This window comes from Sphaeramia orbicularis, chromosome 19 (genome assembly GCF_902148855.1).
Source record: "Sphaeramia orbicularis chromosome 19, fSphaOr1.1, whole genome shotgun sequence".
Lineage (NCBI taxonomy): Eukaryota > Metazoa > Chordata > Actinopteri > Kurtiformes > Apogonidae > Sphaeramia > Sphaeramia orbicularis.
The window spans coordinates 8,577,589-8,693,764 of NC_043975.1; the positions used below are offsets into that span (position 1 = coordinate 8,577,589).

General features: G+C 35.2%; 1 protein-coding gene across 3 annotated transcripts; it reads left to right on the plus strand.

The window, feature by feature from the left end:
- The first annotated feature begins 12,658 nt into the window (after positions 1-12,658).
- On the plus strand, positions 12,659-62,659 carry fam53b (family with sequence similarity 53 member B). Of its 3 annotated transcripts, XM_030121484.1 has the most exons (6): positions 12,659-12,852; positions 16,560-16,773; positions 26,219-26,450; positions 27,205-27,259; positions 37,333-38,099; positions 61,612-62,659. In XM_030121484.1, exons 3-6 carry the CDS (start codon positions 26,361-26,363, stop codon positions 61,957-61,959), a joined length of 1,260 nt encoding a protein of 419 aa, XP_029977344.1. In that variant the 5' UTR covers positions 12,659-12,852; positions 16,560-16,773; positions 26,219-26,360; the 3' UTR covers positions 61,960-62,659. The 3 variants fall into 3 exon arrangements, with proteins under 3 accessions (XP_029977344.1, XP_029977345.1, XP_029977343.1); XM_030121483.1 differs by lacking the exon at positions 16,560-16,773 and having other exon boundaries at positions 12,660-12,852; XM_030121485.1 differs by lacking the exons at positions 16,560-16,773; positions 26,219-26,450.
- The last annotated feature ends 53,517 nt before the right edge of the window (positions 62,660-116,176 follow it).

The following is a 116,176-nucleotide window of genomic DNA, read 5'->3' on the forward strand; positions in this document are numbered from 1 at the left end:
TTACAAATTCAAATTTATCACCATTTATTATAATCCTATCCTCTGTATTTTGCATTTTTAAAGTTTATATCAGGTATTTTCCTTTATTTAATTCACTGATCATGTAGATGTTCATTAAAACTCAGATTAAAATTGAAGGTTATTATATCAGAAACAGAGAAAACTGAAGAAAAAGTGACTTTTTCAGCAAATATATTAATAACTGAAGGTAAAAACAAGTGTCTCCATCCACTGTCACTGATCCAACTCCATGGGTTTTACTGGTGAATCAATGTTGTAGAAGATGACTGTGTTTCCATGGTAACTACGGAGCCTCTGAACGTCCAAATGGGTCATATGTGATGACCAGGAAAAGATGACAAACTGTATTTTACACCAATTATTTGCATGGATTGATAGGATTAATGGATCAGAAATGATTAAATATCTTAGATCAGTAGATGGTTTCTGTCACCAGTGTTTTTATGGGTTAAATTCATGTATTTATTAACTTACAAATTCAAATTTATCACCATTTATTATAATACTATCCTCTGTATTTTGCATTTTTAAAGTTTATATCAGGTATTTTCCTTTATTTAATTCACAGATCATGTAGATGTTCATTAAAACTCAGATTAAAATTGAAGGTTATTATATCAGAAACAGAGAAAACTGAAGAAAAAGTGACTTTTTCAGCAAAATCTCTCATTAACTGAACATAAACCCAGTGTGTCCATCCACTGTCATTGATCCAACTCCATGGGTTTTACTGGTGAATCAATGTTGTAGAAGATGACTGTGTTTCCATGGTAACTACGGAGCCTCTGAACGTCCAAATGGGTCATATGTGATGACCAGGAAAAGATGACAAACTGTATTTTACACCAATTATTTGCATGGATTGATAGGATTAGTGGATCAGAAATGATTAAATATCTTAGCTCAGTAGATGATTTCTGTCACCAGTGTCTTTATGGGTTAAATTTATGTATTTATTAAATTATAAACTCAAATTAATCACCATTTATTATAATATTATCCTGTGTATTTTGCATTTTTAAGTATCAATCAGAAGATGTAGAAGATGACTTTGTTTCCATGGTAACTACGGAGCCTCTGAACGTCCAAATGGGTCATATCTGATAACAAACTGTATTTTACACCAATTATTTACATGGATGGATAGGATTAGTGGATCAACAGGTATTAAACAGTAGCTGAGTGTTTGGGTGTTTATGGGTTAAACTAGTACTGGACTTAAACTTCTCCTTTTCCTGTTTTCTCTACAGCAGGGGTCTCAAACTCATTTTCTTTCAGGGGCCACATTCAGCCCGATTTGATCAGAAGTGGGCCAGACCAGTAAAATAATAGTATCATCAACTGTAAATAATGACAACTCTAAATTTTTGTCTTTGTTTTAGTGCAAAACCCACCCATTCAATTATGAAAATACTTACTTTCATAACAAAAAAGATGTGAATAACCTGAAAAAAACTGAAATTTCTTAAGAAAAATAAGTTCAATTTTCACAATATTATTTCCCTCTACTTATCATTTCTACATGTGCATTATGGATCGGCTCTACAAAGACACTAAACACTTAGTAACAGGCAGAAAATAGTTAAAATTGTGATTAATTTTCCATAGAAATTTCAGGTTTTTCATATTTGTTCAGGTTATTCACATTTTATTGTTACAGGATAGTTTCTAAATGTTAATTTTTTCACAATTTGATGTTATTTTTTGCACTAAAACAAAGAAAAATTTGAAGTTGTCATTATTTATAGGTATAATGTAATATTTTTTTCACACCAAACAAAGAAGAAAATGTGAGGTCATTATTTTTTTTTGTAGGTTATTGTATTATTATTTTACTATATTGGTCTGTATGTGGAACCGGAACTAAAATGAGTTCGACAGCCTTGACTGTGGAATTTTTGCACTTTGCAAATTCATCCCACGGGCCGCATTGGAATCTTTGGTGGGCCGCATTTGGCCCCCGGGCCGCATGTTTGAGACCCCTGCTCTACAGGGTCATCCATGCCTTTTCAGACTACAGATGGTAATAGCAGCATATATCCTGCAGTTCGGTGCTAATTCCAGACTGCTAAAGGGGATATAGGTGAAAAGAGAGAAAAGTTGGGTCACCCCCACAGTGTAGCCCACAGACTGGAGGAGACAAATCCTGGGTGCCCTTTAACACAAAAGGCAGACAGTGTGAACTGAGGAGGACAGTCTGACAGTCTGGAGGAGATTAGGAGCACACAACAGATGTTCCTCCTTGATTAACAATAGTGTCTGCCAGGGGTGAGCTTCAGCCCCACTGCCCCTGCTTCAAACTGTGGAAAGTAAACCGACCGAAACTGTGACCAAAATCATCAAATCGACAGTATTTGTTGACGTTTTGCCCGAGATTTAAGTCAAAAATGATTAGTTCATATGTACAGTTGCGGAAAAAATTATTAGACCATGTTGAGCCGCATGATGTAATAAATTCCCATTATGTCATAAAAGTTCAAAATGTAATAAGAATGTCACGTCATCTTGTAATAAAGCCTCATTATGTAATAAACTGACGCATTTTGCAATAAACTACCTCAATGCATTATGTAGTACATTTTTTCGCCTTATGTAGTAAGTTATTACAATTTGAGAAATGTATTAAAAAATGCACTAGACACATTTTTATTTTCAGGAAAATGTAATGTGCTAAATTCATCTTTAAACTGTGTGGTTAAAGTTCTGATTCCATTACCTGCAGCTCCTGTGACTAATTTCTTCTAAATTGCTCTGAAATTATATTAATTTGGAATTTTATTACATCATGAACCATGTTATTACTTTTTTTTAAAATAAAAATAGGTCAAGTGTATTTTGTAATAAATTTCTCAAATTGTAATAACTTACTACATAATGTGAAAAAATGTACTACATAATGCGTGGACGTAGTTTATTACAAAATAAATACAAAAAATACAATAAACTACGGTCCAATATGTATTTCTTACTATTATTATGAGAAAAAAGTCAGAATTCTGAGATTACAGTCAGAATTCTGAAAAAAAAAAAAGTACAAATTCTGAGATTAAAGTCAGATTTCTGGAAAAAAAAAAAAATCCCATTATGTAATAAAAGTTCAAAATGTAATAAGAATGTCACATCATCTTGTAACAAAGCCGCATTATGTAATAAACTGACGTATTTTGTAATAAACTACCTCAGTGCATTATGTAGTAAATTTTTTCGCCTTATGTAGTAAGTTATTACAATTTGAGAAATGTATTAAAAAATGCACTTGACACATTTTTATTTTCAGGAAAATGTAATGTGCTAAATTCATCTTTAAACTGTGTGGTTAAAGTTCTGATTCCATTACCTGTAGCTCCTGTGACTAATTTCTTCTAAATTGCTCTGAAATTATATTAATTTGGAATTTTATTACATCATGAACCATGTTATTACATTGTTTTTAAATAAAAATGCGTCAAGTGTATTTTGTAATGAATTTCTCCAATTGTAATAACTTACTACATAATGTGAAAAAATGTACTACATAATGCGTGGACGTAGTTTATTACAAAATAAATACAAAAAATACAATAAACTACAGTCCAATATGTATTTCTTACTATTATTATGAGAAAAAAGTCAGACTTCTAAGATTAAAGTCAGAATTCTGAAAAAAAAAAAAAAAAAAGTACAAATTCTGAGATTAAAGTCAGATTTCTGGAAAAAAAAAAAAAAATCCCATTATGTAATAAAAGTTCAAAATGTAATAAGAATGTCACATCATCTTGTAATAAAGCCGCATTATGTAATAAACTGACGTATTTTGTAATAAACTACCTCAATGCATTATGTAGTAAATTTTTCCGCATCATGTAGTAAGTTATTACAATTTGAGAGGTTAATTACAAAATGCACTTGAAACATTTTTATTTTCAGGAAAATGTAATGTGCTAAATTCATCTTTAAACTGTGTGGTTAAAGTTGTGATTCCATTACCTGTAGCTCCTGTGACTAATTTCTTCTAAATTGCTCTGAAATTATATTAATTTGGATTGTTATTACATCATGAACCATGTTATTACATTGTTTTTAAATAAAAATGTGTCAAGTGTATTTTGTAATAAATTTCTCAAATTGTAATAACTTACTACATAATGTGAAAAAATGTACTACATAATGCGTGGACGTAGTTTATTACAAAATAAATACAAAAAATACAATAAACTACGGTCCAATATGTATTTCTTACTATTATTATGAGAAAAAAAGTCAGAATTCTGAGGAAAAAAATCAGAATTTGGAGAGAAAAATTTGAATTCTGAGTTTAAAGTCAGAATTCTGAAAAACAAAAAAAAGTACGAATTCTGAGATTAAAGTCAGAATTCTGAAAAACAAAAAAAAGTATGAATTCTGAGATTAAAGTCAGAATTCTGAGGAAAAAAATCAGAATTCGGAGAAAAAAGTTAGAATTCTGAGATTAATGTCAGAATTCTGAGATTAAAGTCAGAATTCTGGAAAAAAAAAAAGTACGAATTCTGAGATTAAAGTCAGATTTCTGGAAAAAAAAAAAAAAATCCCATTATGTAATAAAAGTTCAAAATGTAATAAGAATGTCACATCATCTTGTAATAAAGCCTCATTATGTAATAAACTGACGCATTTTGTAATAAACTACCTCAGTGCATTATGTAGTAAATTTTTTCACATTATGTACTAAGTTATTACAATTTGAGAAATTTATTACAAAATGCATTTGAAACATTTTTATTAAAAAAAAAATGTAGTAACATGGTTCATTATGTAATAACAATCCAAATTAATATAATTTCAGAGCAATTTGGAAGAAATTAGTCCCAGGAGCTACAGGTAATGGAATCACAACTTTAACCACACAGTTTAAAGATGAATTTAGCACATTACATTTTCCTGAAAATAAAAATGTGTCAAGTGCATTTTGTCATAAATTTCTCAAATAATATGTGATCCACTTTTTATGTCGTATATTGAAAAAAAAATGTATTTTTTTTGTGTTTTTTGCATCAAAAAAAAAAAAAAGGTTTGTTTACATTATAAACACGGCATTTAAAGGGTTAAAAAATTTGACAGTTATTGAGTATTTGGTATTTTTATTTACAGCTCAAGTTGATGAAATAGAAAAAAGTGCAAAAAAAAAAAAAATTAAAAACAAACTGTGTGAAATTTTTTTTGACATTATTCCACAAGTGTGCAAAAGAGGCACACTTGGTGCTTAGTGAGGGCCTTACTGGACAGGATACCAGAGGGTTAATGTATGCGCTCATATTTTGATACAGTCATTTTTTTTGTTTAGTACATAGTCATAATCAAGCAGCAACTAACAATTATTCCCATTGTCAGCTATTCTGTTGAGTACTTTCTCAGTTAATCAATAAATCATATGAGCTAAAAGTGTAAGGAAATGCTGAAAAAGTGGTTCCCAAAGCCTAAGATGTCATCATTGTTTGGTTTCCAAACACAGGATATTTAGTTTACGGTTGTATAAGAGGAAAGAAACCAGAAAATTCCCCAAATAATAAACACGTACTGAATGTGTGTTTATGTAATGATGAAAAATGAAGATCTCAGTAACACTTCAGAATAAGCACACACTATGAAGCATTAGTTAAGCATTAACAAATACTGAATTCATCATTTATAAAGCATATTTCTGACATGAATACTCATTAATATGTATATACTTTATAAGCACAGTTATGATAGTTTTACTCATCATTAATAATCTCATCTACAATGTGCTTAATGATTGTATTTTCATACTTTATAAATTATGGATTCAGCATTTAAACATTTAGTATTGCATTACTTACAAATAGGGATGTAACGATTACTGGCATAATGATAAACTGCGGTAAAATTGCCAACAGTTAGTACTACCGTTTAAATTCAAATTATCATGATAACCATGTTTGATTACCACAGAAAACGCCTATGTAAAGATCTGCTTTTATGTCAAATATTTGAGTATAGTTTGAATTTATTACAATTTTGATTTTCTATACCTAATATTTGGAACCAATATTCACTTTTAAAGTATTTGAAAAGGTTCATTAAGCATCTGTGTGTTATTTATGCAATAAATTATATACATTTTTTAAATTGGATTTTATATTTTGTGTGTGTTTTCTGTCCTTTTGTGTTGATTTAGTAGGTTAAAGTGAAAAAAATAATAGACAGATGAGATAGATGAAGTTGTGCTGAAAACAAAGATCCCAAACATGGGTATAGTAAACATTTGTTTATATAGTATATAAAGGCAAAATCAAAAGTACTGAAAAACGGCCAAAAATAGACTCAGACCACTAAAGGTCAAAATTGCACAAAATTTTCTTACATTTTTTTAAATTTAAATTTCAGTTTTTTTCAGTTTTTTTTTTTTGGATAGTTTATAAAAGTAAGTATTTTCATAGTTTCATGGGTTTTTTTTTACCCTAAAACAAAGACAAAAATTTGGAGTTGTCATTGTTTATAGGTTGTTATGTTATTATTTTTCTGGTCGGGCCCACTTCAGATCAAATATGGCCCCTGAACTAAAATGAATTTGACACCTGTGTCTTAAGACATTTCAGGTTACTGAAATTTTTTGTAAAAGGCTAGTTTGTAAATGTAAACATTTTTGTGTAATTTTACCTTTTTTAAACTAAAACAAAGAGAGAAATTTGTGGTTTTCATTATTTGTAGGTTATCATGATAGTGTTTTACTGGTCTGATCCACTTTACACTGAATTGACCTAAAATGATTGTAACCCTCCGGTATCCCGTCCAGCAAGGCCCTCACTAAGCACCAAGTGTGCCTTTTTTGCACACTTGTGGCATAATGTCAAAAAAAAATTCATACAGTTTGTTTTTAATTCTTTACACTTTTTTCTATTTCATCAACTTGAGCTGTAAATAAAAATACCAAATACTCAATAATTGTCACATTTTTTAACCCTTTAAATGCCGTGTTTGTAATGTAAACAAACCATTTTTTTTTTGGATGCAAAAAAACAAAAAAAACAAAAAAAAATTTTTTTTCAATATACTACATAAAAAATGGATCACATATTATTTGATTTTTGCAGCCTGGCATATGTCAGTGATTAACTCCAACACTGGTTAATTTGCATTATTATTTTTGGCGCTAGGTCAAATGTTCAAAAATACTAGCATCTGTCACCAAGCGTGCCAAAATGCACACCTATTAATCAAACTATTGAATATTATATATTAATTTATTTTTCTGTTCTAATTTGATTTTATTTTTGTAAATCCAGGTCAGCTCTAATCATACATATCAAATGGAAGAAATAGTGCGTTTTAGGCACACTTGGCCGACAGATGCTAGTCTTGTAATTTTCTTTTGTTTACAATGTACAAATTTTAGTTGTTGGCCAGAATTTGAAAGATCATGCAAAAATGAACAACTTTTGAATTCTAACCTTATTTAAATTGTGAAAAATAATATGAAGTTTTTTAAAACGAAGTGCAAAGTGTGCATAAAAGGCGCACCCAGATACCGAAGGGTTAACACCATTGATTGTTAATATCTTCAGTGTACTTTTTTGCATTTCATAAATTCATCCCAGGGGCCGGATCGGACCCTTTGGCGGGCCGGATTTGGCCCCCGGGCGGCATGTTTGACACCTGTGCCTTATTGCATGTATAGTAAGATAAAGACTGGATTTACTCAGTGGAAGGCCAACATCTGTTCAGAATAAAACCTATTTATTTAAGACTGACCCTCATTATACATCTCTGGAACTCATTCTAGATATGTATGCATAACACACAGGTTCTGTTCTGGCTCTAGTTCATGGGTGTCAAACTCCTTTGAGTTCCGGGGCCGCATACAGACTAACATGTAATAAAGTGGGCCGGACCAGTAAAATAATATAAATAATAGGATAAGATCTGATAAATAATGTCGACACCAAAGTTTTCTCTATGTTTTTGAGTGAAAAAAGTCAAATTCCGTAATGAAAATGTTTACATCTATAAACTCTACTTGAACATAACATGAACAAATACGAACAACCTGAAAATTCTTAAGGAAAAACAAGTGCAATTTTAGCAATATTACACTTTAGTTTATCATTTGTACATGTGCATCATAACTTACAGATCACAGTGGATCTACAAATACATAAAACATGTAGTAACAGGCAGAATATTGGTATAATTCTACCTACTTCTCTTAAGACATTTCAGGTTATTGAAACTTTTTGTAAAAGGCTGGTCTGTAAATGTAAACATTTTTGTGTAATTTAACCGTTTTTACACCAAAACAAAGAGAGAAATTTGTGGTTTTCATTATTTGTAGGTTATCATGATAGTGTTTTACTGGTCTGATCCTCTTTACATTGAATTGACCTAAAATGATTTGAACACCATTGATTGTTAATATCTTCAGTGTACTTTTTTGCATTTCATAAATTCATCCCAGGGGCCGGATCGGACCCTTTGGCGGGCCGGATTTGGCCCCCGGGCGGCATGTTTGACACCTGTGCCTTATTGCATGTATAGTAAGATAAAGACTGGATTTACTCAGTGGAAGGCCAACATCTGTTCAGAATAAAACCTATTTATTTAAGACTGACCCTCATTATACATCTCTGGAACTCATTCTAGATATGTATGCATAACACACAGGTTCTGTTCTGGCTCTAGTTCATGGGTGTCAAACTCCTTTGAGTTCCGGGGCCGCATACAGACTAACATGTAATAAAGTGGGCCGGACCAGTAAAATAATATAAATAATAGGATAAGATCTGATAAATAATGTCGACACCAAAGTTTTCTCTATGTTTTTGAGTGAAAAAAGTCAAATTCCGTAATGAAAATGTTTACATCTATAAACTCTACTTGAACATAACATGAACAAATACGAACAACCTGAAAATTCTTAAGGAAAAACAAGTGCAATTTTAGCAATATTACACTTTAGTTTATCATTTGTACATGTGCATCATAACTTACAGATCACAGTGGATCTACAAATACATAAAACATGTAGTAACAGGCAGAATATTGGTATAATTCTACCTACTTCTCTTAAGACATTTCAGGTTATTGAAACTTTTTGTAAAAGGCTGGTCTGTAAATGTAAACATTTTTGTGTAATTTAACCGTTTTTACACCAAAACAAAGAGAGAAATTTGTGGTTTTCATTATTTGTAGGTTATCATGATAGTGTTTTACTGGTCTGATCCTCTTTACATTGAATTGACCTAAAATGATTTGAACACCATTGATTGTTAATATCTTCAGTGTACTTTTTTGCATTTCATAAATTCATCCCAGGGGCCGGATCGGACCCTTTGGCGGGCCGGATTTGGCCCCCGGGCGGCATGTTTGACACCTGTGCCTTATTGCATGTATAGTAAGATAAAGACTGGATTTACTCAGTGGAAGGCCAACATCTGTTCAGAATAAAACCTATTTATTTAAGACTGACCCTCATTATACATCTCTGGAACTCATTCTAGATATGTATGCATAACACACAGGTTCTGTTCTGGCTCTAGTTCATGGGTGTCAAACTCCTTTGAGTTCCGGGGCCGCATACAGACTAACATGTAATAAAGTGGGCCGGACCAGTAAAATAATATAAATAATAGGATAAGATCTGATAAATAATGTCGACACCAAAGTTTTCTCTATGTTTTTGAGTGAAAAAAGTCAAATTCCGTAATGAAAATGTTTACATCTATAAACTCTACTTGAACATAACATGAACAAATACGAACAACCTGAAAATTCTTAAGGAAAAACAAGTGCAATTTTAGCAATATTACACTTTAGTTTATCATTTGTACATGTGCATCATAACTTACAGATCACAGTGGATCTACAAATACATAAAACATGTAGTAACAGGCAGAATATTGGTATAATTCTACCTACTTCTCTTAAGACATTTCAGGTTATTGAAACTTTTTGTAAAAGGCTGGTCTGTAAATGTAAACATTTTTGTGTAATTTAACCGTTTTTACACCAAAACAAAGAGAGAAATCTGTGGTTTTCATTATTTGTAGGTTATCATGATAGTGTTTTACTGGTCTGATCCTCTTAACATTGAATTGACCTAAAATGATTTGAACACCATTGATTGTTAATATCTTCAGTGTACTTTTTTGCATTTCACAAATTCATACCAGGGGCCGGATCGGACCCTTTGGTGGGCCGGATTTAGCCCCCGGGCCGCATGTTTAACACCTGTGTCTTAAGACATTTCAGATTGCTGAAATTGTTTGTAAAAGGCTAGTCTGTAAATGTAAACATTTTTGAGTAATTTTACCTTTTTTAAACTAAAACAAAGAGAGAAATTTGTGGTTTTCATTATTTATAGGTTATTATGATTGTATTTTGCTGGTCTGATCCACTTTAGATTGAACTGACCTAAAATGATTTGAACACCATTGATTGCACTGGTCTACAAGGAAAATGCTTCCAGAATAAAAGTAATGAAATTTTACCACATGAGAGTCACTGATAAAGAAAAATCAAGTCAAAAATGCTGGTTGGCTGAACTTTCCAAGATACAGCCTTGTGTCAAAATGTGAAATTCAAGAATTAACGAGAGAATGGGTTTGACTCCAAAGGAATATTTGTCTCAGAGCTACAAGATCTACTTCAAAACACTGTCTGCACATTAGAATACATTCACTTTACAGGTTCTATTTAGTGGAAGATTTATAAAACTATTATATAAATGTACATAAACCAATATATATGTGTAATAACACTTAATCATATACCTTGAAAACATCAGCAAACCGGCACTTTTGTCATTTATTTTCCAATTAATCTTATTAAAATATGTAACATTTAGCACATTTAATGTCTGAAGCAAATCATTTCTAAAAAATTGTAGACCAGTGTTGTTAATATCTTCAGTGTACTTTTTGCATTTCACAAATTCATCCCAGGGGCCGGATCGGACCCTTTGGCGGGCCGGATTTGGCCCCCGGGCCGCATGTTTGACACCTGTGCCTTATTGCATGTATAGTAAGATAAAGACTGGATTTACTCAGTGGAAGGCCAACATCTGTTCAGAATAAAACCTATTTATTTAAGACTGACCCTCATTATACATCTCTGGAACTCATTCTAGATATGTATGCATAACACACAGGTTCTGTTCTGGCTCTAGTCCATGGATGTCAAACTCACTTGAGTTCCGGGGCCGCATACAGACTAACATGTTATAAAGTGGGCCGGACCAGTTTAGTTCAGGGGCCACGGTCACCCCAATATGATCTCCAGTGGGCCGGACTAATACAAAACTAACAGTGGAAAAAAGTAAAATTATGTTATGACAATGTTCACATCTACAAAGTTCCCTTAGAAATCTGAATAACATGAACAACTTGAAATGTATTAAGAATAACAAATGCAATTTTGACAATATTCTGCCTTAGTTTATGAAACATTACATTACAATTACAAATATACAAAACATTTAGTAAAAGGCATAATATTGGTAAAACTGCACTTACTTCTCTTAAGACATTTCAGATTGTTCGTATTTGTTCAGGTTATTCAAATTTTTTGTAAAAGGATAGTTTGTTAATGTAAACATTTTCATGTAATTTTACAAAAAAAATTTGCAGTTGTCATTATTTCGAGATTCTGATAGTATTTTACTTGTCTGACCCACTTGAAATCTAATTGGTCTGTATGTGGAACCTGAATTAAAATGGTTTTGACATAATTGATTGTTAATATCTTCAGTGTAATTTTTTTCATTTTCAATTCATTTCACGGGCCGAATTTGACCCTTTGGCGGGCCGGATTTGGCCCCCGGGCCGCATGTTTGACACCTGTGTCTTAAGACATTTCAGATTATTAAAATTTTTTGTAAAAGGCTGGTCTGTAAATGTAAACATTTTTGTGTAATTTTACCTTTTTTACACTAAAACAAAGAGAGAAATCTGTGATTTTCATTATTTATAGGTTATTATGATAGTGTTTTTCTGGTCTGATCCACTTTAGATTGAACTGACCTAAAATGATTTGAACATCATTGATTGTTAATATCTTCAGTGTACTTTTTTGCATTTCACAAATTCATACCAGGGGCCGGATCGGACCCTTTGGCGGGCCGGATTTGGCCCCCGGGTGGCATGTTTGACACCTGTGCCTTATTGCATGTATAGTAAGATAAAGACTGGATTTACTCAGTGGAAGGCCAACATCTGTTCAGAATAAAACCTATTTATTTAAGACTGACCCTCATTATACATCTCTGGAACTCATTCTAGATATGTATGCATAACACACAGGTTCTGTTCTGGCTCCAGTCACACACATTTGGCAACTTATCACATTTCAGCTGTGTATATTGTGAAAGTACTTGGTCTATATGCACAGCTCAAAACTGTGATTACTTTTCATTACTGCAGGGCGGACCCGACTATGAGTTAGCACAGAAGGGGTGGCGAGTGTCGCAAAGTGTCGTAAAGATTAATATTTTGCTTTTTAACTGTAAATATAGTCGGGAGTTAATATAAAGTTTAAGTGTTTACTTCGAAGACGTCAGAACGGTATTCAAACAACACACATACCGTGGTAGATAGAAGTTGTCCGACCTCTCCCCCCCCCCCCTCTGTCTGGAATGGTACGGTCCGTGTATGTTGTCACAGGCTCATTAGCTTGGACAGTAGTGCACTGGGCTAATGTTGGAGTTTGCAGGAGCTGCCTGAGCCGCTCACTCAGCTTCCTGCCTTGTCTGACGCCTTGTTCTTCTGCCTTTCTGCAAAAACAAAACCCACACCATGATTGAGAGAAACTAACAAGCTCTCCCGGTGTTCCTGGAGACCCGAGGTGCCCACCGTAATGCTTGTAAGTGTCACTTTTTGAGCGAAATTACAACTTTTCCTAGCTGGTTTTTAGCTAGTTTTAGCTAGTTGGCAAAGTTGGATGTGATGCTCAAATGTGTGTTAAAGTTAATAAAGTAGCTCTAGACATTAAATGTGAAGAATGTTGTGTTTTGGGTAACTTAAAGTAGCTTCATGTAGTTAGCTTAGCAAGTTTTCTCATGTGTCTTGATGCCAGCTATGTCCCCTTTTGTCTCCTGAGGGGTTACTTACTGATTATTTATGGGCTCATTCCCTCTTTATTACATCTCTATTACACTCTATGGATTATTAAAAGGATTGTATATTCTGGAAAAGTTTAATAATACTCATCTGGGTGAGTGTGAAGTATGTTTACACCCATGCAAATACTTCAAATCAGCAGATTTTATATGATAAAGATCCTTTTTCTTACTTGATAGAACCCTGACAGTGTGCTTGTCTTATCCTACCACTGACAAGAAGTGTAAACTGAATCAGATTAGCTGACAAAGCAGCCAAATGTTCCATGAAGTTTGCAAACAGATATTTTCATTTTCATGTGAATAAGCTAGCTTTGAAGTGAAAACTTTGTGATCTCAAACAGGGTTTTTTTCCTCACGCAGTGCCTGCATGGTTAGAAAGGTCAGAGTTATTATGTGACAAAAAGGTTTTTAATACTTTCTATACAAAACAAAACATAGGGATTGGGTGCTTGGGTGTATAAATATGATCCCAAGTGTTTTGGTGCTTCTTTTTGTTTATGTTACACTTTTTTTGTCGTAGCAGAGGAATGCTTTTGTCTTATCTGTGTCTAGCGAACCTTCCCCTCAGGTATGAAGACAGGCCTGGCTGACATACTATCCAACAGATTTGGCAATTTAAGAGCTCAGTGGGATCATAAACACAAGAGCTTGTTAAACCTGAACTCCTCAAAGTGTCCCATGGCCATGATTATGACTGCCAAAGTTCATAAGTGGTTTAAACATACATAAATTATGTGATAGCTGCAGACAAAAAAAAACAAAACAAAACACAGCAGATACGGTCTAGTTGGATCGTTTTACCTTTCGTGTGTATACATTTAATATTTTATCATCAGTCGTTTGTGGCCTTCCTCTCGAGTTCACAATCCTGTTTGCTCTGTAGCCTGTGTGTAACATTCTGTGAGCTCCCGTCACACCAATTTCTTTGCCAAACTCATTTCCCTTTCATGAGGGTTTTTGGAAAAAGGGGGTTTCAGGGACTGTTTGTGCTGGTTAGTTGGACAAGCTCAGTTTTCAGGGCCTTTTCTTCGGAAACTGAGAGCATCCACCTGGAGGGCTGGCAAGCTCATCTGAAAGAGTGTTGAACAGTTCGAGCTCCAGTACAAAAGAGGCTGCCTATCAGAGCTCGCGCATGATGTGTGACCATATCACTGAGAATTTTTTGAGGCTCAAAGATCCTGCTTAATGTAATGTGACTGTTGTGACATTTTTCATAACACTTGGCTGGAAAAAATAGTTCCTGGCTGTTTTAGACTCCTGGTAAATGGAAATGTGGTGTGGGGGAGGATACGTTTCTACATTTCTTTTTCCCTGACAGCTCTTAATTTTGATTGCCCTGTCATGTGGATGTAACTCCTTCCTATTTAGGGCTTATTAAGGCGTAGTGTTATTCTGCTCTGGAAGTGGAAGGTTGTTGTGTCTTTAGCCTTTTGTAATTAAGAGACTTTGTTAGATTTAGCATTCAAGTGGACAACATTTCTCTCCAACTTGGACAGGTTGCCTGAAAGCCTCGATTACAGAGCCCAACAAAGCTCTTGTTCTGAACAAATGTATACAGTGCAAGTGATTATGTATGAGATAATTAAACAGCAGGCCTGCTTTAAAACGTAGGCCTCCTTGGCTGCCATGCATAGCCATGCTGAGCCTTTGTGTTTATGGTAAGTGGGCAGCTGCATGCCTGTGAGACCTTGGCTCTAACCCAGACCCTCAACTGAGCTTGATAACTACTATTGAAGCCTCCCAGCCATGCTCATTTCTGACTATTCACTCACTGCTTTAAATGTAGAGGGTGCCTCCTGTTTGACATAGCCTAATTTCTGTGAACATGCAGGCAGCTGTGGCTTAGCATGCAACCTACAATGTGTTTCATAAATTCCTTTTTTCGGACATCGGGCCGTATCAAAACCCAGTGGCACCTGCCCTTTGTGGCGGCTAATTAATGACAAGGCTGCCAAAGAAGGGTTTAAGTTGAAAGAAAATCAAATTTCACACTGAAAGTAGAAAAACAGAACTAGTTTGCCGTTTGTCATGGAGGCTTTTTGTACCCTCTGTAACTGCCTGTTGGCCTTTTATGATATGCTCTGTCAACACACCCACCATTATGACATGTGAAACTGACTGGATGTGCATGAGAATGAGTTATTGCACTTTTGAAATGTATTCACTTCCCATTTCTATTTAAACATTTATGTTTTTAGGTAGTTTTGTAGTTTTACTTAGAGGAATTGTTGCGTTTTGATTTAGTTTTAGTTGTAGTTTTTCAAGTTTTAAAAGGAAAGTCTTGATTTATGAGTTCAAAAAGTCAGAATGAATGAATTACATCAAATATGATTCATAAAATTATTGTTTAATAAATGTGCAAACACCATGAACACCATGAGGGAAAAGCTTCTTTTAGCTGCAGTTCTTTTTTATTTCAGTTCACGTGGCATACTTTTTGTGCTTTTTCATTTTTATTTCAATGAGCAAAATAATCCTTTAACTGCTACTTAGAGCTTAAATCTTAGTTTTAGTGAATTACAATAACCCTACAAGCCATGCAGCTCCAAAGAAAGAGTCCAACTAGCTGGCGGAAACATGCTTTTTAAGAGCATGCATATTTCCTCTCGGGGAATCTTTCAGCGGAATGGGACAGCTAAACATTAATTTTACCCAGCATTCCTCTCATAAGTGTTACAGAGATGAAGCGCAGCACAAATCCCACAGTTAGGTTTCACATTGGGCCGTCTCAGGTGCTCGGCAGATGCTCGGATTACTCAGATGGCCACAATCCTTGGATTGTTGTGAGCAGGACACAGATCCGACTGCCATGCATGCATTTCAGCAATATCAAAGAGACGCAGAGATGTGAAAGAGGTGAAAAGTTCTTAACAAGTTGGTTTGCTCAGTAGCCTATATGGGGTGCGACAGTGTCAAACAAGTGTTGTTTACCACCAGCTGTCCAAGTGCTATAATATGGATTAGTATTAGCTCACTCTAATTGTCAGTCAGACACAAAGCTGCCAAATCCTTATGTAATATTGGCCTAACCCGCAGGATTACAGTCTGAGCAATGTATAGAAAAGCCGCTCTAATTGGAAAACAGCATTTTAGAGCATTCTGAGGTGACTGCACTTAAGATACCTATTGTAATGGATAAGCTGACAGTATAATCTTTTTGGACTTGGCCTCAATTTGTGAGTTTTAGAAGCATGTCGTTTGTCGTAGTGCCCCTGCGATGAGTTTCACAAGTAGAAGAAAGAGCAGCGTCTGTTCAGGCTTCGTCAAAGCAGGCCTCCCTCCGCTTGTGTCGACCCAATCAGCTCTGTGGTTTCCTCTCTTGTCCTATCTCGCTCTTATTTATGGCGTGTGGTAGCTCGCTATATCTGACACCCTAAAGTAATGACGGTAACCACAAAGGAAACATGGAGCCCAGTTAGTTAAAGGCAGCGTTAGCGTTGTCTTTTAGGGAGGCTGCTGTCACCGCTGACTCTGCTGCAGTCCATCAGTGCAGACGATGCAGAGTCACATGTGAGGAACGTCCTGCAACGCTGTTCCCCTTCTCACAGATTAGACTTCTCAGCTGTCACGGTGGTTGCTGCCCCAGCCCTGATAAAGAGCTATCAGGCTGCAGAAGCAAAAGACTCCCTCTGATTCCAGATAGCGGCCGCATCGTTATGGAGGTGAGATGGCACTGACGTCAGGCATCTCGTTTGGCAGAACTTCATGCTTGTCTGCACATAAAAAAAAAAAAAAAAAAAAAAAAGCCCACGGAGAGCACTGCTCAACATGCATGTTTTATAGTCACAAAATGTCATAAGTTTGACTGGGTTTCAAAGGCTGTGGGGCTAGGTTCGGCTTTTATAATTGTGTGGTATTCAACTTATGTCATGGAAACGAGGAATGTTTATAATTATGTTATAAACCTCGCCCACTCGAAGCACACAGCCTCAGATTTAAAAAAGCAGGAGAAAGATGAGGAATCATTGTGATTCTCCAAGTAGATGTTATGGGTGTTATTTACAGCAGCGTGTGGAAAACTGTTTAGATCCTCTACTTAGTAACTGTGAAAATACTCTGCTTTAAGTAAAAGTTATGCATTCGTGACCCAACTTGTGTAAAAGAATGTAAGTATTATTATAAAGTATGAAGAATAAGTGGCTATTATGCAGTTTAATGGCCCGTGTGAGTGTTTTACTGTTATATATGATGTTTTTGGAATCATTTTACTGCTACATTAATGTGTATGTTACATTTTACTGCTGTAGACGTTTAAGGTTGAGCTCATTTAACAACTTTATATACTGTTCACACTAAAATCTACGCCAACGCATCACATTGTAGAAGATATGTTTGTAGCATTCCTGTTCTATGAGAACCATGTATCTCTAAGAAGGCAGCATTTCAATAACTCAGAAAAACAGCCTGTTTTCAGCTCTGTAACGATGCATTTTCCAGCAAAACCAGGGTTTAGGGTTAGGGTTAAGTCAATGGGACATTTTTGTCCAGAGGGACTAACTGACACTACAGAAAAAAAACTAATGCAATCAAATCAGTTTTATTGATGATCTTCGACATATCCGAGGCTCTAATAATCACCAATGTTTCATCCACCTATTATTTATTTTATGGAAAATATTCCATTTTTTGTGGGTTTTTTTGTAATAAATCACTCAGAATTGCAATTATTAAACTGGCATTTAAAGGGTTAAAATCCAGAAAACTGTTGAATGTTTGGTAGTTTTGAGCAGGGCGGAAGTTGTTAAAGACATTGAAAAAAAGAAAAAATGTTGATGTATGAGGATTTTATAGTAGTTTTCGTACGCATGCACATTTTTGTTCACGAGGGTGACCAGAGGGAGTATCTGACACTACAGAAAAAATACAAATGCAATCAAATCAATTTTGTTTGTTTTGTTCTATTTAGGAAAGAAAAAAAAACAGTTTGTTGATAATCTTTGACCAAGGCTCTAATAACCACCAATGTTTCATTCTCCTACTATTTATTTTATGGAAAATATTCCATTTTTTGTGGATTTTTTTGTAATAAATCACTCAGAATTCAAATAATTAAAGTGGCATTTAAAGGGTTAAAATCCTGAAAACTGAGCAGGGGGGAAGTTGATTATTTATAGAAAAAAAAAGCAAGAAAAAATGTTGATGTATGATGATTTTATGGCAGTTTTTGTGTGCCTGTACCTTTTTCTCTGTGAGGATGACCAGAGTTTTTTTTTGTTTTTTTTTTTTGAGGGAGGCATGAGGGTTAAAGACTTCATTTAGCTTGATTACGAGGACAGTTGTCTCAACCCATAAAGAACACTTAATCCTTAAATTCATCACAAAAATGTGGAGATTTGAAGAAGTTCTGAAAATTGTCAGACAACTGGAAGTATGTGCAGTAAAAGGACTTGGTTCCACGCCATCGCCGCTTTGCAGTTTAGACTCCAGATACAGATAAACTCCATCTAGGAACGGAAAGCATCATTTTACATCCTGTTTGTTTGCGTAAACACAGTGTTTACGAGCCTCCCTTCCATTTCACAATGATTTCTGGGGTGAGGTTTTTCAGTCCGTGTCTGTCACCGAGTCATTAAGTGTAATATATAAACAAGCGTTTCCTCTCCTCCTGCACGTCCCTGGTTATCTGTGCCACTGAACTCAGATCTGTGTGGTTAACGGTCACGCACAGTGTAAGTAGAAGCCGACCTGACCTAGTCCAACTCCAGGCTTTGATCAGTGCTTTTCTATTCGGGGGCCACAAGTTAAAGCTGCCAGACATCCTTGAACTACACAGCTCTATTTTAGACCTGTGCTCCAAACATCCTTGTATTTAAAGTTGTTTTCCTGACGGGATAAGTGTTAGTAATGGAAATCATATGCCGAACACAAACACCACCACCAGTATGTCAGCTCTCTCAGGGTCTTGTGATGCTGCCCCCCTCCCCACCTCCCACCCCTTTGCACACACCCCACCCCACCCCACCCCGCCACCCACCACCTCTGATGTCGCCTCCTTTGTTTCCCACGGTGTCTCATCTTCTGCACAGAGTGCTCTTTTGTTTCACATACAGTACACCGTCTCTGTTTCCCTTTTTTTTTTTCTTCTGCCTGCAGTTGTTCTGCCATTCAAACAGTCACCGTCTGACCTTGCGGGCATCACACGAACATCTTATGCCACTTGGATTCAGCCTCCTACCTGACGTAGCCTAAACTGCGTGGTAGTAAAAGTCTTCTGCTGACGGTTATATAGGTTCGCGTCTGCCGCTAATCAGCTGTTTTACTGTAATCGTTGTGCAGCACCAATGTGAAGAGAGTTGTTTTGATAACCGCAAGGTCAGCTATTCCCAGCTAGCCCCTGAGGATTCAGTTACACAACTTTGACTTTGCTCTGTTCGTCTCTGTGCGCTCCAGTGTGGAACACTTTGAGGAAACGCACTCTCTCAGATGACTGATAATCCTCCACATGGACAAGCAAGAACGAAACACCGTATAGAGTTCCACTTTTGGTGACACGGTGGACGGACCATGTGGAAGTGAAAACGCACCGCAGTTCAACTCGCTTTTGCCATTTTCAGTCGTACAAGCCAAGGTTATTATCGTCAACGAAAACTAACGAAGTGACGAAAACTAGAATTGAAAAAAAATTTTCGTCAACTGAAATAAATAAAAACTATAATTAAACGAAAAAAATGATAACTAACTGAAACTGTATTGTAGGGCTGTGCAATTAATCGAAATTCAATTACAATTTCGATTATTACACACAACAATTACAAAAATTATGTAATCGAGAAAAAACGATTAATTAATTTTGAGTTGTTTAATTCACGCGCACGCAAGCTACCATGAGCTGCTCTGCCCCGCCCCCCTCTAAGCTACTGCTGCCAGCTAGCCGGCAGGTCCACCCCAAGAGGAAAGTTGTACTTAGCGGTCTGGAAAAATAGCAGGAGAATCGCAGCAGAAGTGCTTGGTAAACAAAAAAGGCAAGTCAAATTCAATTGTATGGAATCACTTTGGGTTTGATGAAGAAGACGAAGAGCAAAAACACATCACGTGCAAAAAGTGTTTCGTAGTTGTGTCCGCACCGACCGCTAGCACAACAAACCTTTGTAACCATCTAAAGTTTAACCACCGCCACCTTTATCATAATCTTATGAAAAACTAAAACACATAAAAAAAAAACTCCGTCTACAACTTTGTCCGCAATGCAATCTTCAGTCTCCGAATCTCTTTACGCTGCAACTCCCGTATTAACCTAACTGAAACCTCACGGCATGCCACTGAATTTATTATGTTTCATACTACACTGAACATACTTGAATTTATAATTTGCACTTTACGTGAGTTTTTTTTTTTTATTGCTCCAGTTCTATGGCAAGTCTATAGCAGTTTAATTCCAGTGCACTATTTGTTTACAAAAGGAAACGTACTTGAATTTACAGTACACTTATTTGCATTCAAAGATTTTTTTGTTTCGTACAAAAGTGAACATACTTGTTTTAATGGTTAAAAGCTTTATTTATATTTAAAGAGTATATCTTACATTGTTTTGCAAGAAAAAAATGAACAACTTTAAGGTTAACAAATAATCGTTTTTAATAATCGTGATTTCAATTATTGCTAAAATAATCGTGATTATTTTTTTTTCTATAATCGAGCAGCCCTACTGTATTATGTATAGGGATGTAACGATTACCGGTATAATGTGAAACCGCAGTAAAATTGCAGATGGTTAATATTACCGTTTAAATCCTAATTATCATGATAACCATGTTTGATTACCACACTTTGAAAGAGAAAGAGAGACCCTAAAACAGGGGTGTCAAACTCATTCTAGTTCAGGAGCCTCGTTCAGTCAAATTTGGTCTGCAGTGGGCCGAACCAGTAAAATAATAACATAATAATATATAAATAATGTCAACTCCAAACTTTTCTCTATGTTTTAGGGTGAAAAAAGTAAAATTACATTATAAAAATGTTTACATCTACAAATGATCCTTTAAAACAATGTGAATAACATGAACAAACTGAAATTTCTTAAGAAAAAGAAGTGCAATTTTAACAATATTATGTGTCAGTTTATCATTTACACATGTGCATTACAACTCACAGATCACAGTAGATCTACAAATACACGAAATATTTAATAACAGGCAGAGTATTGGTACAAATTTCACTTCTTAAGACATTTCAGGTTGTTTAGATTTGTTCAGGTTATTCTTTTTTTTTGAGAAATGATAGTCTGTTTTAGTATGAATACAGTAAAATTACATGAAAATATTTACATTTACAAAGAGAAAAATCTGGAGTTGTCATAATTTATAATCAAACTAAAATAATTAATATCTTAGTGTAATTTTTGCATTTCACAAATTCATCCCACGGGCCAGACCGGACCCTTTGACGGGCCACTTTTGGCCCACAGGCCTCATGTTTGACACCTGTGCCTTAAAACAACTCAAACTTGATATGGAAAATGGTCAAACAATGGCCATAAGGTGCCATCTTTAGTGCACATTTGTATGTTTGATGTTTACATGTTAATATTTGAATGTTTCCGCCAACAGAAAGTATATTGTGCCTATTATTTTTTTTTATTTATTTATGTATTTTTCAAAATACAACTTGGTTAAATTATTTCAGTGTGTGTATCGGTACTTTTTGAACATTTTGAGCACAATTTCAATAATACCGCGATAATAATGATAACCGCGATTATTTTGGTCACAATAAGCGTGATAGGAAATTTTCATATCGTTACATCCCTAATTGTGTATTTACAAAACTAACTAAAACGTATAAAAATTATGGATGAAATTCCATTCGTTTTCGTCTTTGTCAATGTCTGATTGATATAAAATCAATTTATTTTGCTCGGACAGTTTTAGCTGGTGGCACCATATGACACTTAACAATCCGTCACTTGTCGTTTAGACTCGCCTTCTCGTCCGCACTCTATGTGGAAACATAGAGACTAAAGTTGGGAGAAATCAGCAGTCCTGAATATGAATACGACAGCGAGGAAGATAAAAAAGTATGAAAAAACTAAAACTCCAATAAACTGAACTAAAACTAAGCATTTAGAAAAAAAAAACTACTAAAAACTAGCAAACCTGATCTAAAAACTAATGCAAACTAACTGAATTAAGTCCAAACTAAATGAAACTAAACTATAATGAAAAATCCAAAACTATTATAACCTTGGTACGAGCCCAAGTGCTTGCTGGGAATGTTCGCACGCTCACTTGAGAGCTAAAGGAGTTTGTCATACTCTGACCCTCCTTGAATTATCCCCCTGTGGTCTACTTTTCTGAACGTTAGACAGGTTTGCAGCACTTCAGCGTCTTTACAGCCTCGCAGTGGTTTCATAAGGCACGGAGCTAAATGCTAACATGCTCAAACTAGACTGTGTCTTGCAGGTATTCCTGTGGCATCAGCTCGGTTACACACTGGCTGAGTCATAAAGTGATACCAATATAAAGTACATCTGCGTGCGTGGAAGATTCTGCAAAAATATTCGCTCGGCCAAGAATGGTTATGTAATCACTCCTGTTTATCTGCAACACTATACACAAACTACTGCCCTGATTTTCATGAAACTTGGTAAAAGGGTCGGACACAGGCCAAAGATGAACTCTAGAGCAAATGTATTAAAAGGAAAGGAGGTTGGAATTGTTTTTCACTTCCTCGAACGCTGGAGAGTTTTGTCAGTTGGTGACAATTGGAGTTAGAAATGAATGAGTTGCATAAATAAACTAACCAGTGAAGGAGGAAAGCATGATAATTTATGGTTTGTTCATTGTTTAATAAGACTGTGGAACGAGAAGAAGAAAGGGTGGACTATTGGTCTTTCTGAAAACTGCACTCAAGACTTCTTCTGTTTTCAATCATTTCTAATCATATGGTGTAAAACTCTGCTTCTATTAGCGATCCAGAACACTAAGTTTACTTCCAGATTAGGGATGTAACGATTACCGGTATAACGATAAACCGCGGTAAAATTGCAAACTGTTAGTATTACCGTTTAAATTCTAATTCTCATGATATAACCGTGTTTGATTACCGCACTTTTAGGGGAAAAAACCCCATGTAAAGATCTGCTTTTATGTCAAATATTTGAGTATAGTTTTAATTTATTACAATTTTGATTTTCTATACCTAATATTTGGAGCCAATATTCACTTTTAAAGTCTTTGAAAAGGTTCGTTAAGCGTCTGTGTGTTGTTTATGCAATAAATTATATACATTTTTCAAATCGGATTTTATTTATTTTTTGTGTGTTTTTTGTCCTTTTGTGTTGATATAGTAGGTTAAAGTGAAAAAATAATAGGCAGATGAGATAGATGAAGTTGTGCTGAAAAAAAAAAAAAGATACCAAACATGGGTATAGTAATCATTTCTGTATATAATATATAAAGGCAAAATCAAAAGAACTGAAAAAAAGGACAAAATAGGCTCAGACCCCAAAGGGTTAATATTGTTGTGTTATGTTTCTGCTAACAGAAAGTACATTGTGCCTATTATTTTATTTTATTTTATTTTTTTAAAATAAAACTTGGTTAAATTATTTCAGTGTGTGTATTAGTACTTTTTGAACATTTTGAGCACAATTTCAATAATACCGCGATAATAATGATAATCGTGATAATTTTGGTCACAGTAACCATGATATGAAATTTTCATATCGTTACATCCCTATTCCAGATATAATGAAGAAAAGCATCAAACTCTCAGATTTGTGAAGCTGCAACAAAATGTAAGGATTTATCTGTTATAAAATTGCTCCTGGTTCATTACACAGTATCTCCACTGTTGAACCCTTGGTCCATTGTCTTCCAAACGCAAAAAAGTCAAAGTTTAATAACAAAACTCCTAAAAAATAAAGAGTAAGAGACATTATGAATGCATATGGGCAAAGTCAAGGGAAGGTTAACATCTGGTCAAAAAAATTAAATTAAAATAATCTACACCAAACTTGTATTTTTGGGTAGGTAAATACTTCTATTTTCAGGAAAATGTATTTTGAAATGAAAAAAAAAATTATGTTTATATTTTATGAGGAGAGTGACAAAGTTTTCTGCCGTCATTCTAGGTTCATTTTATAAACTCTCATAAATAAACTAAATTTATTCCAAATACATTGACTTTTGACTATTATATTATTTATGTCATATTCTAAACACAGTGTTTAAAATTAATAAATGCATATATCTATACAAAATACATGTTAATATTATTTGTATGTTGTAAATATTGTAAAATAAATGTATATGATATTGATAATTGAAATAAAACATGTTTAATTTGATATTTACTTTTGTTGTCCATCCGTGAGGCTGCCATTTTTCAAAACTCTGATCAAATATTTTTGCCTCTAACCAATTATTCGGTTGTAAAATAGAGGGTTTAAAGTATACACCGATTACATTTTAGGATGAAAATGTCAGAGGAACTTTACTTTTGAGAACTTTCTAATTCTAGTAAAAAATAGACGTTAATTTTTTGTCCATCCGTGACACAGTAGTTTTTGATATTTTTCATTTTAAAATATTTGAAACTACATTTTGCCCTTTGAGTATGTTTAAGATGGCATTTAGACCTTTACAATTATGTGTCATATTTGTTTTAAACTTGTCTGGTTCCAAAGTTATGAATCTAAAAGTAGTGGGCGGTCCATCTGTGACCCCCTTGACCTCGCCCACAGTGAAATGACCAGTTCTTCTGAATCATTTGGACAACTGGTATTGATTTTTCTTCCTTTCCCAAGTGTAGTTTGTGGTCTAAGATGTGTGTATTTTTAAAAAAAAAATGTATATGATATTGAAAATGTTTAATTTGATATTTACTTGGGTTGTCCATCCGTGACGCTGCCATTTTTCAAAACTCTGATCAAATATTTTTGCCTCTAAACAATAATTAGGTTGTAAAATAGAGGGTTTAAAGTATACACTGAATACATTTTAGGATGAAAATGTCAGAGGAACTTTACTTTTGAGAACTTTCTAATTCTAGTAAAAAATAGACGTTAATTTTTTGTCCATCCGTGACGCAGTAGTTTTTGATATTTTTCATTTTAAAATATTTGAAACCACATTTTGGCCTTTGAGTATGTTTAAGATGGCATTTAGACTTTTACAATTATATGTAGTATTTGTCTTAAACTTGACTGGTTCCAAAGTTATGAATCTAGAAGTAGTGGGCGGTCCATCTGTGACCCCCTTGACCTCACCCGTATCTTTAAGTGGCGTTCAAGGGTATCAGGGGTTAATGAATACTTTTGGGGAATTTTAGTGCAATATGGTTGACGCTAAATTTCATTTCACAATACTGTATCGATATTTAAAAGTACTGTATCGATATTTTTAGGTATTTATTCAAATGCGGATATTGTTGAGGTTCATTTTGGGTTTTTTTGTGTTTCTTTTTTGTTTATATTTTACTTATTATTATTTAACGCTGTTTTTATTAAATAATGTCAGTTCCTTTGTTGGGATTGCACAAAAATACTGTTCTGATGTTAGTTCTGAACTAATTGAACAGGATCTTAAACTGTAATGTCTGTAAAACAGAATTTCAGTTTGAACACAGGAAACTTTTGTGATATAGCATTAGATCCAGTTCTGATCAAATAAAAATGTGTTTAGTATTTGTGCATATTTCTGGTGTAATTCAATTCTTCCAGGAAATAATAATTTTTAAAAAAGAAACAAATACATCATGATACATCGTGATATATTGTATTGTGATCCTAGTATTGTGATTTGTATCGTATCGCCAGATTCTTGTCAATACGCAGCTCTATAAATGAAAGGAACAGGGAATATCTCCTGTTTTGCACTTTGTCCTCAGTCTGCAGGTCAGTAAACTGCTTCCACATTGGTTTTGATTAACTGTTAAATCCACGACTCTAGGATCGAGGACCACCTCTGAGTTCGAACACAAGGTTTGATACTTAAAAATAGTTTTTCGTTGAAGTGTTACTGCAAAGGAGCTTTGGATTTGTTTGCATTGATCTCCTCCAGCCCGGGGATATGTCTCCTCCTTGATTTGTCTCAGCTTATATGGTCGACAGAATGTGAGAAATGTCCTGAATTCTAATCCTTGGCTCATCTTCATGTGTCCACTCAGGATTTGACCGAGGAGTGAAGCGCATTCCTGGATGAGTCGAGGGCTGCAGTCTTAAGCTTATGAGAAACCGACCTCTTCGCACTATGCCCGTCGAGATGGCTCGCAGCTTTATTTGCCCACACTGGAACAGCATGGTACAAGGATGTGCGTTGCCATGGTGATCATTTACAAGAAAACACTGGAAAAGAAGGGCGCCGACGATGTAACATCCAAAAGGACAGACTTGGGCCGGGTGAGAGTTTATTTTACTCGTACGCGCACGACTCGGCCTCGCTTGTCAAGAGACGAGGACGTAAAACTTTTATGAAACAGGAAAAATGCAGCGACATTATGGCTTTCATATTACATTTTCCCATTTTGTCAGGGTTCCACACTGTAAATCTTGGCCTCCCCCGAGTCGTATTTGTCGGAAAATGTAAAGGCGTGTTCTAACACATCTGAAGAAGTGATGTCAAATGTATTATTTTGACATTTCACACTTGGCAAGAGGGGTATTTTACTTACAATTACTCATAATTACATCTTAATGGCTGCCAACTGTTATCACCCGTGCTTGTCATCTGGTTTCGTCAGCGTTCAATCATAAATCACAATAGCGTATTTTAGCTCCACGAGGCCGGGGGAACTCTTGACTCATTTTCTAATCAGAGCCTTTGCAGTAGGAATCTTCTATCTGGCAGAGCAGAGTGAGAAAATTCCCTCCGCAAATGTGGACGGAGTTTGCCCTCTCAGCCACGTGAAATGAAGTCATCGCACTCCAGGCTGAGCGTCAATCAGAGACAGAGAGAGAGGCATTTATAGAGGGGTTTTCTCTGTTTCTGTGGATGCGTAATGCTTGGTTTTAGCTTTAAAAATATCCTACGCCATACTCTGAAAAGCCTTAATCCACACAGACCTTATGTTCATTAGTAACCGAGTCGTCTTGTAGCAACAACGGCCTCCTTTACATCTGACGTGAATCTGTTTTACGTTTGTCCTTTTTGCAGTTCCAGACACAGACCATGAGCCAGGGGACTGCCCTTTTCTCTTGTGGACTCATGGGTAAGAGACTCGGCCTTGCATCTGATTTATCACTATGTGCGTTTTTACACATAGGGGTGGGTGGTTTTAATTTACTCTTAATCGGACCGGCGATCTCGTACTGTTTCGGCTGGTGTTTGCAAAAATCATGTGAATACAATTTAGGCTTTATGCTCACAAATTGGGAACACTGTCCACAATGGCCTAATACAACAAAGAAGAGAGAGGCCTTTGTAAAGACAAAAATGTTGAGATTGCTTTAGTCTGTGTTGTGTTGTTATCTTTTCCGACACTTTGTGCATAAATTTAGTTTTAGTTGTATTTGACAGGGACAACACTTACAAGCGCTGTTACATTTTTAAGTATGAAACCCATAAAGACCCAGTGTTACTTTTATGTCACTTTCCAAATAATATTTTCTCTATATCTAACCTTTCTTAAATGATTTATCACCATTTATTTATAATAGTATCCTCTGTATTTTTTTTTTTTTTTTCAAAATTATATTTATTGTCATTTTTGTCTTATACACACACTCACAAAATGACAATAAACAAAACAAAGAACATATCAACAGAACAACTAAACAAAAACAAAAAAACAAAACAAAAATTGGCCCATAAAAATTATGTTTTCATTTTAAAATACAAATGCCCTTTTAACAACTGTCGAAGCTTCCAGTCCCGTATAGGTAAGAAAAAGTTCCCAAGTCTTTAGAAAGATATCATCGACATGTGAGATAGTCAAGGGAAACCTAACTAAAAACTGTCTTATGCCATTGTGTCCGGGTGGGAATCTGATCTGAGATCCAGTTTACAAGCAAACATTTTCTGGCACAAAAAGTAAGCATTCGATATAATCCTCTGTATTTTGTATTTTATCAGTATAAGTCATGTATTTTCCTGTATTTATTTTACTGATTATGTAACAGCTTATATCAAAAACAGAGAAACCTGCCGAAAAACGGACTTTTTCAGTCAAATCTATCGTTAACTGAACATAAAAGCACTGTCACTGATCCAACTCCATGGGTTTTCCTGGTGAATCAATGTTGTAGAAGATGATGGTGTTTTCACGGTAACTACGGAGCATCTGAACGCAGATGCTTCGGGTCTTTTTCACCATTTATTTATAATATTATCCTCTGTATTTTGTATTTTATCAGTATAAATCATGTGTTTTCCTGTATTTATTTTACTGATTATGTAACAGCTTATATCAAAAACAGAGAAACCTGCCGAAAAACAGACTTTTTCAGTCAAATCTATCGTTAAGTGAACATAAAAGCACTGTCACTGATCCAACTCCATGGGTTTTACCGGTGAATCAATGTTGTAGAAGATGATGATGTTTCCACGGTAACTACGGAGTCTCTGAACGTAGATGCTTTGGGTCTTTTTCACCATTTATTTATAATATTATCCTCTGTATTTTGTATTTTATCGCTATAAATCAGGTATTTTCTCGTATTTAATTCGCTGATCATGTAGATGTTCACAAAGCTAAGATTAAAGTTGAGGGTTATTATATCAAAAACAGAGAAAACTCCAGAAAAAATGGCTTTTTCAGTAAAATAAATCATTAACTGAACATAAACCAAGCGTCTCCATCCACTGTCATTGATCCAACTCCATAGGTTTTACCGGTGAATCAATGTTGTAGAAGATGACGGTGTTTCCACGGTAACTACGGAACCTCTGAACATAGATGCTTTGAGTCTTTTTCACCATTTATTTATAATATTATCCTCTGTATTTTGTATTTTATCACTAGAAATCAGGTATTTTCTTGTATTTAATTTGCTGATCATGTAGATGTTCACAAAGCTAAGATTAAAGTTGAGGGTTATTATATCAAAAACAGAGAAAACTCCAGAAAAAATGGCTTTTTCAGTAAAATATATCATTAACTGAACATAAACCAAGCGTCTCCATCCACTGTCATTGATCCAACTCCATGGGTTTTACCGGTGAATCAATGTTGTAGAAGATGACGGTGTTTCCACGGTAACTACAGAGCCTCTGAGTGTCCAAATAGGTCATATGTGATGACCATGAAAAGATGACAAACTGTATTTTACACCAATTATTTGCATGGATTGATAGGATTAGTGGATCAACAGGTATTAAACAGTTTAGATCAGTAGATGCTTTTGGTCGATGGTGGATGTTTGGGTCTTTACGGGTTAAGAAACAACACTAAACACAAACTAAAGCATGACAGAACAACATTGACCACATAGAAAATTACAAAAAGAAAAAAAAACAAACAAAAACTGACAGCTTAGATCAGTGCTGGATATGATTCAGGGTTCACAGATTTGTCTCTGAGTCATAATTTTGCCTTATTGAAGCAGAAAAAATGATTAGACCATCAAAAGTCATCAAAAATAATGGTTATGCAATCCAGTACTAACTCCTGTGTGTATCCTGTGACTAAAACAGACAGAAAAGAAAACATGGAATGCCTAAAAAGTACAATGCCATAGATATTGATGTAAGAACTGAAGTGATTTTGGTTATTATCAAAAAAACATGTTAAATGGATAGATATCAGCTCTGAAATTCAACTACTATGAGCTATTTTTGTTGTTTTCATTATATTTGTCCAAACAAACGTACCTTTAGTTGGACCAGGCATTGAAATGAACAAGAAACTGAAGAAAACAAGAGTGGTTTAATCATTTTTCTGCAACTGTACCTTTATATTTCTATTGTAGATCTGAGAAACTGAGAAGCACATCTGACTAAATGTTGTTTTGCATTTTGCTTGTTTACAGTCTCCACTAGCTGCTCCTTGACTCTTTTATTTTAAGGTCATTAGACTAAATAGTTCGACTTCAAGACCATTCACAGTCTTAAAGATCAATTTCACAAATAACAAGTTTATAAAATTCTCAATATTTCACAGATTGTACTTTTTTCTGAATTACACAATGGTGCCATTTTATTGGCTTTTGGTCCAATCTTTTCATCATTTGAGGTTGATCAGTGTCAGATATTGGTATTCTTTAAATTAATATCTAATGAAATCAGTTAATTTAACCTCCAACACTGATTTTTTACACATAATGATTAATAGAACATTTGTCTTTCAATGCCTATTATTTAGAATAACACGTTTGACAGCTTAAATGCATTTCAGCTAAGTTTTGACTGGCAATTACTGTAAAATCTAACACCAATATTTTCATTTTTACTGCAAATGTACTGTATATCTGTTTCAAATATCAATTATTCCATTAAAAAAAACATATTTGTTAACCTCCTTTACATCCTATATCTTTACCAAAGGCCATTACCGTCTGTCCTTGTACCTTTTCTAACCTAATAAAACCTGGATATTAGCAGTAAACCAGTCTGTGCTGTATGAGGATGTGTGTCAATTACTCTGAATTAGCAGATTAACAGGAATCTCATTGCGCCGTTGCATACTTAACCCTTTCATGCATAGTGGTCACTACAGTGGACAGCTATTCTACAGCTGTTCTCTTGTATATTCATGGATTTTGTTGTTCTTTTTGTGTGTTTTTTTTTTTTTTACACATATCTTTATTAAAGTTTTAAGACACTACATATCTTTTCTGACATGAATTGGTAACTATGTTGGTAATTGGTAACATTATGTAGATCTCTCCTGAGGATAAACCCCCAGAATCACAAGTCCTTCCCATAGTTTGGACACAATTTATCAGTAAATACATGTTTCTGTGCATCAAAAATTAAACGTGTGGTGTCCAGCTGAGTGGACATTTTTGCAACTTCATGAAAAATAGGTTCATAAGAATTTTTTTTTTCATTATTATTATTTTTTTGTGTGTATTTTTTTTTTTTTAATTTATTATTTTTTACTTTATTTATTTATTTAATTTATTTTTCAGATGAAAATTTTCAATCACATTGTTTTTTTTTTCCATGCCTAAAGAGGAATAAAAACACTCAGGACAAAAAATTTGATTAAGGTTGTCATAATTCATGCATGAAAGGGTTAATAAACTAAAGAAAAAAACTCTAAAAATGCAAATCACATTATAAATCATCAAATCAAATGATATGCATCCTTACATTTTTTCATGAATTAGAGTTCTTTTCAGATGCTTTTGAAAGAATGACAAAGAAGATGTTGATTGAAGTTCCGGTCGTAGATTATTCCACAGATTTGGTCCACGATATTTCAGACAATACTGACTGACAGAAGTTCGGCAGTACGGAAGATAAAATTTGCTTGAATATCCTGTAGATCAGGGGTGTCAAACTCATTTTCGTTCAGTGGCCACATTCAGTTAAATTTGATCTGAAGTGGGCCGAACCAGTAAAATAATAACATAATTATTTAGAAATAATGTCAACTCCAAACTTTTTTCTATGTTTTTCTTTCTTTCTTTTTTTTTGCACATCAACAACCTTTATTTAGTTTACATTTTGAAGTTTGGAAGTTTAAACTGATTTTTCAGAAGAAAATTTTTTAATCGCATTGTTTTTCTCATGCCTAAAGAGGAATAAAAACACTCCTGAAAAAATTTTGATTAAGGTTGTCATAATTCGTGCATGAAAGGGTTAATAAACTAAAGAAAAAAACTCTAAAAATGCAAATTACATTATAAATCATCAAATCAAATGATATGCATCCTTACATTTTTTCATGAATTAGAGTTCTTTTCAGATGCTTTTGAAAGAATGACAAAGAAGATGTTGATTGAAGTTCCGGTCGTAGATTATTCCACAGATTTGGTCCACGATATTTCAGACAATACTGACTGACAGAAGTTTGGCAGTACGGAAGATAAAATTTGCTTGAATATTGTACAGATCAGGGGTGTCAAACTCATTTTTGTTCAGTGGCCACATTCAGTTAAATTTGATCTGAAGTGGGCCGAACCAGTAAAATAATAACATAATTATTTAGAAATAATGTCAACTCCAAACTTTTTTCTATGTTTTTCTTTCTTTTTTTTTTGCACATCAATAACCTTTATTTTGTTTACATTTTGAAGTTTGGAAGTTTAAATTGATTTTTCAGAAGAAAATTTGGTAACACTTTACTTGAAGGTCTAGTTTATAATGCATTAAGTGCACATTCATAAGACATTATAATGCGTTTATAAGGCATTATAAAAGTCATTACAACAGTTTATGATCATGTACAACAACTTATACCAAGGTTAATAAAGTATTATAAGTGTAGGCATAATGTATTATAAATTCAGCTTTCATAATGTTTTATACATCCATACCAAAGCAGTGTGAAGGAATTTATTATTTTAGGTGGGGAACTATTGTTAGGTTTTGTCACTGGCTCCTATACCCATGTATTTTAGGGATTTTATATTTATTAAAAAAAGAAAATAAAAAGTATGTGTTTGAATTAACAAAGATTTAGAGCTGCCACATTATTTTTTATGTATATGTTAAGCAACATATAATACTTCTATTTACTGTCTGTGTTATTTTAATGTTTTGTTTTTGCAAAATAAAGAGTTATTAAGAACACTTGGATGTATAATTTTTGACTTACACTTTACTTAGAGCCAAAACATACTGCTTATAAGTCATCATACTTGTGTTATAATATCATCAGTCATCCTGTAACTTATTATTGATGTTTATAAGGCATTATTCAGTTTCAGAAACTACACGTCAGAGCAGTTCTGTGTGTCTTTATAAGTGGCTAGAGTTATGATGGTTAGAATGTGTTATGTATCCCAGGACTTGAGATTCTTCCTACAAACACTGTTGTCACTTTGGTATGGATGTATAAAACATTATGAAAGCTGAATTTATAATACATTATGGCTACACTTATAATACTTTATTAACCTTGGTATAAGTTGTTGTACATGATCATAAACTGTTGTAATGACTTTTATAATGCATTATAATGTCTTATGCATGGGCGCTAATTGCATTATAAACTAGACCTTCAAGTAAAGTGTTACCGAAAATTTTTTAATCGCATTGTTTTTCTCATGCCTAAAGAGGAATAAAAACACTCAGGAAAAAATTTCGATTAAGGTTCTCATAATTTGTGCATGAAAGGGTTAAAGTGTGTTGGGACAAATCAAAAGCCTTCCTTCACTTAACAGCCTTGAATACATTGGATTGTTAATGCTTATTTAGATTAAAAGTGCACTGTGAGGTAACTTAGCATTAACTATAACTAGCAAAGAGCGCAGCAGCAGCAGTAGGTGTTTGTTAACACTGGTCTTTTGTTCCTCATCCTGCTGTGCACTGCAAATGGTATTTTGGGGATTTTATCTCCAGTGGAGAAGAATAGACCTTTTGCATACTCGGAGTGGGTAGCGGCTTCTCTGTATGTGACTCAGAGCCGACTGACCAGTTCGTCGACCGTTCGGTAATCCACCAGTGTTACTGTTACTGCGGCAGTAACAGGTGCTTTCGTGTCAAACACCACGTAAAGCTGATCTGAAATAGATTTAACTCGGCGTAAGGTTTCAGTCTGTTTATGATGGGTTATTGACGTTTTATCACGGCTTGTTCCAGCAGAGACCAGGCCCGTTCAGTTAGACATTGAGCTCTTTCACTATCGGCTCTGCTGGCACTCATTGAAGCACTGCCCGCAGGATGAGATTTATTTATAGTGCCAGTTACACAATGCAGCATGTAGTGTCATTACAAAGTGCAAATGACCCAGTCTGGAGCTGTGTCATGGATGCTGTCCACGCTAAAGCGGCCAAGCATGACATGAAGTTCAGTTGACCTCCCATGACCAGGAGCCTGTACTAAGAAAGGGGATTTAGTGTTAATGAGGTAACTTCAGGTTAAACCTACTACTTCTACTTTTAAATCGGGTAAATCGCTGTGGTAAATGCACTCTGGAGCAGGTATTGTTTCATGATTAAAATGAATAAAAGTAGCGCTCATTGAGTCCAGTTCTATAAACATGTATTCTTTCATAAACAATTCTTTAAACATGTATTTTTGGAGATTTTCTTCTATTAACCAAGAGAATAAGTGACAAACAAATAGTGCTGCCACTTAACAACTAAGTTTCTAACAATTAATCTTTCCACTAAATTTTTGATTAGTTGATTAATCTAAATGGTTAATTAAAAAAAAAAAAAAAAAAAAAAAATCAAGTGTTTGTTATTTTGTTGTGTCCATTTTATTTTGAATACAACGCAAGGGCCAAAACATAAAATTTTACCTGTACCATGACAAATGTAAACAATATCAACAAGTGTTCAGAGAACGCAAACCTCCACCAAGCACCCCGAACGGTGTGCATGTGTGGATTGACTATTTCTTTTTAAATTAAACAGTTTCAAGGTTGTTCCATACAGCAGAAAAAGTTGAAGCTTGGTACCAGTCGTGTGGATGTCAAATTATATTAAATTCCAATCAATATTTGTTGAGTCATAATGAAAAATGTGTGGTAAATGGGATTTTTAATGTTAAATGTAAATGTCCACAGAGTCCACATTCCACAGTGGATGTGGACAATTTTGTGCCAGATACAAGATATTGTTATAAGCTGCGGGTGGATCAAATTGGAGGCTAATCGGAGTCGTTTTGAATTTTTTATGAATTTGCGAAAATTATTCAATGATGAGAGATAGGAAAATTTGAGATTTTGTGACCTTGCTGTGACCTTGAACTTTGGCCTACTTGGCCCAAAATTGAATGGGTTGGTCCCAGGGCCTAGGCCTATCTGTGGGGACAATTTGGTAAAGATGGTTGGAATAGTTTTCCCGTAAAGTTGCTAACAAACAAACACGCAAACAAACACACAAAGCAAAGTGATCACAATACCTCCTGGCAGAGGTAATTACTTGAATATTACCAAGAAAAAATTACAAAGTGGGATGTTTCCCAAGTAAGAGCAGGGGACCGGGGGGGGGGGGGGGAGATGTGTGCCACGCCCAAAAATAAATAGGTGGTCAATAGTACTACAACTCGCCAACTAAAAAAAATTGCCATCGACTAATTTTCTCGGTCAATTCCATCAACTAATCGTGGCAGCACTACAAAAAAACAAGGAACGTAGAGAGTAAATGGGTTGATTTTGGTACCTAGCACCCAATAATAAAAGAGAAATTCAGACATATTTCCCCCTAGGATGTACCTAATGATGACCTCCAATAAATGCAAGAAAATTATACTCTTGCTCTGAGCCATCCCAAAATTAATGAACTTTTAACAAAATATTGGGACCAAAATTGGGACAGGAAAAGCTATCCACTGCACCACCATGTCGCCCTATAATCTCCTATATGTCTTAGAATACATTAATTTCATAACTGTAATTACAAGCAGATCTACTCATATGTTAATGATGGGGCAGTGAGACCGATAAACCTTCACACAGTCTGCCGTTTGTTCCCAGGTTTCCTTCCTGGCTTTGTCTGCAGCAGCTCTGGTTTTTTACATATGTATTATACTTCTAATTTCCTCATAGTTGCACAGGATTATACTCGTATGTTGTTGTTCTTGTGAGTAATTTGCAAAGCTGATGCCAACACGACTACTTTCACAGCCATATTCAGCAAACCTGAGTTGGGTTTAGAGAATTTGTCAAACAACATGATATCCAGAGTATGATATCCAGAGTATCTCTAGAATGTAGCACATAAATCTAATCTATTGTGGTATCCTTATTGTACGTAGCAGAGAAAGGGAGTATGATAGTAAGAGGGATGTAATGATATGAACATTTCATATCACGGTTATTGTGACCAAAATGATCACGGTTTTCAATATTATCTTGGTATTCTTGAAATTGTGCTCAAAATGTTCAAAAAGTACTTATAAACACACTGAAATAATTTAACCAAGTTGTACTTAAAAACAAAACAAAACAAAAAAAACCAACAACAACAAAAAACCCAAATCAAATAATTGGCACAATGCATTTTCTCTTGGCAGAAACATTCAAGTATTAACCCTCAGGGGTCTGAGCCTATTTTGGCCGTTTTTCAGTACTTTTGATTTTGCCTTTATATACTATGTAAACAAATGTTTATTATACCTATGTTTGGTATCTTTGTTTTCAGCACAACTTCATCTATCTCATCTGTCTATTATTTTTTTCACTTTAACCTACTATATCAACACAAAAGGACAGAAAACACAAAAAATATATAAAATCCGATTTGAAAAATGTATATAATTTATTGCATAAATAACACAAAGATGCTTAACGAATCTTTTCAAAGACTTTAAAAGTGAATATTGGTTCCGAATATTAGGTATATAAAATTAAAACTGTAATAAATTAAAACTATACTCAAATATTTGACATAAAAGCATATCTTTACAAAGGCGTTTTCTGCGGTAATCAAACACAGTTATCACAATAATTAGAATTTAAACCAGTGTTTTTCAGCCTTGGTGTCGGGACGCCATGTGGGGTCGCCTGAAATTTCTAGTAATTGATTAAAAAAAAAAAACTTTACTAATAAAAAACATATGGTGAACTGAGAGAGACAATCATAATACATGACAGACATGACAAACTCTGAAGCTGAAACTGTACATATCCTGACCAAGGAAAATAAATTTCTCACTTTGTGCAGTAATCTGGACCTGGCTTTACTGCCTCCGTCCAAAATAATATACATTATATAGCCTAAATGTCATCTAAAATTATTGTTTATTTGCAACATAGTATAGCAAACTATTACATGATCAAAAACAAATTAGTTTTAGCAAAAAAAAAAAAAAAAGTCTGTTTTGAATGTCTGGGGTTGCCAGAAATTTGTGATGTTAAAATGGGGTCACGAGGCAAAAAAGGTTGGGAACGACTGATTTAAATGGTAATACTAACTGTTGGCAATTTTATCATTATACCAGTAATCGTTACATCCCTAGATAGTAAATACACTGGCCATTGTGGACAATACTGCATATCATGTGAATTCACTTTAATTCGATAAAATGATTCCCTATTTGCTCTTTGTATCTAGAAATTGTCTATAAATTGAATTTGTAAGAAGTTTAAGTGCTGCAGTGGACTATTTGGAAGCTGATTTGATCCACAAAAGGCGTATATGAACTGTCGGGTCAGGATGTTTATGAATATTCTTAAAGGCTAATGAAGGTTGAAGGTTAATGGACGCTGTGAATGTTGTCGTGCAGAGACAAGCCGGTGGGGCGAAGTGGGTCACAGCTGTGGGATACAGCAGAGACCGGTTCGGACCAGCCTGGAGAGCCTGTGGGACAGCCTTCCCGAGGTGCACCAGAGTCCCGCCCACTGGGCCTGGGACGTCGGCGGCACCTCCAGTACAATCAGCAGCCTGTTGCAGGACCTCAGCCTGACCGAGGCCGCGTCCTCCCCCTCCACCGCCCCCCCCAGTAAGCGCCAGTGCCGGTCCCTGTCCTGCTCGGACGACCTGGGCGGCTGCCGCTCCACCTGGCGCCCACAGGGGTCTCGCGTTTGGACGACGGTGGAGAAGAGGCGGTGCCACAGCGGAGGCAGCGTCCAGCGCAGCGGAGCCGGCGCTTCCCAGCTCGGCTTCCCCGCCATGCAGCGCAGCTCCAGCTTCAGCCTCCCCGCCCGCTCCAACACCCTGGAGCTGCCCTCGTTCGCCCAGCGCCTGCCCTGCCCCTCCGCCTTCACCGGCCTCACGCCCTCCTCCTCCATGCCCCTGCCCTCCGAACCCTCCTCGGCACAGCCCCTCTACCTCTCTCATGAACAGATCTGCCTCCCTGAGCCCAGAGGACCCTCGCCCCCCAGCTCCCCCGACTCCACTCCGGAACTGGAGCGCCGCTGTGGGCAGGGGGGTCTGGCCCGAAGCCGCTCACAGCCCTGCGTCCTGAACGACAAGAAGATCGGCGTGAAGCGCAGAAGACCAGCTGATACACACAAACAGAGGCCTTCTTTGGACCTGGCCAAGATGACCCAGGTTAGTATTTAATGAGTAACTCTTAAATTACAATTAAAACAATTATTTTTGTTGTTTCTGTTAAGCAGATGCTAAATTAAGTGGAGGTTATTAATGTGAATATAACACCTACAATAGCTATGATGCAAATTAGTGACATTAGGCATAATAGTAAAAAAAAAAACGTAGATTATTTTATTGATGCTGCTATTAATCAGTTGATGATGATGGTGATGAAATTCTTTATTCAGTCATCACATAATACAACCACTGTCAACACTACAAACATTACCAACAGGTTAGTGGCTGAAAAGGCACAGGCAGAAGCAGAATGCTTATATTAATGCCTGTCCTACAAAACAAATTCAGCTGCCCAGCGTTCAGTTATAGGAAAAAGAAAAAAATAACAATGCAAACAACCAAACAAACAAGCAAAAATATGAAAAAGTGAAACTTAACAAAAAAAAAAAACAGAAAACATAACCAACCAAATTAATGGTACTTTAATGTAGAGTCAAAAATAAATTATTACTTATTACTTATTAGATCTTAACAATTGTATCCTTTGAAAATTGCCCTTCGTACCATTTTTTTTAAAAACCAAAAATCCTCCAGTCAACAATCCAAACAACAAAAATGATCCAAATATCAGTAGAATGTCATGAAATTACTATCACCGTTACTCATAGGTAACCAGGTAACATATGTACACTAAGAAAGAGTGTTGAGCAGCACCTCCTTACAAAAACATTGGAATATTGAGGCGAACAAGAGGTTAAGACAACTGAAAACACAGAATTAACTCTCTAAAACACTGTTTTAACACTTTACATGAGTGTACCACAATGTTCTTACAATGCATTGACTTTTTAGTGTCTGAATATTTCAAAGATGGACCAAGTTTAGACTGGACTTGTACCAAAAATATCTAAAACAGTAAACTTATACAACTAGAAGCACTTGTAGAGACCTCCGCCAAGGCAGGTCAGTGGGCCCCCATTGCCCCACCACCAAAATTTAATCATTTGTTCCTTGTGCCAGTATCAACATTTCCTGAAATTTTCATCCAAATCCGTCCATAACTTTTTGAGTTATCTTGCACACAAACAAACAGACAAAGACAAACCAACCCTGACAAAGACATAACTTCCTTGGCGGAGGTAATAACCTCAAGTAGATAAATATTCATATCTGTAACGGTGTATATCCGAAGCTAGGGGTGCTCGATTATAGAAAAAGAAATAATCACAATTATTTTAGCAATAATTGAAATCACGATTATTAAAAACGATTATTTGTTAACCTTAAAGTTGTTTATTTCTTTCTTGCAAAGCAATGTAAAATATACTCCTTAAACATAAATAAAGCTTTTAACCACTAAAACAAAGTATGTTCACTTTTGTACGAAACAAGAAAATCTTTGAATCCAAATAAGTGTACTGTAAATTCAAGTATGTTTCCTTTTGTAAACAAATAGTGCACTGGAATTAAACTGCTATAGACTTGCCATAGAACTGTAGCAATAAAAAAAAAAAAAAAAAAAAAAAAAAAAACTCACGTAAAGTGCAAATTATAAATTCAAGTATGTTCAACATAGTATGAAACAGTAAATTCAGTGGCGTGCCGTGAGGTTTCAGTTCTGGCCTTCTGTATACATCACCCAGTAGAAAACGCACGTTAGGGTTATACGGGTTAGGGTTAGGTTAATACGAGAGTTGCAGCATAAAGAGATTCGAAGACTGAAGATTGCATTGCGGACGAAGTTGTAGACGGAGTTGTTTTTATGCGTTTCAGTTTTTCATAAGATTATGATAAAGGTCGCGGTGGTTAAACTTTAGATGGTTCAAAAGGTTTGTTGTGTTAGCGGTCGGTGCGGACACAACTACGAAACACTTTTTGCACGTGATGTGTTTTTGCTCTTCGTCTTCTTCATCAAACCCAAAGTGATTCCATACAATTGAATTGGACTTGCCTTTTTTGTTTACCAAGCACTTCTGCTGCGATTCTCCTGCTATTTTTCCAGACCGCTAAGTACAACTTTCCTCTTGGGGTGGACCTGCCGGCTAGCTGGCAGCAGTAGCTTAGAGGGGGGCGGGGCAGAGCAGCTCATGGTAGCTTGCGTGCGCGTGAATTAAAACAACTCAAAATTAATAATCGTTTTTTCTCGATTACATAATTTTTGTTATTGTTGCGTGTAATAATCGAAATCGTAATTGAATTTCGATTAATTGCACAGCCCTATCTGAAGCCCAAACTTATACGTGCTTAATCCAGTTTATCCAATATTATCAGAGTCCTTAATGAAACCCTACTCTGCGGCTTGTGAGAAATGGGTCCAGTATTTATTTCGGTCGCTCAGGGGCAAAACAATCCCTCCTAATCCGCGCTCATGTTCACTCCTCCCATCGGACCGAACAGGCCCGGTTGGTCTCCTAAAAGGGGGAAAAACCATCTCAGCGACAGTACCGTCAACTCAGCAAGTGGTACAACAGGAGCTCCAGCCCTGTTTTTTTTATTTTTTCAGGAAATGGTCATGCCAGCTGGAAGCTCTGCTAAGCCCATCAGTCTCACTAACATCAGCTCGTTACACTTTGTAGTTGCTGTAATTGTTGGGTAAACAAACACTTCCAGCTAAGGGCACGCCATTGTGACCGCTCTCCCTCAGTACACCTCCGAGTGTTTCTGCAGGTTTTATCATCACACAAACGCCACTGTCGCATTCCTTTTCATGTGGGTGTGGGTCGTTGTTTAATAGAGGAAAAGATATTTCAGTCAAAGCAGGGATTGACAAGGCAGTTGTTCGCACGACAAAAACCCATCTGACCCGGGCCATCGCCAGTTGTATTTCAGCAGACAATCTGTTTCATGTGCACATCCTGACACTCGTGCATCTCTGCCCCGCAAGCACAAAGACACACATAGTAGAGTTTCACACGTACACCGGCTGGATCATAAACACAGGCCTGGACTTGGCCCCTTCGAGAAGAGTCACCCAGAGTTCAGCGGTGCCTTAACAACAGCCGCGCTGTGACACGACAAGCAGACGCCGCACGCACGCTCCAAACGGGGACGGGGTCAGCGTGGGGGGGGGCAAGGGGGCGTTAGGCGAGGCAACACACAATATTTTCACAGAAACGTCAGGGTGCTCAGATTGTTAGTATTGGATCTTTCCTGCTGTTTATTGTCTTCTCTGTTTAGAACTCTCTGCTGTGACACTCCTTTTAGCTCAGGTAGAGGAAACTCAGCTGTTTATTGATCTCTGAAAGGCTTCTCCTGTCAAAAGATTTACCATTAGTAGCCATGAGTTCCAACAGTTAGTCAACTGGATTTTAATGTTGTGTTTTCAAGGTCTGAAAAGTGCTTGGATTTTAGTTTAAGTGCTTGAAAGTGCTTGCAATTATAACTGTGATGTGATTTATTTATTTATCTGGATCATAATACTGGAAGGTAGGACGGCACAATATTGGAAAAACTGATATTGCGCTTTTTTTTTTAACCCTGCGATATTTGTGGTGTGACTGTTTATGTGGAGCGGTGACCGTGTTTTCTATCTATCTATCTATCTATCTATCTATCTATCTATCTATCTATCTATCTATCTATCTATCTATCTATCTATCTATCTATCTATCTATCTATCTATCTATCTATCTATCTATCTATCTATCTGTCTCTCTATCGAGATATGAAAAACTGAATCTATCTATCTATCTATCTATCTATCTATCTATCTATCTATCTATCTCTCTCTCTCGTGATATGAAAAACTGAATCTATCTATCTATCTCTCTCTCTCTCTCTCTCGTGATATGAAAAACTGAATCTATCTATCTATCTATCTATCTATCTATCTATCTGTCTATCTATCTATCTATCTATCTATCTATCTATCTATCTATCTATCTATCTATCTATCTATCTCTCTCTCTCTCTCTCTATCGTGATATGAAAAACTGAATCTATCTATCTATCTATCTATCTATCTATCTATCTATCTATCTATCTATCTATCTAGTACATTTAAAATACGATAAATACATGAAGTGCAATCAGTTCATAGTAGCCCTGAGTCAGTTAGGAATTTGTGTGTTGATCCGTGGTTCCCCACCGGTCAACACACCAGTTTTTTAATATTAACTCTGGCAGGTTAGACACCAAGCTAAAGCTACTTAAAGAGAGGTGATACATTTGGAAAAATAAAACTTTGTCAAAAAAAAAAATTTCCAGGTGTTCTCAGGTCGACTCAAGGTACATTTTAATCTTAATCTTTGTCTCAGTGTGACTCAGTGGCTTTTTTTTTTTTTTTTGGACGAAACTTCTTTAATTTCTAAACTTTTTGCTTTTATGAAACATAATTACCTCCGCCAAGGAGGTTATGTTTTTGCCAGGGTTTGTTTGTTTGTTTGTTTGTTTGTCTGTCCGTTAGTGTGCAACATAACTCAAAAAGTTATGGACAGATTTGGATGAAATTTTCAGGGTTTGTTGGAAATGGGATAAGGAAGAAATGATTAAATTTTGGTGGGGATCGGGGGTGGGGGGGCCCACGGGGGGGGGCCACTGATCAGCCTTGGTGGAGGTCTGCGCTCTCCGAGTGCTTCTAGTTTAAGATGTTTATAGCCTAATACAATGATCATGAGTATATGTATTCCCGTAGATGTGTTTTACCCCAGCAATAAGGGACTGTGCTGGAAAAATTTGAAAATGACCCTTAAAAGTGCTTGAAAAGTGCTTGAATTTGACCTGAATTTAGTTTAATTTATATTCTTAGGCGGCGAGGAAAACAATCTGAGCTCCAGGGCTGAAAAGGTATAACATAAGTACCAGTACAAATGCTTAGAGAGAAATACAAAACCGTAATAATAAGCCTATAAAATAAAAATACATTTTACAAGCACAAGTTTAAAGGGAGCTGCTTGTTAACAACACCCGCCGAAACTTTAATAATGCTCAGTGTCTCATAACAACTAGCGAGGACGCTGTCTGAATACCCTGTTTAATTTATTTCAACACATTATAAAATCCACAATATAGAGAGAACATTTAGTTAAACATGCAGTAACAGGAATAATTTGGCTTCCCCAGTCCCCATATATATACTCAGATGAGCAGAATAGTGCATATTATCTGAAACATTCTACATGTATGTTTCAGATAAGCCATGTGTGAGGTTGATGTACGATAAAAATATTTGGGTTGATTGTTTTCTTTGGATTTCCTGTCAAACGTGTGTCATTAATTACAAAGCAGCTGTGTAAACCAACAGACCAGTCAAAACTTGGATGATCAACTAACATTCTGAGATAGAAGACGTAGAAAAATGCACTTAAGAATAGAGACAGGATGATGTGATTAATTTACAGTTCCTTGGCTTCGTGCAGCGACTTACTGGAATCCTGTTGTCAACGTAACAATGGGAAGAGACTCCAGGAAGTTACTGCACCGGCCAAGGAAACAGTCTAATAGCTCCAGTCACTCCACAGCTGGAGTTTCTATGCTTAAAGGAGTGATATTTTGCTTTTTTTAAATGGAATTATGCATTTTAAAGCATTTCTCTGTGGTCTACATAAACTGGGGCTGAATTCTTCATTAATTCAATTCCACAGGTCCATCTTCAACCCAATTTCTGAGTAATGACACGAATCAGATCATTTTGAGCTCTGGCCCTTTAACCCTTTCATGCACGAATTATGAGAACCTTAATCAAAATTTTTACCTGAGTGTTTTTATTCCTCTTTAGGCATGAAAAAAACAATGCGATTGAAAATTTTCCTCTGAAAAATAAATTAAAAAAAAAAAAAGAAAAAAAAAATATTCTTATGAACCTATTTTTCATGAAGTTGCAAAAATGTCCACTCAGCTGGACACCACACGTTTAATTTTTGACGCACAGAAACATGTATTTACTGATAAATTGTGTGAAAACTATGGCGAGGGCTTGTGATTCTGGGGGTTTATGCTCAGGGGAGATCTACATAATGTTACCAATTCATGTCAGAAAAGATATGTAGTGTCTTAGAACTTTAATAAAGATATATGTTAAAAAAAACCAACCCCCCCCCCCCCAAAAGAACAACAAAATCCATGAATATACAAGAGAACAGCTGTAGAATAACTGTCCACTGTAGTGACCAGTATGCATGAAAGGGTTAAATGCAAATAAGCTACTTCACGCTCCACCCCCTCCAGGTTGTTGACCGTGCTTACTGTCCTATTCAGCCATTTGAGTTTGTTAATACAACCAACTGAATTCTTTTAGGTAATCAGCTCAAAGTTTGGACATATTTTTAGTTTTTACTACAATTATGTCGAGAAATGTTCGTCGGAAGTCTTGACCTTATATGTGCAAATGTCGTGATGTAACTACTTACAAAACGTAACAAATGAAGCAGGAATTAAAACAGGTCGTAGAAATCCACTTGATTTTTGCCAGAATTAATATAAAGATATCTTTGCAGCACCTGGAGGGTTCAAATTCAAACTTTATGAACTATTAAGGTCCAAATACACAAATAAATGAACCAAAGACTAATAAAAGTGGGTTTAGCAAAATATAACCCCTTTAAGTATTTCATTTTTGTATACTTTAAAGTTGACTTCTGCTCAAAACCAAGTCTTTTTTTTTTTACCGCACAGTTTGATACTTCTCTCAAATTCTCTACTGAAGTGAGAAAGTGTGTGTTCTATTTCAAGAAACTTGCATGAAGTAGACGCTATCATGCATCATCACAATTTCTACGCTCACCGGTCACCTTCCTAGTACCAGGTGTACCTAATAAAGTGGCCGGCGGGTGTTTATTCTGCAGCTGTAGCTCATCTGCTTCAACATTCGACGTGTTGCATGTTCAGAGATGCTCTTCTGCGTGCCTGCACGTCCAAACCAGTGGTTATTTGAGTTCTCGTTGCCTTTCTATCAGCTCAAACCCGTCTGGACATTCTCCTCTGACCTCTGGCACCAAGAAGGCATTTTTGCCTCGAGAACTTCCATTTGGCCCCAAACATTCCCTGTAAACCCTAGAGATGGTCGCGCATAAAAATCACAGTAAATCATCGGTTTCTGGAACACTCAAACTAAGGATACCAGGTTGAAAGTCTCTTAAATCACTTTTCTTCATCATTCTGATGCTCGGGCAGAACTTCAGTAGATCGTCCTGTCTAAGCCATGTTTACATGCCTTATGATTGGCCTACTGGATATTTGCATTAAAAAGCAATTGAACAGGCGTACCTAATAAAGTGGCCGGTGAGTGTATGAAGAGGATTGGGGTTGGATTTTCTTTGAATGTCCTCAAAACAATGCAACATAAGCTACTGTTAGCTTAGAAATGGAGTTTAGAGATAACTTTGTTGAGCTAACTCTACAAGTTGGGCGGCATGGTGGCGTAGTGGTTAGCACCTTCACCTTACTCAAGGAAGTTGATTGTCCGGTTTCCGCCGCCACTAAAAACAGGAACATATCGGTTAATTCTCCTGACCACAGTACTGATGAAGATCTGGAGTTGGCTCCTGGGGGCCTTCAGTGGCAGCTCACTGCTTCTAATGTGCTATATGCTAATGCTAATGCTAGGTAGAGACTGAATTTCCCTTTGGGGATAATAAAGGTAGTTAACCTAAAAAAGAAAAACCTTATTAATCTCAAATGACTATTCATGACAGACTACGTTTATTACAGCTTACAGCATGACTGAAGAGAGTCTTCTAAGTAATCAAACAGGTGTACCTAATAAAGTGGCCGGTTAGTGTATGAAGAGGCCTGGGGTTGAAACAGTGCAACATAAGAAACTGTTAGCTTAGAAATGGAGTTTAGAGGTAACAAAGATGGAAGTTTTAATATATTATTTGTTGAGCTAACTGTAGAAATTGGGCGGCATGGTGGCGTCGTTGTTAGCACCTTCACCTTACTCAGGAAAGTTGATTGGCCGGTTTCCCCAGCCACTAAAAACCGGAACATAAGGGTAAATTTTCCTGACTACGGTACTGATAAAGGTCTGGAGTTGGCTCCTGGGGGCCTTCAGTGACAGCTCACTTCTCCTAATGTGCTATATGCTAATGCAAATGCTAGGTAGAGGCAGAATTTCCCTTTGGGGATAATAAAGCAAGTTAACCTAAAAAAGAAAAAACATATTAATCTCAAAGGACTATTCATCACAGACTACTTTTATTACATCTTACAACATGACTGAAGGGAATCTTTTGAGTGTGTGAACAGGTATACCTAATAAAGTGGAGTTTGGAGATAACTAAAAATCACCTAAAAAGCCACTAAAAACCAGAACTTAAGGGTTAATTCTCCAGACCATGGTACTGATGAAGATCTGGAGTAGGTATCTGGGTGCCGACTGCTCCTAATGTGCTACATGCTAATGCTAATGCTAGGTACTGTGTGTGTATGAGGATGGAATGTAGAGACCAAATTTCCCTTTGGGGATAATAAAGCAAGTTAACCTAAAAAAGAAAAACCATATTAATCTCAAGAGACTATTCATCACAGACTACTTTTATTACATTTTAAAACATGACTGAAGGTTTTTTTTTTTTTTTTTTTAAGTAATCAAACAGTTGTACCTAATAAAGTGGCCGGTGAGTGTATGAAGAGGACTGGGGTTGAAACAGTGCAACATAAGCAACTGTTAGCTTAGAAATGGAATTTAGAGATAACAAAGATGAAAGTTTTGATATTTTTTTGAGGAGCTAATTGCAGAAATTGTGCAGCACGGTGGCGTGGTGGTTAGCACCTTCGCCTTACTCAAGAAAGTTGATTGGCCAGTTTCCCCAGCCACTAAAAACAGGAACATACAGGTTAATTCTCCTGACTACGGTACTGTCGAAAATCTAGACTTAGTACCTGGGTGCCTTTAATGGCAGCTCACTGCTCCTTATGTGCTACATGCTAATGCTAATGCTAGGTGCCGTGTGTGCAGAGGCCAAATTTCCCTTTGGGGGTAATAAAGCAAGTTAACCTAAAAAAGAAAAACCATATTAATCTCAAAAGACTATTCATCACAGACTACTTTTATTACATTTTAAAACATGACTGAAGTTTTTTTTTTTTAAGTAATCAAACAGTTGTACCTAATAAAGTGGCCGGTGAGTGTATGAAGAGGACTGGGGTTGAAACAGTGCAACATAAGCAACTGTTAGCTTAGAAATGGAGTTTAGAGATAACAAAGATGAAAGTTTTGATACTTTTTTGAGGAACTAATTGCAGAAATTGTGCAGCACGGTGGCGTGGTGGTTAGCACCTTCACCTTACTCAAGAAAGTCGATAGGCCAGTTTCCCCAGCCACTAAAAACAGGAACATACAGGTTAATTCTCCTGACATTGAAAATCTGGACTTAGTACCTGGGTGCCTTCAATGGCAGCTCACTGCTCCTTATGTGCTACATGCTAATGCTAATGCTGTGTATGCACGGGCCAAATTTCCCTTTGGGGATAATAAAGCAAGTTAACCTAAAAAAGAAAAAAAACATATTAATCTCAAAAGACTATTCATCACAGACTACTTTTATTACATTTTAAAACATGACTGAAGGGGGTCTTTTGAGTGTGTGAACAGGTATACCTAATAAAGTGGAGTTTGGAGATAACTAAAAACCACCTAAAAAGCCACTAAAAACCAGAACTTAAGGGTTAATTCTCCTGACCATGGTACTGATGAAGATCTGGAGTAGGTACCTGGGTGCTGAGTGCTCCTAATGTGCTACATGCTAATGCTAATGCTAGGTGCTGTGTGTGCAGAGGCCAAATTTCCCTTTGGGGATAATAAAGCAAGTTAACCTAAAAAAGAAAAAACATATTAATCTCAAAGGACTATTCATCACAGACTACTTTTATTACATCTTACAACATGACTGAAGGGGGTCTTTATAAAACAAGATGTGGCACGCTGCAGTTTCTAGTGTCTGGATTATGACTCAAAGGCGTCCTCACAGTCCGCACGTCACCCTCCTAAGCACTCAAAGTCACCTTACTATTCAGAGTGTGGTCAGAGTGCTGAGTGTGTGTCTGAAGCGTGCCGTCTTCCACACGCCTGGGCGGTGTAGTGTACCCTGGACAGAAACTGCTACCCTCGGTGTGACTCACAATGTCAGGAAGTGGAGCAGCTGTGGCAGAGGTTATGGATCGTAGCACAGGGGAGATGCGTGTTGGGTAAAGAGATATTGATTTCTGTAAATTCAACTCAGTGGGTGGATCGCTGCCACAGCCAGGCCTCATGAGCTATTGATCAGCTTTTATTGACGGTGAGTCAAGGTCATTATGGATGAGAAGACTTTCTACTGTCCTCTCTGTTTCATCTAAAAGAGGACAAGGGGGAGGGGGTGGGGTGACAGTGGCAGGCAAACTATAGGCTACAACTTATTCATGACCCTCATTAAGCCGTGCACTGACTTGTGTGTGGACTAGGGGTGTGTATTGGCAAGGATCTGGCAATACGATACAAATCGCAATACTAGGATCATGATTAGGGGTGTTAGAAAATATCGGTTCTGCAATATATCGCGATATTTCATTTCACAATACTGTATCGATATTAAAATGTACTGTTTCGATATTTTTAGGTGTTTATTCAAATATGGTGGAGGTTCATTTTTGTTTTTCCTTTTTGTTTATATTTTATTTATTATTATTCAACACTGTTTTATTGTAAAATAGTTATTTGAAGCATCCTAAAAGCACCTTTTACTGTCTGAGAGATGCAGATGTTAGTTCCTTTGTTGGGATTGCACAAAAATAATGTTCTGATGTTAGTTCTGAACTAATAGAATATGAACATTTGAACAGGATGTTAAACTGTAATGTCTGTAAAACAGAATTTAAGTTTGAACCAAGGTTATTATCGTAAACAAAAACTAAAGAAATGACGAAAACTAGAATTATAAAAACATTTTCGTTAACTGAAATAAATAAAAACTATAATTAAAAGAAAAAAACAATAACTAACTGAAATTGTATTGTGTGTTTACAAAACTAACTAAAAATTTATAAAAAATTGTGGCTAAAATTCCCTTTGTTTTCGTCTTTGTCAATGTCGGATTGATATAGAATCGATTTATTTCCCTCAGGCAATTTTAGTTGCTGGCACCATATGATATTTAACGGTCCGTCACTTCTCGTCACTTGTCGTTAAGTCGTCTTCTGGTCCCCACTCTACCTGGAAACATGGAGACTAAAGTTGGGAGAAAGCAGCAGAGTCCTGTCTGGGATTTATTTGAATACGACGGTGAAGAAGAGAAAAGATATGAAAAAACTAAAACTAAACTAAAACTAAGCATTTAGAAGATAACGAAAACTAATACAAACTAACAAACCTGCTCTAAAAACTAATGAAAACTAACTGAATTAGAGAAAAAAAAGTCAAAACTAAATAAAACTAAACTATAATGAAAAATCCAAAACTATTATAACCTTGGTTTGAACACAAGAACATTTTGTGATATAGCATTAGATCCTGTTGTGATCAAATAAAAATGTGTTTAGTATTTGTGCATATTTCTGGTGTAAATCAATTCTTCCAGGAAATAATCATTTAAAAAAAAAAAAAGAAACAAAGAAAAAATTACCTTTTTAACCGTATCATGATATATCGCAATATATCGCATCGTGATCCTAGTGTTGGGATTTGTATGGTATTGCCAGATTCTTGCCAATACACACCCCTAATCATGACACGATATATCATGATGCTGTGAAAAATGCAATTTTTTGTTTGTTTATTTTTTTGAAGATTATTTCCTGGAAGAATTGAATTACACCAGAAACATGCACAAACACTAAACACATTTTTTTTCCCGATCAGAACAGGATCTAACGCTAGCCTGTATCACAAAATATTCCTGTGTTAAAACTTAAAGTATATTTTACAGACATTACAGATTAAGATCCTGCTCAAATGTTCATAGTCTGTTAGTTCATAACAGGGTTGTAACGATATGAACATTTCATATCACGCTTATTGTGACTAAAATTAAAACGGTTATCATTATTATCGCGGTATTGTTGAAATTGTGCTCAAAATGTTCAAAATACACTAATACACACACTGAAATAATTTAACCAAGTTGTATTAAAAAACAACAACAACAAAACCAAATAAAATAATAGGCACAATGTACCTTTTGTTTGCAGAAACATTCAAATATTAACCCTTAGTGGTCTGAGCCTATTTAGGCTGTTTTTCAGTACTTTTGATTTTGCCTTTATATACTATATAAACAAATGTTTACTATACCCATGTTTGGGATGTTTTTTTTTTCAGCACAACTTCATTTATCTCATCTGTTTATTATTTTTTTCACTTTAACCTACTATATCAACATAAAAGGACAGAAAACACACAAAAAATATATAAAATCCGATTTGAAAAATGTATAGAATTTATTGCATAAATAACACAAAGACGCTTAACGAACCTTTTCAAAGACTTTAAAAGTGAATATTGGTTCCAAATATTAGGTATAGAAAATAAAAATTGTAATAATTTAAAACTATACTCAAATATTTGACATAAAATCATATCTTTACGTAGGCGTTTTCTCCGGAAAAGTGCAGTAATCAAACACGGTTATCATGATAATTAGAATTTAAACGGTAATAGTAACCGCCTGCAATTTTACCGCGGTTTATCGTTATACCGGTAATCGTTACATCCCTAGTTCATAACTAACATCGTAACATTATTTTTGTGCAATCCCAACAAAGGAACTAACATCTGCCTCTCTCAGACAGTAAAAAGTGCTTTTAGGAAGCTTCAAATAAACATTGTTTAATAAAACAGCGGTAAATAGTAATAAATAAGATATAAACAAACTAGAAAAGCACACAGACAGCGCAGAACTCCGCCGAGGCAGATCAGATCCTTGTGCCAGTATCAACATTTCCTGAAAATTTTATGAAAATCCATCCATAACTTTTTGAGTTATCTTGCTAACAGACAAACAAACAAACAAACAAACAGACAAACCCCAATGAAAACATAACATTCGCTGTTACGCTTGGCGGAGGTAAAAAGAAAAACAAAAATGAACCTCCACAATATCGACATTTGAGTAAATACCTAAAAATATCGATACACAACTTTTTAACCCTTTCATGCATGAATTTTGAGAACCTGAGTCGAGATTTTTTTCCTGGGTGTCTTTATTCGTCTTTAGGCATTAAAAAAATGCAATTGATTTTTTTTTTTTTTTTTTTTTTTTTTTAATGAACCTGTTTTTCATGGAGTTACGAACACGTCGGCTCAGCTGGACACCATGCATTTAATTTTTGAAGCAAAGAAACATGGATTTAAAACCCATCATCAGAAAGTGATATACTGTGTGAAAACTATTCATTCATTCATTCATTTTTTTGTTTATTTCGAGCATTTACAGAATAAATGCAAATTCAAAATTCCAAAATCATTCATCTACACTCAAAAAGGAGTGGGAAGAAGAAAAACTATGAAACAAAAACATTCTTCATGCAGCTAATCTGATGTTTTCTCACATTTTAACATATTAATACTAATTATTACTAACTTCATGGAGATAATATGCAAAAAAAACCATTTTTTTTTGTTTAAGAAAAGTGTTAATTACAGTCTAATAACAACTAACAATTGATTTAAAATGTATTTCTTCAGATCAGGTTTATCAAGAACAGCAAGGTTACAGAAATGGTATGAATTGCAGTGGATGGGATGATGCATACGTGTCCACTGTGTTGGCTGATATAATGATAATAATAATAAGTTGCATTTATAAAGCACTTTTCATTCAGCAGAATCTCAAAGTGCTACCGAGAGAATATATGGAACTAAAACGACAAAACCTATGAATATGCAAGAGAACAGCAGTAGAATAACTGTCCACTGGAGTGACCACTATGCATGAAAGGGTTAATATCGACACATTATTGTGAAATGAAATATCACGATATATTGCAGAACCGATATTTTCTTACACCCCTATCGTGGATAACGTCAAGGGAGGTTTTCTGTCCGTGAAGCTCTTCCTCTGCTGTGTACGGAGCTCGTAGTTGGCCCATTTTAGCCCAGACGACTTGTGGCCTTATCAGTCTGGTCCCATGGCCTCGGCCAAAAAATGTGACCGCCCAGACCGAAGTGCGAAAGCAGAAGGCGGCAATGTGACACTGGCCTGGTGCTGACAAATGTACCCGCTCGACCGGAGCCAAGGAAAACAGCAGGGCCCCTTTTGATGGAGTGCTGCAGAGCCCTTTCTCACCACCGGCAGCTCTGGGACACCGCTCATAACTTCACGTTTTCACCTTCCTTTATCCTTCCAATCCTCTAAACAATTGCGACGTCTCCACATTTAGTTGAAATAATTGCGACTTTATCAAATGCAAAACGCTTCATTTCACAGGTTTGCTTTGTCTGAACTCATTAGATTAAGTGTCTTTCAATCAATACACAAATAGAAGATGTAGTTTCGTGACGCCGTGGAGCAGTGTGTCATCTTTATCTGCACTACAAACAAAAAGTTAAGGCAGTGGCAAGGTTATAATAGTTCTGGATTTTTCATTATAGTTTAGTTTTATTTAGTTTTGACTTTTTTTCTCTAATTCAGTTAGTTTTCATTAGTTTTTAGAGCAGGTTTGTTAGTTTGTATTAGTTTTCGTTAGCTTCTAAATGCTTAGTTTTAATTTATTTTTTTTTTTATATCTTTTGTCTTCTTCCCCGTCGTATTCAAATAAATCCCAGACAGGACTCTGCTATTTTCTCCCAACTTTAGTCTCCGTGTTTCCAGGTAGAGTGGGGACCAGAAGACGACTAAACGACGAGTGACGAGAAGTGACGGACCGTTAAATATCATATGGTGCCAGCAGCTAAAATTGCTTGAGAGAAATAAATCGATTCTATATCAATCCGACGTTGACAAAGACGAAAACGAAAGGGAATTTTATCCAGAATTTTTATAAATTTCAGTTAGTTTTGTAAGCACACAATACAGTTTCAGTTAGCCATCGTTTTTTTTTCCTTTGAATTATAGTTTTTATTTATTTCAGTTAACGAAAATGTTTTTAGAATTCTAGTTTTCGTCATTTCGTTAGTTTTTGTTAACGATAATAACCTTGGGCAGTGGTTCCAACCTTTTTTGGCTCGTGACCCCATTTTAACATCTCAAATTTCTGGCGACCCCAGACATTCAAAACGGAGACATTTTTTTTGCTAAAATTAATTTGTTTTGGTCATGTAATAGTTTGCTATAATATGTTGCAAATAAACATTAATTTTACATGACATTTAGGTTATATAATGTACATTTTTATTTGTAAGTTTTAATTTTTAAAAAATTTTTTATCAGTTACTAGAAATTTCCGGTGACCCCATTTGAATTCCAGGCGACCCTACGTGGGGTCTCGACCCTAAGATTAAAAAACACTGCGTTCACTGCTCCCAATCCCCTTTTTTTTAGTTGTTTGGTACAGTCTGTTCTTTCTTAAACTGATAAAATCTTGCACCACAAACATCTGAAACCAGAGTTTAAGGGGTTAAACTGAAATGAGGAGGAAAGAGGGTCTTATTTAGAGGCTCACCTGGGGTGTATATCCACCAGAAGCACCAAAGTTTGCATTGTAATAACGTTGATCCTTTTACAGTGAAACCTTGCCACTTTAGTAAGTTTTTTGGGTTTTTTTTTATCTTTTTTTTGATCAATTACTAGAAATTTCAGGCGACCCCAGTTGAATTCCAGGTGACCCCACGTGGGTTCCCGACCCCAAGGTTGAAAACACTGAGTTAAGGGTATTTTTAATTTTTTTAAAAACATTTTTTCAGTTGGGATTCTTGCACAGCGCTTTTTACTTTTTTGTGCGTGAATTGAATTGAAACACATTTTTTAATGACCAGACTAGGGATGTAACGATTACCGGTATAACGATAAACCGCGGTAAAATTGCAGACGGTTTGTATTATCGTTTAAATTTTAATTATCATGATAACCGTGTTTGATTACCGCACTTTTAGGGGAAAAAACGCCAATGTAAAGATCTGCTTTTGTGTCAAATAGTTGAGTATAGTTTTAATTTATTACAATTTTGATTTTCTATACCTAATATTTGGAACCAACATTCACTTTTAAAGTCTTTGAAAAGGTTCATTAAGCAGCTTTGTGTTATTTATGCAATAAATTATATACATTTTCAAATTGGATCTTGTATATTTTTTTGTGTTATCTGTCCTTTTATGTTTTTATAGTCAGTTAAAGTGAAAAAAATAATAGACAGATGAGATAGATGAAGCTGAGCTGAAAAAAAGATCCCAAACATGGCTATAGTAAACATTTGTTTATATCGTATATAAAGGCAACATCAAAAGTACTGAAAAACAGACAAAATAGGCTCAGACCCTTAAGGGTTAATATTTGAATGTTTCTGCAAACAGAAGGTACATTGTGCCAATTATTTTATTTGTTTTTGTTGTTGTTTTTCAGAATACAGCTTGGTTAAATTATTTCAGTGTGTGTATCAGTACTTTTTGAACATTTTGAGCACAATTTCAACAATACCGCGATACTAATGATAACCGCGATAATTTTGATCACAATAACTGTGATATGAAATTTTCATATCGTTACATCCGTAGACCAGACATAGTTTTATTTACAAATGGCAAAAATGACAAAAAACAAACAAAAAAAAAGCCAAAAAAAAAAAAGAAAAATATCCTTAACTTTTTGTTTGTCGTGTATTTGATGTGACTCAAGAACAAACCATGTTTACAGATAAGGTCATGTGTTTTCAGTTGTGTATGTTCACAGCCCCAAGTATCATCAGTAATAAGACGCCAAATCAAACTCTGAATTGGCAGCGTCAGTGGAAATACTCGCTGTAGCGCAGGTTCGACAAGTCGAAACGTCAAGTCTTTACAAATAGTACGAGACGCGGTAGTTCTCGTCACTCGGTGTGAACTAAGGCCATTGTTTTTTTGGTTTTTTTCGTGCCTCGATGGGGAAACACTGAGGTGATTATGTAATCACCATCAGATGTGTTTCTAGGGTGTGGTCTTTGCAACATACCAGAGTCTTAGTTCTACTATGATTGTCGAGGTTGATGAATGAGGCCTGAGGGGCTAAATGTCATCCAATAAAAGACAAACGCATACGTAGACACTGACTCGTCTTAAATCAACACCTCATTACAACCTTTGGTCTGCGGTACTTTTTAAATTAAAATTAAACATTTAAACATGCTATTGAATGCTCTGGGTCTTATGTTAGAGATCATGTTAATTATTTCAAACAAGATAGACGTGAAATCCAGGTCCAAACACAAGTGTTCTGACATACTGTCGCCTATTTAATCATTTGAGTATTAGTGAATTTATGAGTGTATTTATGATGAAATATCCTGTTCGCAGTGAGACTGAGCTAATCTAAAGCTGACGGAAAGGACTGTTCACCATGTTTATGAGCTAACACATTCTGGTTATTACAAATATAAAGCTGAAGTTAGAGGGAATTAAACTAGTCACAAGCATCTAATCATAATCTAAAGAATGAGAAGGTTTTTGTTCACAAGTTAATGCAAAAATTTCACCAACAGACTAAAATAGATTCTTATGTTTAGATAAATATGTTGACTGTGCTGTTAAACCTTTTATTTATGTCATTCTAGACTTTAATTTTGGATTTTGAAGCAGAAATAAACACAGTTCTGCAGGTTTAAGTAAGTCTTAAATCCAATAATTTACAATTTAGGTATTAAAATGTCAGGATTATACATTGATTAGGTTTAGTGGTTGGTATAAAGCTGAAGGAAAGGACTGTTCACTATGTTTATGAGCTAACACATTCTGATTATTACAAATATAAAGCTGAAGTTAGAGGGAATTAAACTAGTCACAAGCATCTAATCAAAATGTAAAGAATGAGAAGGTTTTTGTTCACAAGTTAATGCAAAAAATTCACAAATGGACTAAAATAGATTCTTACGTTTAGATAAATATGTTGACTGTGCTGTTACACCTTTTATTTATGTCATTCTAGACTTCAATTTTGGATTTTGAAGCAGAAATAAACAGTTCTGCAGGTCTAAATAAAGCTAAAGTCCAATAATTTACAATTTAGATGTTAAAATGTCAGGACTTTACATTCATTAGGTTTAGTGGTTGGTTTAAAGCTGAAGGAAAGAACTGTTCACCGTGTTTATGAGCTAACACATTCTGAATATTACAAATATAATGATGAAGTTTGAGAAAATGAAACTAGTCACAAGCAGCCAATTATAATCTAAAGAATGGGAAGAAGGTTTTTGTTGACAAATTCATGCAAAAATTTCACAAACGGACTAAAACAGATTCTTATGTGTAGATAAATATGTTGACTGTGCTGTTAAACCTTTTATTTATGTCATTCTAGACTTTAATTTAGGATTTTGAAGCAGAAATAAACACAGTTCTGCAGGTCTAAATAAAGCTAAAGTCCAATAATTCACAATTTAGGTATTAAAATGTCAGTACTTCACATTGATTAGGTTTAGTGGTCGGTTTAAAGCCTTTAGAAATTAATGAATTCTACAAGAAAAAAAACACTCAAATAAGGTACTTTTAGTTTACAAATGAAATGCCGCCCATCACCTTATCAGGGTTCCCACAGGGTTTTAAAAAGTCTTAAAAGTCTTGACTTTACAAATCTGCATTTAATACCATATAAAAGTCTTTAAAAGGTTTTAAATTTGATATTGTAGGTCTTAAATTATGTTGCCATAAGCTTGTTGTTGTATTGTGTTTAAGTGTGTCTGTTAATGTCCAAATTACAAAGAAAACGTTAGTCAACTCAGGACTCAGTTCCACTCGGACCAACCTGACAATTTATATTGAAATTAGGAACCAACTAGCGCTAACATTGCAGCCCCCTGGTGAGAAATGACCCGGACCAGTGGGAATTAAGGCACTGGGGCAAATAAATACATTTTCCTAACTTAAAGGAGTCACAAATTTTTGCCAAGTATGGCCATGAAATGGGCATTAAATTCTGGTCTAAGTAGTCTTTAAAAGGTCTTAAATTTAACTTAAAGAAACCTGTAAGAACCCAGCGCTCATATTAGCCTAAAAAAGTCTTAGAAGTCTGTTTTTTAAGGTTTCAAAGAGTTAACTTCCAATTCGACATCATGGGTTCTGGTACTTTTACAGCCCCTCGTTACTTTCTAGACTGCAACGAATCTCAATTCATCGGAAACAACGACGGATTGAGCTCTAATCTATCGATTCGCCGCACATCCACTTCACATAGATACTTGGCTGCCAGCGGCATCCCCAACAATTCACGCCTGTTTGGAATTACATAAGGACGCAAGTGATGGAGGTTTCACAGAAGCCCCATTCTTGCCCCCCCCCCGGCTAAGCGTCGAGGCATGACGCAGCTGTCCCGCCGACTCCACAGCGGCCGTACAGCTAAGCCTGGGACATAAAGACCCTCACTACGCCGCGCACAGCTGTCGTGGAGCTGGCCTGCAGCAGCCCTGGCACATGTGGATCTGCAGAGGGATGGTTCTGGGTTTCCCACATGTATGTGTTCATTGTGGAAGGCCACAACTTGAACAGTGCATGCCCTCGGGGGGGGGGGGGTGGTTGTCTGGCCACTAGCTGCCTGGGTTCCTACCGGACCCTCTTCGTCCAACCAACAGTTCATTCAGTTTGTAATGCGGGCTAAATTTATCCCCTTTTACATGTTTTTTTTTTTTTTTTTTTCTATATAATTGCGTCTGCAGTTCTGGGTTCAGTGACTCACTCACATACTGTACGAGTACAGTGGGGGGATTGTTTTCATAGGACGGCTGTTAGTTTTGTTTGTGCCCTAGTTAGGAAATGGCTAATAATCCAACATGAGGGAAATGTTTTTGATTTGCTTACCAAATATGCCATCGCCATGGAGACTATGGACTCCGACCAGACCAGAGCTCTACATATTTGTCAAAGTGTACGCCTGCTGACTCCAGAACATCGACTGCAAGGCACGATGATTCTCTGCAGGGTTATTATGGGAAAGAAAAACCCGAGACTAGAATTAAAACGACCAGTGAAAAAATGAACCGAAACGAAGGTCGTAAAGATAGCGTTTGAAATCATGTAAACTAAATGAAGAACGAAACACAAACTAAAAGAGCATAGAAACAGAAGCCTCGTCTGTTCATGCTTTAAAGGAAACGGTGTCTCTAGTGGGTTATGTCTGTATTTAAAACTGCGTGTTTAATGTGTTTTTCTGCTGCTTAATTTTCTATTCATACACATTAAGGTTTCCTTTGGATTTAGCTCTAGGTGCTAATTACTTATGTCTGTATTTAAGTTTGATTTGCAAAATGTGCTTCAAGTGTTAAAAGCTGATTTTATACATGTTTGAGGTCATACGCTCTACATCCTCCTTTTTCAGTTTTCTTTATGACATGGTTTTCCTCATAATACCTTTGGAGTTTGAAGCAGAAATAAACAGTCTAAAGTCCAATAATCTGCAATTTAGGTGTTAAAATATCAGGATTTTATACAGATTAGGTTTAGTGGTTGGTTTAAAGACTATAAATGAATGGATTCTCCAAGAAAAACTGTCAAATAAGACACTTTTGGATCTAAATGAAATGCCTCCCAGTCACCTGTAATGGTTCTGTACTCACAGCATCACCCAAATCCAACCCCTATGCTCATATTAGCCTAAAAAAAAAGTCTTAAAAGTCTGTTTTTTATTTACTTTTTCCATTTTCTTTATAACGTGGTTTTCTTCACAATGTGTTTGGAGTTTGAAGCAGAAATAAACAGAGTTCTGCAGGTCTAAATAAGTCTGAAGTCCAATAATCTGGAATTTAGGTGTTAAAATATCAGGACTTTACACTGACTAGGTTTAGTGGTTGGTTTAAAGACTATAAATGAATGAATTTTACATGAAAAACACTCAAATAAGACACTTTTGGATCTAAATGAAATGCCTCCCAGTCACCTATATGGTTCTATACTCACAGCATCACCAAAATCCAACCACCGCGCTCACATTAGCCTAAAAAAAAGTCTTAGAAGTCTGTTTTTTATTTACTTTTTCCATTTTCGATATACAGTCACAGAAAAAATGATTAGACCATCAAAAGTCATCAAAAACAATGGTTATGCAATCCAGTACTAACTCCTGTGTGTATCATGCGACTAAAACAGACAGAAAAGAAAACATAGAATGCCTAAAAGCACTGTTTTTGTCAGTACAATGCCATAGATATTGATGGAGGAACTGAAGTGATTTTGGTTATTATCAAGAAAACATGTTAAATGGATAGATATCAGCTCTGAAATTCAACTACTACGAGCTATTTTTGGCCAGACAAATGGACCTTTAGTTGGACCAGGCATTAAAATGAACAAGAAACTGAAGAAAATAAAGGGTGGTCTAATAATTTTTTCCCCGACTGTACCTTTATATTTCTAGTGGTGTGTTATTCCAGATCTGAGGACCTTTAACTGAGAAACACATCTGACTAAATGTTGTTTTGCATTTTGCTTGTTTACAGTCTCCACTAGCTGCTCCTTTACTCTTTTATTTTAAGGTCATTTGACGAAATAGTTCGACTTCAAGACCATTCACAGTCTTAAAGATCAATTTCACAAATAAGTTTTTGAAATTCTCAAAATCTCAGATTGTACTTTTTCTGAATTATATAGTGGTGCCATTTTATTGGCTTTTGGTCTTGGGCTTGTTATCATTATATTTGGCCAAACTAATGTACCTTTAGGTTTAGTGGTTGGTTTAAAGCCTTAAAAAATTAATGAATTCGACAAGAAAAACACTCAAATAAGGCAATTTTGGATCTAAATGAAATGCCTCCCATCACCTGTGGTCGCGGAAAAAATTATTAGACCATCCAAAGTCCTCAAAAACAATGGTTATGCAATCCAGTCCTAACTCCTGTGTGTGTCATGTGACTAAAACAGACAGAAAAGAAAACATAGAATGCCTAAAAGCACTGTTTTTGTCAGTACAATGCCATAGATATTGATGGAAGAACTGAAGTGATTTTGGTTATTATCAAGAAAACCATGGAAAATGGATAGATATCAGCTCTGAAATTCAACTGCTATGAGCTATTTTTGTTGTTATCATTCTATTTGTCTAAACAAATGGACCTTCTGAGGTCTCTACACTGGCTCCCTGTCTCTCAGAGAATAGACTTCAAAATTCTCTTGCTAGCATATAAAGCACTGAATGGTTTAGGCCCAAAATACATCAGAGACCTTCTAGTCCAGTATGAACCATCCAGACCACTCAGGTCATCTGGTGCAGGTCTGCTCTGTGTTCCCAAAGTCAGAACTAAACATGGAGAATCAGCGGTCAGTTTCTATGCTCCATATATCTGGAACAAACTACCAGAAAACATCAGGTCTGCTGAGAGTCTGAGTTCTTTTAAGTCAAAGTTAAAGACTCACCTGTTCACTGCTGCCGCTGACTAAAAGGATTTGGACTTTTAAACTTTATATTCTCTTTGAAACTCTGCACTGCAACTCTTACTTTAATATGTGTGTGTTTTTATTTTTATTTTATTCTATTTATTTTTTTTGATTTTATGTGTTGTTTTATTACTCGCTGTTTTTAATCACCTTTTACATCTTTTATAATGTTTTAAATGTGTTTCTTTTTGTTTCTTTTATTTCAATGTCCTGTGTGAAGCACCTTGAATTGCCTTGTTGCTGAAATGTGCTATACAAATAAACTTGCCTTGCCTTTAGTTGGACCAGGCATTAAAATGAACAAGAAACTGAAGAAAACAAAGGGTGGTCTAAGAATTTTTTCCATGACTGTACCTTTATATTTCTAGTGGTGTGTTATTCCAGATCTGAGGACCTTTAACTGATAAACACATCTGACTAAATGTTTTGCATTTTGCTTGTTTACAGTCTCCACTAGCTGCTCCTTGACTCTTTTATTTTAAGGTCATTTGACTAAATAGTTCTACTTCAAGACCATTCACAGTCTTAAAGATCAATTTCACAAATAAGTTTGTGAAATTCTCAATATTTCACAGATTGTACTTTTTTCTGAATTATATAATGGTGCTATTTTATTGGCTTTTGGTCCAATCTTTTCATCATTTGAGGTTGATCAGTGTCAGATATTGGTATTCTTTAAATTAATATCTAACGAAATCAGTTAATTTAACCTCCATCACTGTTTTTTTTTACACATAATGAGTGATTGAACATTTGTCTTTCAATACCTATTATTGAGAATACGTCAAATTTGACAAGTTTTGACTTGCACTTATTGTAAATGTTTTTTTTACTGCCTTTTTAAAACTTGGCCAGGGGACTACAGATGAAAACTAGCCTTCTGGCTAATTCTGGCTTTTTTTAACCATGTATAACCATGTGTTTTATGAAATTGCACTGTCCCCTTTCAAATAAACTAAGGAAAAAAAATAAATAAATAAAACGAGTCAATTCCTTGAACTAAAACTATGCAACGGACTCATGAAAAACTCAAGCTAACCTCAAATAAAAGCTGCTCAAACTCTCTGACCTTCGTCTATTCTTTTAGTCTTAAAAGTCTCTCTCTTTATTCCACAGAAGCTTCGGAGTTTCCACAGTCTCAGCTGTCCTGGAATCACGGCTGAAGACGTCAGCGAGTCCAGCCCGGTCGTCTGCGGTCTCAGAAGCAGCGTTTGGCGCGACAACGGCCGCTCGCCGGCGAACGAACACGGCTCGGACGACGTCGAGCCGCGGACTAAAGAAGGCGATGTGGGCGGGAAGGCGCCGTCAGACCCCAACATCGAGGACGTGGACTGGAACGACACGACGGCGGGGACGACCAACGGGAAGGACGGCGAGCCTCTGTGGGCGGGGCTGTGTAGCATGAGGAAGGACGCGTATCAGCTCGGAGGCGAACTCGACATCGAGCAGATCGAGAGGAACTGAGGCGAGCGGGCGCCATGGCGACGGCGGACAGTACTGACAGTCTTAAGGACAAAGCGTGTGAAAAAGCCGAAGTGATCTGATCTGCACTCGGCTCGGGTTTGTTTTTTTTTTTTCCCTCACGGAGACGAGCAGGAGCGGTGACGCGGCCGCTCAGCGTTGGGACTTTGTGTTGTTGAACGCTTCTCTCCCTGTGTGGTATCTCAACTATGTCTCAGGAGAACAAGGAAGTGGGTGCAAAGGGATTCAAGTGGGGGGGTGGGGGGTGGAGCTGAGCTGACTAAAGGCGACGTATTGGTAGGCCTACAGACCTGATTACCCTGACGTTGTACTGTTTGGAGAGAATTCACAGCAGGCTTGTATAAATTCTCTTCAGTAGGAAGAGTGTCCGTTCCTGACGTTCTTCAGTAGTACACGGGTACATGATGGATAGAACAGGAGACTACTACAAGAGCTATAGTTAACCCCCACTCTTTACTGAGCAACACCACGACGCACGCACACCACCTGTAAAAGTAAAACTGAAGAGCTTAACATTTCACTCAGTAACAGCGGGATTCTCCCCCGAGCTCGACGCTCCCATGTGTTTGAGAGAAACTCTGTGATGCTAATAGCGTTAATATTCATTCTTTTTACGATTTGTAACTACAAAGTTATGTAAAACATGAGCATATTTCTATACGAATAAACCGTTTTAAATGTGCCTGTGTTATTTCACTTCATTTTAGTGTCAGAGGTCATGTTTTACTGCACTTTCTTTGAAGCGAGGATATAATAGTTTTGGATTTTTCATTAGGTCCGAGGCCAGGCATACATGTCGGCAAGGGCCTATTAAAATCGCATGGTTCCGTTATTTATTTTTATTTTTTAAAATTATTTTAATTTCGCCACTTTGAACGCAAATTTGACCCCCTGAACGTTAACGAAAAGTCAATTTTATTTGACCAAGCCCGGCGAAAAATGTATTTATTTGAAGTCGCCAAGAAAAAATATCACAAAATGACTCGGTAGCGCCCCCTCAAAAATCAAAATACATTGCACGGATGGGAGCCCTCCTCAAATTTTTTTCATCGTACAAACATGAAACTTGGTACACACATAGCCCATGTTGGGACAAGTAAAGAATGACATTATGACATTATGGCCCCGCCCTAAACCCAACAGGAAGTCGGCCATATTGGGTGGAAGTGTGGACCTGTAAAATCCCACCCCTCATACTGTCATCATCTCCTCCTGGGGTTTGCATCCAATTTGGACCAAACTGGGTGAAAATCACCTACACACGTGATCAAAAGTGATCACCTACATTTTTTATTTTTTTGAACTTTTATTGAAGAAAATAAAACAAAAAAAAACAATGTACAGAGTAACAAAGTTTGTCTTGAGATTGGGCCCAAGATTACAATATAAACTATTTGGTTACAATGAAGAAAAGGAGAGAAAAATACAAATAAATAAATCCAGACCTAAATGTCCATGCCAATAAGACTAAATACTGGTCTCCATCTTCTTTCAAAGGTCGGAGTCTTCAGCTGTAGCTGTGCTGTTAACTGTTCCATTAGACTAAATCACCTACATTTTTGATCAAATGTTGGCTGTGGCTGTGATGAGCCTGGGATAAAGCGTTCATTTTCAGAAGTAAAACACTGTGTGTATCTCACAGAATGTCGGATCGAGGCCACGATACAGTGTCCTCTCACTGTCGGTGTCCTCGGCGGTCGCGTCAGGAGGCGGTCGTGCGGGAGGGCGAGGGTCTTAACACCGCTTGCGGTTTTAATTATAGTTTAGTTTTATTTAGTTTTGACTTTTTTTTTCACTAATTCAGTTTAATTAGTTTTTAGAGCAGGTTTGCTAGTTAGGCCCGAGCCCAGACATACATGTCGGCGAGGGCCGATTAAAATTGCATTGTTTCGTTATTTTTTTTTTTTTTATTATTTTACTTTCACCACTTTGAATGCAAATTTGACCCCCTGAACATTAATGAAAAGTCAATTTTATTTGACCAAAAATTCAAGCCCGGCGAAAAATGTATTTATTTGAAGTCGCCAAGAAAAAATATCGCAAAATGACTCGGTAGCGCCCCCTCAAAAATCAAAATACATTACATGGATGGGAGCCCTCCTCAAATTTTTTTCATCGTACAAACATGAAACTTGGTACACACATAGCCCATGTTGGGACAAGTAAAAAATGACATTATGGCCCCGCCCTAAACCCATCAGGAAGTCGGCCATATTGGGTGGAAGTGTGGACCTGTAAAATCCCACCCCTCATACTGTCATCATCTCCTCCTGGGGTTTGCATCCAATTTGGACCAAACTGGGTGAAATCACCTACACACATGTGATCAAAAGTGATCACCTACATTTTTTATTTTTTTGAACTTTTATTGAAGAAAATAAAACAAAAAAAAACAATGTACAGAGTAACAAAGTTTGTCCTGAGATTGGGCCCAAGATTACAATATAAACTATTTGGTTACAATGAAGAAAAGGAGAGAAAAATACAAATAAATAAATCCAGACCTAAATGTCCATGCCAATAAGACTAAATACTGGTCTCCATCTTCTTTCAAAGGTCGGAGTCTTCAGCTGTAGCTGTGCTGTTAACTGTTCCATTAGACTAAATCACCTACATTTTTGATCAAATGTTGGCTGTGGCTGTGATGAGCCTGGGATAAAGCGTTCATTTTCAGAAGTAAAACACTGTGTGTATCTCACAGAATGTCGGATCGAGGCCACGATACAGTGTCCTCTCACTGTCGGTGTCCTCGGCGGTCGCGTGGGAGGGCGAGGGTCTTAACACCGCTTGCGGTTTTAATTATAGTTTAGTTTTATTTAGTTTTGACTTTTTTTCTCTAATTCAGTTTTATTAGTTTTTAGAGCAGGTTTGCTAGTTTTTATTAGTTTGGATTTTTTCTAAATGCTTAGTTTTAGTTTAGTTTTGTCGTATCTTTTCTCTTCTTTGCCGTCGTATTCAAATAAATCCCAGACAGGACTCTGCTGTTTTCTCCCAACTCCAGTCTCCATGTTTCCAGGTAGAGTGAGGACCAGAAGACGACTGGAAACCACAAGTGACCAGAAGTGACAGACCGTGAAGTGTCGTTTGGTGCCGCTAGCTAAAATTGCTCGAGCGAAATAAATGGATTTCGTATGTTTATGTTATGTTTATGGGTCAAGTCACGCGCCTGTTGACTTTGAATCAAAAAATTAGAATTGAGATAATGATTTCAAACTTTTTGCAGTTCAATAGTATAACATCTTAAGTTTCTAAATCCCTTAAAATTTTTGCCAAAAAAGGATTTTCAAGAAAATTACGGAACTTTTTATACAAACTAAATTCGGTCCCTCGGAAAGTTCTCTAAGAATGAATAATAACACAACTTATCATTGCTATAATTTGAAATCTCAATCATATATTTCTGTTTTCAATATAGTTTTATGACCTTTTATACATCCTTTTATCATTATAAAAATCATTTTGTCTGAAAAATTGGTGCAAATTGCTTTTTTAAGCATTTTAATATCAGATGGTGCTGGTTATGTAGGGAATTTCACTTTTCTCAAAAAGCATTTTTTTTTTTAAATTACTAATTAATCAAATGACTTAAACCAATGGAAATTTATGAAAGTAAGCATTGAACCCTCTGCTTAAGCATGGCTTCATTGGAATTTAAGATTATTTTGTCACTAATCTAAAAAAAATATTTATTTATTTTCCCTCCATAACCAAAAATAGGTCTCGACACGAAATAGCTAGCTTGTGAAGGATTTTTTTTCTTTCATTTTCTATAGATTTAGCTTTTCAGATCAATAATTATGATATTCTACTGTCTTCATATGGCGACTTACAGGGGAAAACCAATCAAATCACTCAATCAATCAAATTTTATCTATATAGCGCCAGATCACAACAAAAAAGTTACCTCACGACACTTTATATATAGAGTTGGTCAAAACCAGACTCTAAGCCAATTTACAGACACCGACAGAATCCTCGTATCAATCCGACATTGACAAACACGAAAACGAAGGGAATTTTATCCATACTTTTTAGTTTTGTAAGCACACAATACAGTTTCAGTTAGTTATCGTTTTTTTTTCTTTTTAATTCTAGTTTTTATTTATTTCAGTTCACGAAAATGTTTTTACAATTCCAGTTTTCGTCATTTCGTTAGTTTTCCTTAACGATAACAACCTTGTTTGAAGTCCAGTCCAGGGTTTCTGCACGTTTCAACAAGTTGACATTAAAGGGGTCATATTTATGTAAATCAGGGGTGTCCAAACTTTTTTTAAAGAGGGCCAGATCTGATAATGTGGAGATTGACAGGGGCCAGTTATCCCTTCGGACGTTTTTTAAACAGTAAAAATTACATATAAAAGCGATAATTTTAAAAACAACTTTATTTTCATTGTCAAAATATAATTTTTTTTAAATGGCAATGTAACCAAATCTAAGCCACTCAGGTGTGAACAAATTAAAAAAAAAAAAAAAAAACATTTCTGCCTTCCTTTCACATCTGGAGTCAGATAACATAGAACAAACTGTATGGAGTATCTTAAACTTCCAAAAAGTTGATAAAAATCTTAACCCCACATTCATTTTAAACATGACTTATATGAGTAATCATTACTCATATATTACTCAGTAATGTAAAGTCTGTTAGCGTTTAAGATGAAAACATATGACTCTTACTCTTGTCTTTCACAAAATCATTCAGAAAGTAATATTTTGTGTCACATCTACAAGTACATAACACCAGCAATTATAGGCAACTAACCTGGCAACTTGGTCGCCTGCCCTGGTGGTGAATTCATTGAACTCACAGGTTCACATGAAGAGTCACTGTTGTGAGTTTAAAGCAGCTTGAATTTGCTTCACTTTTTCAGAGCGCTCACTCCCTGCTAGCTTGTCGTATGCGTTAGCATGTTTTGTCTTCTCGTGTCTCTTTACATTGAATTCCTTAAACAAGGCAACAGTCTCTTGACAAATTAGGCAAACACAATCACCTCGATTTTCAGTGAAAAAAAATTGTAATTCCCATCTCTCCTGGAAGCGGCGGCCCTCACTGTCAACTTCCGTTTTTTTTATTTACAGGCGCCATGGTTAGAAATTAGCGAAAATGGTTCATGGCAAAGTCACAGAGCCTGATAGAGTTAGAGTGGTGCTGCCACCATGAGGTGAAAGGAGAAACTGCATTTTGAACCTTTTATGATTCATGTACTCGGATCAACAGTCCAAGCGGGCCATAAATAATACATTATAAAACCGAAGCTGGGGGCCGTATAAAATCTGACCGCGGGCCGTGATTGGCCCCCGGGCCGGACTTTGGACATGCCTGATGTAAATAAACCAGGGGTTGGCAACCTTTATAACCTAAAGAGCCATTTTTGTCTCAAAGAAAAAGAAAGAAATCTGACTGGAGCCATGAAAAAAATATTTAAACACATCTACATCTTATCATGAGCTGGCTTCTCTGCTGTAGCCTATTTGTGATTAGTTTGCTGTTTAACCCTCTGGTATCCGGGTGCACCTTTTAGGCACACTTTGCACTTTGTGTTAAAAAACTTCATATTATTTTTCTCAATTTAAATAAGGTTAGAATTGAAAAGTTGTTCATTTTTGCATGATCTTTCAAATTCTGGCCAACAACTAAAATGTGCACATTGTAAACAAAAGAAAATTACAAGACTAGCATCTGTCGGCCAAGTGTGCCTAAAACGCACTATTTCTTCCATTTTATATGTATGATTAGAGCTGACCTGGATTTACAAAAATAAAATCAAATTACAGCAGAAAAATTAATCAAATATATAATATTTAATAGTTTGATTCATAGGTGTGCATTTTACGCACACTTGGTGACAGATGCTAGTATTTTTGAACATTTGACCTAGCGCCAAAAATAATAATGCAAATTAACCAATGTTGGAGTTAATCACTGACATATGCCAGGATGAAAAAAATCAAATAATATGTGATCCACTTTTTATGTAGTATATTGAAAAAATATATATTTTTTGTGTTTTTTTGCCGCCAAAAAAAAAAAAAAAAGAAAAGGTTTGTTTACATTACAAACAGAATTTAAAGGGTTAAAAAATGTGACAGTTATTGAGTATTTGGTATTTTTATTTACGGCTCAAGTTGATGAAATAGAAAAAAGTGTAAAAGAATTAAAAACAAACTGTATGAATTTTTTTTTTACATTATTCCACAAGTGTGCCAAAAAGGCACACTTGGTGTTCAGTAAGGGCCTCACTGGACGGGATACCGGAGGGTTAAAGTTCAATAATAACATGATAACATATAAATAATGACAACTACAAATTTTCCTCTTGAAAGATAATGTCAAAAGAAATGTAAAAAAAAAAAAAAAAAAAAAAAAAAAAAAAAAAATAGGATTACACCACGAAAATATTTACATTTACAAACCGTCCTTTCACAACAAAATGCAAATAAGTAGATGAATAAAGTCGATCCACTGTGTTAATATTTGTAGAAACTGTTCTTATTTTAATTCCAAACTCCAAAACTGTAACAACATTGTGCCTGTTAACAAATGTTTGTGTAACATTGTGTGATGTACATAAACTGAGGCATAAAATTGTTAAAATTGTGCAACTTTTTCCAATGAAATTTCAGTTTTTTCAGGTTATTCGCATCTTTTTTGTAAAATGTAAATGTTTTCATAATTTAATTGGTTTTTTCATACTATAACAAAGAGAAAAACTTAGAGTTGGCATAATTTATAGGTTATTATGTTATTATTTCACTGCTTTGGACCCATAAAGACCCAGTGCTAGTATTGTGACAGTTCCAAAATATTTTTTTTCTCAATATTTAACTTTTATTAACTGATTTATTGCCTCTTATTAGGACATAATCCTCTGTATTTTATGTTTTTTCAGTGAACATCAGGTATTTTCCTATATTTAATTCACTGATTAAATTTCAGTTTTTTCAGGTTATTCACATCTTTTTTGTAAAATGTAAATATTTTCATAATTTAATGGGGTTTTTTCGTACTATAACAGAGAAAACCTTAGAGTTGGCTTTATTTACAAGTTATTATGTTATTATTTCATCGCTCTGGACCCATAAAGACCCAGTGCTATTACTGTGACAGTTCCAAAATATTTTTTTTTCTCAATATTTAACTTTTATTAACTGATTTATTGCCTCTTATTATGACATGATCGTCTGTATTTTGTGTTTTTTCAGCGCTACTTCTGTGGCCGTTCCCAAATGAAGTTTTTTCGATTTAACCTTTTAAGTGATTTATCACCATTTATTATAATATTATCCTCTGTGATTCGCATTTTTAAAGTTTATATCAGGTATTTTCCTATATTTAATTTACAGATCATGTAGCTGTTCATTAAAACTCAGATTAAAGTTGAAGGTTATTATATCAGAAACAGAGAAAACTGAAGAAAAAGTGACGTTTTCAGCAAAGATATTAATAACTGAAGGTAAAAACAAGCATCTCCATCCACTGTCATTGATCCAACTCCATGGGTTTTATTCCACAAGTGTGCCAAAAAGGCACGCTTGTTGTTTAGTAAAGGCCTTGCTGGACGGGATACCAGAGGGTTAAAGGGGTCATATTTTGCTAAACCCACTTTTATTAGTCTTTGGTTCATTTATTTGTGTATTTGGACTCTAATAGTTCCAAAAGTTTGAATTTGAACCCTCCAGGTGCTGCAAAACTATCGTTATATTCATTTTGGCAAAAATCAAGTGGATTTCTACAACCTGTTTGAATTCCTGCTTAATTTGTTACGTTTTATAACTAGTTACATCATGACATTTGCCCATTTAAGGTCAAGACTTCCGACGAACATTTTTCCGAGGACGACATAATGGTTTATCAGCAGCAGCGGTTGTAGCAAAAACTGAAAATATGTCCAAACTTGGAGCCGATTACGTAAAATGTTCAGTTGTTGGTTGAACGAGACAGAGCAGCACAGCCAACAACCTGGAGGGGGCGGGGCCTGAAGTGGCTCATGTGCATTTAAAGGGCCAGCGCTCCAAACCACCTTTCTGGTGTCGTTACTCAGAAATAGGGTTGAAGATGGACCTGTGGAGTTGAATGAAGGAAGAATTCAGACCCAAGCAGAGCATTTACAGTTTATGTAGACCACAGGGAAATGTTGGAAAATGAAGAATTCTATTTAAAAAAAAAAAGCAAAATATCACTCCTTTAAGACCTTTCTCAGAATACAACATAATTGTTTGTCAGCAGCAGTGGTTGTCGTAAAAACTGAAAATATGTCCAAACTTCCATTTGTCCGTAAACTTTTTTTTTAAAAGCCAAAAAAGGTCGGAAACACTGCCCTAGTCGGTACCAAGGTTCTAATAGTTTTGGATTTTTCATTATAGTTTAATTTTATTTAGTTTTGACTTTTTTTCCTCTAATTCAGTTAGTTTTAATTCGTTTTTAGAGCAGGTTTGTTAGTTATTATTAGTTATTGTTATTTTCTAAATGTTTAGTTTTAGTTTAGTTTTAGGTTTTTTTTTTTTTTTTTAAATATCTTTTCTCTTCTTCACCATCGAATTCAAATACAGGGTGGGGAAGCAAAATTTACAATGAACATTTAGTTGTTTTTTCTCAGCAGGCACTACGTCAATTGTTTTGAAACCAAACATATATTGATGTCATAATCATACCTAACACTATTATCCATACCTTTTCAGAAACTTTTGCCCATATGAGTAATCAGGAAAGCAAACGTCAAAGAGTGTGTGATTTGCTGAATGCACTCGTCACACCAAAGGAGATTTCAAAAATAGTCGGAGTGTCCATAAAGACTGTTTATAATGGAAAGAAGAGAATGACTATGAGCAAAACTATTACCAGAAAGTCTGGAAGATACTATTAAAGAAGAATGGGAGAAGTTGTCACCCAAATATTTGAGGAACACTTGCGCAAGTTTCAGGAAGCGTGTGAAGGCAGTTATTGAGAAAGAAGGAGGACACATAGAATAAAAACATTTTCTATTATGTACATTTTCTTGTGGCAAATAAATTGTCATGACTTTCAATAAACTAATTGGTCATACACTGTCTTTCAATCCCTGCCTCAAAATATTGTAAATTTTGCTTCCCCACCCTGTAAATCCCAGACAGGACTCTGCTGCTGCTTTCTCCCACCTTTAGTCTCCATGTTTCCAGGTAGAGTGGGGGACGAAAAGACAACTGTAAACGACAAGTGACGACAAGTGATGGACCGTTAAATATCATACGGTGCCAGCAGATAAAATTGCTTGAGGGAAATAAATCGATTTCATATCAATCCGACATTGACAAAGACGAAAACTACGGGAATTTTATCCATAATTTGTGTAAGTTTTAGTTAGTTTTGTAAGCACACAATACAGTTTCAGTTAGTTTTCGTTTATTTCTTGTAATTATAGTTTTTATTTATTTCAGTCAACGAACATGTTTTTTCTCGTTTTCCTCATTTCGTTAACGATAATAACCTCGGTCGGTACATGGCCTTCCTGTCTGTGCATATTCTTCCGTTTCCCCCACCATCGCAAACATGCTAGGTTCATTCTCCTGCTGCTACCCTAGACCACGATACCGGTTCAGATCCAGATTCGGTCCCTGGCGGCTCACAGCTCCTACTGGACTAGGATGGGTCAGATGCACAGCTCCAGTTTCCCTACAGCCCAATAAAACCAAGTAAAAAAATGCCGGGCAGTGTATTAAATTACCACAGTAAATAAAATTAGCTCCAGCTCCATGGTGATGACATCATTAAAAGGCCGCTCACGCATTAACACATCTGCAGTGACAGCACACACCGGCCATTCCACAAATTGACTCCTTGGAGTGTATTTTGCTGATAAAAGCGTGAACGCGGATGATTTTACACATTAGAATTGGCTTGAGTCATGCAGTTTACTACTCCGCCTGGAAAAGCTCTCAGTGGAAGTCACAGGAGAGGGAATCAGACTCAGGGAAAAGAACTCTGGCAGCTGCCGGTACTCAAAAAAAACAAACAAAAACATCAGAATACTTTCATATACTGAAAATATTCTGTGACGAGTAGACGTTCCGCAGACAAAACCTCCCTGATCGTGTTGAACCGTTATGTAGAATGTTATTTTTACTGCTGCATTCATGTGCACTTCAGCGTCTACTGTGTATAGGCTAGGCTAGATTGTAAATATGTGCTATTATTTTATGTAGGTATTTTAACCCTTTCTTGCATGAATTATGAGAACCTTAGTCAATACTTTTTCTTGAGTGTTTTTATTCCTCTTGAGGCATGAAAAAAAACAATGCAAATGAATTTTTTTTTTAACGAACCTACAGGGTGGGGAAGCAAAATTTACAATATTTTGAGGCAGGGATTACTAAAAAACTAAAAAAAAAAAGGGGATTGGGAGCAGTGAACGCAGTGTTTTTTAATCTTAGGGTTGGGACCCCACGTAGGATCGCCTGGAATTCAAATGGGGTCGCCGGAAATTTCTAGTAATTGATAAAAAAAAAAAAAATTTAAATTAAAACTTACTAATAAAAATGTACATTACAGGGTGGGGAAGCAAAATTTACAATATTTTGAGGCAGGGATTGAAAGACAGTGTATGACCAGTTAGTTTATTGAAAGTCATGACAATTTATTTGCCACAAGAAAATGGACATAATAGAAAATGTTTTTATTCTATGTGTCCTCCTTCTTTCTCAATAACTGCCTTCACACGCTTCCTGAAACTTGCGCAAGTGTTCCTCAAATATTCGGGTGACAACTTCTCCCATTCTTCTTTAATAGTATCTTTAAGAAAGTCGACATTGCTGTGTGATGTTCTATTGGTAGCATGTTCTAAAACGTCCCAAACAGCAGAATCCAGAGGGTTTAGATCTGGGCTAGAAGGCGGCCATAAACATGATTCCCAAAAATTGCTAAAGTTGGATTTGTTGCTGTTGTCAACAAGTGTTTTGGTGTTCTTGTGTAAGATTTTAACTTCAAATCATATTTTACTGCATTTCTAACGCTCTTGTTGTCTACCTCAAGTTCAATTGCCATTTTTCTCATGGATTTGGTTGGATCCTTTAGGATTTTGGATTTGAGAGCTTTAATAAAAGCTTTGGTACGTTTTTTGTTGCTTCCTCCACTTCCAGACTTTCTATTCTATGTGTCCTCCTTCTTTCTCAATAACTGCCTTCACACGCTTCCTGAAACTTGCGCAAGTGTTCCTCAAATATTCGGATGACAACTTCTCCCATTCTTCTTTAATAGTATCTTCCAGACTTTCTGGTAATAGTTTTGCTCATAGTCATTCTCTTCTTTCCATTATAAACAGTCTTTATGGACACTCCGACTATTTTTGAAATCTCCTTTGGTGTGACGAGTGCATTCAGCAAATCACACACTCTTTGACGTTTGCTTTCCTGATTACTCATATGGGCAAAAGTTTCTGAAAAGGTATGGATAATAGTGTTAGGTATGATTATGACATCAATATATGTTTGGTTTCAAAACAATTGGCGTAGTGCCTGCTGAGAAAAAACAACTAAATGTTCATTGTAAATTTTGCTTCCCCACCCTGTATACTAAAAATATTCTGTGACGAGTAGACGTTCCGCAGTCAAAACCTCCCTGATCGTGTTGAACCGTTATGTAGAATGTTATTTTTACTGCTGCATTCATGTGCACTTCAGCGTCTACTGTGTATAGGCTAGGCTAGGTTGTAAATATGTGCTATTATTTTATGTAGGTATTTTAACCCTTTCGTGCATGAATTATGAGAACCTTAGTCAATATTTTTTTCTTGAGTGTTTTTATTCCTCTTGAGGCATGAAAAAAAACAATGCAAATGAATTTTTTTTTTTTTACAAACCTATTTTTCGTAGAGTTACAAAAATGTCCACTCAGCTGGACACCATGCATTTAATTTTTGAAGCAAAGAAACATGTATTTAATCCTTTCATGCATACTGGTCACTACGGTGGACAGCTATTCTACAGCTGTTCTCTTGTATATTCATAGAGTTTGTTGTTCTTTTCATTGGTTTTTTGTTTTTGTTTTGTCTTTACACATATCTTTATTAAAGTTTTAAGATGCTACATATCTTTTCTGACATGAACTGGTAACACTGTGTAGATCTCTCTTGAGCATAAACCCCCAGAATCACAAGCCTTCCCCACAGTTTTCACACAATTTATCAGTAAATACATGTTTCTGTGCATCAAAAATTAAACACATGGTGTCCAGCTGAGTGGACATTTTTGCAACTTCATGAAAAATAGATTTATAAGAATTTTTTTGTCATTATTACTTTTTTAAATGTTTGTTTTGTTTTTTTTAAAATTATTTTTATTTTATTTATTTATTTTTTATTTATTTTTCAGAAGAAAATTTTCTATCATGTTTTTTTCATGCCTAAAGAGGAATAAAAACACTCAGGAAAAAATTTTGATGAAGGTTCTCATAATTCGTGCATGAAAGGGTTAAAGTTTTAAGACACTACATATCTTTTCTGACATGAATTGGTAACAATATGTAGAGCTCTCCTGAGGATAAACCCCCAGAATCACAAGCCCTCCCCATAGTTTTCACACAATTTATCAGTAAATACATGTTTCTGTGCGTCAAAAATTAAACACATGGTGTCCAGCTGAGTGGACATTTTTGCAACTTCATGAAAAATAGGTTCATAAGAATTTTTTTTTTTTTTCATTATTGTTTTTTATATTGTTTTTTTTTTTTATTTACTTATATTTATTTTTCAGAAGAAATTTTTCAGTCGCATTGTTTTTTTCATGCCTGAAGAGGAATAAAAACACCCAGGAAAAAATTTTGATTAAGGTTCTCATAATTCGTGCATGAAAGGGTTAAACCTCATACTCAGAAAGTGATAAACTGTGTGAAAACTATGAAATAAAAACATTTTTAATGCCGCTAATTGCTTAATCGCTAATGTTTTCTCACATTTGATCACACTCTAATATTAGTTATTACTCATTTCATGGAGATAAAATCCTTCTGAGACCCAGGAAATTGACAGTTTTAGCTTTTTTACATTAAAAAATTGTCTTGATTGGAAACTACATAATGCAACAGTTTCTTCAGATACATTTTTAAAATAATTTTTATTTACTGATTGATTTTTTTTTTTTTAATGGAATGTCCTTTGTAATGCACAGCCATTTTCAATTTTTTTTTTTTTTTTTTTTGTTTCAGAAAACTGTTAATTACAGTCTAATAACAACTAGCAACTGATTTACACTAAAACATGTTAGTGCAGATCAGGTTTAGCATGAGCAGCAAAGTTACAATAATTGTATGAATGTCAGTGTATTATGGGATGGTGCATGAGTGTCCACTGTGTTGGCTGATATGGAACTAAAACAACTAAACCCATGAATAAACAAGAGAACAACTGGAGAACAAATGTCCACTGGAGTGACCACTGTGCATGAAAGGGTTAAAGTTTAATTTTAGACGTATATTTTACTGATTTTAAATTAGCCTTAGTTTTAGTCGTTTTTAATGTATTCATTTATTTATTAGTTATTTATTTTATTCATGTGGCAAATACGGGCCCTCAGAAACCAGTTTCGTTCTCTTCTTTGTGATGGAACGACAAATAAAACTCCTCTGAATCCTTTGATGTGCAGGTTCCATTTTACTGCTGTACGTTCAATTAAAGACGAGGTATTGGAGCTACTTTACAAACAAGTGTTCAGAGAACGCAAACCTCCGCCAAGCACCTCCAACGAACGGTGTGCACGTGTGGATCGACTATTTCTTTTTAAATTCAACAGTTTCCAGGTTGTTCCATACAGCAGGAAAAGTTGAAGCTCGGTACCAGTCATGTGTGTATGTCCAATTATATTCAATTCCAATCAATATTTGTTGAGTTCTAATGAAAAATGTGTGGTAAATGGGATTTTAACCCTTTCATGCATAGTGGTCACTACAGTGGACAGCTTTTCTCCAGCTGTTCTCTTATATATTCATGTATTTTGTTGGTTTACTTCCATATCAGCCAAAACAGTGGACGCTTATGCATCATCCTAAACACTGAAATTCATACCATTACTGTAAATTTGCTGTTCTAGATAAACTTGATCTGCAGTAACATGTTTGAGTGTAAATTAATTGCTTGTTATTGTTATTAAACTGCAATTAACGTTTATTATTATTATTATTATTATTATTATTATTATTATTATTATTATTATTTTGCATATTATCTCCATGAAGTGAGTAATGACTAGTATTAGAGTCTGTTAAAATGTGAGAAAACAACAGATTACCAGCATTAAAAATGTTTTTATTTCATAGTTTTCACACAATATATCAGTAAATACATGTTTCTTTGCTTCCGAAATTAAACGCATGGTGTCCAGCTGAGTGGACATTTTTGGAACTGCATGAAAAATAGGTTCATAAAAAAAATTAAAAAAATTTCAATTGCATTCTTTTTTTCATGTCTAAAGAAGAATAAAAACACTCAGGAAAAAAATCTTGATTAAGGTTCTCATAATTCATGCATGAAAGGGTTAATCCGTGTATCATTCGTTCATTCGTTTTTCAATTTAACCCTTCCGTGCATAGTGGTCACTCCAGCGGACAGTTCTTCTCCATCTGTTCTCTTGTATATTCATGGATTTTGTTGTTTTAGTTCCATATCAGCCGACACAGTGGACACTTATGCATCATCCCATACACTGACATTCATACCATTACTGTAACTTTGCTGTTCTAGATATACCTGATCTGCAGTGACAAGTTTGAGTGGATATCAATTGTTAATTGTTAGACTGTAATTAACAGTTTTTGTTTTTTTGTTTTTTTCAAAAACAAAAAGTTTTTTTTTGCACATTATCTCCGTGAACTACGAAGATTATTACTGTTATTAATTACTTAAGGAGAAAGGGTGGGATTTTTTAAGTTATGCTTCTTCTCACTCCTTTTCGAATATGTATTATATGTCTTATATAAGTGTTTTGTTCATTTATTTTCTTCTGTTTTGACATTCATATTCGAAATAAATACATCAATCAATCAAACCAATCAATCAAGTGAGTCATACCGAGTATTAGAGTATGTTAAAATGTGAGAAAACATCAGATTAGCAGCATTAAAAATGTTTTTATTTCATTGTTTTCATATCACTTTCTGATATTGGGTTTTAAATATATGTTTCTGTGCTTCAAGAATAAAATGCACTGTGTAGCCAAGTGGACATTTTTGTTAATCCATGAAAAAAACAAAACAAAAAAAACAAAACTCAATTGCATTGTTTTTTCATGCCTAATGAGGAATAAAAACACCCAAGAAAAGATCTCGACAAAGGTTCTAATAATGTATGCATGAAAGAGTTAAAACCAAAAATGAAAAAAAACAAAAAAAAACCTTTTTTTTTGTTTTGTTTTTCATTTTCAAAACAAGAATGAAAAACAGGTAACAGTTCGTTTTTCCATTTCCCGATTTTGCGCTCAAATGAAACATGGAAAAAACAGATAACGACCGTTTCATCCGATTTTGCTGTTTTCAATATAGTTCAGTTGTCTGACTCGGAAGTAGTCGTTACTAGGGAAAAAGTAAACACACGGAATCATGGCCAGACTGGAGGAATATTTTGCTATAATTAAGCAGCTGTTTGATACGGAAGCATATATTATTCGCACAAAAAAATACATTTGGCTCTTTTTCTGAATGAATGAGATACCGTTTTCTGAAAAAAAATAAATTCGGCTCTGTTTTTCTGAATTAACGAGAAAATTATCTTGTTAACTGAGAAAAACAGAGCCGAATTTATTTTTTCGTGTGAATGCAATACGCTTCCGTACGTATCAAACAGCTGCTTAATTATAGCCAAATATTCCTCCATGATTCCATTTGTTGATGATGACAGGACAATAAATCCATATGTACCTGTTTTAATGGTTTTTAGTCCAAACGGCTTTTGGATTTTTGAATTTTTGACATTTTAAAAATCCTCACTGTCCTCACACAAATTTTCAAAGTGCTATAACTTCAAAACAGTTGAAGATATTGATATAATTACTGTCGGCAATAGATAGGAAGTCACATATGGGCTTTCATTTGGTGTTATGGTATTATGTAGACCACAGGGAAATGTTTAAAAATGCAAAATTCCATTTAGAAAAAGCTAAATCCCAGATAGCAAAATCATTATGGCTTAAATCTGGCCCAAAACTGGCATGCCACTTTGGCAAAGTTCTGGGTGGATGTATGGGCCTTAAATGGCCCAAAATAGGAAAGGCCAAAATCAAACCAGAAGGAAGCCAAAATTCACCCAAAACTAATTGCGGACTTCCAAAATATAGCCATAATTGTCCCAGAAAAGCCCCAAATCCCCATAATCTAGCCAAAAAATAGCCAAAATTGACCCAAAGAGGCCCAAAGGAGGCCAAAATTCACCCAAAGTAATTGCGGACTTCCAAAATATAGCCATAATTGTCCCAGAAAAGCCCCAAATCCCCATAATCTAGCCAAAAAGTAGCCAAAACTGACCCAAAGAGGCCAAAAGGAGGCCAAAATTCACCCAAAAGTAATTGCGGACTTCCAAAATATAGTCATAATTGTCCCAGAAAAGCCCCAAATCCCCATAATCCAGCCAAAAAGTAGCCAAAACTGACCCAAAGAGGCCAAAATTCACCCAAAAGTAATTGCGGACTTCCAAAATATAGCCATAATTGTCCCAGAAAAGCCCCAAATCCCCATAATCTAGCCAAAAAATAGCCAAAATTGACCCAAAGAGGCCCAAAGGAGGCCAAAATTCACCCAAAGTAATTGCGGACTTCCAAAATATAGCCATAATTGTCCCAGAAAAGCCCCAAATCCCCATAATCTAGCCAAAAAGTAGCCAAAACTGACCCAAAGAGGCCAAAAGGAGGCCAAAATTCACCCAAAAGTAATTGCGGACTTCCAAAATATAGTCATAATTGTCCCAGAAAAGCCCCAAATCCCCATAATCCAGCCAAAAAGTAGCCAAAACTGACCCAAAGAGGCCAAAATTCACCCAAAAGTAATTGCGGACTTCCAAAATATAGCCATAATTGTCCCAGAAAAGCCCCAAATCCCCATAATCTAGCCAAAAAATAGCCAAAACTGACCCCAAAGAGGCCAAAAGGAGGCCAAAATTCACCCAAAATTTGTGTTGATCATGCTTTTAAAATGTAGTGGGGTTTTCTTCTGGGTAGAAATTCCTGCTCTTTACGCAGTGTTTTGGCTTTACAGAAATATGACAAAACACAACCAAAACACCTCCATATATGGAATAAGATGTTGCCGCTCTTTAGTCATTCTTCTGTCCTGCCATAAATGTGCCATACCATCCCTATACTTGATCCCGCTCTTTGCCCAGTCGTTTGGGTAACCATAACTCAGCCATATATTGCTGATGATATATAGTAATTATTTGTTTTAATCTGTTTATTTCTTCGTATTTCATGGATTGTTTTATCTTGTTGTACAGTGTCCTTGGGTGTCTTGAAAGGTGCTTATAAATAAAATGTACTATTATTATTATTATTATTATGCCTCTATATCTGTTATGGATAACCTAAATCATACCATAGTTGAACCAAAAGGTTTTCATAATGCCAAACGAAAGCCAAAAATACCAAATGTATCTCATTATACTGCCAAAATATTTGCCATCTGGGATATGACTCTGTTAAAAGTTGGGGGTTTCAACCTCTGTCGCGCCACTTGGACACATTTTTAAGGTGTGTGTCGTAAAGTGGCAGGAGTTGGAGGAAGAGTTACGTAAAACGCGTATTTACGAGAGCAGAGGTCAGCGTGGTCGGACATGTCTTGGGTTGAACAAAAGCCGTCTGACCCAATTAAAGTTCAGAGGAGTTAAAGCTGAAGCAGGGAGGACGCGGGGCAGGGGTGGGAAATCCGGTCTCCTCTTCTTCTTCTACTACTACTTTTTTTTTTTTTTTTCCTCCCTCTGATGACGGGTGGAGTGGTGAAGCTGAGCGGCGGTTCACCCCAGAGACCTCCCTCTCTCCCTCCCAGCGCTGGGAAACAAAAGGGGCTTTTTCTCTGAGGAGCACAGTGACGTGGGAGGCGGCTGTGAATGTGGGCCATGTGTCAGGGCCGCCGCCGCCGCCGCTGCCACCGCCGCTGCCACCGCCGCTGCTGCTCGTCCACTTCCCCTCCTCTGCAAACCTCCACAATTCAACTGTCACAAACGTTTTGATTCCCAGCCCTGATACAACTGCACTGCACCAATATGTGTTTACACAGGGTTTGTGCAGCTATCAGCAAATCTAATTTAATGCCCTTTTTAATGCCCAGGTCCAGCTGCACATACACTTTTATATACAGTTAGTACAAGTAACACAAGTAACATAACATCATTTTTGAAATGGTTAAAGGAGTGATATTTAGCTTTTTGAAATGGAAATATGCATTTTCAAATATTTCCCTGTGGTCTACAGGGTGGGGAAGCAAAATGTACAATGAACATTTAGTTGTTTTTTCTCAGCAGGCACTACGTCAATTGTTTTGAAACCAAACATATATTGATGTCATAATCATACCTAACACTATTATCCATACCTTTTCAGAAACTTTTGCCCATATGAGTAATCAGGAAAGCAAACGTCAAAGAGTGTGTGATTTGCTGAATGCACTCGTCACACCAAAGGAGATTTCAAAAATAGTTGGAGTGTCCATAAAGACTGTTTAGAATGGAAAGAAGAGAATGACTATGAGCAAAACTATTATGAGGAAGCAACAAAAAAACGTACCAAAGCTTTTATTAAAGCTCTCAAATCCAAAATCCTAAAGGATCCAACCAAATCCATGAGAAAAATGGCAATTGAACTTGAGGTAGACAACAAGAGCGTTAGAAATGCAGTAAAATATGATTTGAAGTTAAAATCTTGCACAACAACACCAAAACACTTGTTGAAAACAGCAACAAATCCAACTTTAGCAATTTTTGGGAATCATGTTTATGGCCGCCTTCTAGCCCAGATCTAAACCCTCTGGATTCTGCTGTTTGGGGCGTTTTAGAACATGCTACCAATAGAACATCACACAGCAATGTCGACTTTCTTAAAGATACTATTAAAGAAGAATGGGAGAAGTTGTCACCCGAATATTTGAGGAACACTTGCGCAAGTTTCAGGAAGCGTGTGAAGGCAGTTATTGAGAAAGAAGGAGGACACATAGAATAAAAACATTTTCTATTATGTCCATTTTCTTGTGGCAAATAAATTGTCATGACTTTCAATAAACTAACTGGTCATACACTGTCTTTCAATCCCTGCCTCAAAATATTGTACATTTTGCTTCCCCACCCTGTATATATATATAAATAATTTTCAATGAGACTTAGTTGTACAATCCACTGATAAATGAATAACGTTGGCTTTGAATTTCAGCCTTAAAATGGCTTAAATCATTTTGACACATCTTCAACATGGTCCTCTAATGACTACGGCGAAGAAGAGAAAAGATATAAAGAAACTAAAACTAAGCATTTAGAAAATAACGAAAACTAATAAAAACTAGCAAACCTGCTCTAAAAACGAATTAAAACGAACTGAATTAGAGGAAAAGAAGTCAAAACTAAATAAAACTGAACTACAATGACAAATCCAAAACTATGAGAACTTTGGATAGCGCCCTCCCGTGGTGCAACGGTATTTGAATACAGACATAAAACTGTGCGTAAGTAGATCGTCAGGTAATGTTTCCATTCATTTGGCGAGTTTGGCAGCAGGCGTGTTCCTCAAATATTCAGGTGACAACTTCTCCCATTCTTCTTTAATAGTATCTTCCAGACTTTCTCGTAATAGTTTTGCTCATAGTCATTCTCTTCTTTCCATTATAAACAGTCTTTATGGACACTCCAACTATTTTTGAAATCTCCTTTGGTGTGACGAGTGCATTCAGCAAATCACACACTCTTTGACGTTTGCTTTCCTGATTACTCATATGGGCAAAAGTTTCTGAAAAGGTATGGATAATAGTGTTAGGTATGATTATGACATCAATATATGTTTGGTTTCAAAACAATTGACGTAGTGCCTGCTGAGAAAAAACAACTAAATGTTCATTGTACATTTTGCTTCCCCACCCTCTACATTTGCAAATGTATCGTAATTTCACAAATATTTATTTTCTGTTTATGAGATTAAACTGTTAATTTAAGGTTTAATACTGTAAAAAGAAAAATAAATAAATAAAATGAGATAAAATTACTGACAATGACCGTAAAAGAAGTATTTGTTCTGTAAGTTTAACAAGACTTGTTTGTTAATTGACAAATATCTTGTGTAATTACAACAAAAATATTGAATAAATGTATTTTTGTGAATGTATAACATGTATAAGAACTGATAAACTGTCCAAATACAGTTTTCATCAGTGGATTGTACAACTTAGTCTCATTGAAAATTTTATATATATATATATATATATATATATATATATTTAGAGGTAATTTCATTGTTTTAATACATGTAAATATTTTTTTATTAACCCTTTCATGCATACTGGTCACTACAGTGGACAGCTATTCTACAGCTGTTTTCTTGTATATTCATGGATTTTGTTATTCTTTTTGTCTTTTTTTTTTTTTTTTTTTTTTTTTTAACACATATGTTTATCAAAGTTTTAAGACACTACATATCTTTTCTGACATGAATTGGTAACATTATGTAGATCTCTCCTGAGCATAAACCCCCAGAATCACAAGCGTTACCTATAGTTTTCACACAATTTATCAGAAAATACATGTTTCTGCGTCAAAAATTAAACACATGGTGTCCAGTTGAGTGGACATTTTTGCAACTTCATGAAAAATAGGTTCATAAGAATTTTTTTTTTTTTTCATTATTATTTTTTTTAATGTATTTTTTAATTTTTAAAAAATTATTTTTATTTCATTATTATTTTTTAAATGTATTTTTCTGAAGAAAGTCTTTAGTCACAATGTTTTTTTTCATGCCTAAAGAGGAATAAAAACACTCAGGAAAAAATTTTGATTAAGGTTCTCATAATTCGTGCATGAAAGGGTCAAACATTAAAAAGTCAAAAAAAAAAAAAAAAAGAAAAATCTCATTTAAAGTTAGGGCAAAAAACTGCATTTTAATTATGGAAAATTATAATTTATGACATGGTTATTTTACAATATTTTTTTTGAAATGAATGAAAACTGAGGTGAATTTGCAACAATAGTCTCCAAAGGGTTAAAAGCTGCTTGGGTAATGTGCAGATTAGTTGGAACTCTGGACTGGAATACCACACCAAGCTTAACTGTGGCTTTAAAGTGGCCTAAAAAGCCATTCAATATTCCAGTAATTATTGGGATTATTACAGTTTGGCGTGCACTCTGAGCTCATATTGACACAGTGACAGTGTTGCCTGCCTCTGGTACATACCCAACCCCCTTCTCTTCACCAATTAAGGCCTTTTCGGGTAATGAGTCGAGGAGGAAATGGGTAAACAGAGCCCTTGTAAACGTGCTGTGCGGCAGACTGAAACAGCCAGGGCCCCCGGCCTTTAATCAGCGGAGTGACAGAAGTGAAAGGAGGCTGTGTTCACAGAGAAGATCCAGCACAAAAGGAGGGGCGTGCTGCACCTCCACCCCCACCGGCATCCACGCAGCGAGGTGGTGGTCAGCCAAGGTTAGCCAGGGTCTTCTGCTTCCTACCTATAACCCGCATCAGGTTTTGGTCCCATTTCAGAGCAAGGTTCTCATAGTTTTGGATTGTTCATTCTAGTTTAGTTTTATTTAGTTTTTTTTCCCTCTAATTCAGTTAGTTTTAATTCGCTTTTAAAGCAGGTTTGCCAGTTTTTATTAGTTTTCTATTTGAAGTAAATCTGTCTCATCAGATTTTGAATTATAAAAGCTACTGAATTTCTAGCACTGAATTTTTTTTTGCGCTGAAATTAAGTATGGGAATTTTTTTTTTGCACTGAAATTAACGCTTTCATGCACGAATTATGAGAACCTTAATCAAAATTTTTTCCTGAGTGTTTTTATTCCTCTTTAGGCATGAAAAAAACAATGTGACTGAAAAGTTTCTTCTGAAAAATACATTTAAAAAATAATAATAAAATAAAAATAATTTGAAAAAAAAAAAAAAAAAAATTAAAAAATACATAAAAAAAAAAAAAAACTATGAAAAAAAAAAAAAACTAGAAGCACTCGGAGAGCGCAGACCTCCGCCAAGGCTGATCAGTGGCCCCCCCCGTGGGCCCCCCCACCCCCGATCACCACCAAAATTTAATCATTTCTTCCTTATCCCATTTCCAACAAACCCTGAAAATTTCATCCAAATCTGTCCATAACTTTTTGAGTTATGTTGCACACTAATGGACAGACAAACAAACAAACAAACAAACAAACAAACCCTGGCAAAAACATAACCTCCTTGGCGGAGGTAAAAATTCTTATGAACCTATTTTTCACGAAGTTGCAAAAATGTCCACTCAACTGGACACCATGCGTTTAATTTTTGACGCACAGAAACATGTATTTACTGATAAACTGTGTGAAAACAATGGGTAACGCTTGTGATTCTGGGGGTTTATGCTCAGGAGAGATCTACATAATGTTACCAATTCATGTGAGAAAAGATATGTAGTGTCTTCAAACTTTAATAAACATTGGTATAAAAAACAAACAAACAAAAAACCAACGAAAAGAACAACAAAAACCATGAATATACAAGAAAACAGCTGTAAAATAGCTGTCCACTGTAGTGACCAGTATGCACGAAAGGGTTAAGTATCGGAATTTTTTTTTTGCACTGAAATTAAGTATCGGAATTTGTTTTTGCATTGAAATTAAGCATCGGAATTTTTTTTTGCACTGAAATTAAGTATCGGAATTTTTTTTTTGCACTGAAATTAAGTATCGGAATTTTTTTTGCACTGAAATTAAGTATCGGAATTTTTTTTTGCACTGAAATTAAGTATCGGAATTTTTTTTTTGCACTGAAATTAAGTATCGGAATTTTTTTTTTGCACTGAAATTAAGTATCGGAATTTTTTTTTTGCACTGAAATTAAGTATCGGAATTTTTTTTTGCACTGAAATTAAGTATCGGAATTTTTTTTTGCACTGAAATTAAGTATCGGAATTTTTTTTGCACTGAAATTAAGTATCGGAATTTTTTTTTGCACTGAAATTAAGTATCAGAATTTTTTTTGCACTGAAATTAAGTATCGGAATTTTTTTTTGCACTGAAATTAAGTATCAGAATTTTTTTTGCACTTAAATTAAGTATCGGAATTTTTTTTTTGCACTGAAATTAGGTATCGGAAATTTTTTTGCACTGAAATTAAGCATCTGATTTTTTGTTTTGCACTGAAATTAAGTATTGGAATCTTTTTTTGCACTGAAATTAAGTATCGGAATTTTTTTTGCACTGAAATTAAGCATCGGAATTTTTTTTTTTGCACTGAAATTAAGTATCGGAATTTTTTTTGCACTGAAATTAAGTATCGGAATTTTTTTTTTGCACTGAAATTAGGTATCGGAAATTTTTTTGCACTGAAATTAAGCATCTGATTTTTTTGTTTTGCACTGAAATTAAGTATTGGAATGTTTTTTCCACTGAAATTAAGTATCGGAATTTTTTTTGCACTGAAATTAAGTATCGGAATTTTTTTTTTTGCACTGAAATTAAGTATCGGAATTTTTTTTGCACTGAAATTAAGTATTGGAATTTTTTTTTTGCACTGAAATTAAGTATTGGAATTTTTTTTGCATTGAAATTAAGTATCGGAATTTTTTTTTTTGCACTGAAATTAAGTAGCGGAATTTTTTTTTGCACTGAAATTAAGTAGCGGAATTTTTTCGGTGTCACATGACCTACCTAACGTCACTTGATTGGCTGGCTGAGATCAAATTGATTATTTATCCTTGGTGTCCTGGATGTGTGATCTGAATTTTTTGCATCTGAATTTTTTTATTCTAAATTTATGAACATAGTAAAATTGAGAGACAAAAAAATTCAGTTTTTTGGTTTTGGTTTTTATGAAGAAAACCATGGAAAATGGATAGATATCAGCTCTGAAATTAAACTACTATGAGCTATTTTTGTTATCATTATGTTTGTCCAAATAAATGTACCTTTAGTTGTACCAGGCACACTGTAAAAAAAAAATCTGTAATTTAACAGAATTTTCACTGTTTATTTAACTGATATTTTCCTGTATTTTTAAAATACAGGAAAATATCAATGAAATGACTAAAATAGACTGTGATTTTATATGTCAAATGTAAAATAACATGAAAAAACTATAACTGCGAAGAACCATAAAATTTCCATTTTTAAAAAGAATTTTTTTGTTTTTTTCACAGAAAAATACAGTTAAAATACATTTGCAAATGTATCGTAATTTCACAAATATTTCTTTTCTATTTATGAGATTAAACTGTTAAAGTTGAATACTGTAAAAAAAAATAAATAAATAAATAAAATGAGATAAAATTACTGACAATTAACTGTAAAAGAAGTATTTGTTCTGTCAGTTTAACAAGACTTGTTTGTTAATTGACAAATATCTTGTGCAATTACAAGAAAAATATTGAATAAGTGTATTTTTTTGAATGTATACCATGTATAAGCACTGATAAACTGTCCAAATACAGTTTTTATCAGTGGATTGTACAACTTAGTCTCGTTGAAAATTATTTATATATATATTTAGAGGTAATTTCATTGTTTTAATACATGTAAATATTTTTTTTTTATTAAACATTAAAAAGTAAAAAAAAAAAAGCAAAATCTCATGTAAAGTTAGGGCAAGTAACTGTATTTTAATTATGGAAAATTAACGTATTATTATGAGATGCTAATTTTCCGTTATTTTACAATATTTTTTCGGCACCCCTGCTGATGGAATATTGCTGTTTTTTATGTTTTATTTATTTATTTATTTTTTACAGTGTATTAAAATGAACAAAAAATTGAAGAAAACAAGGGGTGGTCTAATAATTTTTTCCGCGACTGATGTGAATGTATGAGTCTTATTCAGTGTGAACAGACTCCTAAAAACTTCAGGAACCCACACTGATTAGATCGAACTAGAAAATGCAGTTAAATATATTATTTTAGAAATGTAATTACAGGATTCAGCCTAAATTGGTAAAACGTATTTATCATCTTAACTGGTTTTGACACCATCATGGGACGTGATGAAAAGCCTGAGGTGGTGTAGTCCCTCATAAATCAGAAGGTTCCAGGTGGATCTGGAAGGTCTGGGGAACCTGCAGGTCAAAGCCACGTACTGGAGGTACTGGGAAATCAGCCCTGATAAAAGGAGTTCCATGTGACTCGTTTTGGAGTCGCGTCAATGTTGGACACGAAAGATGTTTGTGGATGTGATTCTGTGGGTGGAATGGGATGGAGATGACAGAGGTAGGAGAAGGATTCAACTGTTAAAGAAAGTACGGGATCTGAGATGTTTGTATAGAATAAAAGGAAAAGTAGATGTGAAGAGTAGAACTAAAGACAGCAGAAGGATTTTATGGCATTTATGTCCAGTTCCCATAGCAACAGGAAATAAAAAAGAGGTGCAGTCCATCCATCCATCCATCCATCCATCTTTGATCAAACTGTCCATCCATCCATCCATCCATCCATCCATCTTTGATCAAACTGTCCATCCATCCATCCATCCATCCATCCATCTTTGATCAAACTGTCCATCCATCCATCCATCCATCCATCCATCCATCCATCCATCCATCCATCCATCCTTTATGAACCTGTCCATCCATCTGTCCGTCCGTCCATCCATCCATCCTTTATCTGCCCATCCATCCATCCATCCATCCATGATCAACCTGTCCATCCATCCATCCATCCATCCATCCATCCATCCATCCATCCTTTATTAACCTGTCTGTCCATCCATCCATCCATCCATTCTTAATCAACCTGTCCATCCATCCGTCCATCCATCCATCCATCCATCCATCTTTTATCAATCTGTCCATCCATCCATCCATCCATCCATCCATCCTTTATTAACCTGTCTGTCCATCCATCCATCCATCCTTAATCAACCTGTCCATCCATCCGTCCATCCATCCATCCATCCATCTTTTATCAATCTGTCCATCCATCCATCCGTCCGTCTGTCCATCCATCCATCCTTTATCCGCCCATCCATCCATCCATTCTTAATCAACCTGTCCATCCGTCCGTCCATCCATCCTTTATCCGCCCATCCATCCATCCATCCATCCATCCATCCATCCATCCATCCATCCTTAATCAACCTGTCCATCCATCCATCCATCCATCCATCCTTTATCTGCCCATCCATCCATCCATCCATCCATCCATGATCAACCTGTCCATCCATCCATCCATCCTTTATCCGCCCATCCATCCATCCATCCATCCATCCATCCATCCTTAATCAACCTGTCCATCCATCCATCCATCCATCCATCCTTTATCTGCCCATCCATCCATCCATCCATCCATGATCAACCTGTCCATCCATCCATCCATCCTTTATCCGCCCATCCATCCATCCATTCTTAATCAACCTGTCCATCCGTCCGTCCATCCATCCTTTATCCGCCCATCCATCCATCCATCCATCCATCCATCCATCCATGCATCCATCCTTAATCAACCTGTCCATCCATCCATCCATCCATCCATCCATCCATCCTTTATCCGCCCATCCATCCATCCATCCTTTATCTGCCCATCCATCCATCCATCCATCCATGATCAACCTGTCCATCCATCCATCCATCCATCCATCCATCCATCATTAACCTGTCTGTCCATCCATCCATTCATCCATCCATCCATCTTTGATCAACCTGTCCATCCATCCATCCATCTTTGCTCAACCTGTCCATCCATCCATCCATCCACCCACCCACCCACCCATCCATCCATCCATCCATCCATCCATCCATCCATCCATCTCTGGATGGTCTTCTTGTTCTGTCTCTTACATTGTTTTCATCTTTTGGTCTTGTTTCATTTATTCATATTTAAAAGTATACATAACATGTAAAATAACCATAATCATTTCATAAATACCTCCCTCCTTGACGGCAGCAGAGCTGGTTCAGCAGAGGTAAAGCCAACTGGTGCTCGTAGTCTTACAAACTAGTTAAACAGAAACATAAAGACGCCTGTGCTTGTTTAGATGCTATCGGTATTCCAGACTTCAACTACAATAAAAAGACAAATGAAACCTCCAAGCAGCTTCGAGACATGGTTATTAAAAAGTATAAGTCGAGGGGTGGATACAAAAGAATTAAAAGTCACTTGAATATTCATCATCATCACAAACTGAGACAGTGAAGACGACGACTGATGAAGAAGGACACCAAGACCAGCCGAAACCAGATGGACTATGGTCTTCACCAGTCAAAGCTTTATGGGAGAGTGGGACAGAGGACGCCACTGTCGAAGGAATCTCCATTAGAGTTCAACCAAAGGCATGTGGGAGAGGGCTGTTTGGTTAGAGGAGACCAAAATGGAGCTTTTTTTTGGTCTCTACATCACCACAAACTCTCACTCCTCACTGTGAAGCATGTTGGCTTTTAATAAATGGCGGCAAATTAGTAAAGAAAGGTTGAAAATACAGAAAAGTTCATTTGGGAACCCATTTGGACGTTTAGAGACTCTGTAGTTACCGTGGAAACACCGTCATCTTCTACAACATCGATTCACCAGTAAAACCCATGGAGTTGGATCAATGACAGTGAATGGAGACACTTATTTTTACGTTCACTTATTGATATCTTTGCAGAAAAAGTCACTTTTTCTTCAGTTTTCTTTGTTTTTCATATAATAATCATCAACTTTAATCTGAGCTTTGATAAAAATCTACATGATTGATAAATTAAATATAGGAAATTTCTTGATTTTCAATGAAAAAATGCCCCAAAAAAGAAATGTTTTTAATAAATGGCGGCAAATTAGTAAAGAAAGGTTGAAAATAGAGAAAAGTTCATTTGGGAACCCATTTGGACATTTAGAGGCTCCGTAGTTACCGTGGAAACACCGTCATCTTCTACAACATCGATTCACCAGTAAAACCCATGGAGTTGGATCAATGACAGTGAATGGAGACACTTATTTTTACGTTCACTTATTGATATCTTTGCAGAAAAAGTCACTTTTTCTTCAGTTTTCTTTGTTTTTCATATAATAATCATCAACTTTAATCTGAGCTTTGATAAAAATCTACATGATTGATAAATTAAATATAGGAAATTTCTTGATTTTCAATGAAAAAATGCCCCAAAAAAGAAATGTTTTTAATAAATGGCGGCAAATTAGTAAAGAAAGGTTGAAAATAGAGAAAAGTTCATTTGGGAAACCATTTGGACGTTTAGAGGCTCCGTAGTTACCGTGGAAACACCGTCATCTTCTACAACATTGATTCCCCAGTAAAACCCATGGAGTTGGATCAATGACAGTGAATGGAGACACTTATTTTTACGTTCACTTATTGATATCTTTGCAGAAAAAGTCACTTTTTCTTCAGTTTTCTTTGTTTTTCATATAATAATCATCAATTTCAATCTGAGCTTTGATAAAAATCTACATGATTGATAAATTAAATATAGGAAATTACTTGATTTTCAATGAAAAAATGGCCCAAAAAAGAAATGTTTTTTGTTTCCTTTAAAAAGAAAAAAGAAATGTTTTTAATAAATGGCGGCAAATTAGTAAAGAAAGGTTGAAAATAGAGAAGAGTTCATTTGGGAACCCATTTGGACATTTAGAGGCTCCGTAGTTACCGTGGAAACACCGTCATCTTCTACAACATCGATTCACCAGTAAAACCCATGGAGTTGGATCAAAGACAGTGAATGGAGACACTTATTTTTACGTTCACTTATTGAAATCTTTGCAGAAAAAGTCACTTTTTCTTCAGTTTTCTTTGTTTTTCATATAATAATCATCAACTTTAATCTGAGCTTTGATAAAAATCTACATGATTGATAAATTAAATATAGGAAATTACTTGATTTTCAATGAAAAAAATGCCAAAAAAAAAGAAATGTTTTTAATAAATGGTAGCAAATTAGTAAAGAAAGGTTGAAAATCGAGAAAAGTTCATTTGGGAAACCATTTGGACGTTTAGAGGCTCCGTAGTTACCGTGGAAACACCGTCATCTTCTACAACATTGATTCCCCAGTAAAACCCATGGAGTTGGATCAATGACAGTGAATGGAGACACTTATTTTTACGTTCACTTATTGATATCTTTGCAGAAAAAGTCACTTTTTCTTCAGTTTTCTTTGTTTTTCATATAATAATCATCAACTTTAATCTGAGCTTTGATAAAAATCTACATGATTGATAAATTAAATATAGGAAATTACTTGATTTTCAATGGAAAAATGCCCCAAAAAAGAAATGTTTTTTGTTTCCTTTAAAAAGAAAAAAGAAATGTTTTTAATAAATGGCGGCAAATTAGTAAAGAAAGGTTGAAAATAGAGAAGAGTTCATTTGGGAACCCATTTGGACATTTAGAGGCTCCGTAGTTACCGTGGAAACACCGTCATCTTCTACAACATCGATTCACCAGTAAAACCCATGGAGTTGGATCAAAGACAGTGAATGGAGACACTTATTTTTACGTTCACTTATTGAAATCTTTGCAGAAAAAGTCACTTTTTCTTCAGTTTTCTTTGTTTTTCATATAATAATCATCAACTTTAATCTGAGCTTTGATAAAAATCTACATGATTGATAAATTAAATATAGGAAATTACTTGATTTTCAATGAAAAAAATGCCAAAAAAAAAGAAATGTTTTTAATAAATGGTAGCAAATTAGTAAAGAAAGGTTGAAAATCGAGAAAAGTTCATTTGGGAAACCATTTGGACGTTTAGAGGCTCCGTAGTTACCGTGGAAACACTGTCATCTTCTACAACATTGATTCCCCAGTAAAACCCATGGAGTTGGATCAATGACAGTGAATGGAGACACTTATTTTTACGTTCACTTATTGATATCTTTGCAGAAAAAGTCACTTTTTCTTCAGTTTTCTTTGTTTTTCATATAATAATCATCAACTTTAATCTGAGCTTTGATAAAAATCTACATGATTGATAAATTAAATATAGGAAATTACTTGATTTTCAATGAAAAAAATGCCAAAAAAAAAGAAATGTTTTTAATAAATGGTAGCAAATTAGTAAAGAAAGGTTGAAAATCGAGAAAAGTTCATTTGGGAAACCATTTGGACGTTTAGAGGCTCCGTAGTTACCGTGGAAACACCGTCATCTTCTACAACATTGATTCCCCAGTAAAACCCATGGAGTTGGATCAATGACAGTGAATGGAGACACTTATTTTTACGTTCACTTATTGATATCTTTGCAGAAAAAGTCACTTTTTCTTCAGTTTTCTTTGTTTTTCATATAATAATCATCAACTTTAATCTGAGCTTTGATAAAAATCTACATGATTGATAAATTAAATATAGGAAATTACTTGATTTTCAATGGAAAAATGCCCCAAAAAAGAAATGTTTTTTGTTTCCTTTAAAAAGAAAAAAGAAATGTTTTTAATAAATGGCGGCAAATTAGTAAAGAAAGGTTGAAAATAGAGAAGAGTTCATTTGGGAACCCATTTGGACGTTTAGAGGCTCCGTAGTTACCGTGGAAACACAGTCATCTTCTACAACATCGATTCACCAGTAAAACCCATGGAGTTGGATCAAAGACAGTGAATGGAGACACTTATTTTTACGTTCACTTATTGATATCTTTGCAGAAAAAGTCACTTTTTCTTCAGTTTTCTTTGTTTTTCATATAATAATCATCAACTTTAATCTGAGCTTTGATAAAAATCTACATGATTGATAAATTAAATATAGGAAATTACTTGATTTTCAATGAAAAAAATGCCAAAAAAAAAGAAATGTTTTTAATAAATGGTAGCAAATTAGTAAAGAAAGGTTGAAAATCGAGAAAAGTTTATTTGGGAACCCATTTGGACGTTTAGAGGCTCCGTAGTTACCGTGGAAACACCGTCATCTTCTACAACATTGATTCCCCAGTAAAACCCATGGAGTTGGATCAATGACAGTGAATGGAGACACTTATTTTTACGCTCACTTATTGATATCTTTGCAGAAAAAGTCACTTTTTCTTCAGTTTTCTTTGTTTTTCATATAATAATCATCAATTTCAATCTGAGCTTTGATAAAAATCTACATGATTGATAAATTAAATATAGGAAATTACTTGATTTTCAATGAAAAAATGGCCCAAAAAAGAAATGTTTTTTGTTTCCTTTAAAAAGAAAAAAGAAATGTTTTTAATAAATGGCGGCAAATTAGTAAAGAAAGGTTGAAAATAGAGAAGAGTTCATTTGGGAACCCATTTGGACATTTAGAGGCTCCGTAGTTACCGTGGAAACACCGTCATCTTCTACAACATCGATTCCCCAGTAAAACCCATGGAGTTGGATCAAAGACAGTGAATGGAGACACTTATTTTTACGTTCACTTATTGATATCTTTGCAGAAAAAGTCACTTTTTCTTCAGTTTTCTTTGTTTTTCATATAATAATCATCAACTTTAATCTGAGCTTTGATAAAAATCTACATGATTGATAAATTAAATATAGGAAATTACTTGATTTTCAATGAAAAAATGCCAAAAAAAAAGAGAAATGTTTTTAATAAATGGTAGCAAATTAGTAAAGAAAGGTTGAAAATCGAGAAAAGTTCATTTGGGAACCCATTTGGACGTTTAGAGGCTCCGTAGTTACCGTGGAAACACAGTCATCTTCTACAACATCGATTCACCAGTAAAACCCATGGAGTTGGATCAAAGACAGTGAATGGAGACACTTATTTTTACGTTCACTTATTGATATCTTTGCAGAAAAAGTCACTTTTTCTTCAGTTTTCTTTGTTTTTCATATAATAATCATCAACTTTAATCTGAGCTTTGATAAAAATCTACATGATTGATAAATTAAATATAGGAAATTACTTGATTTTCAATGGAAAAATGCCCCAAAAAAGAAATGTTTTTTGTTTCCTTTAAAAAGAAAAAAGAAATGTTTTTAATAAATGGCGGCAAATTAGTAAAGAAAGGTTGAAAATAGAGAAGAGTTCATTTGGGAACCCATTTGGACATTTAGAGGCTCCGTAGTTACCGTGGAAACACCGTCATCTTCTACAACATTGATTCCCCAGTAAAACCCATGGAGTTGGATCAAAGACAGTGGATGGAAACACTAGGTTTATGTTCAGTTAATGATAGATTTTACGAAAAAAAACTTGTTTTCTTTAGCGTTCTCTGTTTTTGATATAATAACCCTACATGATCAGTGAATTAAATACAGAAAAATAGCTAATTTATACTTAAAAATGGAAAATACAGAGCATAATATTAGAAAAAATTGAGATAAATCAGTTAAGAACGGTTAAAAATAGAGAAAAAGTTATTTGGGAACTGCCACAAAAGTAGCATTGGGTCTTTATGTGTTAACTATTTGACATTACTTTATAGAAATGTTTCACTTTGACCTTAAAAGTGTTTGATTCTTGTCAAAAAAAAACAACAAAAAACGAAACTATATTGACCACAAATCCATTTTTAGAAGCAACGAAAGAGCAAAACAAGGGGGTGAATGCTTTTTATAGGTACACACATTTACTTCTGAAAGTACAGGTTAAGAAGCCGTAGGTTTTAGGTGTCCCCACCCAAAAAATACAACAAAAAAATACCAAAAAAACACTCCTAAACAGCACAAGAAGTGAAACTGTGTGTTGGCGCTACTTCTGGTGTTTGGGAGCCTACACCCGCCTGGCAACTCTAATGTGGTCGGAGTGTAAAGCATTTAGCAGTACCACCCCGCCACAAAACATTTCCAGTTGAGCAAGCGTTGTCTGAAACTCTTCTAATGAAAAGTACGAAAACAAAAGCATCTCAACCATATGCGTTGAGCGACCTCATTAACTCTCACCGACTTGCGTTCGCACAGTTTCCATGCTGAATCTCACCCACACACTTTGGATTCATGCAAGACCAAACCACAAACCGTGTGTGAGGTACAACGGACTCAGTCAGTGTTCTGCCTGCAGACGTTTACACCCACAAAGAAGACACCGTCGAGGTGGTGCATTCTTGTCTTCTGGTGGCTAATGCTAGGTTTACTCACTGCAGATTCACCAGGTTTGTGTAACTCTGCAGGATCCAGAATGAGGTTTAATATGCACGATTCCTGCTTTTGCTAAAGTGTAAGGATGTAAACTTTAGTCAGCATCTTGGAAAATTCACAGTTGGCCTTTTTTGTGCTTACGTGAAGAATTCAAGACAAAAACATGACTGAAATATAGTTTTCTGCAGCAAAACTACAGGTTGAATATAAACGAAAGTCCATATATGACTTCCTATCAGTGCTCAATAGGAACTACACTGAACAAAAATATAAACGCACCACTTTTGTTTTTGCTCCCATTTGTCATGAGCTGAACTCAAAGATCTAAAACTTTTTCTGTGTACACACACGGTTTATTTCTCTCAAATATTGTTCACAAATCTGTCTAAATTTGTGTTAGTGAACACTTCTTCTTTGCTGAGATAATCCATCCACCTCACAGGTGTGGCAGATCAAGATGCTGATTAGACAGCAGGATTTTTGCACAGGTGTGACTTAGGCTGGCCACAATAAAAGGCCACTCCAAAATGTGCAGTTTTATCACACAGCACAATACCACAGATGTCACAAGTTTTGAGGGAATCTCCACCAGAGCTTTTGCCTGTGAATTGAATGTTCATTTCTCTACCATAAACCATCTCCAAAGCTGTTTCAGAGAATTCATGAAGAAGACTGTGCGAGGAAAATGGTGGTCACACCAAATACTGACTGGTTTTCTGACGCCCCCCCAGACCTCCCAATACTGTAAAAGTGCACATTTTAGAGTGGCCTTTTATTGTGGCCAGCCTAAGTCACACCTGTGCAATAATCCTGCTGTCTAATCAGCATCTTGATCTGCCACACCTGTGAGGTGGATGGATTATCTCAGCAAAGGACAAAGGAGAAGTGCTCACCAACACAGATTTAGACAAATTTATGAACAATATTTGAGAGAAATAGGCCTTTTGTGTACATAGAACAAGTTTTAGATCTTTGAGTTCAGCTCATGAAAAATGGGAGCAAAAACAAAAGTGGTGCGTTTATATTTTTGTTCAGTGTATATTGATATCTGTAACCATAAGTCATGAAACTATGGACCATTATAAGTACATTTTTAACCCTTTCATGCATTAATTATGAGAACGTTAATCAAGATTTTTTTCTTTATTCCTCTTTAGGCATTTAAAAAACAATGAGATTATTATTATTATTATTATTATTATTATTATTATTATTTTTTTTTTTTTTTTTTTTAAGCTATTTTTCATGGAGTTGCAAAAATGTGCGTTTAATTTTTAAAGCAACAAAACGTGTATTCACTGATACACTGTGTGAAAACTATGAAATAAAAACATTAAATGCTGCTAATTTGATGTTTTCTTGCATTTTAACATACACTACAAACAGAAAGTTATGGATATTTAAAATTTTTGGGGCTATTTTTTTCAGTTGGGATTTTTGCACAACGCTTTTTACTTTTTTGTGTGTGAATTGAAACACATTTTTTTAAATGACCAGACATAATTTTATTTACAAATGGCAAAAATGACCCCAAAAAAATGACAAAAAAAAAAAAAAAAAGAAATATCCTTAACTTTTTGTTTGTAGTGAACTCCAATACTAGTCTTTTCATGCCCCCCCCCCAAAAAAAGAACTTTTGTTGTTAATTAAAGTCTAATAACGATAACAAGGAATTGATTGACACTTAAACATGTTAGATCGGGTTTATCAAGAAAAGCCAAGTTACTGTAATGTTATCAGTTACAGTGTATTGTGTATTGTGTTGGCTGATATGAAACTAAAATAATAAAATCCATGAATATACAAGAGAACAGCTGTAGAATAACTGTCCACTGTAGTGACCAGTATGCATGAAAGGGTTAATATTTCAGAAATTTGTAAAAAAAAAAAAAAAAAAAAAAAATTCAAAAACCTAATTTCTCAAAACTGAACAAACGTTCCACACATTGTCCCCAGGAAGCGTCATAAAATTTGAAATGTTTCTGACTAGTAGTTTGGTCAGAGAAGATGTTTGAAGAAATTGCTAACGGGGAGGAAAACGACAGCAATGACGATGAAGACGATCGTGTTTCAGAGGAGACAGTTTTTGAAAATGTAGGTCACTCAAGGTCAAAGGTCATGGACCCAAATGAAAGTTCATATATGACTTCCTATCAGTGCTCAACAGTAACTGTATTGATATCTGTAACCATTTACATGTTATAAGTCATCAAAATATGGACCATTATAAGTACATTTTTAATATTTCAGAAATTTGTAAAAAAAAATTCAAAAATCTAATTTCTCAAAACTGTGAACAAATGTTACAGACATTGTCCCAAGGAAGCTACATAGTGTCCAGTTGAGTGGACATTTTTGCAACTTCATCAAAAATAGGTTCATAAAAATGTTTTCAGTTGCATTGTTTTTTTTTTTTTTATGCTTAGAGGAATAAAAACCCTCAGGAAAAAAAGTCTTGATTAAGGCTCTCATAATTCATGCATGAAAGGGTTAAGAGGTTTAGAAACGTTGACTATGTTGTTTCTATCCATGAAGACTGGACAAAGGTTTATATACTGGAAAAATATCAAAGAAGAAATTGAAAGAATTGTAAAAAGAGAAGTCCCTTCAAATGTTTTGTTCTATTTACTTGGAGTCATACCGATCAATGATTTTAATGCAGAGCAGAGATATATTTGACATATTTTACTATGGATTGCTAAAAAAATAGTAACAGTAAATTGGAAGAGTGTCAAATCACCAACGGTAATAGAATGGAAACAAAGACTGAAACAAATGTACACTATGGAAAGAATGACCGCATCATTACAAATGAAAATGGATCTTTTTAAGCGGAGATGGCACATGGTTGAAGACTATTTGTATAATTAAACTTTTTGGGTTGTTAACGAAAATTGCTCTTATAAGCCCTGACATGAGATGTTTTGTATTTATATAGATGTGTGCAAATGTATACAAATATATGAATGTTTTGATATTTGGCAATGTATCTATAGATGTAGTGTAGTGTCTGCAACAATAATACTACTATGTGGTGTACATTTTTTTTTTTTTTTTTAATGTGTGTCTTATCCCAGATGTTTTGTTTTGTGTTGTGCAAAAATCTAAATAAAAAGTTAAAAAAAAAAAAAGACTGGACAAAGGAAGCTCCTCCAAAAGCCGTGGCATACTTCAGACACTAAACGCTCTGTAAATGTGAGCTTTTCTTTTGCAAAAGGCGACCAAACCCCTCCAGAGGACTGGGTGGGTTCAGCTGTGAACCTTCAAACCTGTTGCTCACCACCGTCTAAACTCCTTGGGACAGTTCGTTTACTCTGCGCGGTGACATATGATCAGCCTTTCCCAAGGATCGCACGTACGTACGCGGCGGACTATGACATCACAGGGTCATGTTTTGTGTCCGGGGAGCGAAGCCTCGGAGGCTTTGTCGGGCAGCGGAGCGGGGGGTCGCGTCCCTGGAGGGGGCCCGTGACGACTGCGAGCGCCTTAGCCGAGCACAGGCCGCTCTGTGTGAGAACTCAGACACTTCTCAGATTGCCTGTGAAGACATTGAGGGAGGAATGGGGTGGGGTCAAGGGCAGGAGATGCAGGAAACTCAGACGGAGTTTCAGAGGCCTCCTCCCACGCCTCAGAATGCTGTTGGCACAGCTGCCCACAGGGGAAGGAGAGTGATGAAATGTGGGGAAACCATGTGGCTTGGCCGGTAAGAGCGGGAGGCCTCCTGGTGGACTGCCGCTCCACACGCTGAAGGGAGGGGACCAAATAAAATCACCGACTGCTGTCAAAACAACAGCATGTTTCCACTGGTGACGGCGGGTTGGTAGCTGCAGGTGTGCGCCGCTGTGTGGGTCAGCTGACCCGCCGTTTCCTGTCAAACAGGAAGAGCCAAATGAACGAAGATGAAAGTTCAAGGTAAAGCACAGCTGGCAGTTGTTAAGGTGGGGAGACGCAGGTGCATTACAAGAGCTGCAGTGTGTTCTGGGTAAAAGGAGCCCAGAGCAAACAGATGACATAGAAAAATATGAATGAATGAGGCTCAGAGAGGAGTGTGTCTGCACAACGCCTGTTTCTGAGCAGGACTTTATTAAAACTCCGGTATCTGGGTGCGCCTTTTACACACACTTTGCACTTCATGTTAAAAAACTTCAGATTATTTTTCACAATTTAACCCTTTCATGCATTGCGGTCACTCCAGTGGACAGTTCTTCTCCAGCTGTTCTCTCGTATATTCATAGGTTTTGTTGCCTCCGCCAAGAAGGTTATGTTTTTGCCAGGGTTTGTTTGTTTGTCTGTCCATTAGTGTGCAACATAACTCAAAAAGTTATGGACAGATTTTGATGAAATTTTCAGGGTTTGTTGGAAATGGGATAAGGAAGAAATGATTAAATTTTGGTGGTGATCGGGGGTGGGAGGGCCGACGGGGGGGCCCATTTCCAACAAACCCTGAAAATTTCATCAAAATCTGTCCATAACTTTTTGAGTTATGTTGCACACTAACGGACAGACAAACAAACAGACAAACAAACAAACAAACCCTGGCAAAAACATAACCTTCTTGGCGTGGGGGGGCCCACATGGGGGGCCACTGATCAGCCTTGGCGGAGGTCTGCGCTCTCCGAGTGCTTCTAGTTGTTTTAGTTGTCTAGGTTTTTTCAACTGAATTAGGACTATTTTGCACCGCTAAATCCAAAAATGACATCTGTTTTTCTCAATCAGGTCAGGTTTTTTTGCTAATTTGATTTGGAAAAATTTGATCTTCTCACAAAATTGATTACATTTTTGTGACTTTATCAGTTGATTTTTTATATACAGGGTGGGGAAGCAAAATTTACAATATTTTGAGGCAGGGATTGAAAGACAGTGTATGACCAATTAGTTTATTGAAAGTCATGAGAATTTATTTGCCACAAGAAAATTGACATAATAGAAAATGTTTTTATTCTATGTGTCCTCCTTCTTTCTCAATAACTGCCTTCACACGCTTCCTGAAACTTGCGCAAGTGTTCCTCAAATATTGGGGTGACAACTTCTCCCATTCTTCTTTAATAGTATCTTCCAGACTTTCTCGTAATAGTTTTGCTCATAGTCATTCTCTTCTTTCCATTCTAAACAGTCTTTATGGACACTCCAACTATTTTTGAAATCTCCTTTGGTGTGACGAGTGCATTCAGCAAATCACACACTCTTTGACGTTTGCTTTCCTGATTACTCATATGGGGAAAAGTTTCTGAAAAGGTATGGATAATAGTGTTAGGTATGATTATGACATCAGTATATGTTTGGTTTCAAAACAATTGACACAGTGCCTGCTGAGAAAAAACTAAATGTTCATTGTAAATTTTGCTTCCCCACCCTGTAGTTCTCACCCAAAATAGGTTTTAAGAGAAAAAAAAATCATTTTCTAACAGGATTCCTGTTAGGTACAATGGTGTATTCAGCGCAGATGTAGCAGAATACATCAGGCTTATTTTTGCAAGATCTTCTAGTCGAAGCCATTTCATTCACCTGTAATATTAAAAAAAACATTAATCATAAACTGGCAAAAGTAAAATCTTCAGAACTCGTTTATTGCAAGAAATATGAAAGAATTTTGTATCATATGATGTGAAAACGCCCATAAATGTAAGCAAAAATGTTAAAAAGCCAATATGTAGCATAGTTCAGAAAGTTGACCTGATTGAGCAAAATTAATGTGATTTTTGGATTCAGCACACCAAAATTATCCTAAATCAGCTCAAAAAACTTAAACAATAAATTTGTTGTCGACCAGTGTTATTATTATTATTATTATTATTATTATTATTATTATTATTATTATTATTAATAATGAACAGCATTTTTTTTTAATTAAAACTGTCAAACTTTAGTCCCCTACAGAGGACAAAAATGCATTGCTGGGTCTCAGGAGGACATGGAACTAAAACAAATAAACCCATGAATAAACAAGAGAACAGCTGGAGAAGATCTGTCCAGTACAGCGACCACTATGCATGAAAGGGTTAAATTTCTCTTCTTGGTTTGCAGAACGTCACTTTTTACCACTTCTGCAGAACGGCCTCTATGTATTTTAATCATCAATCCTTGATTTTTATCGCTGACATATTTTGAAATGATTCAAACTTTGTGTTTCTTCAACCAAATCCAAGACAAATCCGTGCAAACGAGGCCCCCAGGACGGTGTTAGCGCTGAAGGCGGCAGATTAGATCGGACGCTTAAATTAAACAACGCCGCTTTCTCTGCAGAGACGAACTGCAGGGATACGAGCCCCCGAGGTGTCAGTCATGCAATATGGAAATGAGATCATCAGCTTAATGACCTGGTGGTGGACGGGGGTGGGGGGGTCCAGGGTGGGGACGCTCATATGGACATAATCGTGCTGTAATACAGGGAAGTTTAAGATAAAAATCTGGCTGGAGTGTGGAGGGATTGGATTTTTCCTTTTTGTTTTTAAAGAAAATAATGTTCGTGACCAGGGAACGTTCCTATCTTCGCTCAAATCTGCAAATTAAAGCCATTCCGATTCTCCCCGCTGCAAATAATGACCATCATAAAGTGTTCTTTTGATTCCAAATCTGATCAGCTGATTTATCATTCATCATCATCATTAAAACCCTCAAAAAGCATCTATTGATCAAAAAAAGTTTAATACCTTCTGATCCATGAATCCCATTGACACAGTTAAAATAATTGGTGTAAAATGCAGTTTTTCATCTTTTCACGGTCATCAGATTTGACCCATTTGGACGTTCAGAGGCTCCGCAGTTACCGTGGAAACACCATCAATCTGGAGTCGTTTTATATGTAAATAATAACAGAAAAGGATAAAAAAAAAAATAAGGATTTGATCAACTGAAGTGTCCAGTATTTGCACTTAAAATGCCTTGAACTCTTCTTTAATCTTTCCTTAGATTTCATTCAACACACGTCAAATGTTTGTTATTGTTTGGACTGTTTTATCTTGGGAACAGAGGTCAAACTAAACCCTGACCTTTGCCTGGAGAATCCATTTAGTTCTGTTTTTTGTGACATTTCAATACAATATTTCCCGGTATTTTCTTGCTTTATTTTAATTTAGAGACTCAGAAATAGATATTAGACTTATTATAACCCTGTCTTTATCTGTTTTATTAGTGTATTGTATTTATATTATTTATGACTTTTATCTCTTCACACTTAATTTCACACTAAATTAAATTTTTTTTTTAACCCTTTCATGCATGAATTATGAGAACCTCAATTGAGATTTTTTGTTACTGAGTCCTTTTATTCCTCTTTAGGCATGAAAAAAACAATCCAATTGATTGTTTTTTTTTTTTTTTTTTTTTTTAAATCAACGTATTTTTCATGGAGTTACAAAAATGTCCAATCACCATGCGTTTAATTGTTGAGGCAAAAAAACATGTGTATTTAAAATCCATCATCAGAAAGTGAAAACTATGAAATAAAACCATTTTTCATGCAGCTAATCTGATGTTTTCTAACATTTAGGCATGAAAAAAACAATGCAATTGTCCAAACTTCGAGCCGATTACCTCAAATGTTCAGTTGTTGGTTGAACGGGACAGAGCAGCACAGCCAACAACCTGGAGGGGGCGGGGCCTGAAGTGGCTCATGTGCATTTAAAGGGCCAGCGCTCCAAACCACCTTTCTGGTGTCGTTACTCAGAAATAGGGTTGAAGATGGACCTGTGGAGTTGAATGAATGAAGAATTCAGACCCAAGCAGAGCATTTACAGTTTATGTAGACCACAGGGAAATGTTCTAAAATGTATAATTCCATTTTAAAAAAAAGCAAAATATCACTCTGTTAAAGGGGTCATATTTTGTGAAACCCACTTTTATTATTCTTTGGTTAATTTATTTGTGTATTTGGATTCTAATAGTTCCAAAAGTTTGAATTTGAACCCTCCAGGTGCTGCAAAGCTATCTTTACATTCATTTTGGCAAAAATTGAGTGGATTTCTACAACCTGTTTTAATTCCTTACATCTATAACTAGTTACATCACGACATTTGCACATATAAGGTCAAGACTTCCGACGAACATTTCTCCGAGTACGACATAACTGTTTATCAGCAGCAGCGGTTGTAGTAAAAACTGAAAATATGTCCAAACTTCGAGCTGATTACCTCAAATGTTCAGTTGTTGGTTGAACGGGACAGAGCAGCACAGCCAACAACCTGGAGGGGGCGGGGCCTGAAGTGGCTCATGTGCATTTAAAGGGCCAGCGCTCCAAACCACCTTTCTGGTGTCATTACTCAGAAATAGGGTTGAAAATGGACCTGTGGAGTTGAATGAATGAAGAATTCAGACCCAAGCAGAGCATTTATAGTTCATGTAGACCACAGGGAAATGTTTGAAAATGAAGAATTCCATTTTAAAAAAAGCAAAATATCACTCTGTTAAAGGGGTCATATTTTGCAAAACCTACTTTTATTAGTCTTTGGTTCATTTCTTTGTGTATTTGGACTCTAATAGTTCATGAAGTTTGTATTTGAACCCTCCAGGTGCTGCAAAGTTATCTTTGTATTAATTCCGGCAAAAATCGAATGGATTTCTACAACCTGTTTTAATTCCTTCTTAATTTGTTCTGTTTTATAACTAGTATGACCTGTGGCGTTGAATGAATAAAGAATTCAGACCCAAGCAGAGCATTTATAGTTCATGTAGACCACAGGGAAATGTTTGAAAATGAAGAATTCTATTTAAAAAAAAAGCAAAATATCACTCCTATAAGACCTGCTGTCTGAACATACTCTAAGTCTAATTATAAATAGACTTTTGCACTCTACTGTATTTAACCGATGAACTGTTCCTTGTTTGCACATGTGTTGTAGTGTTTGACGTTTTTACAAGACGATGTAAAAAATAATGGCATTCTGGAAATCATAAGCTTTCATATAATTATATTGAATCAGCTGAGTCATACAGGCGCAACAACACCGATTAGTAGTGAGAACATGGTTAAATATGACGGAATTCTAAAAGCTGGAAGTGATACTAAATGAAGACACATTTAGAAGCAGAAAGAGCTAAACTAAATGATCTAAAAAAAAAACACCAGGATTTTTTTTAAGACTGAGAAAAGCTCCAAGTGGAGATTTAACTGAGCTTTTTTTAAAATTCCTGCTCGAGTAGAAGCTGTAAATCCTCACACCTAAATGAATTTTGCGTTTAATTAAGAGGAAGCATCCGGAGGTTAATGGCGGTCGTGTTTTGCAATTAAAAAAAAAAAAAAAAAAAAAAAAACGCAGTGCATTTCAGATACAAACAAGTACAAAGGTGATAAAGTCATGTGCCGAGCTGGAAAATCACCCGACTGACAGTTTTACTCACAGCGCATGAGTTCGTCAATACTGTCCTGTAGCGGTGCGGTCATACAAACGCAGACGTGTCTCTGAAGTGAGGTCATTGTTATTATTCGAAAGGTGATCAATGCTGTGGTGCTTCAGGACCAACACATCTGTTCACCTGTCGCTGCAGATTTGGAATTTATGGACGAGGTTCTCTAAGACGACGTTCAAACAGCAGGTCTTAATGCACAGTTTTTGGTGAAATCCGATTTTTTTTGGTGTGCTCGTTCATATTACACATTAAATGCGACTTCTATCAGTTTTGAGTATGAACTGAATGTGACCCTGAAGTGACCCACATGCACAAAAGAGGTTCTGACGTGATACGTGACCGTGCAGACACACACTTGTGGTCCAGGTTTAAAAAGGCTAGCGTACAGAAGCTCAAAGTTGCATATAATGATTCCATGAGAATACTGTTTAAAAAACCTCGATGGACCAGTGCAAGTGAATTATTCTGCAATACAGGAGTGAACACTTTTCAGGCTCTTATGAGAAACTTAATGTACAAATTTATCTGTCGACTGAACGATTGTCAGAATTCCATCATTCAGCTTTTGATTAATCCCAGTCACAGTTTGGTGCGATACCAGTCATCCCTGTGGCGACACTGGTACAGTTGTCTTTTATAATATTGATGATGTTTTGTTTGTATTTTTAACCTGTGTTTTTAAATGTATTCTGTTTGTTGATTGCTTGTTTGTTTTTAAATGGACTCCCAAGTCTGCAAATAAAGATGATGATGATGATGATGATGACACTGTGTTTACGGAAGTAAATATATTTTTCCCAGCATTACTCCTCCTGGGACACAGAATTCTGATGTTTGTCGCAATTTAATGACATAAAGGTCGGATAAATGCGACCTGGCTGTTCAGAGTGAAGTCACACTGCAAAATATCAGATACGTATCAGATTTAGGACCACATATAAAAGTGGCCTGGGTCGAATTTGTGCTGTTCAAACTGTCTAACAGATCGGATACAGGTCACATTTGGACAAAAAAAAAAAAAAAAATCGGATTTGGGCCACATTTGCCTGCAGTGTGAACGCAGCCTAAAAGAACCGATTCCCAGTGACTCAGTTCTTTAGAATCGTTAGACTTCTTGCTTGCGTAGAAAAGCACTCAGAAAGTGCAGACCTCCACCAAGGCAGATCAGTCCCCCCCAAAATTTAATCATTTGTTCCTTGTGCCAGTACCAACATTTAATGAAAACTTCATCCAAATCCATCCATAACTTTTTGAGTTATCTTCCAGACAGACTGACCGCCCGCCCGACCCCGATGAAAACATAACCTCCACCATTCCTTGGTGGAGGTAATTATAAGTTCTCTGAAATCTCACCCATTAAATAGGCAAATAAAGTAAATAGGAAAACAAAAAGACTCAAAAAATTCACAAAAAATGTGAACTTTTACCTACTTTTCCCAAAATGTAACCAGATCTATTCTGGGTCACTGGCAATCTATAAACCAAATTTGGTATGAATTCAACCAATAATTTTGCTTCTACAGACATTAGAAATTTTACCCATTATAAGTAAATGGCGGAAAAATGTTTTTTAAAAAATTCACAAAAAATGTGAACTTTTACCTACTTTTCCCAAAATGTAATCAGATCTATTCTGGGTCACTGGCAATCTATAAACCAAATTTGGTATGAATTCAACCAGTAGTTTTGCTGCTACAGATATCTGAATTTTCACCCATTATAAGTAAATGGCGGAAAAAAAGGTTTTAAAAATTCTCCCAAAATTTGAACTTTGACCTACTTTTCCCAAAATATAATCACATCTATTTTGGGTCATTGGCAATCTATAAACCAAATTTGGTATGAATTCAACCAATAGTTTTGCTGCTACAGACATTAGAAATTTTACCCATTATAAGTAAATGGGTAAAAAAAAAGATTTAAAAAATTCACAAAAATGTGAACTTTGACCTACTTCTCTCAAAATGAAATCACATCTATTCTGGGTCACTGGCAATCTATAAACCAAATTTGGTATGAATTCAACCAGTAGTTTTGCTGCTACAGATATCTGAATTTTCAACCATTATAAGTAAATAGGGGAAAAAAAGATTTGAAAAATTCCCCCAAAATTTTAACTTTGACCTACTTTTCCCAAAATGTAAAGAAATTTTTTTCTGGGTCACTGGCAATCTATAAGCCCAATGTGGTATAAATTCAACCAATAATTTTGCTGCTACAAGCATCTGAATTTTCCCCCATTACAAGTAAATGGCGGAAAAAAGGTTTTAAAAATTCCCCAAAAATTTGAACTTTGACCTACTTTTCCCAAAATATAATCACATCTATTTGGGTCATTGGCAATCTATAAACCCAATTTGGTATGAATTCAACCAATAGTTTTGCTGCTACAGACATTAGAAATTTTACCTATTATAAGTAAATGGGTAAAAAAAAAAAAAAAAAAAAAGTAAAAAATTCACAAAAATGTGAACTTTGACCTACTTTTCTCAAAATGAAATGACATCTATTCTGGGTCACTGGCAATCTATAAACCAAATTTGGTCTGATTTCAACCAATAGTTTTGCTGCTAGAGTGCTAACAAACAAACAAACTGAACCAAAACAACACCCCTTGCCCCCCCTTTGGTGGGGGTGGGGTAAATAAACCAACCTGAACTGAAAAATCCATAAGTGATAATGACAACGGACTCAGAATCGCTAAATTCTTATCTCTTCCCATCCCTAGATGCAGTGGAGCTGTGGTGAGTGTGTTCTTAGTGGAGCTGTTGAAGCCGTGGCCTACATCCCACCACCTTCCTCCATCCACCAAATGAAAAAAGACCCTACTGTACGCCAAGAGAATTCATCTGAGACTACTCAAACGTACGAGGCCGACGGGCACATAATGGACCAAACACCACGTCAAACAATGTGGAAGTTGTTAGAAAAGCGGGTACCAGCTGCTAGTACTTTTCCCCGTGTATTAATATTAACCCCCGTCAGAAACAGGAGCGGTCCCTCCCAGAGCCGAGATGCTGTTTCGTAACACTTCGCAGCATTTCATTACTTTTAATTGCCCAATAACATTCAAGCTTGTGTCAGCTAATGGTGAAGTGAACCAGAAAGACCTCGATGAATCACTTGGCAATGGGCTTTTGTTCTTACTGAATCTATCTGTTGCGTTGAAACCTCGGGGGCAGCCAAGGGGAATCGTTTGTTTTATGCCCCACTTCCAGAGGCCCCGCGACCCAGCTGGCCCCCGTGGTCCACTTTAGGCCCCTGTAGTCCACTTTAGGCCCCCGTAGCCCACTTTATGCCCCCGTTCAGCCTTTGAGTCCAGTTTATTCCCAAGAGCATCACCACTTTCACTTTATTATGATTATCATTAGTAGTTTGGTTTTATTAAACTCTATGTATGTATGTATGTATGTATGTATGTATGTATGTATGTATGTATGTATGTATGTACGAGGGCTGTTCAATAAGTTCATGGCCTCACCCAGAAATATTGGTTGTTATAATACAGGATGTTACATTCTTTCGTGATGGGATAGTGATGCTTGAACATGGATGGACCAAGTGCATTGCTGTAAATGGAGATTATGTTGAAAAATAAAATATAAATTATCAGTCTGTGTTGTTCTGTTCTGGGTGAGGCCATGAATTTACTGAACGGCCCTCGTATGTATGTATGTATGTACGCATGTATGTATGTATGTACGCATGTATGTATGTATGTATGTACGCATGTATCTATGTATGTATGTATGTATGTATGTACGCATGTACACATGTATGTATGTATGTATGTATGTATGTATGTATGTATGTATGTATGTATGTACGCATGTATGTACATATGTACATATGTACGTATGTACGTATGTATGTATGTATGTATCTATCTATCTATCTATCTATCTATCTATCTATCTATCTATCTATCTATCTATCTATCTATCTATCTATCATATACGAGTTGGGATCATTTTCAGCTAATTCTTTTAATATTCCATACTTTGCTCTTTTACACATAATTTCAGTACTTTTCTACTTAGTGCTACTTTATAGGGAACATTATTTTTTACTCTCATCCTCACTTTTAATTTTACTGCTGTAGCACAGGATTAAATTAAGATACATATAAAAAACAAAACTTATACAAAAATATGTATGCAAACTGTGGAGTATTATACCAACTTGTGTTTTTAAGATGCATATATTTTTATATTACAGATATAAGTCATTCTATAGCAATGAACTTTTTACTTTACCTGTAATATGTACACACACACGTGTAGGTATATGTGTTTTTATATATATATATATATATATATATATATATATATATATATATATATATATATATATATAATTTTTGTTCATTTTTATTTTTATTTGATATTTCTAAAGAAATGACAATCTCAGTATACATCGGTAATGCATCAAACAGCAGACATAGCATCATAACACACCATTCTTCTTTGCTGATGTATTTTTTTGTTTGTTTGTTTTTAAGTATTCAGATTGGTTTTTTTTAAATTCATATTATAATATTATTCTGTGTAAAACTGTTCACACTGTTCACTACCTTGTTACATTTGCATTCTTTATACTGTACCATGTATGTTTACACTGTTACATTTGCTGTTTACACTGTTCGAACTGTTAAATGCATGTTTACTTTGTTTACAATGTTACATTTGCACATTTTTATACTGCCTTTAATATTCTTAACTCTACCCTTCATACAGTATATCTCTAATTTGCACATATTTAGTTTGTACACTACTGTACATCTTATATTTTTCTAATATTTGTCTGTATGTTATTGTGTTATTTAGATATAACTGCACTGTCGTTGGTAGAGACCGCCTGCATTTTTGTTGTACAACTGGTGTAATGACAATAAAGCCTATTCTATTCTATTCTATTCTATTCTATTCTATTCTATTCTATTCTATCTATTCACTCTACTATTCTATTCTACTCTATTCTATTCCATTCTACTCTACTATTCCACTCTATTCTATTCCATTCTATTCTATTCTACTATTCTATCTATTCACTCTACTCTACTATTCTATTCTACTCTACTCTATTCTAACTATTCTATTCTATTTTATTCTATTCTATCCTATTCTACTATTCCACTCTATTCTATTCTACTCTACTATTCTATCTATTCACTCTACTATTCTATTCTATTCTATTCTACTATTCTATCTATTCACTCTACTATTCTATTCTACTCTATTCTATTCCATTCTACTCTACTATTCCACTCTATTCTATTCTATTCTATTATTCTATCTATTCACTCTACTCTACTATTCTATTCTATTCTATTTTACTATTCTATTCTATTTTATTCTATTCTATTCTACTATTCCACTCTATTCTATTCTATTCTATTCTATTCTATTCTATTCTACTCTTCTATCTATTCACTCTACTATTCTATTCTACTCTATTCTATTCTATTCTACTATTCTATCTATTCACTCTACGCTACTATTCTATTCTACTCTATTCTAACTATTCTACTCTATTCTATTCTATTCTACTCTACTATTCTATCTATTCACTCTACTCTACTATTCTATTCTATTCTATTCTAACTATTCTGTTCTATTCTATTCTACTCTACTATTCCACTCTATTCTATTCTACTATTCCACTCTATTCTATTCTATTCTATTCTACTATTCTATCTATTCACTCTACTCTACTATTCTATTCTACTCTATTCTAACTATTCTACTCTATTCTATTCCATTCTACTCTACTATTCTATTCTACTATTCTATCTATTCACTCTACTCTACTATTCTATTCTACTCTATTCTAACTATTCTATTCTATTTTATTGTATTCTATTCTATTCTACTCTACTATTCTATCTATTCACTCTACTCTACTATTCTATTCTACTCTATTCTAACTATTCTACTCTATTCTATTCTATTCTATTCTACTATTCTATTCTATCTATTCACTCTACTCTACTATTCTATTCTACTCTATTCTAACTATTCTGTTCTATTCTATTCTACTCTACTATTCCACTCTATTCTATTCTACTATTCTATTCTATTCTATTCTATTCTATTCTATTCACTCTACTCTACTATTCTATTCTAACTATTCTACTCTATTCTATTCCATTCTACTCTACTATTCCACTCTATTCTATTCTATTCTGTTCTATTCTACTATTCTATCTATTCACTCTACTATTCTATTCTACTCTATTCTAACTATTCTATTCTATTTTATTCTATTCTATTCTACTCTTCTATTCTGTTCTATTCTATCTATTCACTCTACTATTCTATTCTACTCTATTCTATTCTATCTATTCACTCTACTATTCTATTCTACTCTATTCTGACTATTCTATTCTATCTATTCACTCTACTATTCTATTCTACTCTATTCTGACTATTCTATTCTATTCTATTCTACTATTCTATCTATTCACTCTACGCTACTATTCTATTCTACTCTATTCTAACTATTCTACTCTATTCTATTCTATTCTATTCTACTCTACTCTACTATTCTATCTATTCACTCTACTCTACTATTCTATTCTATTCTAACTATTCTGTTCTATTCTATTCTACTCTACTATTCCACTCTATTCTATTCTACTATTCCACTCTATTCTATTCTATTCTATTCTATTCTATTCTATTCTATTCTATTCTATTCTACTATTCTATCTATTCACTCTACTCTACTATTCTATTCTACTCTATTCTAACTATTCTACTCTATTCTATTCCATTATACTCTACTATTCTATTCTATTCTATTCTACTATTCTATCTATTCACTCTACTCTACTATTCTATTCTACTCTATTCTAACTATTCTATTCTATTGTATTCTATTCTATTCTATTGTATTCTATTCTACTATTCTATCTATTCACTCTACTATTCTATCCTATTCTACTATTCCACTCTATTCTATTCTATTCTACTCTACTATTCTATCTATTCACTCTACTATTCTATTCTATTTTATTCTATTCTACTATTCTATCTATTCACTCTACTATTCTATTCTACTCTATTCTATTCCATTCTACTCTACTATTCCACTCTATTCTATTCTATTCTACTATTCTATCTATTCACTCTACTCTACTATTCTATTCTACTATTCTATCTATTCACTCTACTCTACTATTCTATTCTATTCTATTCTAACTATTCTGTTCTATTCTATTCTACTCTACTATTCCACTCTATTCTATTCTACTATTCCACTCTATTCTATTCTATTCTATTCTACTATTCTATCTATTCACTCTACTCTACTATTCTATTCTACTCTATTCTAACTATTCTATTCTATTTTATTGTATTCTATTCTATTCTACTCTACTATTCTATCTATTCACTCTACTCTACTATTCTATTCTACTCTATTCTAACTATTCTACTCTATTCTATTCTATTCTATTCTACTATTCTATTCTATCTATTCACTCTACTCTACTATTCTATTCTACTCTATTCTAACTATTCTGTTCTATTCTATTCTACTCTACTATTCCACTCTATTCTATTCTACTATTCTATTCTATTCTATTCTATTCTATTCTATTCACTCTACTCTACTATTCTATTCTAACTATTCTACTCTATTCTATTCCATTCTACTCTACTATTCCACTCTATTCTATTCTATTCTGTTCTATTCTACTATTCTATCTATTCACTCTACTATTCTATTCTACTCTATTCTAACTATTCTATTCTATTTTATTCTATTCTATTCTACTCTTCTATTCTGTTCTATTCTATCTATTCACTCTACTATTCTATTCTACTCTATTCTATTCTATCTATTCACTCTACTATTCTATTCTACTCTATTCTGACTATTCTATTCTATCTATTCACTCTACTATTCTATTCTACTCTATTCTGACTATTCTATTCTATTCTATTCTACTATTCTATCTATTCACTCTACGCTACTATTCTATTCTACTCTATTCTAACTATTCTACTCTATTCTATTCTATTCTATTCTACTCTACTCTACTATTCTATCTATTCACTCTACTCTACTATTCTATTCTATTCTAACTATTCTGTTCTATTCTATTCTACTCTACTATTCCACTCTATTCTATTCTACTATTCCACTCTATTCTATTCTATTCTATTCTATTCTATTCTATTCTATTCTATTCTATTCTATTCTACTATTCTATCTATTCACTCTACTCTACTATTCTATTCTACTCTATTCTAACTATTCTACTCTATTCTATTCCATTATACTCTACTATTCTATTCTATTCTATTCTACTATTCTATCTATTCACTCTACTCTACTATTCTATTCTACTCTATTCTAACTATTCTATTCTATTGTATTCTATTCTATTCTATTGTATTCTATTCTACTATTCTATCTATTCACTCTACTATTCTATCCTATTCTACTATTCCACTCTATTCTATTCTATTCTACTCTACTATTCTATCTATTCACTCTACTATTCTATTCTATTTTATTCTATTCTACTATTCTATCTATTCACTCTACTATTCTATTCTACTCTATTCTATTCCATTCTACTCTACTATTCCACTCTATTCTATTCTATTCTACTATTCTATCTATTCACTCTACTCTACTATTCTATTCTACTATTCTATCTATTCACTCTACGCTACTATTCTATTCTACTCTATTCTAACTATTCTACTCTATTCTATTCTACTCTACTATTCTATCTATTCACTCTACTCTACTATTCTATTCTATTCTATTCTATTCTATTCTATTCTATTCTATTCTATTCTAACTATTCTGTTCTATTCTATTCTACTCTACTATTCCACTCTATTCTATTCTACTATTCCACTCTATTCTATTCTATTCTATTCTATTCTACTATTCTATCTATTCACTCTACTCTACTATTCTATTCTACTCTATTCTAACTATTCTACTCTATTCTATTCCATTCTACTCTACTCTTCTATTCTATTCTATTCTATTCTATTCTACTATTCTATCTATTCACTCTACTCTACTATTCTATTCTACTCTATTCTAACTATTCTATTTTATTGTATTCTATTCTATTCTACTCTACTATTCTATCTATTCACTCTACTCTACTATTCTATTCTACTCTATTCTAACTATTCTACTCTATTCTATTCTATTCTACTCTACTATTCTATCTATTCACTCTACTCTACTATTCTATTCTACTCTATTCTAACTATTCTGTTCTATTCTATTCTACTCTACTATTCCACTCTATTCTATTCTATTCTATTCTATTCTATTCTATTCACTCTACTCTACTATTCTATTCTAACTATTCTACTCTATTCTATTCCATTCTACTCTACTATTCCACTCTATTCTATTCTATTATATTCTGTTCTGTTCTGTTCTATTCTACTATTCTATCTATTCACTCTACTATTCTATTCTACTCTATTCTAACTATTCTATTCTATTTTATTCTATTCTACTCTTCTATTCTGTTCTATTCTATCTATTCACTCTACTATTCTATTCTACTCTATTCTGACTATTCTATTCTATTCTATTCTATTCTATTCTATTCTACTATTCTATTCTATTCTATTCTATTCTATTCTATTCTATTCTATTCTATTCTATTCTCGTTGCTGTGAGCTAATGAGAACCAGTTACAGTACCAGTGACATGATAATCCCCAGTGAAGTAAATACAGATAAACAGTTGTATGTTTCTGATGATGGAGCGGTCGTTTTATTTGTTTACAGAAGGAGAGGGCGGCGGCGGGGGGAATATGAGCTCCAGTATGGGTGTAATTCATCACGTTCGCTGCCGTTCTACATTTGTCATGTGGGCTCACCAGCTCCTTTCCCATTTCCAGTCATTTGTTTTTGTAAAGTGAACGCTGGTCTGATATGAAATCCAGAATAAACCAGAGCCCGGGACCTGCCGTCCTGAAACCCTGAGGCCTTTAAGACAGTCCGGTGATAACGGCGTCACCAAAACACAATGAAAGAGACAAAAACAGCTCATAGACTAACAAAAGTCAGAGTCATTTAGTTTAATATCTGCAACATTTATTAACCCCCAAAAACCCAAACATCTACCGATCTAAAAGGTTTAAGAACTTTTTAACCACTAATTCTATCAATACGTGCAAATAACTGGTGTAAAATACAGTTTGTCATCTTTTCATGGTCATCAGATATGACCCATTTGGATGTTCAGAGGCTCCGTAGTTACCGTGGAAACACCGTCATCTTCTACAACACTGATTCACCAGTAAAACCCATGATGTTTAATAAATAACAGCGGCTTGAGATGCTTTATATGTTCTGTTAAAGATAAATCAGCGAATAAAAAGTAACTTTTTCTCTGTTTTGATTTAACAACCTTTGAATTTACACTGAACATTTATGAACATCTACATAATGAGTGAATTAAATACAGGAAAATACTTGATTTTCACGAAAAAAAATGAGAAAATGCAAAGATAATATTGTAATAAACGGTGAGAAATCATGATTGAATGTGGAGAAAAATTCATTTAGAAGTGGCCACAAATATATTTGTAGGTGTTTAAGGAAGAATAGATTCATCCATACTCAAATGTGGAAAATTTAAAAAGCATCTGTTTCGCAAAATATCTGCATTAGTGTGGATGGGGCAACAAAAAAACAAACAAAACAGCCATTATGACAATTAGAAATGAATGACAAAGACTGAGACTGAACTACAGCAGATATCGACCAAAACTAGGTTTTATAAAAGGTGATAATAATAATTTTTTTTTTTCTAACAGCATAACAGCCGTTAGCAAATTAATCAACTATTTTTTACTTTATTAGAACATATATAAGTACTGAACTGAATGTATAAGTCAAACCAATAAGTGATTACATAAAATAATCGATGATTAAACAAATACATCTACCTGAAAATAAGTCTAAGCACAAAAAATGTGCTATATTTTTTTCTCAGTAGTGGCTTTTCCATGGGACATATGTGCAAAAGTTTAATTATATTTAGTAAATGTCCAAAAACAGAAGTGCGTAATGTTGGTTTTTCCATTAAATCACAAACGCGATGATTTGTTTTATTTATTATCGCAAGATGACACGAGAAGTCATTCCATAAACATGGCGACGAACGTAAATATCGTGTTGATTTACAGATATATTCATTATTATTATATATTATTGTTTTTATGTCCATCAATATCCATGTTTTTTGTTCATGTGACACTAGTCTTTCCATTGCAGTTTTGTGTGATATACCAATTGCTCTACGGCCAAAAAAAGCACATCCTGCTGGTGCAAAAATTTGTAATTAAAAAACAAGTTTTTTTGGCGACATTGTCATTTTTCCATTAGGTAAATTTCCATGCGCAAGTTATATTCACGCAATTTGAGGGTCAATGGAAAAGCGACTATTGAAGCTAATACGGGAAATATTTTAAAGCAGGGGTGTCAAACATACGGCCCATGGGCCAAAACCGGCCCTCCAAGGGTTGGATGAGACCCACAGATTAATTTTCAAAGATATTAACAGTCGAGAGTGTCACAGATTCTTGAAATGTTGTATTGATCATAAATTTAATGATACATTTTTCAGTTTTAACTTGTCAACATCCGAGTTTTTTTGTTCATGTGACTGGAGTTGCAGAAAAAGGTCTTTCCATTGCAGTTTTGCACGATATACCATTTGCCCAAGAAACCACCTC

What these genes read in the sequence shown, in the direction of transcription:
- fam53b (XM_030121484.1), top strand. Translation starts at nt 26,361, where the DNA reads ATGTGCGTTGCCATGGTGATCATTTACAAGAAAACACTGGAAAAGAAG. An exon ending in TTTCTCTTGTGGACTCATGG is followed by an intron (nt 27,260 to 37,332) that starts GTAAGAGACTCG and finishes GTTGTCGTGCAG; the next exon opens with AGACAAGCCGGTGGGGCGAA. An exon ending in ACCTGGCCAAGATGACCCAG is followed by an intron (nt 38,100 to 61,611) that starts GTTAGTATTTAA and finishes TTTATTCCACAG; the next exon opens with AAGCTTCGGAGTTTCCACAG.